Source organism: Uranotaenia lowii, chromosome 1, assembly GCF_029784155.1.
Source record: "Uranotaenia lowii strain MFRU-FL chromosome 1, ASM2978415v1, whole genome shotgun sequence".
Classification (NCBI taxonomy): Eukaryota; Metazoa; Arthropoda; class Insecta; order Diptera; family Culicidae; genus Uranotaenia; species Uranotaenia lowii.
The window spans coordinates 86041084-86185262 of record NC_073691.1 but is presented as its reverse complement, the minus strand read 5'-3'; the positions used below and the strand labels follow the sequence as shown (position 1 = coordinate 86185262).

Sequence of the window (144179 nt, the reverse complement as noted above, 5' to 3'; positions counted from 1 at the left end):
ATGTATCAATCGTTCGAGCGTAAAATGAACTTCATAATGCCATATTTTCAAACCAATGGAAAACTCTTAACTTTTTTCAGAAAAAGTTTTCTAAAATGTTGATTATGGGTACAATTGATCCCCTAGAGTTGGGTACAATTGATCCCCCTTCCAAACGGCATATTCTTCTTCTAAATCGATCGTTATGATTGCTGATTACGAAATCACTAATATTCATCCAAAAACTAATAATTATCAAACAATTGTCTGTAGAAAAGAGCAAAAATAATTAATTTTCTCTTAATTATGAAAAATAGCGCCTTTAAGTATGCAATGTTATTAGCGTTGAGACAAAGTTATGGAATTTTCTTCTTATGTCTGCTATAAATTGTGAAATGAGACCAAACATGACCAAAATAGTCAATTAACATTCTATCTTGGGGTTTTATTAGATTTTTATACAAGGATTAGGGCTTCCTGAATAAGAGATCAAGTCTCCTTCAATAGGGGATCAAGTCTCCCCTTACTTCAGAAAAATCGCAATTTTTTTACTCCCACGAAAATGCTTCTAGTTCATCAACGGGTTCAAGTATCGTTCTAATTTTTGGAGCATAGAAACTTGAAGTTACAAGCTGTCAGAAAATGTCTAAGACGGCGAGTTGCTAAATTTTTCCAAAAAGATATGGTGAAAATAAGAAAAGGGGATCAAGTATCCCCACTCTCCCCTAATAAACGACGACGATGCCATGCTGTGCTACTTCGAGGAGGGACGGATGGAAACTCTCATAACAAGTGTTGGTTATTCATATTGTGGTTTCCATTGATTTTTTTTCCCTGCACTTGTTTACAACCACTGCGTTTAAGAGCTCATTGTTGTGCTTTATGAGCATCGCACCGATAAATTTCAATAACGAGAACATCATGTGGTGAAAAATATTGCATGTTGTAAAACATACCAACTAGCGTCTTTTCAATAACTAAACAATTTTGCAGATGCCATGAAGGTTAGAACTGATTCTTTTTTATGTTTATGAAAAAACGGGATTGATTTAAGTCTCTGACTATTCAGAACTGTGAATTTCATGTTAAACTCATCGTTGTCTAAATTGACTTTCAATTCTACTAAACTTCTTCAATAGTTTGTTCAGTCATTTGCGCAAATGTGAAATTAAAGTTTGTTGTTGATAACTTCAGCTTTGATATGTTCCCCTATTAAATGAATGCCATAGGAATGTCGAAACGATTGTGAAACAAATAAAAGAACCTTTGAGATCAAAATTTATTTTTGAAGATTTGCATTCATATTTGTATTTTATTTTTCTTCATTTAAATTTACAGTCATCTGAAGGGAAAGAATTCACTCGAGGAATAAGAGTCGAAATAATACAAACAGTGTTAGGCATGTGCATTCTAGTTAAATAGGTATCGCTCGAGCAGATCTAACTGTTTCAAGTGATTTTAAATGTTTGCTAAACGTTTTTCAAGCCATTCAGGATGGAATTGAAAGGGACAAATTAAGGCCTTTAAATGGGAAAAAGATTGATTTTCGAACATTCCGTAGTACATTTCGATAAAGATTTCAAAACTGTTGGGGCAGACCATGTCGGGTTATAAGTAAAACACAACTTGTTTTAAGCACGGTCAACCGAAAAGAGACATTTTTTTTATTCCGATTTAAAATTACAACTTTTCCCGCTAAATCATTTATGAAATAACAATACAATAAATAACTACCGTAAAACGGGGCATCATGCAAAAGCAGGGTTAGATGCAATATTTGTATACCACAACACTGATTCAACTTTTATTTCAATATAATGTAATAAAGTTATCAAGAAATGATAACAAATTGATGATGACATAGTTTTTAACATCGTGAAAGAGTTTTTTAAAGTTTTTGATTCTCATAAAAAAAGTTAAAAAATCGAGCAATAGTTGTTCAAATTTTTACATTTTTCGATGCCGTAAAAAACTTTACCTCGTATGACGGACTTTATATTGCTTTCATCATCCAATACCAACACTGCTGGTGGGTGTATAAATATTTTTCGGACAATCACCAAATATTTTTAAATACATACTTTTATTTCTCAGTTAGCTGACTGGGGCAAAATGCAACAAAATGCAAATCAGAACTAAATCTCATAAATCATGTTTCCATGTGCTGGGATATGATTGTTTTGCATTGTGCGTTTGTTAACATTAAAATTTCATCCATCCTAAGATTTATTTACATGGTTTTAGATTATAGAATATTTTGTTGTATTTTTTACCCCTAAATGTATTCAGCAGATTAACACTTTTTCTTAAAAATATTTTTGGTAGAAAAAATGTAGAATTTAATTCGAACAAAACCAAAAATTACTGCAATTGGTGCTTTATGCGTTATGGCATCACAAATGTATCAAAAACTTTAAATTTTCAAACGTTTTCATTTGATTTTTCATTAATTACAGAGTTTGTTGCAACTTACCCCTTTTTCTTAGTAGGGTGAAAATCGCATGTTTTTGTAAATTTGAAAATAACTGGTAAAACCAATATTGTTTTTGACTACGTCAGTTTGGTGTCCCATCACATCAACCTTTAAACTTTTGATGTACAAGAGGTATGATTATCTGTAAGCATTAAGATTTTAGAAGCCATTGAAGATGAACAATGTTGCATGTTGCCCCAGTTGACGGTAGCACCATTATAGCGGTGCTCAGATGGACACTATACTTTTAGGCGTTTTTCATTCTAGCCAGGGTGACCAATATCATCGAGATTGAACAAAACAGTTCTGAACAGTGATATTTTTCGACACTATTTCGACTTGGAAGGAAGGTCTTCAGGTTGAAAAACTTGATTCTGAAAGGTGGTTCGCTGTGTTGCAAATAAATGGGTTTGCAGCTCATTCCAAAACACGATTTTTTCAGCACTCGACGTTATTAAAGCATGGATCATCCAAAATCTGAACGCACTGTTTATTATACCATAGCGCTCCTAGTTGTTGGATGTGGAATGTTTTGACAGCACTTTGTTCGGAAATGTTTTCTCTATCAGTGCTGAAAAATTCATAACGATTAGTTTTGTTCCAATAAAGATACACGTAATGGAAGCCGCGAGACGAAAATGAATTTATGACACCCACGTCAAAAACCCGACGAGGTCTAGTTCAAAAATCGTGAAATCTGATTTTGGGCGGCTTCCTGGCCAAAAATTTTACAAAACCACTGGTCTGGGTAATGTCCCCGCCAAGTTCAAATTCGTTTTTGCCGATAAGTTGGCAAGAAAATGTTTGATCTGGCAAGGGATTTGCAGCTGCGGACGAAAAACGCCGGTTTTTGTGAAAAACAAGACCATGGACTCAGAAATGTACAAGGAGGAGTGCCTTAAAAAACTTTTTTTTTCGTATATTAGATCTCACAAAGGACCATTAAAGTTTTAAAGAAGAAGAAGAAGAAGAAGAAGAAGAAGAAGAATGGTAGGACGACTCGGGATGCAACAGAGATGAAGAGATTGTGGAACAAATGGCCGCTGAGGGCAGTGAATGGCCGCTGAAGTCAGTGAATAGGGTGTCCAAACTATGATGAGTGGTTCTAAACGAGAAGATCTAAATTTCATCAAAAAAACATCGAAATATTTTTTTTTATTATTGTTCCTTTGAAGTGCAATACAAACCCTACATTTTGATTACTAAACATTTTTATTTCATTTACACAGCTTCGAGATAGACCCTTTTTAATGCCTCCAGATTTTGCGTGATCCATGCTTTATCTAACTCGATAAATTTGTCACTTCAACTTTGAACTTCCATAACTTTTTACTTCGATGATATTGTTTGATCAAATTTTCTGCGTATAACATACCAACTATCACACTGTAACGTATATCACAAAATTTAAGCTTTCTTAAGTTTTGTGGCCTGAACTACGCTACACTTTTTATTGATATTTTATACAGAGTGATTGTTGAAATATAAAGTTAGCTTGTCTGAAGTTTTTGAAAAGTTCTATCGATGTAATCAAAAGTTACGCGAGGTACAATATTTCAGGTGAAGAGCGATTTTGAACGATTCATGAGAACAACATTTTTTCCATCCACAAATCAGTCAAACAATGTCTGACAAAGTTTTTGATTGAAATAGATTTACTTGTTGATTATAAAATATGATTTTCCTATGGAAACATTCATCCATTAAATATGTAACGCAAAAAATGGACTTTTTTTACCCCCTTTCCTCGAATGTCACAAATAGTAACGTTGCGACGTACCCCCTATTAAATTACATAACGCTGATTAATACCCCCCCCCCCCCCTTCTTCTCGCATTTTAGAATTTTGATTTTTGAAGGTTCAAAAACGAGTTTTGACATAATAGTATTTTTCATCATTCTTTAGATTACATACATCAAAATAAACTGAGTCAATATCTGTTCAGATCGCTTCTTAGAACTCAATAATGATAACTCTCTGTTAACACTTATTGATTGTCTTATTCCGTCTATATCTGTGCTTGTAAGCTGGTGGTCTTCGTTTATTTTTTTGACGTAGAATTACGTCTTACGGCAACACTATAGGGGGGCAAGTTGAAATTCGCGAACGGATCTCGCGTCACGAAAAACGCCTCTTTCACGGACATCTTTTCCGAACAACATTTTGGGTCGGCTATGTGTTGGTACACCAATACTAATAACGCGGTAGTACATATTAGTGCGCAAAACACCCGAGCGAAAAAAACCCCGATCGTCGACCCAAACTGCACTAGATGCGAAGTTATAAAAGAGCAAGGATTGCCCCGACCCGGTTTCATTTGGTTTTTGGTTCTCTCCCGGTCGGTCGGTTGTTGCGACAAAAAAATGTGTGCAATGCTGTTGAGAGAAGACCGCTTGCCGCTTGCTAGGATTGTGCTGTTTGAAGTTCTTCATCAGGACGACGAGGACAACTATGCTCGGCTGAGTAAACCATTTTCACTGAAATCCGGAGCATTCATTATGCTTCACCACCATCATGTTGAACTGGTGCAGCAGTGGCCTGGCATAGGGTTGCCAGAACTTAAACATAACCTTGAAACATTCGGTTCCTTTGAGAAAATCAAACTCAAAGGAACCGAAAAGGCCAAAAGCCCTTCAAACTGCATCAGCAGCATCGTCCAAATTCAGCAATTTTCCACATCTGTGGGGTCAGCCAACTAAATGCTTCAGGCTACTTTACAAAGGCATGAGTCACTTTTAAAAAAAAAAAAAAATCATTTTAATTTTTTTTTGCACGGCCGGCTGTAATTTTTGAATATTTTAAAATTTTTATAACATTTGATTAAAATTATAAACCTTTCGTTACTTTTCAATAACGTTCTTCTATAGAGATGAAATTTGAAAAAAAAAAATTATTGTGCATGGCGAAGATAATTCCACGGTTCAAATCTTAAATCAGAACTTTGATAAAAGATTGAAAAGTAATCCGCAGTCCCGATTTCTGAACAGAAAAATTTCAAGAAATTAAAATGAGTAGAAGTTTGAGTATGACACCATTCATTGACATATAATATTTATTGAAGCAAAAAATTCCATTGGAAAAACCTGAAAAAAATATCACTCTCTAAATAATTTTGTATTAAGTGCGCTTTTCATTGAAGTTGAATTTGTTGTTGATTTTTCATCTCCATCCAATGTACAATGACGACCCCTTTTGTATACCACTTAGTGCGCATTTCTCCTACTGATTCGAATTAAACGCATAATAATGAATCTTTAAAGCTTTTCTCCGAAGCGTTTGATAAAACGCTTGAGGTTTGAAGTTGCATAGTTGCAGGCACATTGGCTCAGTTGCATTGGATTTTGAAGCAGCTACAAATATTCTCCCGCCTTTTGCTATGCAATTGTCTAGAGCTACTATCTGTCTCAATTGGCCGTGATAGTTGATGAATGAATACAAAATTCATGTCAAAACGATAAACATTTTCCGAGTATGAAAATTTATTATGAAACAAATCCGATTGACACAGGACCGGCTGTCGTAATTCTACGTTAACCTTGCGGTCGTGGCTTATGTACAACCTCTTTAATTTTTTTTTACTCAAGGAGCATAACTTGTAATGTAAAATATACTCCACTAAGTAATATTCGTCGGAACTATTAATCTTTGCAAGCTAAAATCTTGGGGGTCTAATATACGGTTTTTCAACGGTTATTTCATGGATATTCAACACAGATCTTAAAAAGTCTCTCTAAGAATCTTATGAAGGAAAGATACAAATCAGAGGGATCTAAGTAAACATCGATCGTTCGAAGGTGTATTTAACAGTCGTTCCCGAAAATGTTCCACAATATCATGAAGATAAAGAAAAAAAATCTAAAAAAAAAATCAATGAGCATACCTCCACCCTCCCCTATATCACAATTCGTAACGCTCGAGCTTACTGTAGACTATATGTAGATCATATGTATACTTATATGTAGATCAGGCAGAATAAACATTTAAGTAAAATCCTAATGCCTAAAGAAGCAAATGTAATCATAAAACTAAACTTATGTGAATTTTAACCCTTAAATGCATGACTTTTTTAAATGAGAATTGCAGTTATTGATTCAGTGAAATAATAATATTTTAACTCGAATATCAAAACTCAACAGGTTTGAAGTTGTTATTTTGAGTATTATAAAAGTTGGCCCATCAAAGATGAAAAATAATTATTGAAATTCTTAGTTCATATCAATACGATTTTGCTAATTTCTTCAGAAAAGCAAGTGATGTGTTCTACTCTAAACTCAAAATTTTAAATACTTAATAAAATTTTGATCTTTGAGTAAGGTTATTCAAGAGTTAAATTTTTAATAACGAACACATAAACTTACAAGATCTCAATGAAACTCGATGTTTCCTCGAAGAGATTCCTTTTATTTCTTAACTATAAACACTGACCACACTGACATGACACTTAGAACAAAAATTCAACTATTTTCTGTCTAATTTTTTGTTGTCAGATTTTGTGGCGAACCTGAAAAAATTGACAAAAAATGCCCTGTAGGAAAAATGGTCCTGTTTAGCCCAATTTTATCGTAGAAATTGCGTGTTTTATTTTGAAAGTTGGGTGGCATTTCCTAGCTGGGATAGCATTTCTTCAAATCGATCGATGCGCACTCTGGAATCAACATTGCGTATTGTTGGAAAAATTATCCAGAAAACGAAATCGAGTGTCCAGTCAGTATGATCAGTGCTATAAACGTCAAAAATCTTTCGAGGATATGATGGCTAGCATCTCACGATGATTTTTCTTATAGGATTTGTTCGGTTGCTGTATTTGCGTTTGTCTAAAATTACACTATTATTTAGCAGCTTTCAAAAGAAATCGAAAATATATCAGTTAACAAGGGTAAGAACCAATAGCAGAACACTTCATAGCAATTATTTCTAGGAGATGTTCTTCAAGCCATTCAGGTACCAACCCATTCTAATTCGACTCACGTGCCACAAACAAATGAACCCACTCTAGCAGTGGCCGATTAAAGTATTACAGTTGATTGTTATCTTTCGGGTTGTTTTTTTTTCGTGTTTTCCTTTCACGTGTTTCCCCATTCAGCACACACTCGTTAAATCCTTTTGCATACTTTTCCACCTTAAATTCATTATATTGATCATGGAAAATTTAAACAACCATATCGAGATTCGGGGCGCCTGGCCTGGCCATGTGTTGGCCGTTGTTGTTAGGCTGGTACTTACCTTGCCTGCTGCATGTTTAGACTGACTGAATGGAATGGAGAAAGAATTGATTCCAGTAAGTGGGTGGAACGGAGCGCTATCTATCAATCTCTCAATCCATCCACTCGTGTGCCAGGCCAAGTCAGGCTTGGGTAGATTTTGCGACCGGGAATATCAAAGAGCAATCATCCATCAAAGAAGGGAGCCACAACGCTTTCGTTTTAATGAGAGGAGTTTTATATTTGATCAAAGCTAATTAGGGAGAACGATCGTTTGCTTATTTTCCTTCACGGCTGAAGCAAGGAACCGTTTGCCGCGTAGCGATAGGTAGCTCGTGACATTTAACATAAACCTACCAGCCAGCAATTTACTCCTAATGCGAACTTTGAATTACCTAAACATTGTTTTCATAGATAGAAATATGTATTGTGTAAAACCATTAAAAAAAATTGAATGTTGAATTACTGTTGGTCAAGAAATAGCGTATACATGTTTGATATGAAAAAAGCTGAATTAAACATTCAACATTGAAAAAAAAAATATTGGTTTTTCCTCTCATAAAGCTTAGTTCTTTTAGAAATGGGACAGTTACGAATGCCTGTATCTAAAAAACCATTCGTTTAAACGAAATACTTTCTTTGAAGAAAAATAAGGTAATGTTATGATCTTTTATGGAAAAATTTGAAAAAAAATATTTACCGTTTTTGGTTAAAGAAATTTCTACTTTATTCTTGGTATCTCCCATTGGCCGGCGCACACTTTTTTCAGTCATGGTATTGATCAGTTTCTCCAACTTATACTTCGTAAAATCTATATTTCAGGTGGCTTCACCCTCCTTCTTCAATTTTTGATACTTTTTGGTCCAATACTTCTCTGGAAACTGGAAACTGGAAGCATTTTAGTGGATACAGTTGTTCCGAAATGAACAAATTTGATTATTTTTGACCACATTTTTGTACGTTTTTTTCCGGTACCGGTTTTACAGCTTAAGCGCTTTGGAACTATCAAAAAATATATGTTTGAGGTTGGATTTCAATGAGTCATCACTAGGCAACACTATCAGCTTATCGGAGAAAATTGTTTTGGACATTTCAGCGATCTACCCTTAGTTTTTCGTTTATTAAAAATTAAAAATGCTGGTATGAGACTTGACTTCCTTGATGACCCTTAACCGTTGTTGCCGATCATGTGCTTCACTCCAATGCTTGATTTGAACTTTGTGGACATTATTTACAGTGTTTGCATACTTATCCACCACAAAAACTCAGTAATTCTTTGAATAATCAACGGTTTTTTCAGCTATCAATTTGATAATGACGTATTTTAAAGGAAACTGTGCAAAATAATTTTTTTCTTTTTCTCTTGCATCGTACATATCTCAAAAACGCGTAAAGTTTAAATTTTGAAAAAAATAGGTCGAATAGTATTTTTTACAGGCAACAAAATGCTGTCAAAGTTTTTAATATCCAATAACTAGTTAACGAGCTATTAGCAAATGAAAATGTCCCATTTCTAAAAGAACTAAGCTTTAAAGTCTGTTTCACATAGAATCTGGTCGCATCTTTTCATTTACTGCAGCGCCCCTAGTTGTCACATCGCGAATCTATTGATAGAGTTTTATTTAATCCGGATGGTTTGTTTACTTAGTGGTGGAAATTTCATCAAGATTGAAGCAGTCAGTCAAAAGTTATCGACGATGGAACGCGAAAGGCGAGAGAAAATTCTGCACACTCACATAGAGAAACCGACGTGGTCAGGGGCAGGGGTAAAGATCGCGAAATACCTGAAATATCCAAAATCGACTGTAAATTCGATGCTGCAGCGTGACCGGGAGACCCTTACGGTGGATCGAGTAAAACAAACCAGGCGTAAAAGTGGAACATATGACAGGAAGCTGCGAGCTAAGGTAATTAGATCAGTTCACAATAATCCTGGAATCTCCCAAGGAATATTGAAAGAAGGTAGTGCCGAGAGCCATATTGGATTTTTTTCGTGACGTCACTGTTGCCATAGCTGTCGAGGTTTATACTGGTAGAACTCAAATTTAAAAGTTAAATACATTAAAGAACTAAATTAAAATCCAATTTGATTCGGATTATGTTGTAAGGCCACTAGTTGATTGTGCTATGAGGTTTCTTTGTGTTTAATAGACTGCAGTGTGTATTATTCTTGAATTTGTTATTGAATGCACAATCATGCTCTATGTGAAACGAGCAAAAATAATAATTTTCCCCTTTCAAAAGGTCTGATTGGTAGTTTATGGCAGTGCACCTCATCGTCATGATATGAATCTAATATGGTGTACTATATGAATTTCTAATTTAGATCAATTAACTCCAATAAAACCATTGCAACTTTGGTTTACTAACTTCCAATAAAAGATTGTGGTGGGATTCGAAAAATACCATTTTTGGTTATTTAATTTTATCAACGATTCAAACCTAACTGATTTCAACATTTATAAGCAAAATTTTGAACTTATTATCAAGTTTTGTCAATTTGAGTTAGGATACCTCAGCAACTTCAATCGTCTGAATTAAAGCAAAACAACTACTACATTCAACTTTTTTAGTATCAGTCTTGAAGAACAATAACATTACTAGAATTGTGTGCCTTCAAAGTTGAAAAAATCTTCATTTTTTTTAATTGCTAACAAAAAAGGAAAAATTTCCATATAAATTTACAGATTATTGGCAACAGTGACGTCACAGGCGGTACTAATACTAAAGCAAGGCTGCCTCGGCACTACCTCCTTTAAATATTCCTTGGGAATCTCCTTGCCTGATTTGGTGAAAAAGTTCAAGACTAACCACAGTACAGCTCGACGAATTTGTTTGCGAGAAGGCTTGCGGTCGTATCATGCAAGCAAACACCCCATCAGGGCGCTGAAACAAAACCTTGTTGCCAAAACAAGAGCTAGGAAGTTGTACGAGAAAGTGTTGACCAAGTACAACGGATGCATTTTGATGGACGACGAAACTTACGTCAAAATGGATTTTGGACAAATACCCGGTAACAAATTTTACTTTGCGGGAATGTTGCGGGTAGATTGAAGTTTGTTTTCGCAGATAAATTTGCTCTTAAGTTGATAATTTTTTTTTTTTTTTTTTTTTTTTTTTTTTTTTTTTTTTTTTTTTTTTTTTTTTTTTTTTTTTTTTTTGTAGCGGCCCACCACACTCCCCCACACCAAAAAGCTCATTAGAGCCCCCTGGTAATGGACGCTACTGTTCTCAGCATGTCTGGCAGCAACAAAAATTAATAAAAAACGCGGGCAAAATTTTACTCATGCTGAGAACTGAAATGTTTAAATTTAGTGCGAGGAAATGTAATGATAATACTAAATTAAATACTACATGGATCTCAATGGAAAACAGATTTCCTTTAAAGAGATCCACTATTTGATATTAATACTACTAAGCAAACATTTAATCAAATAAGACATTATAATTTAAATAATTAATAAAAAAAAAAAAGAACACACAAAGAAACTAAATTGCTACAAAAATTAATTACAAAAGAAGAAAACTGGTCACTGATCGATCGGTTTTTAACGACTCAATTTTTCTTTTAATAGCTGTATTACTTTGATTTTGAACGTGGAACGGTTGTTGATGGTTTTTATTTCATTAGGCAAGGCATTGTACTTAGTTGGACCAATAAATGATATTCTTTTTTGACCTAAGGATGTCACGGATCGGCTTCGTTGTAAAAAATCTGACTGGCGAGTGTTATGAGTACGCAATCCCGTTGTAAAATGGATGTTTTGATTACTGAAACTTGTGTGTAAATTGTCGTAGACATATATTACAGTTTGTAAATCGCAAAGATCTTTTAATGGAAGAATGTTATGGGCTCTTAAGGTGTAGAGCTGTTGGGTAGGAAAGAGCAACGGTAGTCTATAAATATTTTTTAAGCATCTATTCTGGAGAGTTTGAAGTTTTTGTAAATTTGACAAGGAAGCTCTTCCCCATATCATAATAAGATAGTTAATATGAGAGTGAATAAACGCAAAGTAAAATTTCAATAAAACATGTTGAGGCACAAAATTTCTCAATTTCCATAGGATACCACAAAGAGGAGAAACTTTTTTCTCTAGATATTCTGTGTGACGACTCCAACAAAGAGTTTCATCTAGGTAGATTCCTAAATATTTAAAGCATTTTACCCTCTCAATAACATTTCCATTTATCGTTGGGTCAATATTCGGAGGTAATCTTTTATGTGAAGAATGAAATAACATGTATTTGGTTTTCGTATAGTTGAGTGAGAGCAAGTTGGTATTAAAATATTTAGATAACAATTTCAAGTCATTTTCAATTTGTTGAATGATAATATCAGTAGATGCTGCTGAGTAGAAAATTGCTGTATCATCAGCGAATAGGCGTGCTGTGCCTTTTAATGGTAAGTTACAGAGATCATTAACATACAACAAAAAAAGTAACGGACCTATATTGCTACCTTGTGGTACACCTATATCAATATTTCTTACCACGCTTTTGGTATTTTCAATCACTACAAATTGCTTCCGCCCCTCTAAGTAACTGCGAAGGATATTATTAGCTGTTCCTCTTATTCCATATTTGTCTAGTTTGGATAGTAATATTTCGTGATTCAATGTATCGAAAGCTTTTTTAAGGTCCAAAAACAATGCTCCCACAATATTTTTGGAATCAATTTTAGAAATAATGGAGTCGACTAGTTCTGAGATGGCAATTAGTGTGCTCGAGCCGGATCTGAAATCATATTGCAGCTTATAAAGTATGTCATGCTGGTTCAGGAAATTTACAATTCTGGTCACAAGAAGTTTTTCAAACACTTTACTAAAAACACTTAAGGTAGATATTGGACGGTAGTTGTTTATATCATGGGAATCGCCAGCCTTAAAAACAGGAATAACTTTTGCGATTTTGAGGCATTCAGGATAAATTCCAGTCTCTAAAATGTAATTAAAATATTCCTTAAGTATGATAGAGAATTTGTCATGGTAATTTTTTAAGACACTTACTGGGAAATTATCAGGTCCACAGCCCTTCTTATTTTTAAGGGATAGAATGACTACCCTTACCTCATTCACAGTAGCTGGATGTAGAAATATTGTATTTTGTACATGTTCAATACGGGATAAATGGTCAGAGCCAGGGTCAATTGGAATTTCCTCAGCTAACCTTTTGCCAATTGTGGAAAAGTGCCTGTTTAATTTTTCACAAACTTCTAAATTGTTGGTAGTGCTGCCTTCTTCATCAGACAGGTTGATTGATGTGGTTGGTTTGTTTTTACCCATGAGGGTGTTTATATTTCTCCAAAGCTTCGAATGTGGTGTGTTGTTCAGTAAACGTTCATAATATAACTTTTTGCATTCCTGTTTTTTTAAATACAATTTTTTATTTATATGACTCAACATTTGTTTTAGTTGGACATCATCGGGGTGCCTTTTAGAACGTTTTAAATAGTTGTTTTTAATTTTTATGAGTGTCCAAAGATCTAGTGACATCCATGGACAGTAGTTGCCTTTCAATTTTACATTTTTTTTATTGTCCTAGTAGACATTGATCGAAAATGGCTGTAAGATGTTGTGATATCTTGCAAACCAACATTCACGTTATCTGGTAGTTGAACATTATTCAAATAATTCAAAAATGAATTGTTCAGTTTACAATGATCAGTAATTTCTTTCGTTAAAGTTGCCATTTGTTTATTACTTGATAATTTAAAGGATGTAATAACCTGTAAATGGTCGCTCACATCAGTAAAAATAGTGTCATTTTTCAGTCGGCCTAGATCAATCTGCTTAGAAATGACGTGGTCTAAAATATTATTAGTTTTTGGTCTAGTGGGGAAGGAGTTTGTGCAAACATAACCAAAGGATTCCAAAATCGACTTATATTTCGTAACTGTATTTAAATTGGTTAAATTTATGGGGACATTAAAATCACCTACAATAAGACAAGAATGGTTATCGGCAACAGACGCTAACAAGGATTCAATTTGATCGCAAAATGAGTTAAATGGAAATGCGGGTGGTCTATAGATGCCATGAACACTAAAAACTTGACCACTCAAAGATATTTGAATGCTTATCCTATGGAAACCTTCAATGACCTTATTTTCAGTAATTTTGAACTTTAAATTTGTTTTAATATACATAGCTAGACCTCCATAGGACTGGTCACGGCAAGAAAAGATCGAGGTGTATCCTGGAATGTTATAAATATTACAATTATGCTTCGCAACCCAAGTTTCACAAATAACAATTACATCAATACAGACATTTAAATGTTCAATAGTCTGCAACACACAGTCAAACTTATTTAAACTATTCATACTACATATATTCCATTGCAAAACTCTTAAATTTCCTAAATTGTTATCACAAGTTCTTAAATTAAAATCATCGACATTGTCATGGTATACATTAATTAGATTATCCATTAAATTATTTATATAAAAGGTAATCACAAGACCTTTTACAAATAAAATTTATTTTAATTCTGAATCATTATTCCTTTTGCGTTTAGGAGATGGGGTTTCCTTGGGAATTGATGAAACGCTTTTTCCTTGAGTGATGTGCTTGCTCATAAAATGGTTCATTTCAAGTTTTGTTTTAATAACATCTGGTTTAGAAGTATCTGTTTGTTTTACAAGGATAGCACCGCCTCTACCAGGCCAGACGTATTTTACTCCTAGTAAGTCCTGATATTCACGTAACTCGTTCAGAATTTCCATTGATAAAGGTGTAAGCTCGTCCCTAATTGTGATATTGAATGGTTTTCCGTTTAACACAAATGTCGGGTCAACTAAAGAGGAAGCGAGTTTCCCAAAGCTTCGTTTTTTATTGAATATCTCTTCTTTAACAAAAGTGTCTTTAAGAAATACTTTAATTGGTGGTAACTTTTCGTTGGGTTTATTCGAAGAAAGTAGTCTTACTGCATTTTCTATGTATTCAAGTTTTAAATCGTAACTAAAAGTCCCACATATTTTACGAACAAGTTCTAGAGTATTCTCGCCACTTTGAAACGGTACTCCAAAAATCATTAAATTTTTAGAAATAGCCTCTCTATTGAATCTATCAAGGTTCGTTTCTAGCTTTTGTACTTGATTTGAAAGTTTGGAATGTTTGGATTTGAGACCAGATACTTCTTCTTCAAGAGCATCATTCCGGGATTTTAAATCTTTGAAATCCGTCTGAATTTCTTCAAATTTCGAAGATAAAAATTCCTGTGACGCCTCTATCGCAGAAGTAACTGATCTCATATCCGTTTTTACCGAAGTCAACTCTTTAGAAACAACGTTATAAACTGTTTCCTCAATTTTCATGTTGATATTTTCTATAATTGTCTCATGATCTTTACGTAGAGTTATAATTTTAGAATAAATAGATGCACAATTTGGGTCACAAAAATATTGCTGTGCTTTCATTTTGCGTGCAGCACTGCCAATTAGATTTTTACAACGTAGATGGACACTTTTAAAACAATACGCATAAGTAATAACTTTCTCAAGGTTGTTTTCCACGTTTTTACATTCAGTACACATTACTTCATTATCACATTCCATGTTCAGATCAAAATAAGATACAACTAAAAAGATTAAAAAAGAATCAAACTTGTTAAAAATACTCACAATAAAAATTAAACAAAAGGGGACTAAATGAGATATGAGGTATATGTAAATTATGATGAGTACGGAGATGAAACTATGAGCTAAGACTGTGATGATATTAATAAGCAGCGTAATAATAATAATAATGAAAAAAGAAAAATGTTCAAGTCTACAATAAGCAAGGACAACACGTTAAAACTTATGTTCAAAAAGAAAAAAAAATTGATTAATATTTTAAAGTTAACTAATAATATCAAGGTAACAAAGTAGTAAATTAAAAACTAACTAAATATTACTTATAATTACAAACTAATAAAGCAATTGCCAAGAATATTGCAAAAATTTAACTATGGAAATGAGAAAAAAAAAATCTGTTGAGAATGATCGCTTTTCAGAACAAACAACTTTCAACTTTATGTTGCACTGTGTACGGCTTCCAAAAAAATACTTATACTAGTGACAAGTCACCAGCGAATCAGCACGAGCTAGTTATAACGATGTGTGCTACTGACGGAAGCAACAATACTTTCGTTCTACTCATGTGTGCTGGCTGCCTTCGCTTAATCTTCACCGCTAGCAACCGAGATTCACTAACAAGCTAGCAAGTGTAAGAAACACAACCCTTTGAAGTGCGCTAACAACAGAGACACACACTTTCGCACTACACGCAAGTGCTCCGAGGTTCGCCAAATACTACACCGCTCAGCGACGAGATTGACTAACAGCTGAGCAAGTGATAGAACCACAATCGTTTGCCCACGGGGCCGTTTTTTTTTCTTTCTTTGGTTGACCGACAGGCGATGATCGTAGTAGATGCGGTCGGAGTATCAACTTCGTCAACGACTTGTTTCAGTTGCAAATTAATATCGAAAGAGTTAGTTGTGAAGAGAAATGGAGAAATCTCACTTACTCACCAACCGAAGGAAGTGACACTCGATCAACAGCTCACCTTACAATGAATGATGGGTTGTTTTTTGGCACAAAAGAAAACTCTATTCAAACACATAAATACGGTCAAAAACACATAAATTTAGTACGGCCGAGCAAATTGAACACTTAGTAACGCCACTTTGGTTGATCACAGAATTTAGAGTAAATATTTCCGAAACAAAATCAAACTTAATTGCGAGCTACACCACAAGACGATCGATCAAGAAACCAGCGCTGCCAGAAGGATTTGGCAAGGGATCTGTAGTTGTGGGAAGAAGACTAAGATATTCATCACTGGGGACACAATGAATGGAAATGTTTACAAAGAAGAATGTCTGCAGAAGAGGGGTTTTGCCATTCATTCGCTTCCACAAAGGTCCGGTGAAGTTCTGGCCGGACCTGGCAAGCTGCCACTACAGCCGGGATGTCGTTAAGTGGTATAAGGAAAACAAGATCGATTTTGTTGAAAAAAGTATCAATCCACCAAACTGTCCGGATTCTCGCAATAGTTAAGGGCAAACTGAAGAAATGTGGCAGAACCACGAAAAAATGGAAAAATGGTGAAACAAGATGGCGAATGAGGTTACCAGCAGTACTGTGCACAAAATGATGGGTTGTATCACAAAAAAAGTTCGAAAATTCATCCGAAAAGCTGACGAATGATTTTTATGTATTTTTTTCCTTAAAGTGTGAAGCTGTTCACAAAACAAAAGCCCTGCTCACATTTTCACCAACTATTCAATTTCTTCTACCCAAAGCGCACTAGCTTCGATCTATAATACTTTCATATTCTTTCTAAATATTCGACCTTGAATTTTCACAACTCGCCGAAATGCCAAAAATTAAATAAGAATCAGTTTGATTATAAAAAAAATTATAATTTCTTGAATTTAGCAGAATTTTTTTAAGAAACTAATTCATCAATAACTTTTTGACCTTTAGAATAAACAACATGTTTCCTTCGGCAAGTTTTAGTACGTAGAAATCCGCATCTTTTAGAGGTCATGGTTTTCAAAAAACAACGCAAAGTACACTTTCTGGACGATTTAATAAAAAATCGATCGATAAAATAAAAGAAAAAGTTTAGAAAAACCATGCTAAAAAAACTTGTGATACAAAATATGGAATTTTCATATCTTTTATGTTAAGTTTGTAATCTAAACAAAATTTTAAAAACTATAAAACTCATATGTTTTATGTAATTTCTATGAATCACAATTTTCTTAGTACGTTTTTTTGTAAAAAGGTCATTTTTCAAAAATCGACCCAGTTCGACCTCTAAACATCATTTTTCTGAGTCGCCGCGATTTAAAATTTTGTTTCTTACACTCTCAGCTACCATTTGGAGGTTGAGCCCCCAGAATTCCAGACATGAGGCAATTTTGGCCTGCACGTTGTTGGCGGCCTTTTTACCGTAATGGCAAGATGCCAAATCCAGCCAAAACAGTAGGTACGGAACAACCGTGTTTCTTCAGGAAAGGCAGCAGACGTTTATTCAAACACTCTTTCACGTGAATTTCTTGGTTGACAGTCCCGGAAGCTATGAAAATGCTGCTTTTCAAGCCACAGGTACAGATGGCTTGCCAAACCAGATATTTCTTCGCGAACTTTGACAGTTTCATGTGCTTGAAAATATCTGCTACCTTTCCCCTTCCTTTTGCCATATAAAACTCCTGTCCCGGAAGCTGCTTGTTGTCGGCTTTGACGTAGGTTTCGTCGTCCATTACCACGCAGTCAAACTTCGTCAGCAGCGTCGTGTACAGCCTCCGGGATCGCGCTTTGGTCGTCGTATTTTATTTATCATCGCGATTTGGAGTCACTACTGTGTTGCCGATGATTGCGAGCACGACACTCTCTCGGCCGATAGGCCTTCCCCTCATCGTCCTTACTACATGCACACACGACGGCTAAGCTGCCGTGTCGTGATCGTGAGCGGTCGTCAGTCAACGAACGATCTTCAGTAAGGCAGGATGTGTGTCTCCCGTTCAGCCGTTGAGTGCCAAACGAGAGCTGCACAATGGCGAAACCTGCCAGGATTATTTTACGGCGGTTGAACGGGGGACATTTTTTTCTTCTTTTGTGTGCTAAGTAAAAAAGTTGAGTGAAAGTTTTGACCGAACTGGTGGAAAGTGCCAAAGTGTGTTAAGGGACCCTCTGTGTTGTAGATTGGGACTTGAAAAATGTAAAGTGTGGACAGAACAACGATTTTCATTTTAATCGGAGAATCATACCTGATTGGTGAATCCAGGATTTCAATCGTTCGCGTTAGGAAGTGTGGTTTTTTTATTTTCAAAATAACAGAAGAACGAAGTGAAAAGAAAAAATGTTTGAGCGAATCGAGTGGTGAGTCAACACACACTTATATACCAGTACCTCAATATTGAATGTAGTGTTGGTGGTGGTTGATGGATGTAAATAGGTAATTACTTGTGCATGTGTGAGTGCCGGCTGGAGAGCTGGGCCTTTGTTCCGCTGACGATTCAGATACCACAGGTATGTATGTCACTTTTATGATTATGATCAAAGTTGATAGAACGGAATTGTACAATTCCGAGGGATGGGGGGTTTCATTTGTGCAGTTTGATTATTTGAATATCACAGATAATATTGATGTCCCGGCAACGCAGTAGAAATGCGCTTTTTATAAGGATTTTATGTGTACTGTCGCGAAAGGAATGGTCGAACTATATGTTAAGCGGGCCACAGACTACACAACATTTGTACAAATGCGATGAAATTCGATGAAATTTTGTCGCTGTAAACACGATTTGCATAGTGTATGGACCTGCTTGAATGAGCGCCCAAACGGTTGGAGTAAAATCGGTCGGGATCGAAATATTTTGTTCAAAACATCCTCCCAGCCGGGGTTGAGATGGTGTTTTTGTTGCTGTTGCTTTTTTCGCCAGCAATCGTTTGTGTTCGCGTGAAAAATGTTAGTATAGTGTGTGGGCGAGCATAGATCAAACAATCGTCGTGGAATCATCGAATTTGTACAGGCCATTTGTGTAGTCTATGGCCCGCTTTAGATTTGCTGAGTAATGACCGTCGCGACGGTGGAATTCTAACATAATTTGAAAATACAGTTTAGTCTGGTAAGAGCAAACGCAGTAAGCACAAGCAAAGTCAAATAGCACACTCGCCACCATACTCTTATATCGAATTGGGCGTTAGTTTGCGGGTAGAAAAAAAGTGCCGTTGACATCGGAACCGACAGAAACATCAAATTTGCTCGCCCGAAGGGGCGCAAGTTTGATTGCACTGAGCAAAACTTAAAGGTTTTAATCAAATGTTTATGGAAAAATATTAAAGTTTAAAATCGATCAAGATGAATTAACTATTTGTAATCAATCCATATTGAAAGGCAATGACAATTCAAAAACTTTTGACAGAGTTTTTGAGATTCAGTGCCTAGTGCATATAATTATATCATTTTATTCTAATTAATGAAAAAATCAATAGTGTTTTTGTAAAGGATTGCCTTGAAGACAAAGTTAAAAAAAATTAAAAAAAAAAGAAGATAATAACCTTACAAAAACTAAAATTAATATGGTGTTGATTTTACTCATGAAAATTCTCAAAGAAATTGTTTTGGAACTATCCTATAGAACTTAAGGCCCAAACCCTTGTTTTGTAAGATAAAGAAAAAAACATTACGTCTCTGTAGAGAATATTTGGGGTGTATAAATAAGTAAATCGATTTAATGTGTATTGATTAGAAAAAGTATGAGATTATACAATTCATAAATATATCACAAGAAACATGATGACACACCTTGTATCTTTGCCGAGAGTGCAAGATATTACGAAAAATTTTTGAGAGTTAAAAGAGAGAGAGGGTTTGAAGCTTATTGAGTAAGTGAGAGTGCTTCGGTAAGTCTAAAGAGAGTAATCGAGCTTCGGCAGAAAAGAGCTGGTGAAAGAAGTTCAGTTAACGAAGAGAGCTGAAGAAAGACGGTAAACAAAATTAGAAAGGTTTTAAAAAGAAAACCATGAAAAGAAAGGTTACGTTAAAAGTTCCGGTAAAAGGTACACAGCCAGATGTTCTAGACACGACAGTCTCAAGAAATGCGATTGTAAGAAGCAAGAATTTAGAAGGAATTATAAATTCGTACGGTTGAATCGAAGTGTAAGAATGCGTTGGTAGACAACTACTTATAAGTCAAAGTCAAAGAACGATTTGTCTACTGTTATACAATCAAACGAAATTTATTATTTTCCAGTTGAGTAAAAATGTTTAAAAATACACGGTGAACAATATAAACATCCTATCAACGGAGCATATTAGCAAAAGTCAATCTGACATGGTTCACTTTATGAATTTTCGTTGGATCGGGAGGACCAACATGAAGAGTGTTCTGAAGGTTCACTTTATTAATTAACGTTGGATCGGGAGGACCAACATGAGGAGTGTTCTGAAGGTTCACTTTATGAACTAACGTTGGATCGGGAGGACCAACATGAAGAGTGTTCTGAAGGTTCACTTTATGAATTAACGTTGCATCGGGAGGACCAACATGAAAGGTGTTCTGAAGGTTCACTTTATGAATTAACGTTGGATCGAGAGGACCAACATGAAGAGTGTTCTGAAGGTTCATTTTATGAATTAACGTTGGATCGGGAGGACCAACATGAAAGGTGTTCTGAAGGTTCACTTTATGAATTAACGTTGGATCGGGAGGACCAACATGAAGAGTGTTCTGAAGGTTCACTTTATGAATTAACGTTGGATCGGGAGGACCAACATGAAGAGTGTTCTGAAGGTTCACTTTATGAATTAACGTTGGATCGGGAGGACCAACATGAAAGGTGTTCTGAAGGTTCACTTTATGAATTAACGTTGGATCGGGAGGACCAACATGAAGAGTGTTCTGAAGGTTCACTTTATGAATTAACGTTGGATCGAGAGAATTAAAATGAAAAATGTTCTGGAGGTTCACACGCTTTGTGGTGAATATATAACGGTATAAAGGTTAACTTTTTGAAGGTAACCTTCATTCCGTGTTTTGGCAATCAGTCGAATTTGTCAGCAGCAAGCTGACTTTTAAAAAAAATCACTCACTGAAATTTAAGAATAAGATTCGGAATCACCAGTTTGAACTGTCCCGTACAAAAAAGCAGATTTGACAAATTTAGCGAATTGGATCGGGATTAAATTGAAGTTTGTCTGGAGCAGGTTGTCTAGTATATCAAGTTGGAAACTTGTTGTTCAGTTAGGAAATGTTGGAGTAACAAATCGAGACAGTTGATGTCGCCCAGAACAAGTGTCTTCTTTCAAAGTTCCACAATGAATGAGAAAGCCTATCTCGTTCCTAAATTCAATAAATTGAAGGAAAGATGTTTTTCGTCAGTTTTAATTTTTATTCATGAAAATCTATAATACTTTGTTAGTAGTCGTAGTGGCCACTACCGGTAGTGAAGATGAAGAGACAATGAAATTCTTTGCTTAGTCATTTAATGATAAAAAAGGGGCATCCCGGCGTGTTCACGCATTAAGGAGGTCTGATACTCATAGCGATTTGGTTTGAATAAAACACCTGAGGAAAAAGGTTCTAGGAATATATCTGGATCAAGAATTGAAGAAAGTTCACGATTGGGCAAAGAAATAATAGTACCACGATACTTGAGTGTCACGAGCTATTTTACTTCTAAGTATATTACAAACGTTACATAAAACTGTGGGGAAAATGAACTGATTCAGAGTGAGAATTGAGCCAAAGATTTAAATATTGACATGAATAAGCACAAAAAGAGGTGTTAACTGCGCTTGAGATCGAGGAAGTGATATCAAATACTAGGCGTTTGTACAATTCCAGTTTGAAATGTTGCAAAAAAAAAATTTCCGTTTCAACTTTTAATCTTTGTGTAGGGGGGAGATGTGTAACCGATGATTGCGAGCACGACACTCTCTCGGCCGATAGGCCTTCCCCTCATCGTCCTTACTACATGCACACACGACGGCTAAGCTGCCGTGTCGTGATCGTGAGCGGTCGTCAGTCAACGAACGATCTTCAGTAAGGCAGGATGTGTGTCTCCCGTTCAGCCGTTGAGTGCCAAACGAGAGCTGCACAACTATCTTCTTGTAAGTCGATAGTCTGGCTCGTTTTTGGTTCGATGCACGGTTTTAGGCGATACACCCAGCTTATTTGCGGCATCTCGGAGAGAGAGGTTAGGGTTTCGCTTGAAACTACCGGCAACTCTCTTTGTCGTCTCAGCGGCTTCCGGTTTTCGATTTCCCCCCGATCCAGACTTCCTGGCTGTCGACAAACGGTCCCCAAATACTTTAATAACATTTGTAACAGTTGATTTGGCAACTTTTTTGCGATTTTGCCAGCTTTGCGTTTGAGTAGCTCGGATTTTCGCGATGCGCGAGCAAAATTTTGATACGCTGCTCTTCTTCCTTGGACGGCATTTTGACAACTGAAAATTGAATTCCAAAATCAAAATAGGAGCAACATTCTTCACACACACACCTTCAAAATGAGGGGTGTTCAGGTTTTTTAAATGCAAAATTGAAAGAAATACGTCAAGTTGATATTGACCAAATTTTGACCGTATCACCCTTTATTTGTCTTTAATCAAATTTTTCTCCCAATCAACAAAAGGCTGTTTTCTTCAGTCGAAAAACCAAGCCCAAATTTGAACCCCTTTTCTAGCTACGGGGATTGTGGTTTCAAGAGTCCGAAATTCTTGATAAAAATATGAACAGAGGTAGAAAATGCTTCAACAGTGGCACCAAGATTTTTAATTCATTTTTATACTGTTTTTTTTTGTTTTAATTGGTTAGTGTTTTAGTAGTGTTCAATATCTAGTACCTGTTCAATATCTAGTGCTTCTATCCTACTCGTTTCGTAAAGAAATGCATGTACCCAAAATTCAGCCTCTGTGCCAATGGCGTGTAGTCAATTAAGGTGCATTTACAGTTCTTTCGAACGTGAAAATGAAAAAACTTATATTCTTCAAAAACTCGACTATGCTGCATTTCATGGCTGCGAAACTAGGTGGAATAGATGCGGAATGGTTGAAAGATTATTTTTGAACTGATTTCCTTGTTCAAAGACCTTTAATCTTAATTTTATTTCAATTCCCCCGATTTTCACTGCGGAATATTTTTTCCGCGTTCACTGACATTCCGCTCGAAGTGTAAACGCACTGAGCGAACGTGAAAACGGAAAACGAACAAGAGTGGTGAATATAAATTCCGCGTTCATTTTCACGTCCGAATGGCAATGTGCATTCTGAAAAAAATTTTACCGATGACGGAAAAATTTTTGCTTCATAAAAAATTAGTTTTTTTTTTAATTTGTAAGCACATTTGAAGGCAATTAAAGGCTTAAAATACTACGAGTTTGAAATGAAACGCATACAATATTTTTTTTTAACTTTAAAACCCGCTTGGGCATCATTTAATTGCACCTGTTGGAAGAGTTTCTCGACGAATAAATGTACCTGTTGGAAGAGCTTCTCAACGAATAAATGTAAATGAAGATCATCGAATGGCCAGATTCCATTGAAATAAAAAAAATAGATTCCGCTTTGTTCAAATGTGTGTTTCAGAAAAGGTATGGAAATAATTATGAAAATTTATAAAATCATTCAAAAATAATGTGTTTTAAGGAGAACTGAAAAGAAGAAAAATTAACAAACAAAAGAGTACTGATGCATTTTAATTAAATAAAAACCTTTTCAATTGTTTCACTAATTAAAAGTAATTTTGAAATTTTTGTTTGTCAATTTTTAATCAAGAACAAAAAATGGCTATCTTGTAGAAGTTATATTCATAACGTCCTTTCAATAAGTTTTTCAAAAGAAACGAATCGCTAAAGCTCGTTACTCCTTGATCGATAAATACTTTTTAGGAGTACTTTAAATTCATAAAATTTAATTTAAATTCATTGTATTCAAAGATAAGAACTTTGGGATTATTTGATTAAATCAATCGTTTTCAAAGCTGATTATGTTTTGAAGAAGAACAATATGTTTTTTAGAGAAATTTGAATTTAAATTTGAGCATTGGTTCGACAAGTATCGATCAAAACATTGGTTGAATGATCTGTCATTTTCCGATCGAAACCAATTTCTACCCGCAGTTGAACAAACCTCTTACTAATTTTGAAGATTTGATCGATTTGACATTTCACTGCGGAATATTTTTTCACTGTGGTGAGTTCACGTTCACGTTCGAGTTCGAGTTCACAAGAACTGTAAACCGGGCTTTACATAGCATCATTGGTACAAGAAGATAACGCGACCGGTGCTGATTCGATTCGCTCCCACTGGCATTAATCTCCCAAGTTAACCGAATTGCGTATGTCTGAAAGAAACAAAATAAAAACGTTCTCACCTCCCTCCCTATCGCATCACAAGACGAAGAAGGATGGAAATAAATACCGGCCAACACCAGGCAGCCAGCGAACCGAGCACTGTGCGTGTGAATGTAGCAAAAGCAACAACAAAAATATCCTTCTAATTCAATTCACCGGCACCGGCAAACCACGGCCGAGCTGTGCGTGTGTATGCACTAAAAGCAACAAAAAAAACATTGCTTCAATTCAATCCACTGGTAAACAACCACGGCTAAGCTGTGCGTGTGTATGTAGCAAAAGCAACAACAAAAACATTCCTTCAATTCACCGGCAAACAACCATCGGCCAAGCTGCCCGGCTTTAGCAGCTGTGTATATGTAGCGTGTGTATGTAATAGCAGGCAGTAAGCAAAGCACAGTTCTCATTCAATGGGTTTCCCGTTTCCTTCACACCCGTTCCCTTTCCCGTTTCCATCGAAAGGCAAAGGAATACCTTGAAAGGAGGCCAAACGCCGAGAAGCCTCTGTCGTACGTTTTTTTGTGATTGATTGGTGGCAGAAAGCCTACACTCAGAAAAATACTATTATGTATGCCATAAGATTCTCTTATGAAGTGGCGCCATAAGAAAAATTAATGAAATTCACAAGATTGTCTTATGACGCGAATGAATTCTGAAAATGAACGCCTACTTCAATGAGAGGTTGTTGCTTTTCATAAGAGATTCTTATGGAAACAGTAAATCACTTTCTAATAAGAAAAATTATCGATATTTCATTCTGAAAACATTCACTTTATTGTTTGCCAAATTCGTTTAAAATCAAATCCTTCTTTGTCACCATCAGCAGCGCATCAACAGACGGCTCTATCAAAGTTTTTTTTTTGCCGCATCTTAATCCTCGACCTTTCGTTTTTTGCCGTTCAGCTTACTGAAAAGTAAACAAATAATGTATTTTAGTTTATTAATATATTCAACGTTCACACCAAAAACATCAAATCGAACTTACCATTCCGGAGATAACAATAACATTTAACATTGAAGGAAAACTATAACAACTATGAACTGGCGATTGCTTCGTACTGTTAGATGATGAAAACAAAAACTGATGCTATGAATGAATGTGTTCATCATTTTTTCACAATGCCGTTTCTTCTATTTTTCATAAGATCATCGTATGAAAATTGAAAGAATTTCATAAGACTCTTATGAAAAATTAGTTTGGACGCAAAAAAGTGGTTCATAAGATGAATCTTATGAAATTTATAATAAGATATACTCTGAGTGTATGGGTGTACCAGTAATAGAAAAATATCGGTTGGTGTTTGGAAATATAAATAATCCGTTTCTCGGTTGCTACTCAACCAAAATCGCCCCTGCAAAGCATAATATCAAGCAAAATACCCCTAAATATATGATTTTCAATGTTTACGTGTTAAATAATTAGAACATTGCCTGTTCAATATTAGAATCATTGTTTTCAATAATTGGGACCAAAGCTATTTTGAATTAAATGACTTAAATGATGATTTGAAAGCATATTTCCGCGAAAAAAATATCGATTCGAAGCTGAAAAACAAGCTTAAGCTACTCTTTAAAAATTTTATCCGAAAAATCTTTCGTTATTCTTTATTGGCTCAAATATGTTGAATCTCAAAAATGGTGTTCAATATAAAGTGTTTTTTCCCCTACATATATTCTAACGGTTTAGTCTTATCTTTCATTAGATACATACATATTAGGTGGTATGAAAAAAATCTAGCAGTTGCTTTCGTAGTTATTGCTTCGGTTGTTATGAATAAAGATGTTTTTGACCCTTTTGACAGCTGTTTTCTTAGTCAGGAGCTTTTACTTCTAGAAGATGCTAGCTTGGTGTGAATAAAGCCCAAATCTGAAGCAATTGTTCGACAAATCTTCTAACAATTGCTTTGTTTTCACAGCATGCTCGGTACCTAGTAGGTGTTTCGAATAGTTTTTTTTTGCATAACTTCATAATTTTATCAAATTAGCAATACTCCACTTCAATACAATTCAAATAGTCATTTTCAACATGGCTAAACGAAAATCAGAGCGAAATCTCATCTTTTTCATATGCCTGTCGTTATATAAAATGATTCGGTTACATGAAATTGAACTAATCAAATAGTATATATTTACTCCATTGCAGATTACGCGGGTTTCCGGGAATAATGGAAGAAATCCCAATCGGCCAAAATTAAAAAAAAAGTGAAGGGGAGTGTGGGGAACCGTGGGCCAATTTGAATATTTCAGATGTGTGTTGAGATTAAAGTCTTAATCCAACTGTCATCGTCGTCGCTTTGTGTAAGTATATTTTTTCTATTATGTTGTTCACTTATGAACGCATCATATGCTCCTCTTATTTATCAAGCTTAAAATAATTTACTTACATAATTAAACAAGCACCCGCAAATTGCATCGATGGGGAACTTGCCAAAAATATGCCAAGCTCATGCCAAAAATATGCTCATACGCTTATGATTTTAGTTTTTTCATGTTCTTTCAAGTGGAAAAAAAATTACTGATGAAACATCAATGAGTCACACACACGCAACCAATTTGCAAATCATAAATAGCATGTGGGGAATGGTGGGTCACATTTTGTGGGGTATCTAGGACCGCCTGTATTTTGATGTTTTCATACACATTCAGAACATAAATACGTTTTTCCTATCTGTAGATAAAGTTTTCTTATGCCAAATGATGAATTATGAATTATTTTTCCTATGCGATAGAGACGAACATAAATCCTTTATAAGGAATTTTGCCGAAACGTTCGCAAGCCAGGTTTTAAGAACCATTCGATCATACACAACTTTCTTTTTAATTGCCTTATCTGAAATTGCTTTAAAATAACTAAATGGATTATGAAATTTCAATTTTGGGTCAATTTTGCACGTTATCTAGTCAATTTGGGTCTAGTGGCCAACGATCCCTCACCATTTATCAAAATCCAAAATAAATTCCTTTTTTTTAAGAGTCAGAACTCGAAGAAATAAGCTAATTTTTTTTAAAAAAAAGCATAATGATACCTTAAAAATATAGAAAAACCATTCCATTAATGTTTTTTTTTTATATCTTTTATAATAAAGTCGCGAATGCCATGTAGATGGAAAAACCACTATAACCGAAACAAAAACATCTTTTATACTAAAGAATTTATCAAGCAAAAAAAAAGTGGCCCACGATACTCCACTCTGTCCCCATTAAACGCCCACCACCCGCTTCACAGACATCTTAGATATTTTAGTCGTAGTTTTCAACTTTCTGAACGTCTTCTTTTAATTTTCTTAAGAAAACTACAGATTCTGATAATTGGATAGCTCTACTTTTCAAAGCAAAAGTTATGTTCTAAAGTTTTAGTACACATTCGCTAAGCAAATATTCATTCACACCAAACTATGCAAATGCTTTTTGCTTTTGCTTTGCTTGAATTCGAGCTAAGTTTAAGCTACCGAAGCTATGGCTAAGCCTTATTCTTACCTTTTATACTACACTCAGGCAAATTCTTATTATAATTTTCATAAGAAACGTCTTATGAGCCCCTTTTTTGCGTCCAAACTAATTTTTCATAAGAGTCTTTTGAAATTCTTTCAATTTTCATACGAAGTTCTTATGAAAAATAGAAGAAACGGTATTGAGGAAAAATAATGAACACATCGATTCCATCAGTCATTTTTCAATCGTCAAACGCATTTGTGGAATGATTAATTTAATTGTTCTAAATGGTAAGTTTGAAATGAAGTTAATTTTTAGTGATCGTTAAGCATATTTGAAAACTTTAATTTGTTTTTTGTTCACTTTTCAGCACGTTGAACGGGAAAAAACCCAAGGTCAAAGGACCGTATGCGACCGAACAAACCGGAACCGGTGGAACCGTGTATTGATGTGCTGCTGGTGGTGACCATAATGTATGTACCAAACAAATTAGCCGAACAATAAAATAAATTTTTAACATCAATTGTTTTGAATTTTTCGCATCAATGTGACATATCCCTGTTTTAATAAGAACTTCTTATGAAAAGCAACAACCTCTCATTGAAGTAGGTGTTCATCTGCAGAATTCATTCGCGTCATAAGATAATCTTATGAATTTCATTGATTTTTCTTATGGCGCCACTTCATAAGAGAATCTTATGGCATGTATAATAGTATTTTTCTGAGTGTAGTTAAAATATTCCTGTCAAAATATCGCCGCTGGATGTGCATAGAAAAATTGCACAGTCAACTGTCCCTCATTAATCACTATTTTGGAACCACTATACAGATGTACACTCAGAGGAAATCTTATTATAAATTTCATAAGATACATCTTATGAACCACTTTTTTGCGTCCAAACTAATTTTTCATAAGAGTCTTATGAAATTCTCAATTTCATACGATGTTCTTATGAAAAATAGAAGAAACGGCATTGTGAAAAAATGATGAACACATTCATTCATAGCATCAGTTTTTTTTTTCATCATCTAACAGTACGAAGCAATTGCCAGTTCATAGTTATTATAGTTTTCCTTCAATGTTAAATGTTATTGTTATCTCCGGAATGGTAAGTTCGATTTGATGTTTTTGGTGTGAACGTTGAATATATAAGTAAACCAAAATATATTATTTGTTTACTTTTCAGCAAGCTAATCGGCAAAAAACGAAAGGTCGAAGATTAAGATGTGGCAAAAAAAACTTTGATGGAGCCGTCTGTTGATGCGCTGCTGATGGTGACCATGAAGGATTTAATTTTAAATAAATTTGGCAAACAATAAAGTGAATGTTTTCAGCATGAAATATCGAGAATTTTTCTTATTAGAAAGTGATTTACTGTTTCCAAAAGAATCTCTTAAGAAAAGCAACAACCTCTCATTGAAGTAGGCGTTCATTTTCAGAGTTCATTCGCGTCATAAGACAATCTTATGAATTTCATTAATTTTTCTTATGGCGCCACTTCATAAGAGAATGTTATGGCATACATAATAGTATTTTTCTGAGTGTACTAGAAGTATATAGTTAGAAAAATAACTAATGAAAGCGTTTTCTAACATCATTACCTTCTTAAAAATATGTACACCTGGCACCGCTGTATACCAGTCACCACACTTAAGGTTTGTGTCAAGGATCAAACTAATAAAATTTTAACGACAGGTGGCACTAGCTATCGCATCGCTGCTTCCCATGCTCCGCTACAGATGTCGCTAAACATTTTGTCGGATAAAAGCTTCCGGTATAGGATAATGTGACGTTCAGATAAAATGCGGATAGAAGCTCGAAGAGTAAGATAAAAGCTTTATCAACGACAAGAAAGTACCAACATGAAAGCTACACCAACCAAGGGTGATTTTCGACATTTCTTCGATAGGTTATTAAATTTAATGGCTTTTGTTGAACAATTAATAAAGGAAAATCTTTCAACTCACTGAGCACAAAAACTTTATTTACACAAGTAAATGACCCATTCCAGCGTGACGTCACAACGTTTGCAAAACAATTTTTTAGTATATTGTATGTAAGTTTTACAGGTCATATCGCACATTGTTAAAAATTGTACATCATAGGGTCAAAATTTAATTTTCTACAATTTGAAACCAAAAGTATTTGTATAGAGTAAATAGTTAACAAAATATAACCAAAAGGAATCGTGACGTCACAACGCGCCTCTTTTCCCACTTTTCAATTTTTTTTACAACGTCGCAATTTTCTGCTCTTCTATTTGATCAAATTTTATGAAAATTTCAGGAAAGTATCGATTCATTACAACCAACAAATCACTGTTTTTGATTTTTTAAAATTTTGATGTCAATTTATTTTAGAGCGATTCAGTTTCGTGACGTCACAACGCACCATTTTTTTAAAGCAGGGTTTTGCAAAGCGTTGTGACGTCACGAAATTTGATGGTTAGCTACATGAAATAAATCAAAGTATAATCTTAAAATGAATACTTGATTTACTTAAAATGCTTAAAAACTTAATAAATAATGTGATTTGGTGATGAAATCGATCCATTTATTCCCAAAAATTAAATGGAATTTAATCTCAAAGGCCCATATAAGCAGATAAGGTTTGCAACACTGCTCACATCAATTTTATTCGAAGTTTTTTTATGCGATCATGTGAATATTATTTAGGAAAAAACTAAAACTAGAAAATATTTATTCGTAAAAGCGTTGAAATGTGTTTCTGATTCTTTTTAATCTTTAATTGCAAAGGAAAGGAAAAATAAATGATAATTTCAAAGCCTTCGATCTTGCTAAAGATAGTTAATCGACACTAGAGTGCCTAAATCAGCCATCTAATGAAAATCTTATAAGTTGCAAGCTTTCATTATTACAAATAGTTTATCTCAAGATCCCATTTCGACAATGGTTTAGTTAAAAAGGTTTTTGAGTTTCAAATACAAAAAATACATGAATTATCGTAAATCGACGCTAATTTTGAACGTTCTAGCTGTTTTATGATAACTCTAATCGAAACTAATCGAAACGCGTTCCTCAGATAAAATATTGTCATAATCAAAGCTTTAAGATACTCAAATTAAAAGAAAAATTGGTTGATAAAGACCTAAATTATTGACGAAAAACGGTTTTTTTATCATGCCGAACCAAATCTACACAATTCCATACAAACTTTAGGTGTGTTGCGCAACCTCTTTCCTTAGAATAATCTGACCCAAATTTTGCATGAGACCTTGTGCTAGTACATATTTGAATTTATTTAATTTTGTAATTCAGTTCAAAGTCTCTTTTGTGAGATTTTATGCGAACACGGGGTTCGATTTGGATTTTCTAGTGACATTCTTTGAGGTGGAAATTTCAATAAAAGCAGTTTTCTATTAAAATAGTTGAATTAATTTTAATAATTTATTTTCTATGAAAATCTTATGATTTTTTTTAATAAAAAAGTTAATCCATTAAGTTTACCAGTTTACCAGATTTTTTGAATCTCATTACATTTATTTCATGGAACTTATTTTGTTTGAACATAATGCCAGAAAGAAAAAGAAGCTTGCAGCGGTGTTTTTCATTCTAACATAGATATATGAAGTACTAGATCTTTAACACGATTTTTATTCAAATCACAGATAACTATCTGCTTTATGATTCACAAATATTCTTTTACAAAATCAATGATTTCATTTGTTTGATAGTTTGTTTATTCTTGAATCAAGCGTTTTTAAGTGCTGTTTTATATGTTTTATTAGAAATGTTTAAAAACAACTAAGTTAATGCAAAAAAAATTAGTTTCTTTGAAAACTTGATAATAGAATTCGTTTATTGAAGCACAATGTTGTGTTGAACTTGTATTGAAGAAATACTGTCATAGTGTTAAGGTAAAAAGTCTTGAACGTTTTCGAAAAATAAATAAATAAATTTTCGTGACGTCACAACGCATTCTTTACCCGGGTGCAACTCACAACCTGCTAAACCGATTTTCAATCTAAAAATTGCATTAAATTCCACTCAAAAAGTTTGAAGAGACCTCCAATTTTCGACAATATATGAAATTTCAGTAAATCATAAATTTAAAAACAGTAGAATTTTCGTGACGTCACAACGCTTAAAAATAGACACCTTTATCAACGACTCTAGAGCGTAAACTTGCAGTAACTGTTATATATCTTATATCATGCTTAAAAGATGGTTCTTCTACCATCATTTTGCAGTAATTTGTTTTGACAGAGCTAGATTTTTGACAAAGTTATGTTATGAATGAAGAATATTTGCAAAAATCAATTTAATTTCATACTAAAATTTTTAAATTTCAATGTTAACATACTCAATTCTAAAAAAAGGAAGCTGAATATCTTTTTATGGAAAATGACTCTTAAGAAATAACCTTTCTAACGCTAAGTAATTTATATTTGGATAATGAAATATAAAAATCGGTTCTCCAGTTGAGGGGTGCTTGGAATGGGTCAAATATACGTGGTAATGGACCTTGGACCTTTAAAAAGAAAAAAAATCGACATCTCTGAAAATTTGCCGCATTATAGAGGAGATACTCCCTTATTCAAGCACTATTCAGGAACTTTCGGAAAAAATTGATCGGGAGGTCTAGAACAACTTTTTTTTTGAAGATATTCGAACAAAATACACAAGCAAATTTTTTAAGTTTTCGCTCAACATTTTTCCTAAGAACTTCAAATTTTATATTTTTGAGCAATGATGTGTTAAGATTCCTGTTTCTTTCTTCAAAATTTTGATAAAAAAGCTTTTTAATTTAAAATTTCGGTAAAAAATTGATTTTCTAAGCACAATTAAAAATTAAAAATAAAAATTTATCTAGAGCACGATTATAAAAATGTATTCTCTATGATCATTTCTATCTAAGACAGAATGTAGTTTTGAGCTGAGTGAAGAAAGTTACTAAGGTTGTTGATGTAATCCAAAAATGTTTCTCGTAAGCCTTCCACATCTGATCGAACTTCTGAACAAGATTTGAATTTAATGAATCCTCTAGCACGAAGAGTTTCCAATCGCTTATAAATGGTGATCATGATGATAGAGTTTTCTTTCCTTTCGTTCCCGTGATTAAAAAGCTCGGAATTTTTACCCATTTGTTACAGTGAAAGAAAGGATTTTTTGGTATCCGTGAAACTCCAGGAGCAAAAGGCATTTTGTTTGTTTGGCCAAATTAACACCAAAAAGCTGATACGAGAGCACTCATAAAATTCTCCATGTTTTCTTTATTAAATCTTTCAAACTCAGAATTTTTTAGCTTAAGATAACGATCAATTCATTTGTGAAACTCATCTCTATCGTCTTAATCTTCCTTTCTTTTGGGGTGAAATAGAAGTAGCAGCTTTTACCATCATTTTTTTTAGACACATTTGAAGCTTGTTTTGGAGGGTCGTTAGTTGCTGTCAAGCAGAATAGCATTTTGGTTAAAGTTCCAAAGAATTGCTATCGATGAATATTTTACTCACATTTTCAAGACCGATTTTCTTCATCACTCGCGCAATGATAGAATAAAAATCTAAACTTACCGGCACCGTAAGAATCGTCTGTGCTATCTGCACAGAAAATAAAAAAAGGTAAAATTTACCTTTTTGCGAGGTGATTTTTTCCACCCCTCTTACGAGGTAAATTTTACCTTTTTTTCATTCACCTAGCAAAACGGTATGTCAATTCACCTAGCAAAATAGTAAATAATACCATTCTCCCATTCACTGATTTAAAAGGTTTGGTTGGTTTCTTCAATAAAAATAAAAACAAAATTCATTCAAAAATTTATATTTATTTGAAACTAGCTGATTTTACCCGGCTTTGCTCGGGTGCACATCTAATATATAAAGATGAGTTGGACTATATATGTTTGTTTGTATGCACCTTATACAAATCCACACCGCTGAACCGATCAGCCTGAAATTTGGTACAGTGATGTAAACGGACATGAGAAAGGTCGAGGTAATAGTTTTGAGTCCCTCCCACCTAAGAAAAGGGACCCTCCCATACAACTTACGTTTTTATTCCCACGAACCGAAAGTCATGGCACACATTTGTCAACCGATTTTCGTTTCCTTTGGCGGGATTGTTTTCACCATCACCATGGGCCAGGCATTAGAAACGACCATCCAAAGTTTACGTGTACTGGAAAGCAAATCAAAGCTTGCTGAGCATAAAAAATTTTAAAGAAGAAATTTTGGCGGGTGTTTTTTCCTTCTACTGTTCAAAGCACGTGGAACCGGTGCGTGGCATTTGATTGCAATAATGAGCCTTTTCATATTTTCGGAACTCCTCATAGGGAAACAACTAATAAAACTGAGGGTAGTAAGTTCAAGGCTGCGATCTCAACACTTTGATTGCCGTGTAGGAATTTAATATACAATAGGAATTAGACAATTAAACGTTCATTTTATCCAAAAAATTGAAAAAAAATCAACGCACGAGACTTTATGTAAATGAATCTAAAATTTTTAGTTTTGTACAATTCAATTTCATTTGTAAATTTTTAAATTTTAAGTTATAATTGATCATCGATGTGTTCAATTCTACCATCCAATTATAAGAGAACTCAAAAGGCACATTGAAAACATGCTGAGGAAGTCTTTTATAAGGTTTCAGAGGAAATCTATTTAGAAATTTCTAAGTACAAAATAAAACTTAAATGGGAATTCCATTCTACGGGGAGATCTTGAAAAGAGGTCGTTAAAATTTGTTTACAAGCTTATTACATGGGATTTTCACTAGATAACCCATGGAAAAGATTAAAAAAAAATCATTTGATAAAAAAAATGGTAATTCAATTCAAGCTTCCAGAAAAATGGTGGGTGTAAAATAAAGTTGCCAGAATTGCCGTATCAGGACCGGACAAATCCAGCCAATTTTATCGAAAAACCTGTCCAAATCCAGCATTTGATTTCAAAATGTTCAAACCGATATCCTGGCAATATCCGAGCAAACTTGGTCAAAACCGCGGAATTATTCAGTAAAAATAACGAAAAATATACTTGCAATATTTATTGTAAACAAACCACATCAGCAGATTTTAAATTGTATATCAAGCTTCCAAACACGAGTCATGATTATTTCTAAAACTTGCCATTTATAACTTCTTTTTGAACGTGAAAATGAGACATCATAATAAATCAATCTCAGTTTACGGTACGTTTTAAAAATGATGTGATTAAACCCGGAAAAATCCGAACTTTTGGCAACAAAATCCGGGAAACCGGGCCGGACCAGACTTACCTCAAATTTTGAGTCAAATGTTCTAGCAAATCCGGATGAATCCGGGCAACCTGGCAATCTTACATTGAAATGTTTTTCGTGATACAATGGATAAGCATTCAAGGGAAATTAGTTCAAATTTCTATTAGCAAACCTAAAAACTATTAGTTATTCAATAATATGAAAACGATAAACTTTGCTTAGATTCCCAATTAAAACTTTAAGAAGACTAACAAAACTTACAAAGCTCACATGGCCAAACATGGTCCAATTTGTTATGATGATGAACAAAAAGCTTTCAAAATTTCAGAAAGTCAAACGACTCATTTCGATTTATATTTTATGTGCACCCGAGCAAAGCTGTCAGTTACTCGGGAGCTAGGAAACAACTACGAGAAAAAGAGGAATTTCCGGCATCCCTAATTTGTAAAAGGCCGATCAGCTATCATGTGTTTCTCTTTTTGCTCTGACACGAGAACCGTCAAAGTCGAGCCAGCGAACGCACACTCGGACTTCTGTTTTGAAAAGTGAAAGTTGTTGATACAAAAATTTGTAGGAGTTAAGTTTAGATTTTGTAAGCTGTAAAATAAAGTTAAAGTTAAGTCAATAAAAGTGTAGTTAATGTGAACAAAATTAAGACGTGTACTTACCTGCAACCCGAAGAAACCAGAAAACTTACCTGCAACCGAAGAAACTAGAAGAAAGGCAACCTGAAAAGAAAATTAATTATCATCAAGGAAAGATACTTACCCGCCAGCTGCAAATCCATCCTGCCGATCCGATAAGGTACTTCCATATGGTCCTTCGAACCGGATGATCGTCGAACTCCGGGCATCCGGAACCCCTATACGTTTCAAGGAAGACATCATCTACACCATCACGTTTCCGGAGTTGGATTAGTTCCTGTTGATATAAATTTACAAGGCAATCTAATTGCCTCTAAAAGGTAATTAGAATTCCATTAACTTTAAACGAGTGTCGTTTGTGCTCCGCTGGTTTTTCGATTTCCAGACAATCCGGCGTTGGAAATGGCTTCAGAGCGACGAATCAAGTCTCTGAAATTGAGAATCCGCAGTTTAGAGACGTCCTTCAACCTCATCAAGGTCTTCGTCGACAACTACGACGAAGAAACACAATCAATTGAGGTACCCGTTCGCCTGGAGAATCTGGGTGTTCTCTGGACGGACTACTCCAAGACCCAGGCCGAGCTCGAAGCTTCCGATGTCGACGACATGGACACTCTCGAGCAGCAGTTTAAGCAGCGGTCGCATTTTGAAACAGAATACTACCGAGTAAAAGGGTTCTTACTGGCCGTTAATAAAAATGCTTCGACTTCGTATCCGCTTCCTGTTCAGTCAAATGCGCATTTCCCTGCTTCTTCTCAGATCCGGCTGCCCGATGTGAAGCTTCCGGTGTTCAATGGGTCGTTTGAGCAATGGCTGAACTTTCACGATCTGTTCGTTTCTCTGGTACACTCTTCTAGTGACTTATCAAACATCCAGAAATTCTATTATTTGAGATCGTCGTTGAGCGGAGATGCCCTAAAGCTTATTCAAACCATTGCGATAAGTGCTAATAACTATCCCGTTGCTTGGAACCTTCTTGTGGAGCATTTCCAAAACCCTGTTCGTTTGAAACAAACCTATGTTGATTCGTTGTTTGAATTTTCACAACTCAAGCGAGAATCTGCGGCTGATCTTCATTCGTTGGTTGAACGGTTTGAAGCGAATGTTCGAATACTTAAACAGCTTGGGGAAAGAACAGAATATTGGGATGTTTTACTAATACGAATGCTGAGTATCCGCCTTGATCCAACAACTCGAAGAGATTGGGAGGAGTTTTCATCTTCGAAAGAGGCATCAACGTTCCAAGATTTGGTAGGCTTCCTTCAACGACGAGTCACAGTTCTACAGTGTGTGAGCAACGGTCAGCCAGAGTGTTCAGCAACAGCTTCAGCAAAAAAATCGACTTCTCGTCCTCCACTTGTTAGCCATTCAACCCAGTTCAACTATCGGCAGTGTGTCGCTTGCTCCGACCATCATCCATTGTACCAGTGTTCCGTTTTTTCTAAAATGACTTCTGAAGACAAAGAGAAACTTGTGCGCCGCCAACTTTGCCGAAATTGTCTACGGAAGGGTCATGCGAGTCGGAACTGTTCGTCGAAAAATACCTGTCGGAAGTGCCGAGGCCGACACCATAGCCAGCTCTGCAGTGAAGACCATTCTCATCAGGAGCGGATCAAGCAACGAGTCGAATCAACTTCAACAACGGATACCGGTGCTGCTAGCGAAGCAGCATCAACATCACTTTCAGCAGCGATTCATAACCCAGGGGCTGGTCGCCATTCCAATAAGGTGATTCTCGCAACAGCTGTGATCACTTTAGTCGACGATCACGGCAATTCACACACAGCAAGGGCACTTCTGGATTCAGGAAGCGAGTGCAGCTTCATTACCGAGTCGTTTTCTCAACGGTTTCAAAGTCGTCGTGAAAAGGTCCACCTATCGATCTCCGGAATTGGTCAATCGTCTACACATGCCCGCTTGAAGCTCCGCACCACAGTACGCTCTCGCATCACTCGGTTTTCCACCATCGTCGAATTGCTTGTACTTCCGAAACTCACTCTAAATCTACCGTCGACAACCATGGACATTTCGAGCTGGAGCTTTCCAGAGGGAATTCAGCTAGCAGATCCAGCGTTCTACCAGGCAAATCCCATCGACGTAGTTCTGGGCGCTGAAATATTCTTCGACGTCTTCAAACCATCAGGCAGAATATCACTTGGAGATGGCCTTCCGATGCTGGTGAATTCCGCCTTTGGATGGGTGGTCTCTGGAAAATTCATGCAGTCGAATCAGCTCAACACTATTTCCTGCAACGTTGCTACTGTGGCGGACATCCATCGATTCATGCAACGGTTTTGGGCAATTGAGGAGGAGAGCGCCGTTCCTAGTCTCTCGGTAGAAGAAGCGGCTTGTGAGGAGCATTTTTGTCGCACAGTACAACGAGCGCCAGATGGCCGGTATATTGTGCGATTGCCTTTGAAGGAAGCTGCAGATACCATAGGCGACAACTGTAACACTGCGCGACGTCGTTTTCATATGATAGAATCTCGCCTTCAACGCAACAAGGAGCTACAGATTCAATATCGGGACTTCATGACAGAATACGAAACTCTCGGCCACATGCAGCGAGTGACGGGCACAGTTGAATCCGATTCTTCCCGGTATTATCTACCTCATCATCCTGTGATTCGAGAAACAAGCTCTACTACCAAGGTGCGAGTTGTTTTTGACGCCTCGTGCAAATCCGCTTCCGGAAAATCGCTAAATGATGTGCTTATGGTAGGCGCAGTCATCCAGGACGATCTGAGAGCCATCATTCTGAGGTCCAGGCTTCATCAGATCATGCTCATCGCTGATATCAAGCAGATGTATCGTCAGATACTTGTTGACGACAGAGACATCCCACTCCAGCGGATTTTTTGGCGGAATTCCCCGGACCAACCTCTAGAAACATTCGAATTGAAAACGGTCACCTATGGTACGACCAGTGCACCGTTTCTCGCTACCAGGGTCCTCCAGCAATTAGCCGATGACGAAGAAACGAACTTTCCAGAAGCAGCCAAAGTCCTCAAGAGAGATGTTTACGTTGACGACCTCTTCACCGGCGGAAGTTCTCCAACGACGGTAGCTGAACTACGGACTCAGCTTGACCAGTTATGCCGGAGAGGCGGATTTGAATTCCGAAAGTTTGCCTCTAATTGCGAATCGGTTCTCGACGGCATTTCTTCTGACAGACGTGCCATTCAATCCTCGGTCGAACTGGCGGCAGACCAGTGCATCAAAACTCTGGGCCTACACTGGGAACCTACGGGTGACAACTTGCGGTTCCACATACAACTACCGAAGCAGCCTCCAGACACCCTTATGACGAAACGAATTGCTCTGTCACAAATCGCTCAACTTTTCGATCCTCTGGGCCTGGTTGGGCCAGTCATCGTAACCGCCAAAATTTTTATGCAGACGCTGTGGAGCCTTACATCGGACGACGACAAACCGTGGGGTTGGGACCAACCACTGCCAGATTCGCTCTCCACCTATTGGATTAATTACTATTCTCAGTTGCCTCTGCTCGAGCAGCTAAGAATACCTCGTTGTGTCGTATTGCCCAACCCAAGTAACATCCAGCTTCACCTATTTTCGGACGCATCGGAACAAGCCTATGGCGCCTGTGCGTATCTTCGATCGACCGATTCGTCTGGGAATATTTTGGTTTCATTACTAACGGCAAAATCGAAAGTTTCCCCCTAAAAAGGCGTAGCATGCCTCGTTTGGAACTTTGTGGGGCCCTAGAAGCAGCGCAACTCTATCAGAAGGTCTGTTCCGCTCTTGGGTCGACGTTCACAACCTTCTTCTGGGTCGATTCCACAACAGTGTTGGCCTGGCTTAAGGCTACCCCGTCGGTATGGACTACGTTTGTGGCAAATAGAGTATCCAAAATCCAGCTTGCAACGGTGGACACCTCCTGGAACCATGTTGCAGGGCAACAGAACCCTGCAGACCACATCTCTAGAGGCATCGAGGCAGGAACGATTCTCTCGTGCGACCTTTGGTGGAAAGGTCCGCAATGGCTACAATCCGAACCAGCGTTCTGGCCTGTTAACCAGCTTGACCAATCGTTTGAGACGCAACTTGAATCTCGACAGTCCCCGATAAAACTTCTGGCATCAACAGCAGACCCTTTTTTCATTGATCTTTTCGTCGAAAGATTCTCATCCTTCCAACACATGCTTCGCGTAGCAGCATTCTGTTTACGGATTTCTTCGAACCGCAAACAATCGAAGCTCACCACCATTCTTTCTACGACCGAAATCCAGAATGCTGAATTCGCCCTCATTCGATTAGTCCAGCACCAAGAATTCGCCAGTGAAATCAACGCGCTACGTGACTCAAAATCAATCCCAATCAAATCACGGCTCCGATGGTTTACTCCATTCTTGGATCCCAATGGAGTTATGCGAGTGGGTGGCCGGCTTGATAGAGCATCAATGACCTACGACAGCAAGCACCAGATCTTGCTCCCATATCACCATCGTTTTTCAACCCTACTCGTCCAATGCTACCATGAACGAAACTTGCATGCGTCACCACAACTACTCGTCGGACTTCTTCGCCTACGATATTGGATCATAGGGGCCAGGAATCTGGCCAAAGTCACCGTACATCGCTGCACCATTTGCTTCCGAGCTCGCCCTAAATTGGTGGAACAATTTATGGCTGAGCTACCCAAGGAACGGATCACAGCCACTCGTCCATTCAAGGTAACGGGGGTTGATTATTGGGGCCCAATCCTGCTGAAGCATCCGCATCGTCGAGCCTCACCTTATAAGGCATTTGTTGCAGTCTTCGTATGCTTTTGTACAAAAGCTGTACACATCGAGCTGGTGCTCGATTTGACGACAGCTAAATTTATTCAAGCTTTGCGCCGATTCGTATCTCGCCGGGGTCCACCTTCTGACATCTACTCGGACAACGGTCGTAACTTTCTCGGAGCCAAGAATGAGCTTAAGAGACTTATTCGTTTGTCAGAATACTCACAAAATGTTGAACAAGAGTGCTCAGAGTGCAAGATAAGATGGCACTTCAATCCACCAAGGGCTTCCCATTTTGGAGGATTATGGGAATCGGCCATTAATTCTGCCCAGAAGCACTTCATTCGCATCGTTAGAGATCGACCTCTGTTTTTCGACGACATGCAGACTCTTCTGTGCCAAATTGAGTGTTGTCTTAACTCCAGACCGCTTGTCCCTTTGAGCGATGACCCAACAGATTACGAGCCGCTAACACCAGGACACTTTCTTGTTGGCACTTCAATAAAAGCTGTCCCCGACGAAGAACTCATCGAAACACCGTTCCATCATTTAAAAAGGTGGCATCAAACCCAAAAATTGCTCCAGGACCTGTGGCGACGATGGCACCTAGAATATTTAAACATTTTACAACCTCGAAGCAAATGGGTGCACTCACCTGTAACAATCAAGGAGAACCAGCTCGTTGTTTTGAAGGAAGAGAACATCGCACCTATGAGCTGGCCGACCGCTAGAATCATCGAGACCCATCCAGGAAGCGACGGAATAGTCAGAGTGGTCACTCTGAAAACAGCTAAGGGTTCCTTCACACGACCGGTGTCTAAGATCTGCCTGCTGCCAATTACACCATCGCCGGAAACTTCAATCAAAACATCCGGCGCTGGGCAATCAACACCAGACGAGAATCTTTCTTGAAGCGAGCTGCAACTTTCGGATCCAGTAAAGAATTTCAATCCAAGGCACATTTGTGACTTGGAACAGGTGAGTTCCTGTCCAAGAGCATAATATCATCCCAACTTTGCTACTGGGTCTAATGTTTTGCAGCACCATCAACATCGCACTTGCACTACTCGAGCACAACACCAACCGCACCATCAACACATCGCACTTGCACAACACCAACCGCAAAGACCGTTCATTCTGGATCCCGAGCAATAACACTTTCAAGGCACAATTCACTTTTGGATCAGGTGAGCCCCTGTCCAATTTAATTACTCTTTTTAGAAAACGCTACCGGGTCTTAAAATTTTGCAGAACAAAAGCACTTCAAAACACGACCGAGACGAGACGAAACAGATGTAAACAATCATCATCATCGAAGTTCTCACGCTAAACGAAGTTCACTCACTCCATGCACACCTTTACCTCACCAGTCATCGTCAGAAACGCTGTTTCTGAAGGGGCCAGGATGTTCGCGCATACACGAAATTGGGAAAAAGGGAATACCCCCCGGATTGAAATCATCGAGAAGCGGAGTTTTAGCAGTGGGTCGCACTCGGGATGCTGTCAGTTACTCGGGAGTTAGGAAACAACTCCGAGAAAAAGAGGAATTTCCGGCATCCCTAATTTATAAAAGGCCGATCAACTATCATGTGTTTCTCTTTTTGCTCTGACACGAGAACCGTCAAAGTCGAGCCAGCGAACGCACACTCGGACTGCTATTTGAAAAGTGAAAGTTGTTTTGATTCAAAATTTTGTATAAAGAAGTTAAGTTTAGATTTTGTTAGCTGTAAATAAAGTTAAATTAAGTGAAAGTTAATAAAAGTATCGTTAATGTGACCAAATTCAAACCGTGTACTTACCTGCAAAACGAAGAACCGGAAAACTTACCTGCAAACCGAAGAAACCAGAAAGAAAGTGCAATCTGAAAAGAAAATTAACTACCATCAAAGGAAGATACTTACCCGCAACGTTAGAAGAATCCTACTTACCCGAGCACAACAGAGCAACACCTCCCTGTGTAACTGGTCTGCTCGGAACCTTGAGCGGCACTGATTGCTTCTTCATCTGACCGTAAGTTGCGGCAAACCCGAAGCAATCGACCATGTGCTCGCTCGGCTAAAATCCCGAGTCGATGGGTGGGGTTAGAGAAACAAGAGAGATCAATAGAGGGAAAGATCACATGCGGGATATACATGGTGTTTCGATAGAAGGTCCAGCAGTTGATCGGCAGAGCTCGATTGCTCGTGTTCGCCGGTTCCATCACGTTCACCGTGGTGGAATTGGCTAACGCGCCGTTGTACCGAAGCGGAGATTGCAGGTTCAAGTCCTGTCGGTGAGCCGTTGTATCTTTTTCGAAATTTTCATGATATTTACGGCTTATGTTCTTTCGTTCTTTGATAGTTCATGTTTCTCTAATTTCTTTCATCACATATGAAAATGTGATCATTTTCAGGTACAAAGATGTACCAAGCGATTTCATAACATCAGTATTGATTTCAACAGAGCAACACCTCCCTGTGTAACTGGTCTGCTCGGAACCTTGAGCGGCACTGATTGCTTCTTCATCTGACCGTAAGTTGCGGCAAACCCGAAGCAATCGACCATGTGCTCGCTCGGCTAAAATCCCGAGTCGATGGGTGGGGTTAGAGAAACAAGAGAGATCAATAGAGGGAAAGATCACATGCGGGATATACATGGTGTTTCGATAGAAGGTCCAGCAGTTGATCGGCAGAGCTCGATTGCTCGTGTTCGTCGGTTTCATCACGTTCACCGTGGTGGAATTGGCTAACGCGCCGTTGTACCGAAGCGGAGATTGCAGGTTCAAGTCCTGTCGGTGAGCCGTTGTATCTTTTTCGAAATTTTCATGATATTTACGGCTTATGTTCTTTCGTTCTTAGATAGTTCATGTTTCTCTAATTTCTTTCATCACATATGAAAATTAGATTTGAAAAATTGAGCAATAAATGTACAAATTTTAACTATTTTCGAGGCCGAAAAAAACTTTACTCACTTTGACGGATTGGCTTGATAATATTACCTACAAACTTTTCAATGGTTTCCTCATGCCCAAGGTGTGTATATATTCAGGAGGTGTTACCGAATATCGAATTCCCGATTCAGCCATTTTGGCTATGTAGGCTATGCAACTATACGGAACTCATGAAGTTTGTTTACCAACAAACCACCGAAAAGCTGAGCAAAAAATAAACAAACTCATTGGGGGCTCACTCCTCGCCTACTTACTGTGAAAGTCGTAGAACCTAGTGTATCAAAAGACCTTGCTCATGCCATACCAACACTATTGGTGTAAAACTATTTTTCGAAAAATAACCCAATTTTTTTAAATAAATATTTTTATAATTCAGTTAGGTGTCTGGGGTAGAATGCAACAAAATGCAAATCAAAGAAACACCTTGTATATCTCGTTTCCATGTGCTGGAGTATGAATGTTTTGCATCACGCGTTTGCAAACATTGAAATTTCCTCCATCCAAACATTTATTTTTATGATTTCAACTTGTATCAAGCATCGTTATTTTAAGAAAAAAATTAAAAATTCGTTTTTACAGAAATTACTGCAACTGGTGTTTTCATGTGAAATGGTCTTTTAAGCATCGCAAATGTATTAAAAAATATAAAGTTTCATACGTGTTCATAAGATTTTTCATTAAAATAAAGTTTGTTGCAAGTTACCTCATTTTCTAAGGAAGGTGAAATCGCATGTTTTTAGAAAATTAAAAATAACTAAAGAAACCAATAATTTTTCTAACTACGCCAATTTGATGTCCCATCATCCTTAAAACTTTTGATGCATAAGGGATAGGATTAACTGTGAACATAAGTTTTTTAGAAGTCATTGAAGTTGAAAATTGTTGCATGTTGCCCCAGTTGACGATAAGTCCTTTTTTCGCCAGACTCGTGGCAATTCAGCTTCGCGTTCTTCTGCGCCATAATGGCTGAATCCTCTTGCACTGCGTCAACCCTTCATGCCCTTCTCCATTCGACATATCCGGCCAGGTCCGGCTTTTACGGAATGATATCTGGAGGATGACGTCGAATACACCTCGAAGCTGGGCCGATCTGAAACAAAAGCAAAGTATTATGACGAGAACCAGCACAACTAAATGATAAGAAAACATTTACCATTCTGTTCCGATTGTCTCATATTGGGCACGAACCAAAGCTTCCCTTCTGAACGACAAGACAGCTTAACCTCATTAAACGGATTCGGCAAATAATTACTTTTTTTTCGTGATGAATTCTACCGTTTTGTTTAGCTCAATCTAGGTCAACTTCATCTTGCTACGAGGAAAGTTTTACCTTATTTGGATTTACTTTTTTTTCTAGGTGCATTATACTTTTATTCAGCCCAATTCAGGTGAACTTCACCTCGCTATGAGGTAAGTTTTACATTTTTTGGTTTCACATTTTTTCTCGGTGAATTGTATCTTTTCGAACCTCGATTCAGGTAAATTACACCTCGCTATGAGATGATTTTCACTTGGAAGAGGTAAAAGTTACCTTATTGGTTTTCACGAGCATTTACCATGCTATCTCGGTAAATTTAACCTTTTTATTAGGTACTTTCCGTATGCTTTATCTCTTTTTTCCCGCAAACTGCAATTGGTACTTACTCCACGGTGAGACAAACACACAGGGATATTAAATAACTTTGTTATGGAAGCACCTTGCCGAAAAAAACAAATAGAAAAACCCTCTATTATCGCTACGGAAAATATAATTCCATTTTATAGAGTTTTACCTGGTTCAACGCTCAATATTTCGTCACTTCCGTCAAGGATGTGAAGATTTCTTTTTAGATCGGTCGAAGGGGAACTGCTCGTACAATAGCGGAATCTTTTGATGATTTTCAAAAAGTTTTAAATTATTTGAATATCACAAAGTACCAATTTTTTACTAACGGCACTGAAAGTGATCGTTTCTTTAAAGTTGTGTTTCGTGGTCTCATGGGCGATCAGACACCTGATGAGATCACAACCGAATTAAATTCTTTGTTGGGTTTTTCTCCGATTCAAGTAATTCAAATGTGGAAAAGAACCAACACGAATAATACCAGTAGAGTATGTTTTGCTCCCGAGCTTTATTTGATCCATTTTTAAAACCATCAGGTTAATAATTTGCAAATTCTTGAGAAGGCTCGTCTCATGTCTCATTGCCGAGTCAAATTTGAACCTTTTCGAAAATCTTCGATAAATTTTCTTTAAAATATAACTCATTGTCGTCGTTGTCTAGCTTTTTTTACAGCACTAAAAATTGTAGCAGGAATGCCAGATGCAAGCTTCTTGGCTCATTCGATCATGAAAAATTTAAATGCCTTTTTGGTGGTGATAATCCACAAACAGAATTTTTCAAGTGTGTGAATTGCGCAGGTAATCATTCCTCCAATTCCATAGACTGTCCCGCTAGGGCAAAAATTATTGCCTCTAGGAAAACTCCCAAAGTTGTCAGAAAAGTATCTTCTCCTCCTTCCTCTTTTTCGTCTTTTCTTCTCCTTCATTTTCTGATCCTAACTATTTTGATGATTTGGGTGAGATTACTGAGGAAAAAATAAAATTTTTGCAACAAAATTTAATGGAAATAATGCACCTTATGTTGCAAGCTAATACAATGTTCGAAGCTTTCCAAACTTCTTTAAATTATGCTAACAAAATTATTATGACTTTAAGATTCCCTCATGGATCCAAATAGATGTTTAAATATTATGAATTGGAACGCTAGATCTTTGCTGGCTAACCAAGATGAAACAAAACATACACATTGCTGCCATCACTGAAACTTTTTTTAAACCGGACAATAACTTGAAAAGCAATGCTTTCTTTAAAATTTTACGAAATGATCGACTTGATCGACAAGGTGTAACACGTGCGATTTTGCGCGTGTGGATTCAGCCTCTCCCATACAACTTCCGCTTTCATCAAACGAGTGATTTATGCGCCACCTCATATGAGGACCACTCGTCGAGGTTGATTGCCCGGCTAGACTCCCGACCTCTGGGCGGGTTGTCCAAATGGATCCGAAAAAGGACACGGAATAATTAGGGGAATGGGGATGCCAGGAAAATAGACCAGCAGTTGCACCGTCGTGCCAAAAGGATAGCTGGGACGCAAACCGTTGTTCTATCCGCTCGAAAAGCACTCGCTTGCGCATCTCGTCATGGGTGGAACTCACTTTCCTACCTCTTTCCTTTCCATAATAGAGACGTAAGCGAGGGAACTATTTTCCCGAGCAGTTCAACCCGGAGTAAAATAAATAGATTCAACAAAAAAGAAAACTCTAGAAACTAAGCGGACAAAACACGTGAAATACCTTTCAAATCAGACGCAACTGTTCAGGGGAAAGCTGATTCAATTTACAACAACATAATATCGGATTCCGGGACAGAATAATTTAATACATTTATTTTAACGAAGAACTATTTACATGGTGCAATCTTTTATTAATAGACTACATTTGATGTTTCTGTTTTTATAAATGTATTTTTAGATTTGGTTGTCGATTTCTATTTTTAGATTTACATGTTTGTTTCTATTTGTTCCTTTCTATTTGCTTTCCCTATCTGTTGTGCGGTTTGGTTTGAGAATGGGCTTTTAGTGGTTGAGCTTCGCAAATTGGGAAACTGTGGATTGGCTAAGTTTCCAAAAACTGTGTGTGTATTATTAATCGTTTCAAGCGGCCAGAATATTTATATGCGCATATATGTTTCGGATTTCATACTCACGAATTCGTATGGCTCAATGCCGTTAAAGCAGAACGATCTGGCTCTTTGTCCGGTAAAAACTTACTGCTGCTGCTGTTGTTATTGCTGGTGGAGTAAGCTGTGGGACCTGACATGGTGATGATGACCAGGAGCTGATTCAGTGAATCAGGTGGCGAATATCAATTAGCCGGATGTTTGGCGTACCGGCAGACGAAAACCGTGTGGTGACGGACGGTTCCGCTTCCGACGTGGCCTCGTCGGGAAAACCTTGAAGCCTCCCGTGGCTGGTGTAGCGAAGTTCCGGTGGAGTTGCTTAGCAATCGCTAGAGCTGTTGTGGTGATGGCTCCCTTTAAATGAAATGTGGAATAGATTTCGACATAAATTAACATCACACAGTTCACACACAGAATTCTTAAGAATTTTTACCTTTTTGATGAAGGTTTACGCACAACTCTTTTTCCTATAGCTTTTCAATCTAGCCTAAAAGGAACGGAACAAGAACAATTAACGACAAATCCTCAAGACACTTCACGTGTATTCATACTTTCTAAGCTAATTTGCGAGACAAAAACAAAATGGAAATAATCCTCGCTACTGCCTAAACCACGGTCTGGATCAAAGGGATCGAGTTTCGTTCCGTTGATCCTCAGTTAGGTCGCAAGTAGGAAAATCCTTTGACCTTTGGAGGGGAAATCCGATGACCTACGAATCCGGTCAACGAACTTTCGAACCTGAGTTCGGGTACACCAGCTATGCTCTCGGCATGACCTTGGGAATCTCCTTGTGTCTTCCACAACAAGCCATCTCCCCCTTTCATTACCGAACCTATTCGGATCTCTGAGAAGAATCTCGAGAGGTGACACTCGATCACTTGAGTCATGAAAGCGGATGTTGTATGCGAAAGCAGAATAAAAGCTTGCATGAAATCTTGTACAACAGATGGTATGGCATTAGCAAAATGACGGAAAGCATGTCGACTAATCGTTTCATTAGAACGGCACAATATTGATAAACAATAACAATAAATAATTAACGTGAACTTATCTAATAATATGTACAGAAATGTCTTATTTTCGATTTTAATAGTTATTTATAAATACAGAAATGTAACCACGTTACAAAGGTAGGGGTGTATCTGTTGTCATCGATAGTCGTCTCAAATCGAGACTTCTCCATTCTTTCAATACAAAGGTCTTAGAAACAATTGGAATTGAATAAGAAACTTCTATGGGGAAAATTATAATTGTTGCAGCATACTTGCCTTCTGAATGTAGCGGTGAACAGAATAATTTTTTGAAGGGAGTTTTACTAAAACTCACCAAAAATAAATCTAATTTTTTTTTTATTATTGGTGACTTCAATGCAAAACACTGATCTTCGAATAATATTTCATCAAATTCTGGTTGGAAGATTTTAATCAATGACTGAGCTGCAGGTTATTATACTGTTGAATATCCTAAGGGGCATAATTGTTTCTCTTCTATTACAAATCTCTCCACAATTGATTTGGTTCTAACGGATTTAGGCGAACATTGTAGTCAATGTAACTATGCGGACCTCGATTGAGACCACCTTCCAGTAACTTTTTCTTTATCCCAAAGTCCCATTGAAAACCCTTTAAAATCAACATTTAACTTTCAAAAAGCTGACTGGGAGCGATATAGGAATTTTGTTGAACGTAATTTAGATGTAAACGTTCCACTGAATTCAATAGAAGATATTGATTTGGCTGTAGAAAATTTGACAACTTCAATAGTCAATGCTAAAGCCGCTTCAATACCCAAAGTTAAACATAAATTTAATCAACCTTTAATTGATGTTGATCATCAGTTTTTGATACGACTGAAAAACATTCGTCGACGCCAATATCAACGTACTACGGATCCTTATTTGAAATTTATTTATTGCGACCTTCAAAAAGAGATCAATCTTCGTTTAAATTTCATTCGTAATGAAGATTTTGCCAAAGCAGTAGAGGACATAAAACCCTACTCAAAGCCATTTTGGAAATTAACTAAAATTCTGAAAAAGCCCCAGAAGCCACTTTGAAAGATGGGGATAAACTTCTTTTAACTAATGCAGAAAAAGCTCAAAAATTAGCTTAACAATTTGAGTCTGCTCATGATTTTAATTTAAACGTTGTAAGTCCAATTGATGCTAAAATTTCCCTCGAATTTGGTGATGTTCTTTCTAAGCAAATTGTGTTTGAAAGTTCTTGTGAGACAAATATTGATGAACTTAAATTGATTTTCAAAAAATGATAAAATATGAATGTTGCATTTTCGTGGGTAGTGGAAAGAATAAGAGAAACATAAGGTATCAAAGAATGAAAGAACATTAGCAGTAAATATCATGAATTTTTCGAAAAGGATAGACCGGCTTACCGGCAGGACTTAAACCTGCAATCTCCGCTTCAGCACAACAACGACGCGTTAGGCAAATTCACCACGGTGAACGTGATGAAATCGACGAAAGTTGCCTGAAAGCACTTTAGGGGAGAGTGGGGATACTTGATCTCCTTTTCTAATTTTTCCCATATTTTTTTGGAAAAATATAGCAGCTCGCCGCCGCCGTAGCTGTTTCTGACAGCTTGTAACTTCAAGTTTCTACGCTCCAAAAATAAGAATGATACTTGAACCCGTAGATCAGGCATGTCAAACTCGTTTAGGTGTGCGGCCGCATTAAAAAAATTTTATGACGTAGAGGGCCGCAGCCAAAATCAGTTAAATCGGTACATTCAGCCTTAGTTTTTTTTGCAGAATTATTTATTTTATTTACATAGTATTCCGTCTTACGACATAACTTGACGAACATAATTCCTAAAATTCACTCGGTCCATGGCAACCGTTCTCCAATTTCTCGGGCACCCCACGTTCGCCAGATCACGCTCCACTTGGTCTAACCACCTCGCTCGTTGCGCCCCCGCTCGTCTTGTTCCTACCGGATTCGTAGCGAACACCTGTTTTGCAGGACAGTCGTCCGGCATTCTCGCAACATGTCCTGCCCAGCGTATCCGGCCAGCCTTAACCACCTTCTGGATACTGGGTTCGCCGTAGAGTCGCGCGAGCTCGTGGTTCATCCTTCGCCTCCACACTCCGTTCTCCTGCACGCCGCCAAAGATGGTTCTTTTGCAGTAATATTTTACATAAAAATCAGTGGTGTTTTTTTGTGACAATTTAAGCCGGCGCTACGCGGGCCGCATTGAACTAGGCCGCGGGCCGCATGCAGCCCGCGAACCACCAGTTTGACATGCCTGCCGTAGATGAACTAGAAGCATTTTCGTGGGAGTAAAAAAAAGCGATATTTTTTAATGAGAATTTTTATGTTGTTTATTTTTAGTAAAAGCCGAGCAGTCTTTATTATCCGAACATAGAAATTTATTATTTGTCCAACGTTTCGGTGCTTGTTGGCACCATCTTCAGGGAAACTGAGATAGTTTAATATAAATGTAAGATTTGAGTTAAAATAAAGGTGTTATAAATGTTCTAAGTGTTGTTTGGTCCTACTTACAATAACGTATCTGTCCTTTGTTAATTTACTTAAGATAAGTCTATTGTCACATTGCTGGTCGATCGGTAGTTGGCACATGCTGTAACGTCGAGTTATATGGAAATACATTATGAAAGTTTGAATTTGAAAAAACATAGATTGGTGTCTTACGGAACGAGATTTTGGTCGTTTGTCTATGGTGGTCACAAGCTACTGTGATATGTTTGAGCTTTGATCGATGGAAGTTTGTTCATTTTGTTCTATGTGTTCATTCTGTAAGCTTTTAGATTGATGTTCGAAGTGTTTGTACAATTTGTCGAATATTGCAGCGTATGCAGTGTTGAGATTGTCAACATCTGTACGTTTGTTTACAGAATTTTTGGTCATGTAGATGTGGCACATTTCCAAAAATTCTAGATTTCTATGGCGTAGTGTGCTCTCAATTATTTTGGTGTTTGAGAGTTCGAATCTATGTTTACTTTTTAAACAGTGTTCTATAAGAGCGGATTTTTTTATTAGTTTGTCTAACATGGAGGCTGTGTTGGAGTATGTGTTAACTATCTTGTCTATCTGGTTCATTAGTGATCTGTGTCCTGATATTCTGTCGCTTAATCTCTGTCGGGTGAGGCCGTATTGGTGGTCGCAATCTTTGCACGGGATGGAGTAGATGAGCTTAGAGCGATCATCGTTTGGTACTGGATCTTTCATGTTTGTGTATATGTTGCCTATAGAATTCGTTTGTTTGCTGGCGATTTTGATGGACGGATAGGGGAACATGCCCTATTATGCGCCACCTAAGCGAATCGCTGATTTTCTATGTATTCCACGTACAAATTGTGTTAAAAATGGGTGCAATCGTTGAAGAAAATTATTTTCTACAAATGCCTATGATTTTATTACTTAAATTGCTATAGTTGCTTCAAAAACTTGATTTTTAAAAACCTTATTCAAAGCCACAGAACAAAACTGTGTTGCAAAAACGCGCCGCTGTGTATTCAATACGCGCCTAGTAGCCGTACACACCCGAAAGCAGCCGAAGACCAAAAACACACCAATACTGACACTTTGACTGAAAAGAAAATCTAAATGGACTAATCAAAATTTAAAAAAAAATTAAAAGTAGATTTTTTGGGCTGAATTACCGCTCAAAATATGGTTTTAAACTTTTTGTTCATTTTCAATGAAAATTAACCTTTTTGAAAAATATATGCTATTTTCAGCCTACTACGATTGGCGCGTTATAACGAGCGCATGGGCCGTGATAGAACATACCCATAAAAAGCATACCTTAGTGAGTTCAGTATGATGTTTTAGCATTAAATCATAGTTTAGATTCTCCTCTATCGATGTGTCAGAAAATATTGTCTTATTCGTTTTTCTCTGCTTGGTGACACCTTATTGAAAGTGTTTTAAAATTTAGATTGAAATGAAGAAAAACCTAAATTGTGAAATTATCACGACACAAGGGCATTTTAAAGAAAAATTCATACTTGCCATGACCAATCACAGCATTTAAAACAAATTGGTAATATTTTGCAGGCTTAAAATGTTTTAGATTCTTCAAAACAAGGGTGGCGCGTATTAGCCACATGGGGCGCTATATGAACTTTTCCCCTAGTCGGCTTGCAGCATTTTTCCTAATTTTTCCGTTAAATTAGGTGCAAATGCCATGGAAAAATAACTGAGTTGGCTGTTTTCTGTTGGTTTATCGTGGGACGGACAGGATGGCGATGGATTTGTTGGTGGTGCTGTGAGGATAACATGAGATTCGTGCTGGATTGGTGATGTGTTGTTGGATTGGCATGACGGAGTTTGTTCGAACGATCGGGTGACGGCGACGGCTGATTGATGGAATGTTGGAATTTGGTTGATGTTATGCTGGTTCAGATGGGTGGTGCAGTGATGTTTTCCGGATGATGTGGGTGTATTAAACTCGATATGGCTATTCTGATGGCTTTTGGGAGTGGCGGATTCCAGTACCAAACGATGATCGCTCTAAGCTTATCTACTCCATCCCGTGCAAAGATTGCGACCACCAATACATTGGCCTCACCCGACAGAGATTAAGCGACAGAATATCAGGACACAGAACCAGTTAGACAAGATAGTTAACACATACTCCAACACAGCCCCATGTTAGACAAACTCATTAAAAATCCGCTCTTATAGAACACTGTATAAAAAGTAAACATAGATTCGAACTCTCGAACACCAAAATAATTGAGAGCACACTACGCCATAGAAATCTAGAACTTTTGGAAATGTGCCACATCTACATGACCAAAAATTCTGTAAACAAACGTACAGATGTTGACAATCTCAACACTGCATACGCTGCAATATTCGACAAATTGTACAAACACTTCGAACATCAATCTAAAAGCTTACAGAATGAACACATAGAACAAAATGAACAAACTTCCATCGATCAAAGCTCAAACATATCACAGTAGCTTGTGACCACCATAGACAAACGACCAAAATCTCGTTCCGTAAGACACCAATCTATGTTTTTTCAAATTCAAACTTTCATAATGTATTTCCATATAACTCGACGTTACAGCATGTGCCAACTACCGATCGACAACAATGTGACAATAGACTTATCTTAAGTAAATTAACAAAGGACAGATACGTTATTGTAAGTAGGACCAAACAACACTTAGAACATTTATAACACCTTTATTTTAACTCAAATCTTACATTTATATTAAACTATCTCAGTTTCCCTGAAGATGGTGCCAACAAGCACCGAAACGTTGGACAAATAATAAATTTCTATGTTCGGATAATAAAGACTGCTTGGCTATTACTAAAAAAAAAAAGATATTTTTTAAGTTAGGGGAGACTTGATCCCCTATTGAAGGAGACTTGATTTTTTGTTCAGGAAGCCCTAATCCTTGTAAAAAAATTAAACACACCCCAAGATAGAACAAACATTCTCATTTCACAATTTATAGCTGACAGAAGAATAAAATTCTATAATTTTGTCTCAACGCTAAAGACATTGCATACTTGAAGGCGCTATTTTTTATAATTAAGAGAAAATTAATTATTTAAGCACTTTTCTCCAGACAATTGTTGGATAAACATTAGCTTTTGATAAATATTAGTAATCTGGTAATCAGCAACGATAACGATCAATTTAGAAGAAGAATATGCCGATTTTAACTCTGGGGATCAATTGTACTCATAATCAACATTTTAGGAAACATTTTCTGAAAACAGTTGAGAGTTTTCCATTGCTTTGAAAATACAGTATAATGAAGTTCATATTACGTTCGAACGATTGATATATTTCTAGCGATTTTTTTAAATAATTTTCCATGTAAGGAACATTTTAAACTGATGAAAAAAGATCTTAAGTTACATTTTGTGAAATTTTTCAAACAAAGTTTTATTACTCAAACAATTATTTTGTTGAAATTTTTTGCCTTGTTGTTTTGATCTTTCTGGCACATTTTTCTAGTACATTTGATCTTTGTAAGACATTCCAGCTTCGAGATATAGCTAAAGAATCAAGTATCCGCAGGGATCAAGTATCCTCACTCTCCCCTAAAGTTTCTAATCTTCAATAAATGTTTTCACTTGGCTTATTTTCCCAATAAATGGAAAAATGTCAAAGTAACTCCTATTTGAAACCTGGAAAAAGTGCTTCAGAGCTTTCAAGTTATCGACCAATTACTTTGCTTCCTTCTTTAAGTAAACTATTTGAGAGAGTAATAGAATGATGATTCACATTAATCAGAATTCTATTTTCCCTGATGAACAATTTGGTTTTCGTCATGGACATTCTACTTCACATCAACTTTAGAGTGTAACTAATATGATTAACGCTAGCAAATCTGAAGGTTATTCAACTGGTGTTGCTCTTCTAGATATTGAAAAAGCTTTTGACAGTGTTTGGCCAAAGGTTTAGTAGCTAAATTAGCTCGATTTGGTTTTCCTGTATATCTCACTAAAATTATTCAAAACTACTTGACTTGCCGAACTTTGCAAGTAAGCTATCAAAATTCATGCTCTAAAAGGACACTCATTAGAAATGGTGTCCTTCATGGCAGTATACTTGGGTTAATTTTATACAATGTTTTTACTTCTGACCTTCCTGATGTACCAGAAGGAAACGGTAGAAGATTATTTGCTGATGATACTTTGCTTTCAGCCAAAGGTCGGAATTTACGGGTGGTACGCAGTAGATTGCAACAAAATTTAAATTCCCTTTTGAAATACTTGAAAATGTTGAAAATTTCTCCTAACGCTTCCAAAACTCAACTTATTTTATTTCCCCATAAGCCAAGAGCTCAATTTTTAAAACCTAATGAAAATCATTCCATACCTTTTAATGGGGTTTCATTAGAATGGTCTGATCACGTGAAGGACTTGGTACTCACACTTGATCGGAATCTTACTTTTAAAAATCACATTGAAGATATTCAATCTAAATGTAATAAATACACTAAATCTCTTTATTCTCTCATTAACAGGAAATCCAGACTCTGCGTGAGGAATAAGCTGTTCATCTTCAAACAGGTGTTCCGACCAGCGATAATGTATGCAGTTCCGATTTGCCGTTCCGAAAAGCCATCCAGAGGATTCAGAACAAGGTTCTGAAAATGATTTTGCGGCTTCCACCTTGGCACAGCACCGAAGATATTCATCGGATTGCGGGCATTGAATCGATCGAAGAGATAGCCAACAAAATCATCTTTAACCAGAGGCAAATCGATGCAGTTATGGAATTCGCTAAGCATGAAATGTTACGATGATTGCTTGAGAGGGCAAGATAATGCTGTTGTTTTAGAAGCTTCCCTGCTTTTTGGATCGGTTTCTCTCTGTCTGGCAATTTGAATTCCGGCACATGCGCCTTCAAATTTCCCCTTTCGGAGCCATAATGACAGCATCCACCGGATGATGCCGTGCTAAAAGTTTAGTATCATTTCCCTCCTTTCAGTGGAAGGAATCTTGAAAAAAAAATCCAGTTCGATTTTTTTTGACAATTGCTGCAACGAATCTTTCTCAACTGTAAATGAAAATAAGGATTCGTTTGGAAGAAGAGGATAACAGTTGGAAGGTTAGGAATGTTGCACCGATCTAGGATTAAAAATGCCAATCAATGTGTAGTGTTGTGCAGCTGAATTGATGTCGAGCAATGCCATTCGGTATTGTATTGATTGCGTTCAAAACAGACTCAGCACATTGATAAGAGAGCAGTTTGTCCGGTTCAACTTGCAGTTAGGTAGAATGTTGATGGAATGTGATGCGGTTTTTGTTTGTAAACATTCACTGAAGAAATCAACGACAAATCCAGCGCTCTCCATTTAGAGCTACCCAAGCAACCAAAAGTCCCTCAAAACTCAAAACATGTTTAAGAAAGCCTAACCAGTTCACTAAATGTCCTGATACATGTTCTCTTCCACTTAATGTAAAGATACCCTAATACAGTAGGGCCCTGCTTATAAAAAGGTAGTCGGGAAGGACCACCGATTCGACGCGATGATAAAACACAACTTTACATGGATTACAACTAATCTAACAATCCATACTAATGAAAACTGTTTATAGAGTAGTTTTCAGAAAGCTACAGCTAAGAGAAGCTAAGCTAAGAGAAATATGAAAATAATAAAGAATTATAGACGAAGATCGATAGATTTCAGAAACATAACTTGTGGGTTCTCAAGAAGATGTTATCCCTTTTGAACATTCCACATAAAGTTGCAACGACGGCATCTTCATTTTTCCACCAAACCAGATTTATGAATAATTATTATTAATTGTTCTGAAGTAGGTTCGGAAATTGTCTAAAATATTAAACAAGTTAAAGATTTTATAGAAAAAAACTTCACGTAACATTTATTCCTTACTTTATTTTGAAAAAAAAACTTAAGCTTAACACATTATGGCCTATCGGTTTAGGTTTAGGTGTAGTGTGCAAAATAGAAAGGTAAATTTCTGACAACGAAATTTGTACATCATATTGGTCCAATGTATGATCCTGAGCAGACTAGTTCCATTCGTTTCACTTCGCGTTGTTGTTTGATTGATTAATTGAGCAATCAGCATTAATCAAGGCTTAAGATGTTTCTCCAGGTGCTGAGATTTTATGACACACTTGCAGCATGATGGCATTTTGAAGGCTTCTTTGTACAGCTGCTTCGTTTTCGGATGCACCGCCAGCAGGGTCCGGAAATGGTAAAATTGCTTACACTCGGTGGTGCCTATCACGTGTGCTGAACAAGGTTGACTGGAGGTTCTGAAAATAAAAAGGTTAAAACATGAGATTAACTATTAGTTAAATTGTACTCTACATTTGGATCTGAATTTGATTTTCTTATAGACATATCAATACATCTTTTAAACGGAAGTACAAAAGACGCAAACAATGTGTAGCTTGTTTTCATTAAGGATGTCAGAAGCTTTCAGACTTTACTGTCGTCGTCAACTCGTTACAAGCTTCTCAGGTTCTAATGATTGAACGACCTTGAGGAACATTATCGTAAAACAGCATTCTTCACGCCACAAGACGACGGCGACGACGACGTTTATAACGGGTCATTACAATTCTCCACCGCCAATTGGATTATCCCGTTCCAGCTGGAAGATGCCGTAGTTTGAGACGTTTTATGATCCAAGTTTTAACTTTTACAGCGCCATTCATTAATCTTGGCTACAGGTTGCACTCGGCTGTATTCCTAGAGTGTGCGGCATCAGGCAGCGGGTGTCCCGCAGTATGAAACTTGCAAGCCAAGTTCAGGATGAGTTTTTTTTTACCAAGGTGTGATCTAGTGAACACAAACTTAAATATAACTCTAGATCAGATAGTATACTTCCTCCTGGTTTCGTTTTCAAACTAACTATCGTGAAACCATTTGTGTTATGATTGTGATATATCAATTCATCCAGAAAATTCAGATGAGCTTGGAATAAAATATCTTTTTAGTTACTGTCAAACGGAGCATCATACAACAGCAGGGTTATATGCATCATTTGTAAACCACAACACTTATTCAAAATATTTTTCGGACAATTACCAAATTTTTTAAAACTAATATTTCTATTGTTCAGTTTCCAGTCTGGGCTAAAATGCTCCAATATGCAAATCAAAGATTCGCCTTTCAAATCTCGTTTTCTAATTCAAACATTAATTTTTATGATATAAAGGGTGATACGGTCAAAATTTGGTCAATATCACCTTGACGTATTTCTTTCAATTTTGCATTTAAAAAACCTTAACACCCATCATTTTGAAGGTGTGTGTGTGTGTAGAATGTTGCTCCTATTTTGATTTCGGAATTCAATTTTCAGTTGTCAAAACGCCGTCCAAGGAAGAAGAGCAGCGTATCAAAATTTTGCACGCGCATCGCGAAAATCCGAGCTATTTACTCGCACGCAAAGCTGGCAAAATCGCTAAAAGTATCCAAATCAACCGTTACAAATATAATTAAAGTGTTTGGGGAACGTTTGTCGACAGCCAGGGAGTCTGTATCGGGCGGAAATCGAAACCGGAAGCCGCTGAGACGACAAAGAGAGTTGCCGGTAGTTTCAAGCGAAACCCTAACCTCTCTCTCCGAGATGCCGCAAATAAGCTGGGTGTATCGTCTACAACCGTGCATCGAGCCAAAAAACCAGCCGGACTATCGACTTACAAAAAGGTAGTGACTCCAAATCGCGATGATAAACAAAATACGACGGCCAAAGCGCGATCCCGGAGGCTGTACACGACTATGCTGACGAAGTTTGACTGCGTGGTAATGGACGATGAAACCTACGTCAAAGCCGACTCAAGCAGCTTCCGGGACAGGAGTTTTATACGGCAAACGGAAGGAGAAAGGTAGCAGGCATTTTCAAGCACATGAAACTGTCAAAGTTCGCGAAGAAATATCTGGTTTGGCAAGCCATCTGTACCTGTGGCTTGAAAAGCAGCATTTTAATAGCTTCCGGGACTGTCAACCAAGAAATTTACGTGAAAGAGTGTTTGAATAAACGTCTGCTGCCTTTCCTGATGAAACACGGTTGTTCCGTACTGTTTTGGCCGGATTTGGCATCTTGCCATAACGGTTAAAAGGCCATGGAGTGGTACGCCGCCAACAACGTGCAGGTGGTTCCCAAGGACAGGAACCCTCCCAACACGCCAGAGCTCCGTCCAATTGAGAAATACTGGGCTATTGTCAAGCGGAACCTAAAGAAGACCAAAAAAACTGCTAAGGACGAGCAGCAGTTCAGGGCAAACTGACTTTCTGCGGCGAAGAAGGTGGACAAGGTGGCTGTACAAAATCTGATAGCAGGGGTTAAGCGTAAGGCCCGGCAATTCGGATTTGGAAAAGCGGAAGCCTAACTGAATATTTTTCCTGAATTCTATACTAATTAAACTTGAAAAAGAAATTTAATTTGATTTTTTAAATAAACGATTTCACCGATTTACACACGTTTTCCCTTGACCAAATTTTGACCGTATCACCCTTTGGGCTAGTAAAATTTTCTGAAGTATTTTTGCCCCTAAATGTATGCAGCACTAGATCATGCAGCTTTACCGAGGTCTTTTGGGTCACCAAGCAATAGTGTAAAATTTTAGATGATTTGGTTGATTTTTGATTTATATGGAAAGCACCTGTTAAAGAGCTAATAACTCTTTTGTGTAAAATGATACGAAGTTATGATATTCCACAAAGTTGTTCCGCGAAAAATTTCCTGTAAGGAATTTATAAATTGGCACAAAAACCATTAGCAGGCTCGGTTCCACAGAAGGGACAAAAATGATGTTGATGTTTCAGTACAAAATATTCAATTTTCCCATACAAGCCTAAAAGTTCAAATTTACTCATGTAACGTTACTGAAAAATTCTGCAAAAAATCATGGATGAGTTTTTTTCCAAATAGAAGCTTTTAAGACCCCAGGGTTTGAGAAATTCAAAAATGACCCCAAATGGACTCCGTCTAATGTACCAGGTCAGCCAAATCAGCCGCCCGCTTACGATATGCGGAGCTGGAAAAGGCAGTTAAACGAGCTTGTATACGAGACAAGAGAGCCTGGACAAACTCCCTAGCCGAAGAGGGAGAAAGAGCCGCCGCCATTGGAGATATCCGATTACTTTATGACATTTCTCGCCGCCTCAGTGGTGCAAGGAATAATGCAAGAATGCCGCTGAAAGACCGAGCAGGTCAGCTGCTGACAGATCGAACAGATCAGCCCAAGCGTTGGACTGAGCATTTTGAACAATTCTTCCGAGTCACAAATAGCGATGGCCAAATGAACCCGTAGCTCGAAGCGTCAAAGACATGATATCCAACAAAGTATCTGGAATCCATTGCATTCCTGGTGAGATGCTGAAAGCCGACTCTGCCTAGTCAGCACACCCTAGATAACCAGAAATCGTAAAGCAGTGTTCATTGTAGATTGTATAAGCATCCAGTTTAAATTGGAATTGTATAAACATCTTGTTGTAGCTAAACCAAGTTATATTTTATCGTTTATGGTTTGTATAGTTCATTATATACGATAATATTTTATTAATCGCATAGAAAGATCAATAAAGTTGTTTTGAATCGCAGTAGAATTGTGTAAAGCTCAATATTTAATCCCACTGTACAATTAAGCAATCTTTCATGCTTGCGATCTATGATGACATATTATTTCCATGAAAGGTCGTACAGTAATTGTGAGAAAATCGCATAATGGAATTCAGGCACTCTATTCATACATGTCATTCAAAGTTGTTTATGAGATAAACTTAATCGTTAAATAATTGTTATAATGCTGAACGCGCACTTCTAATTTGTACGCGCATGCGCGCTTCTAATTTGTAGCGAAATGCGCAATAACGTTCATAAGGAACAGTTGAAATGGAACAGTGCGAATGTCATCTAATTATGGTTTGTTTACGTTTTGCATATGTTTTTTGCACAGTATAGGACAGCAGGGAGAATAAAAAGTACCGCCGCGAAATACAGTTCGTTTTTTGCTACCGAAATAAAATTGTGTTTAGTTCCGTAGTGAAGTTTTTTACTAATCCGCGAGTTTTTATTCGGGTCCGAAAAGTTCTTCCGGGAGTGCATAAACATTTTGGTCCTTCGAACCGGATACCACATCCCGTTTTCCCGGAGAATTTCGGTGGAGTAGTTTCGCGGTGGTTTTCAAATTGTGCTGCTGATTGGTGACGCGAAAATCGCCATCGCTAAAAAACTTTTCGCGGACAATAAAAAGTGGTCCCCTTTGTGCTGCTGGCTTGGGACGCGAAAAAATCGCCATCGCAAATTGATTGCCCAGCTCATCGAACAATTCGGCGAGTGTGATAAGTGCCTGAAAGTGTGAAAAAAGTGCATCGAGCCAGCTGGGAGTGAACCACGGCACCTAGGAAGGACATCACGAAGCTTGAAGGCAACCTCCAGGACATCGGACATCGTAGTTCATCACATAATTTGGGAAGTACTTGTGTTGTTGAGAAATAAAGATTGAGATTGCATGTGAGGTGTTTTTTCTTGGTTGCATGAGGTGTGCCCTTTTTAAATATAAGTTGGTCTTGGTTTGCGCTGGTTTTTTCTCCGTTGTTGTTCCGCTGGTTGTGCCCCCCTGCTGCAGTCAACAAGTTCGACGGTTTCGTCAATCGGGTTTCGCGGTTGTGTGGAACGTCGAGTAGATCGGGTACAGCTGTTAGTACTACAGTGCAGTTTAGTGATAGTGTTTTAATTTTGCATTGGACGAATTGGGCCGAACGGACTTCAGTTTTTTTACAAATTAAAACTTAGTGAAAATAAAAACCGTGAAAGTGAAAAAGTGCAACATGGCTAGAAACTTACAATCGCAGCTTAAAACTCTGCAAAAACGTGAACGACAAATAGTGCTTATGCTGGACAGTGTCGATCGGTTTTTGCAACACTATAATTCTGAACATGATGAGTGTCAATTAACTTCAAGGATTCAAGCTTTGGATCCAGTGTACAGTGAGTTTTACGAAGTGCGTGGAAAAATAGAGATTGCTTTGGAAGAGGCCGATGAAAAGCTGGACAAGGATTTGGAAGAGGACACTAAAAAGGAAGCAGAAAAGCAACGACAGGATGAGAACGAAAGGATTTTGCTGGAGTTTGAGGATCGATTTTTCGAGTTGAAGGGAATGCTCATGAAACTTCAATCGTCGAAAGCATCTCAGCCAAACGACGAGTCGAGATTCAGCCAAGATCGGTCCGCCCCATTTTCGCGTGTCAAGCTTCCAGAGATTCGACTTCCAACCTTCAACGGAAAGATCAAGGAATGGGTGACGTTCAGAGATAGCTTTCGGAGTCTCATTCATTGCAATCCTCAGCTAGGATCTACGGAGAAGTTCACGTATCTCAGGTCTGCCGTCACAGGTGATGCGTTGAAGGATATCGCATCCATTGAACTCACCGATGCCAACTATGATGTCGCTTGGGATATTTTGGAGGAGCGTTACGAGAATCGTAAGCTCATTGTGAAGGCTTACCTGGACGCTTTATTCGCTTTAGAACCACTGAAGAAAGAAGGCTACGACGGGCTGAATAATCTGATCACCGAGTTCGAGAAGAATCTTCAGATGCTGCAGAAGGTCGATGAAGAAACCGAAGGCTGGAGTACAATCCTGGGTTACATGCTGAGCTCCCGTCTTGATCCTGTTACTCTTCGAAATTGGGAAACACACCATAACAGCAAGGAAGTTCCCAGGTACGAAGACCTGAAGAAGTTTTTACGCAACTATTGCAGTGTTCTCCAATCTGTAGCGCCATCGAAAGGGTCGAGTTCAACAGACAACAAGCAATCCAGGAGTTCAGTATGTAATACCGCATACAAGTCGTCGAATCGGTGTCCGTTCTGCAACGAGCCGTGGCATTCACCCTTCCACTGCCAGAAGTTCATGCGTCTAAAATTGTCTGAGCGTTTGGACGCGGTAAATCGAGCCAGAGTCTGCCGTAACTGTTTCCAGAGTGGTCATTTCGCAGCGAATTGCAGCCGAAGTACCTGTCGTCATTGTCATCAGAAGCATCATTCGTTAATCCACGCGTCGCGATCCTCCGTTCCACACCCGTTGAATCCAAAGCCGTATCAACAGTCAACGTCACAACCCATCGTTCAACAAGCATCGTTCCAACAGCCAAATCCACAACTCCAACCAACAAACACCGAGAACTTGCACACCTCAACACAAAATGCACCAACCACCTCACAACACACAAACACACAACAAACCTCAACACATAGTAACACCAGTCAAAATTATGTCGCACTTCCTGCTTCTCCTTCGAATAACATTATTCTGTCAACGGCTCTAATAAGAGTGAAAGATCGTCATGGCAACACGCTGATTGCTCGAGCTCTTCTTGATTCTTGTTCGCAACATTGCCTCATGACACGTGACTTCTCTCGCAAGCTGCGCTTCGTTGAATCGCCCACGTTCCTGTCGGTCCAAGGTATTGGATCATCGCAAAGTGTTTCAACAAAGGCTGTAAGCGCTGAAATAACTCCCCGTTCGCCGAAGATGTCCCGCTTCCAGGAAACTGTGCAATTTTTCGTTCTACCAAAGCTCACTCTTCATTTGCCAACAACTTCGTTTGATCCATCCACTTTGTCGCTTCCTGATGCATCGCTCCTGGCAGATCCGTATTTCCATGAGTCGAGGCGCATAGACGTAATAATTGGCGCTGAATATTACATGGACTTGCTCACAAACGACAGACGGAAGATAACTGCAAACGGACCAACTCTACAAAAGACCGTATTCGGATGGATTGTCTCGGGTCGAGTATCAAGCGCAACACCATCCATTTCTCAGACTTATGTTTGCTCAACTGTAGATCTTCAAGATCAATTGATGAAGTTTTGGGAACTGGAAACCTGCCGCGTTAAAAGCGTCCTGTCGATAGAAGAATCGTTGTGTGAAAAGATCTTTCGAGAAACTACGATACGTGACACTGAAGGCCGATTCGTCGTTACACTTCCCAAGAAAGAGTCTGTGATTGATCAAATCGGCAACTCACTCACGAGAGCTGCTAGTCGTTTTACGGCACTGGAAAGGCGATTCGAAACCGATGCGGATTTGAAGAAGTTGTATGCTGCCTTCGTCCACGAATACCTTGCACTAGGGCACATGCAAGAAGTGTCAGACAAGTCGGATCTAGAAAAAGGCTACTACATACCGCATCTCCCTGTGTTTAAACCTGACAGTACGACGACAAAATTGCGGGTGGTGTTCGATGCATCATGCAAGTCATCCTCTGGTGTTTCGTTGAATGATGCTCTCATGGTGGGACCCGTCGTCCAGGATGAGCTGCTGGATATCACGCTACGCTTCAGGCTTCATCAGTACGCGATTGTAGCTGACATAGCCAAGATGTATCGAATGATCAAGGTGCAACGTGGGGATCATCGGTGGCAGAGGATTTTGTGGCGAGATTCAAGAGATGAGTCTATTCGAACCTTCGAACTTAACACCGTTACTTACGGTACTTCCTCCGCCCCTTATCTTGCTACAAGGTGTTTGCAACAATTGTCCCAGGATGGAGCTGAGGAATATCCGATCGCAGCTGAGGTGCTCGCTTCTGCGTTCTACGTCGACGACATGCTGATCAGTGTCAAATCCATTGAGGAAGGAAAGCAACTTGTGCAGCAAATGATGAGCCTCATGGATTCTGCTGGAATGTCTCTCAGAAAGTACGTTTCTAACTGCTCGGAGATTCTACAAAATGTACCCTCCCATCTCTGTGATGAACGATTGGTTTGTGAGTTAGACTCAACCAGATCTACTGTGAAAACCCTTGGATTGCAGTGGCAGCCTAGCTCCGACGACTTCCGCTTCAGTACGATTTCTTGGGATGATAAAGCACCGATTACCAAGCGAAAAGTATTGTCAGACGTAGCACGGCTTTTCGATCCCTTAGGACTAGTTGGCCCCGTCGTAATCCAAGCTAAAATCTTTGTACAAGATCTGTGGAAACTCCAATGTGATTGGGATGAGGAACTGAGCGTTGAGCTTCAAGAGCAGTGGAGGGAGTATCGTCGAAATTTCGCCAGCTTAGATAGTTTGTCAGTGCCCCGTTGGGTCGGTTTAAGTCAGGAGACAAGAGTCGTAGAAATTCACGGATTTTGTGATGCTTCAGACAAAGCGTACGGAGCATGTTTATATGTCAGAACCGTTGATGCAAATGAGGAGATTCTAGTTCGACTGTTGACGGCGAAGTCGAGAGTAGCTCCTCTCGAAAACCTGAAGAAGAAAAAGAAGAGGCAATCTACGCCACGATTAGAATTGTCATCAGCTTTACTTCTCGCGCACCTGTATGAGAGAGTCTCCAGAAGCATCAAGTTGCAGTCAGCAAAATCCCACTTTTGGACTGATTCCATGATAGTTAAGTGTTGGCTATCATCCCCACCTTCGCGTTGGAAAGAGTTTGTAGCAAACCGAGTCTCCGAGATCCAACACATCACGGTCGCTGGAACATGGAATCACGTAGCAGGAGTTGAAAACCCGGCAGATATAATTTCCCGAGGCATGATTCCAGCACAGTTGCAGTATCAATCGCTGTGGTTTCAAGGCCCATCTTGGTTGAGGCTTGAAGAGAAACACTGGCCCCAGAATGTGAACGTCGTTGAGGAGTCGTTAGAGAAGTCATCGTTGGAAGAAAAGGCGAGTACCACGGCTGTAGCACAGGTTGTAGAACCAAGCGAAGTATTTGGATGGAGATCCTCTTACATAGAGCTAATGCGCCTTGTGGCATGGATGCGACGATTTCGATTCAACTCTCAGATTGCGCATAGAGATATTAAAAGAAGTGGTGCCCTGACTCTCACAGAACTCGATGAATCGCTGAAGACGCTTGTACGAATCGCTCAGAAAGAGAGCTTTCCGAAAGAGTACTGTGAATTGAAGAACAATCGTCAGATTTCACCGTCATCAAAACTGATGACATTGACACCGGAGATGGTAGATGGGTTAATCCGGATTGGCGGCCGGCTCCGACATGCATCGATTTCCGATAACCGAAAGCACCCGTACATCTTGGATCATCGACACCCGTTTACCGAAACAGTGATGACATACTATCACCGAAAGTTGTTCCACGCAGGTCAACAGCTTCTCATTGCTGCAGTTAGAGATCAATTCTGGCCAACGCACATCGGAACTCTTGCTCGCTCTGTGATCTTCAAATGTGTCCCTTGCTTCCGCGTGAAACCCAAAATCCAGGAACAAATCATGGCAGATCTACCAGTTGAACGAGTAACTCAGTGCCCAGTTTTTGAGAGAGTTGGTGTGGATTACTGTGGGCCATTTTTTGTAACGTACCCTCAGCGAAAATGTCGGCCTGTCAAGGTTTTCATCGCTATCTACGTTTGCCTTGTGACAAAGGCTGTGCACATGGAAGTGGCTTCAGATTTGTCTACGCAAGGTTTCCTTGCCACTTTTCAACGGTTTTGTAGTCGTCGAAGTGCTCCTCGATTGGTGATGTGCGACAATGCGAAGAATTTTGTTGGAGCAAAACGTGTTCTGGACGAAGTTCACGGGTTGTTCATCAGCAAGCAGTTCCAAAACACTGTGGTTGACTACGCAGCAAACCAAGGCATCGAGTTTCATTTCATCCCTGCACGCTCGCCAAATTTTGGAGGACTTTGGGAATCTGCAGTGAAATCGTTTAAAACTTTGCTCAAACGGACAGTTGGACAGCGCTCGCTTGGACACGAGGAGTTCCAGACAATCGTGGTGAAGATTGAGGCAGCATTGAACTCCAGACCTATCACCGAACTCAGCAATGATCCTGATGACTTCGAACCGCTCACACCAGGACATTTCCTGGTGCAAAAGAAAATGACTGCTCTCCCTGAACGCGATTTGAAGGACGTACCGGAGTCGAGACTGAAGGTCTGGCAGAGAATGGAACAGATTTCCCAGAATCTGTGGGCGAAGTGGTCGACTCAGTACCTGTCTAACCTCAACAACCGAACGAAGTGGACTAAGAAGAAGGACAACATCAAAATCGGCTCCTTGGTCATACTGAAGGAGGAAAATTTCCCGCCTCTGCAGTGGCCCATGGCACGAGTAGTAGACCTCCACCCTGGTTCAGATGGAAACATACGCGTTGTCACTGTTCGCACACAGAATGGCACATACAAGAGAGGCATTTCGAAAATCTGCGTGTTACCTATCCGTGACAACCTACCATCGTCAGAAGAGGAGAACCTGGACTCCTCCACCGGCGGAGATCAATAGATCTCCGCCTTCCCAGTTAAGTTATGTGTTTGTTTGAATTTCAAAAAGCTCACCGAATTTCTTTTCCATAGAGTTACGATGCCTCCTAAACTCAGACAACTCTGAGACATCCCATGTGGATAGCACTTTCACCTGAATTGAGGTAATCTGTTTTGTTTCGGTGGTGGTCAGTCGTATGTTTGCATGCATGAGTAAAGCCTGAATACTCGTCGCCTGTCGGCCTGTTTTTAAACAGTCCCACGTCGTAACAGTCTGTTGCGAAGTGTATCGCAGTGTCAATCTGCGGAAGTCCCGTTCATCTCTAATTGAGATCCCCGTTTTGATATTTTGAGGAAAAGTGGTGCCAATGAAGAGGGAGAAGACTAGTATTCGCCCCTGAACGCCTGCGCAGTGGTCATGGACAGGTTTGGCCAACCCCGACGTGCTCACCCAGCGTAGAAGTTCGCCAGCAGCATCACCAACCAAGAGATCATCAACTCGATGTCCAGCGCGTAACAGATGGAGGTCATCACACGCCATAGGGCGTCCGCGGAGGCCCGAAGGCCTCCGCTCCAGGGAAGTCGTTTTGTGAAACATAAATTCAATTTAATTAGCACCCTCTCATCTGATTACATAGATTTGTCGTCGCCCACCGAAGCCAATCGTCCGTTTCAACGTCATCGTATGAGTACGGTGACCCCAAAGTTCAGCAAGATTCGTCCGCAGTCGTAACCACGTTGTAGTCCAGGAAGCAAGAGTTCGAGCAGAAATTCCACCAACACATTCGTCATCACTATCAGTCCATCATCCATAGATCACCGAAGAGGTTGCGCAGCATCATTTTTTCAAAGGTGATCAGCAGCAGCAGTCATCGATCATCTGGCTTGGTTCGATCCATCGTACAGTCCGACCTACCCGATAACCCCGAAGTACACCGCAGTGAAGGTTAACAGTTCCGTCTGATTTTGGTTCAGACCCACTCCAATTCGAGTTGCTAACTCGTCACCAGTTCTAGTACACACCATTTTATATTTTAAGCTAAGATTGTAAATAGTTGAACATTAGGAAACGAAGTAATTTTAGTTATAATTGAAATGATATTTCAAGGCGGCCGGCATGAACGCGCACTTCTAATTTGTACGCGCATGCGCGCTTCTAATTTGTAGCGAAATGCGCAATAACGTTCATAAGGAACAGTTGAAATGGAACAGTGCGAATGTCATCTAATTATGGTTTGTTTACGTTTTGCATATGTTTTTTGCACAGTATAGGACAGCAGGGAGAATAAAAAGTACCGCCGCGAAATACAGTTCGTTTTTTGCTACCGAAATAAAATTGTGTTTAGTTCCGTAGTGAAGTTTTTTACTAATCCGCGAGTTTTTATTCGGGTCCGAAAAGTTCTTCCGGGAGTGCATAAACAAATGCAATTCCTATGCTTAGTAATATCGTAATCATCTTATGTCAAGAATTGCAAAATTTGGAAATCCTTGACGAATTTAGTTGCAAAAATGAAGGCAGTTTTAATTAAGAAAAAAATATAAAAATGAAAAAAAGTGGCACATACAGTCGGCGTTTGCAAAAAACACAGGCAACGCTTTAAAAAATCCGTAGATTCATTGTAGATTGTATAAGCATCCAGTTTAAATTGGAATTGTATAAAAATCTTGTTGTAGCTAAACCAAGTTATACTTTATCGTTTATGGTTTGTATAGTTCATTATATACGATAATATTTTGTTAATCCTATAGAAAGATCACTAAAGTTGTTTTGAATTACAGTAGAATTGTGTAGAGCTCAATATTATATCCCTCTGTACAATTAAGCAATCTTTCATGCTCGCGATCTATGATGACATATTATTTCCATGAAAGGTCGTACAGTAATTGTAAGAACATCGTATAATGGTATTTAAACAATCTGCGGATTGTCGAATTGTTTAACAGTGCAGTAAATAGCTAGCTAAGATCGCACAGCGCAGAATACAATTATTGATTGTTATAGAATCGTCTATGAGATAGGTTAAAGTTGTATATCAAAAAACGGCATCTTTAAATAGATTTGGAGTCCGAAATTATGCAGTCAGTGGTATTTTATACGATACAAATTTGCTTGTTTGTATCAACATGAAATGGCGCAGAGGAAGTATCGAAGGACAGGGATCGGAACGTTGTGAGTTCGAGACTGAGGGAAAAGAGATACATAAAGTTGTATATGGTTCAATTTTTTTCGCAGTAAGCATTAAATTCTATTATATTAATGTTCATGGCGATTCATAGTAAAATCGTTATAAGGGAAAATATAATTGCTTTGGGATACAGTAACAATAAATTGTATTAAATGGCGAAGAAAGTTGTACAAACCTCAGGCTACCTGCAAAAGGAAATTGTAATCAAGTTGTAGGGCAGGCAATAGAAAGTTGTAAGTTGTACAATCCTAAGATTCTATGCAAAGCAAAGTTGCTATCAAGTTGTTGTAAACGCAATACAAAATTTTATATTTTCAAGGTAAGCAAAATTTGGTCCGTATATTGCCTCCACTTTGGTACGTACAGGCTCATATAGAATATTCTGTACAACTTTTTCAGATTGTACAAAAGTGTGTATATCTCAGAAACAACTGAAATATACAGACCAAAATGTTCACTGGGACAGGTTGCACCGTCTTTTCGGTGACATCTGGGATATTGCAACATTCCCGGCCAACTGGATGCAGGGTATCCTCGTAAAGGTCCCGAAGAAAGGAGACCTGACCGAGTACGGTAACTGGCGAGGCATAACTTTGATCTATACAACTCTCAAAGTACTCCGCAAAGTGATCCTGAACAGGATTCAGGAGAAAATCGACGCTACACTCCGACGGCAACAAGCTGGATTCCGATCCGGACGATCATGTGTGGACCACATCACAACGCTACGAATAATACTGGAGCAAATCAACGAATTCCAGGACTCTCTTCTGATGGTGTTTGTTGATTTCAAAAAAGCATTCGACCGTCTTAACTATGAAAACATCTGGGCGGCTCATAGGCGACGAGGAGTCCCAGAGAAACTAGTCCATGTCATCGAAGCACAGTACGAGGCAATTTCGTGCAAAGTCTTGCACGACAGTGTCTTGTCCGAACCTATCCTGGTAACTGCTGGAGTGAGACAGGATATGTCTTGTCACCTCTATACTTTTTCTAATCGTAATGGACGAAATTCTGACTGGATCGATCTACTGTGCACCGAACCGAGGATTCCCGTGGAATCCTTCAACATTGGAGCAACTGAACGACCTTGACCTGGCTGCGAATATTGTTTTGCTCGCCCAAACACAATCGGATATGCAAAGCAAACTCGACGACCTCACCGAAAGCTCTAAGGAAGCAGGTCGCAAAGTCAATGTCGGAAAGACCAAGTCGATGGAGATCAACACAAGAAATTCCTCCAGTTTCATGGTAGCTGGGCAACAGGTTGAGAAAGTGGAGTGCTTCCAGTATTTTGGTAACGTCTGATGGAGGTACCTAGAAAGACATCGAAACTCGGATCAGAAAAATCCGATTTGCATTTGTGAGTCTCCGTAACATCTGGCGCTCACGTCAGATATTTCTACGAACGGAAATCCGAATCTTCAACTCAAACGTCAAACGCTCAAACGCTGTACGGGTGCGAAACTTGGAGCACATATGCGGTTAAAGTCTGTTTCACATAGAATCTGGTCGGAGAAAATAGATCATTTCTCCGCAAAGAAATAACGTACAACAAAAGTAAAAATGTCAAGCTTTCCGGATGAATTTTCGAACTTTTTTTTGTGATACCACCCATCATTTTCTCATTCGCCGTCTTGTTCCATCACTTTTCCATTTGAGCGGGTTTTATCCAGGCGGCGCACACAGGGGTAAATGCACCTAATAAGCGATCAAAATTATTTGCGGACAAACGGTAAACGATAGACATTTGATTGCTTCGCAACATTTTTATATTTTTTGATGATCTATCAAATTCTTGAAATAAAAAAGTGATTTTTCCACCTGGAAGGGAGATAAAAAAAATTATTTCTTGAAATAATTAGTTTAGAGACTTGATGTCTTCACAAAAGTTGTAGATCTTGTTATTTCAAGCAACTTTGTTGAAGACATTATAAAGATCGCATGAAAATCATAAAAGTTACGAGCATTTTAAAAATAACGAGAATTTTAACAAGTAATTTTGAGTTTTTATTTAATATCTTTTTTAGTATACGATTTACAAACTTGGTATATTCGAGAAAGTTGTTCAAATTGTTAAAACACACAATTTTGTAGAACATTTCAAATACATATTTCAACTAAGAAAGGGGATATACTACAAAATATCCAAAATAATTCCATTTTTCAGTAAGTTATAACCTTAAGAGTTCGGACGAGTTCGTATAATTTTTTGAGTGGATTTTGTTGGTCAAGTTATTGGCTTTCCATTGATATATAAATTAAACATTAGTTTTGAATAGATTTTTCACAAACAAGCAATCAAAAATGTGCTTTTTCCTCTAAAAACAGGAAAAATTTAGGGTTTTTTTTCTTCGAATTTTAAGTGTTTCTAATGAAAAAAGCTCAATTTTGATCGCTTGTTTGAAAAAAATCTATTCAAAACTAATGTTTAATTTATATATCAATGGAAAGTCAATAACTTGACCAACAAAATCCACTCAAAAAATTATACGAACTCGTCCGAACTCTTAAGGTTCTAACTTACTGAAAAATGGCATTATTTTGGATATTTTGTGGTATATCTCCTTTCTTAGTTGAAATATGTATTTGAAATGTTCCACACAATTGTGTGTTTTAACAATTTAAACAACTTTCTCGAATATACCAAGTTTGTAAATCGTATACTAAAAAAGATATTAAATAAAAACTCAAAATTACTTGTTAAAATTCTCGTTATTTTTAAAATGCTCGTAACTTTTATGATTTTCATGCGATCTTTATGATGTTTTCAACAAAGTTGCTTAAAATAATAAGATCTACAACTTTTGTCAAGATATCAAGTCTCTAAACTAATTATTTCAAGAAATAATTTTTTTATCTCCCTTCCAGGTGGAAAAATCACTTTTTTATTTCAAGAATTTGATAGATCATCAAAAAATATAAAAATGTTACGAAGACATCAAATGTCTATCGTTTACCGTTTGTCCGCAAATAATTTTGATCGCTTATTAGGTGCATTTACCCCTGTGTGCGGCGGCAAGGCTATTCAAACCGTATGGAGCACATCTCTCAGATTTTCCCTGTTTTTCCCCTCGTTTTGACAGATTTAAGCTTTTTTCCTCAGATTTAAGCTTTCGTCTCCAATGCTCTCAAGGCAAAAAAAGCTTAAATCTGATTAAAAAAAAGCTTAAAAACGAGATTCACGACCACTTATTTAAAAGATGTTGGTCACACGATACATAGACAAATCGTGTAACGTTGCCGCCATCTGGTTTTATCATGGTTCTGCCACATTTCTTCAGTGTGTCCTTAACTATTGCCCAATATTCCTCGATGGGACGAAAATCCGGACAGTTTGGTGGATTGATACTTTTTTCAACAAAATCGATCTTGTTCTTCTTATACCACTTAACGACATCCCGGCTGTAGTGGCAGCTTGCCAGGTCCAGCCAGAGCTTCACCGAACCTTTGTGGGAACGAATGAATGGCAAAACCAAGGTTGCCGAAAAAATTCTGTGTTTTTGACAAAAAAAATTCTCGAATTCTGTGATTTGAACCTAAAATTCTATGACGGTTTTCTGTGACGCTATTACTATGAAGTTCATCGAGAAATCATGTGAAACATCAACATATTGGAAACTACTTACTTTTTTAATAGGAATAAATCATTTAGAGTTAACTTGTTTTCAAATTTTCATGAATAAGAGTCAAAAATAAAAAGTCGAAAGTACCATAAAAATTCATAATTTTGAAAATCTGAACAAACTTTAGAAATTCTGTGAAAAATTCAGAAATTCTGAAGATTCTGTGACGAAATTTTACTCAAAATTCTGTGATAATACAGATTTTTCTGTGATTTCGGCAACCTTGGGCAAAACCCTCTTCTGGAGACATTCTTCTTTGTAAACATTTCTATTCATTGTGTCCCCAATGATGAAAAGCTTAGTATTCTTCCCACAACTACAGATCCCTTGCCAAATCATCAACTTACGAGCAAATTTATCTGCGAAAACAAACTTGAATCTACCCGCAACATTCCCTTTACGCTTCGCAAGGTAAAATTTGTTACAGTCAAACGGGGCAACATGCAAAAGCAGGGTTAGATGCAACATTTGTATACCACAACACTTATTCAATTTTTATTTCAATATACTGTAATAAAGTAATCATTTTTAATGATAACAAATTGATGATTACATAGTTTTTAACACCGTGAAGGAGTATTTTAAAGTTTTTGATTTTCATAAAAAAAATTTAAAAAAACGAGCAATAGGGTAACGGACTTATTTTGGACCGGGTACATATTTTGGATCATCTTGCAGCTTTATTCCAATATTTCTCTCATAAATCTTGTTGATCATAAAAATTTTAAACAAATATAGTTAAAGCTTCTTCTTATGATTCTTATTATATCTTACATTTCATTGGAATAAGCTGATTAGGGAGAGAAAATTGAAAATAAAGTTTTGATTTTTCACAGTTGGGCCGAATCAAGGCCATTTCAGTAGGACGTACCATTATTGGAGTCAACTTTCAAGAGGTTTTCTGCATAGCTGTGATGAATTTAACAACTACAAACATGTTCACAGCTACGATAAAACACTTAAAAACTAGTTTGCAAGCTCGAAGAACCAAAAAAACTTGTTTTAATAACTATTGGTCCCATGTCGAAAATAGGTCCTACTTAATTTCTGAGGGACTTAATTTGGACCACTCAACATAACCTGGGTATTAAACTTTCTGTTAAATGTTCATGAACGTAATAACACGCAAATGAAAAGAATTATGCACACTATTTCAATCGCTTATTAAAAATAAAATATAGGATTATGGCATTATTTTATTTAATCAACTCGGTAAAGCCCAAACTCGCCTTAAGACGGGGTTAAAATCGACATAAAACCAAGCCATCATTGTTTTATGCACTATTCTTTAAACCAGGTTATTCTTATAATCCAAATTAATGGCAACTGTTTGATAAGCAGTTGTCAAAAGCTACAGCTTAAAGAAGCTTAAATACATGATAAAACTGGGCATGCACCAATTTTTTATAAAATCATTCTTTTTGATGCTTCATGAAATTTTTTTGACAGTTTGATCTAAAAATTATAACCAATCAGGATTGATTTTCGGGAAAAAACTTGGTTGGGTAGACGAGACGAAATATAAACCCCGTCTAAAGAAGGGGTTTGGAAAAAATCAACAACAAATCGGCAAATATGCAACGAGTTTAATTTTTGTAACAGTTGAAATATCTCAGTTAATATAAGAACAATTTTAACACAAAATTAGCTATACATGTTTCAAAACTTGGAAAAAAATTTGCTCGAATGTGTAAGAATTACATGCGAAAAAGTACTTACTTGAAAAATTTACTCCAACGATAGCTGTTTTCCTAGAACAAAAGTTTTTTTACAGATAAAACTGATTTTTTGGGAATTTTACAGCAAACAAAATTTGGCTTTCAGATGGTTAAAAAAATAGCATAAATCTCGCACAATTTTTACTTTTTAATCTCTGATTTCTACAGAACTGAAGCCAAACCAAATCCACTAAGGTTTTGGAAGTCAAAATGCATCAATTGATGTCGCGGAGTTGATGATGTCAGACTTTCTTAACTTATCATTGGGTCACCTGAAGGAGATTTGCGTTCTGAAATTTTATCCTAAAGATAAGCCAACTGACCAGTATTTAACACTGCAGAAAAATTTCATCGAGATTGCAGTGTGCTGTTAGAATTTCCAAAAAATTTGAAACACACTAGGTATATAACGGAGGAGTTTTTTTTTTGCTTTTGACTCTATACTTATCGAACAAACGAAACTTTACTAATGAAATAAAAAAAGACAAAATTAACTGAATTATTCGCGTAATTGCGCATCAATCGCTGTCGTAAGTAAAGTAAAATTCAGAAAAAAAAACTTTTAAGTTTAAGGGTGGTCCAAAATAGAAACCTGGTGGTCCAAAATACCGTCCAAAATACCGAAAAAACGCGGATTTAGGCTTAAATCTTGTTACATGGCGATAAACGACGATAAGTTTCGATAGAAAAAGCCTTGATCTTCGTAATGGACGGATGAAGCAGTCAAAATTTGTAACATGTACTTTTTTATTTCAAAAAATAGCATAGCCACTTCCCAAAGCGGTCCAAAATAGGTCCGTTACCCTAGATGTACAAATTTTTACATTTTTCGATGCTGTAAAAAACTTTACCTAGTATGACGGGTTTGCTTAATAATATCTCCTTCAAACTTTATATTGCTTTCATTATCCTATAACAACATTGTTGGTGTATAAATATTTTTCGGGCGATCTCCAAATTTTTTTAAATAATTTTTCTGATAATTTAGTTAGCTGTCTGGGGCAAAATGCAACAAAATACACATCGAAACTTAATCTAAAAAATCGCTTCTCCATATGCCGGGATATGACTGTTTTGCATTATGCGTTTGTTTACATTAAAATTTCATCCATCCTAAGATTTATTTACATGAATATTTTGTAGAACTTTTTACCTCTAGATGTATGCAGCAGGTTAACACTTCTTTCTTAAAATCATTTTTGACAGAAAAAATGTAAAATCTAATTCGAACAAAACAAAAAATTACTGCAATTGGTGCTCTATGTGTTATGACATCACAAATATCAAAAACTATAAATTTTCAAACGTTTTCATTTGATTTTACATTATTTACAGAGTTTGTTGCAACTTACCCCTTTTTCTTAGTAGGGTGAAAATCGCATGTTTTTGTAAATTTAAAAATAACTGGTTAAACCAAAAAAATTTCTGACTACGTCAATTTGGTGTCCCATCCACCTTCAATCTTTTGATGTACCAGAGGTATGATCATCTGTAAGCAGTAAGATTTTAGAAGCCATTGAAGTTGTAAAGTGTTGCATGTAGCCCCAGTTGACAGTACCAATGCATACAAGGGAGATTTTTAGTATAATTTTTTGACATTTACGGATCATATCCGATACATGGATATTGATTTCATCACTCAATTTCGAAAGTCTGTAAAATCTGGGCACTCTGAGCAAAAATCTGGGCAAAATCTGTGTCTGACCAATATCTGGACAAAGGGTCCAAAGTCTGTGTTTTACAAACAAATCTAGGCACGTCCAAGTCGTTTTTTTAAATAATTCGTTTATTTAACACGGCTCAAACCATTCAGTATTACTCTCGTTAAAGTCGTATTTGATTTTTATTTTGATAAAATTGTCTCAAAAAACTTCGCAAAAATGATGAACTGTGAAATCTTTTTAAAAAATTTCGAGGAATGTGAATCAATCGGGGCCAGATACGGATATTTTACCTCAATATTCTGGCAGCAGGACCACACCAACTTTTTTTTTTAAACTCTACGTTGAAAACCTGGGCTAGTCTAGATAAGCCCATGCCATCTGAAATACTTTTCCTAGATTGATTGGCTTTATTCAGATTTTATCAGTCCTTCGTAAGTAACTAACTGTATACATATTGGAGAAATATTTTGAAGTGATCAGTTTAAAAAGTTTGCTTACAAAATATGTCAGTTTAGATTTCATCAAAGGGATTTAATGTTCATAAAAAAGAGAAAGTTCAAACCACTCGCGGACATAATTCGTTTACGAATTGGTCCCCCTGATGAAGGTTTGGTTGTCATTCATAAACCAATGATTCTTGTTCATACACAAATATTTTGAAACAACCTGAGGAGTTTATAATCATCACTTTGTTTAAATGAGTAAAAAGTTTAAAGTTTACAAAAAAAAAAAAAAAAAATTTGCGGAAATTCTGGACTTCCAACTTTTTGAAATGAAAGCTTATTTTGTGCTTTCCGAAGAGTAGGCCTTGGCTTGATCGCAATACACGCGTTTTTTATCTCGTCCGTCGAATTTTTATGAAAATATAGTGTTTTTTAGTGAAATTGTGTTGAGAAATCACAATATAAAGCTTTGGGAGTGCTAATAGAAGATGCCTTTAAGTGAACAAATCGAATTTTGAGCGGATACGCTGGATGAAAATGGAAAAACCAACGGTGATCGAAAAATGAAGGGTTATTTTTTGTGTCGTCGTCTTTGCCCTTCGATTTGGTTTTCCGCGTGGTTTGATAATGGGTGTCGCTGGAGAAAATGCCGAAGAAAATTTTCCAGTGTTGAATGTGTGAATCATTGCAATATTGTGAATATTATTTGTAAATATTCTCAACGGTAACAAATGAGAATTGAAAATTAATGATAACGGTGACTAAATCAGTGCCTTGGCCACGATGCACTTGTTCAGCTTGCTGGGACCAATTATTTTTTTTTTTGGCCGTTCATTCTTGTGTGTGCAGTTTTTGTAGAAGGTCAGCGGGCGCGTTTTTTTCTCTCCTTCGATAAATGCACTTTAATCAATCATTTAATATCCAAGTGCTGAAAATGGTATAAAACTGTAACATGTTTTGAATTTTAAGGATGAATCATCAATAGTTGAGTGTGATTGTCAAGGGTGGTCAAAGGTGGAAACTGGACTAGAAATCATGGAGAGCAGACTGGAAGAAAAATTCACCAATCAACCCAGGCCAGATGTTTTACTTTTATTTGGTGAGTTCGTTCCATGATGATTATTTTACTTACATGAATTTAGAATAAGGGTTAAATAGATTCTGGGTGTTTCCATCCTTTATTCTTCGGATTGAGGCTTAATTTAAGGGTAATCAACTGCAGGTAATTGATTCCTGAAATTTCTGGATTAGCAATTTCAAGAATTTTGTTCATTCATGGTTGAAGTTGAGAGTGTTATATTATTACGTTTCATTTTTACCGATTCTTTTAAGAAGTTCAACTTTTAGTTTTGGTGACCAGGACAAAACTGAACCATTTGAAAGTTTTGAATTTGGAGATTATTATTATTTATTTAATTCTATTATAAGGGTTCATTTCAAAAACCTTTCGAGTTATTAACAGACCTCGAAGGGTTTTATGTTTTACTAATATTTTCTTATTCTCTTTTTTATTTTCAAGAGCGAGTAAAGGCGCTTTATCCTTGGTCGATGACCAGAAATGATTGTACATCGAAATCCAAAACAATTGAATAAAAAGAGGTCTTAGAATTTTAAAATCATTATGTTTACTACATACCATTCTGCAAAATGCATTTATTCTTAGGTTTTGTGAATTCTGTGTACAAAATAAATCATTTCCAACCACTGAAGAATAATGCTAGTGAATTGTGGAGTTACTTCAAATAACGCATGGTTTTCCATCAAGGAGCATTTTTCTTAGCATGCTTCCAACGATACTGCCCCTTTGAAACGTATGGTACTGGTGGTCCACGTTTCTTCTGTTCCAGTGTTCCAGATGTCTCTGCGTTCTCTGCTCCATGGTAGGCCCAACCATTTTATGTTTTATATCATTTTAATGTTTTTATGTTAAAATGATAAAAAGCATGAACAAAGACAAGAAGAATAATAATTCACTTTTATTGTTCTTTGGGACTCAGACATAAGTTCTGGCTGTGGAAGTACGATTAGTGATTAGTGATTAGTGAAAGCTTATTTTGTGCTTTCCTTCCAACCAAATTTCATCAATGTTTTCGAAAGCCTTTTTGTTGTATGGGTGAAGCCCGGTGTTCCATCGTCGCATAGAACTTTACGCTGAGCTGACGTCATCCTGTCAGTGGCCTTATATTCAGAATAGCCAACGATTCTGTTAACTTTCAATTGAGCATTGTTGGTAAAGATCTATTGAACATTGCTGGTGGCCAAGAATCGGATCATCGAAACGGCAAACAATTGGTACGGCGGCCAAGTAATTGGAACACCGCAGTGAGTACTTTGCATGCATTTTGCTCACATTAATGAAAGTTGCATAGACAAAACATATTTTTGTTGAACTGTAAGCAAGTTAGCAAGTAAATTCTTCAAAGGATGTTCTATGATGCACTCAACAGGAAGGTTGGAATGTTGAAAAAAAGGGTAAATCATGTCTTAGGTGCCAAGGTCGGGTACATTTACCCTATCTAAAATTATTCTTTGAATTTCATTGAAACATGACTTCTAGTCAGTGTGCTTTTATCCATTGATTCGGAATACTTACTCGCACATCTCTATCCGTACGCCCTGCTTGTAGTCTTCGGTATTGACAATCATGATCTTCTCGTTGTCCTTGTTGAATCCATGCGGCGGATGATAAACCTGTTCCCTCACTTGGCACAGGAACTCATCGTCATTGTCGAACCGGGTTGTCACGGAATCGTTGATCACCAAATCATTGCCGAAAAAAGATTCGTACCGGAGGGGATTTTTCCCGATGATGGCGTTGATGTGGTCCTCCGGATAGTTTGATTTATCGGTACAAATAGGATTGTCCGGGGTGCAGCTCTCGCTCGGGAAAACTATACCGGCCGATGCTGAAATGAAGATTATTTTAGTTTAAAGGTAACATGCAAGCTGTGTTAGTTAAATGAAATAGTGAGAATAATTTGAACCCGAATCCACCGGACAGAAGAAATATAGCCAATCTTTGAAGCTTTATATCTAAAATACCACTAAGCCAAACTATTTTTCTAACTAAAGTTAAAACTAGCTCATACTTCGGTACTCGACGCTTTCCCTTAGTTTCTCGGAACTATCCTGCTTAACTTTGTTTGGTTTAGTTGGTGGTGCTGTAACGAATTCGGTGGACGTGGTAGTTTTGGCGAAAACGTAAGTCATCGATCCGTTCGGATGCTTGATCACGTACGATTGATTGGGATCAAAATCTTTGCCAATCTTCTGCAGGGGGCGCCTTGTTCGTCTACCCTGGAGGAAGGAAGGAAAAACGTTATCCTACTGCTTTGGTCCTTTGGCGAACACACTGAAAACGAAAGCTCATTCGAACCGTGGACTATAACCTACTGTACGTTCCGATAGCTGGGTGGCCGCCACCTGATCGGGAACATCTTCCGGTTCCGGATTCGGGTTCGAGTATCCCTTGCGGCTATAAATTTCCATTATCCGCCTTTGAACTTCCTCATCGTCTGAGGTTTCTTCCGACTCACCAGTGGCTGCCGGAATAGTGGTCCTCGCTCGAACTAGGGGCTGATACAGTCCGTTGGCAGAATCCGTGGGCTGTGGAAGAATGGAGAGGATTTTCAAATTGTTGAATCAATGTGGGAACTTTCACAACTTTAAACAATTTTAATTGATTTGTAGATAAGTTTGTTGTTTTTGGATTAAATTGTACATTTGAGTTGTACGATTTGTTTCATCGATAAAACCATCATTTAACCAATTGCTTTTAAATGTTTTAACGTACAAGGTTAAATTTAGTGTTTGATCGCGGGGTAAGTTTACTTCATAACAAAAAAAAAACTAACATTCAGCGGGATGCTCAAGGCAGACAAAACTAGCACGGAATTATTTCATACGTGTAGGTAATAACTAAGAAAACTTTTCTCGTTTCCTCAAAATCTAGCAAACAGCAGAAAAAAACCCACATATGTATACCCAACAGCAGAGTGGTGGATGTAAAATTTAAAAGCATCTTTTCATCTGCAGAAAAGCTTAGTTCCGAGCAGATGCAAAATGGGTGCGATAAATTAATTCATGATATTGCATCGAACTTCTCGGTTGCTGCAGGTTGTTGATGTGAAAGATTTTCTTCTCTTTCCGAAATGAAGACTTTTCTTTTATGGTAGGGTAGGAAAAGAAAACGTTTAAGTTTAAGTGTTCTGGCTTTGTGCTTTAAATACGAAAGCTTGTTCAACCGAGTTTAACCTTGAGGTCCTTTGAGAAGAACCTGTGCTCTGAACCCCAAATACATGTAGATATATACATTACATATAACATAACCCATAAACAAAACCATTCATGATCTTTTCAATTGAAATGTAGATTAGATACACAAAAATCAAACAATATACTGTTTTTGTTCAGGAGTCAGAATCAATTTAACTGGACTGGTTGGTAAGTCCTCGAATTTCAATCATTTTCAAACATTCTGATTATTTTTGGCCCGATAGATTTGAAACGGTGGGAAGGAGTTAACTTCAGTAAAAGTTGGTTGGTTGAGAAATTTGCAATATTCTCCGAATTTCTATGATATCAACTCATCTTAAAAGCAGAATTTACAGCTGATTTATCAAAAAAAAAAAAACACAGTTGGGCGCTGTTGACAATGACGTTTAATTTATCCTGTATAATTTGCCCGTCTCATTTTCATATGATTTGTGCTTACGTAAGAACTTTAACTATACACATAACACACGACGTATTACAGGACACGACACATAACGTTCTTACTTAACGGAAAAAGGATATAAAGTTACCTTTTTGTCGACCGGTTTCGGACTCGATGTTGCCCATCTACAGGACGATGTCCGGGATGTCCAGGTCGGACATCGTCCTGTAGATGGGCAACATCGAGTCCGAAACCGGTCGACAAAAAGGTAACTTTATATCCTTTTTCCGTTAAGTAAGAACGTTATGTGTCGTGTCCTGTAATACGTCGTGTGTTATGTGTATAATTTGCCCGTGCTGAACAAAAATTTGGTATGTGATGATAGTGCTTCTAAATGAGTTTTACCCGCTCATTTTCACCACCTTTCATTTTATCTAACTTTCTATCTGTCTTAAAAACTTCTTACTTCTTTAGATTTCTTACTAAAAAGGACATAACTTTTCACCGATCAGACCGATAAATTAAGAAAAATCCTGATAAACTTTTATGGATAACGACTAGGTAAATTAATAGCAGTTCATTAGTAGCTTGTACTAGCGAATTCGCGACACTAGTTTTCGTCATCTACAAGTCAAACCCTTTCATTTGACCGATCGCAAGATGAAATCGGAGCTAAACTAACTTTTACCGGTACTAACACTAGTAGCTTGTACTTCCGAACTCGCGACACTATTTTTCATCACCTACAAGTCAAACTCTTTCACTTGACTGGTTGCAAGTTGAAATCGAAGCCAAACTAATTTCTAAAGGTACTAACCTACTAAAGGTAACACCAGTAACACCAGTAACTTGTAGGTACTAGCAAACTCGCGACACTAATTTTCGTCACATACAAGTCAAACCGTTTCACTAGAGGCGTCGCAAGTTGAAATCGGAGCTTTAATTTTAATCTCACGTTCTATCTGCCTAAAGAGAAGCCAACCGATTAATATTCGAATCAACGACTTGTCTAATCGATCTTAATTCACTTTGCGTTTTTAGCGGTCGCAACAGTCAAATTCATATCATTTCAATGAATGTTGCAATTGAGATTGACATTAAAGTATTTAAAGCAAAGAAGACGACGACTCATCATAGCAGTCTGTAAGAAGCTTTAAAAAAAATTGTTACTTTCCATTCTTATTGTCTACAAGTCAGACGTATTTTATTTTAAATCCGGTCTACGACATACCTCACAATAGGTTGTGGGCCCAGACTAAAGTGGAAAAGAATGGTGGTGGAAACATGAAGTTGAGTTCCTGCTTATTCGAAAGTTACTGAGGAAGTTCATTTGTCTCGGAACCAGGCCGGAATAGGCTGCGGTGGCTGCCTTGGACGATGCTGATCAGCGAGCACAAGCCATGGTTGGTTTGTTGCTGAGTCGGAGTCAGCATTCGTACATGCGGAACACGAGAACGGCGAAGGAAGTTTGGTTCAACTTAGCGAAACAGCACGAGAAGAAGTCGCTATCCTCATAAGTACAGTTTTCGAAGCGGATCTGTGACCTGAGGTACCATGACGGGGACGATATAAAGACCCATTTGGTGGAGTTCTAGAATCTGTTAGAGAAACTGTCCAACGCAGGAACGAAGCTGGACGATGACTTGCAAGTGGTACTGGTTTTTCGAGGTTTACCAAGCACATTTGATGCTCTCACTACGAACCTTGAAAACCGGACGGATGACGAATTACTTTGGCACTCGTGAAGGATAAAATTGTCAATGAAGCTCAGAAGCAGAAGGCTACAGTTCCGGCGGACATGGCGGTGTCGAAAATGGACGGGAAGCAGAAACAAGTCATCTTTGAGGTAATGCTGGCCACAAAAAGCGTTATTGTGAAAAATGGCGAAAGGTCAAGGAAGAAAATTCTCCAAGGCAACCAAACACAAGCTCGAGATCGGTTGCTAGGCATCAAGCGAAGGTTTTTCACAAGCTAATCCAGATAGATAATGAGAACTCGAAGGGCAGAGGCAGTTATGATGAGGGTCTGTTTTTCTTACCAACGGCTGTTGAACAGACTCAGGCTCCCATGCTGGTACAGGAAGAGCAGTGACAGTAAACATCGATAGTTTTCTACTGGACATCTATTCAGATTCTCCAGTGGTATGATTGCATGGTGTTCGAGAAAACAAGATTGCGTTACTCTTAGAAGTTCAGAAGCAAATTACGTTGCCATTTCGGATGCTTGCAAGCAGCTGAACTGGATTTTGCGGCCTATAGAAAATTTCCGAGTACCCATCAAGCTACCGGTGATCGTGAACGAGGATACAAGAGTGCCATCAAGCAACTTGAATCTGGTGCCAGTATATCACTAGGCTCGTCAACTCAAAGAAGAAGGAGTCATTAGTCCAAGTTATCTATCAACGGAGTCGATGGTTGCTGACATGATGACCAAGCCGCTATTTACAACGGGTGAAATTGCAAGGTTCCATGAAGCTGCCAAGATTTATCCGTCCAGGAGGAGTATTGGAAGCAAAGAAGACGACGACTTATCATAAAGGACGAGCACGAAATTATTGCGACACCGAAAATGTCATGCCCATTTTCTTATAATGTTTAGAATCAAACTAAAATGTTAGGGTTGTGTTATGCAAATATTCACTTCAAAAATAAAAAAAAAATCAATCGAACTTTGAGTGTAAAATTGAACGCATTTCGACTGATGCCCTACATCAAAATCTTTACAGTGTCATCCGGTACTAGCTTCTCAATTTATTTTCCATTTTCTTAACATATTCCTCTCATCTTTGATTGTCTTCTTGCTCTTCCGAAGTTACCGCTTCATTATTGCCCAGTACTGCTCCACCGGGCGCAGTTCCGGACAGTTTAGCGGGTTCATGTCCTTCGGAACAAAATGGACAGAATTGGCCTCATACCACTTCAGGACACTTTCAAAATAGTGGCATGATGCCAAATCTGGCAAAAAAAATAGCGGAGCTTCGTCGTGCTTCTGCAAGAACGGTAAAAGGCGTTTCTCGAGGCACTCAGATTTGTAGATCTCGCCAACTGTGCCTTTTGTCACGAAAGGCTCTCTGCTCAATCCTCAAGAGCAGATGGCCTGCCAAACGAGATATTTGGAGGCGAATTTCGACATGTTTTCCTTCTTAAATTTATCATCCACATCGAACTTGCTCTTGTCGGTGAGAAACTCCAACCCCGGAATCAGCTAAAAATCGGCTATTATACATGTTTCGTCGTCCATCACACAGCAGCCACATTTTGTCAGCATCTTCTCGTAGACCTTCCGTGCCCGAGTTTTAGCTGTCGATTGTTGCCGCCCATCACGGCTTGAGACGTTGGAGTTTGCTTTAACCATCCGCATCACCTTTCCCTCCGTCTTTTTATTCTCCGGTCCCGGGTTTCTTCCAGGCCCTTTGCCGTGGTCCAACGTCAACCACTCCTGAAACCGCTTAAACATGAATGGTGAATATTCAACATTTCTCCGACTGCCGGTGTGACAGGTCAGGGCCCTTATTCTGCGCCGCGCGTGACGTGATGATAGTCGAGTCACCCAAGTCACTCTATTCCAGTAGTCGGTTTAGGTGACGAACGTCACTTCGGATGAATTTTGTGAGTTCTTACCCTATTCTCATAGTCACCGTGGGTGAGAATCGTCGCATTTAGGTGACGATTTTAGGTGACAATTGTCGGTACCTTTTCAGGTGGTGACGAGAGAGAAATTGAATGGAAAATTGATACAAAATGGAATATTTTGGTTCTAATTATTTACTTAGAATGAAGTTTGATAATTTAGAACACAATCAGATTAATTTACTTAAATTAAAAAAAAAAACTATCTTCTCTCAGTGAAAAAAAAAAATTATCAGACAACTGGTGTAATATCAAAAAAAAATTTCAATAAATTTTGGGTAATTCATTTTTCGCTTTTAAAAAGTACATTTTTATTGATTCAACGAAAAGTTGTTCTATGATTCAAAGAAGTTCAGTGAATGTTTAACTCTTTCCATCAAGCTAACGTGGTCGAAACTTTTAAATAAATTTCTAAAAGAAATCGTTTAATTTCTTCATTATTCAACTTCCATTCAAAGCGGGTTTTTTACAATAACAGAATTTTATAGTAACATGGTACAAGTGATAGTTTTCTTTCTAATTTCATTTCATAGCTAATAAATAGAAATGCATTAAAGGCTTCTTTTCGCTTCTCAACTCCACTAAAATTTTGCGGATCTATAGGAGTAACCAATTCGAATCTGTTTATGTTATTAGAAATCTATTCCATTGAGATTCGTCGCTTTTCCAGTTGGTGGATACATGTGTGATTTGATTAGTTGAATAACTAAAATTTAAAACAAAATCGAATTAATATCAATTCGCATTTTGTGAGCATATTAAGGTACTTACCTATAGCTGTTCTAGGGAACCTGTCGTCGGAATGAGGGCATCATTCTTTACGAATATATTAAAACGTCGACGACCAGTCTCCAAAGTTTCTTGCAAAGCAGCAGGTCTTTTTTTTGTCTATAGTTGCCCATGGTTTTCAATCTGGCCAATATCTTCACTTCAGCCCTATAATTGGTACAATACATATGATTGAATAGTCGATTTACTTATTTATTACTCATGCAGTTTTTCTGGGATAACAAAACTTTAATTTGGAAAAAATAAGGCGATCCTTCGATTTTTGAGCAAACAGAATTCAACAGCAAACAGAAAACAACTTTACTTACTTGACTTTCACATTCGATGCAACTCGAAGCAGTTTCCAGACTCCACCTTGGATAATGAAATATCCATTTGGACCACACAATTTGGCGGTTTTTGTTTCGAACAGCTTGCTGTTTCCATACAATCCGATTGCGGCCTTTTCAAACCCGCATTTTTTTCTTGTTTTCTTGAAATTTGATTCGGAAAATCCGAAATGCGACCAAAATCAAAACAAAGCAGAACAAATTCGACCATTTTGACAGATGTGTTCATTCAGTCACTCACCTAGGAATGAGTTCCTGTCACTTTACCCACATCGACTACGGGAATAAGGTGACAAAAGTCACGGTGACTCCGAGGTGAGGTGACAATCATCACGTCACGCGCGGCGCAGAATAAGGGCCCAGGAAATTCCAGGTGTTTGGAAAGAATTTGTTCTCTCGGCTCGCGTTGGTTAACTTTCATTTTCGTTGAATCGAAAATCACGACTTCGAGTTTGACAGCATATAAACAATACACATCAAAGAGAAAGTGTGTAAAATTTGGTGTGACTTGTGACATTCTTTCCGAATGTCATTCGATTTTTTTTCGAGTAAACATTCTTTTGAACTGATATTCGCAAAAATAAACATAGACATTACAGTTACATGACCGTCCGTTCCGATAATTGCGACTTTCGTTCTGTCTGACGGTCAAACGACATTTGTAACATGTATCATCCCTGGTCTTGAGTGTGAGCTCTACACGGAAAATAATAAAAAGGTAAAATTTACCGAGTTAGCAAAGGTGAACGCTCGTGAAAGCCAAAAAGGTAACTTCTACCTCTTCGAGATGAAACTCACCTCACAGCGAGGTGAAATTTACCTGAATCGAGGTTGGAAAAAAGGTACAATTCACCGAGAAAAAAGGTGAATCCTAAAAAGGTAAAACTTACCTCGTAGCGAGGTGAAGTTCACCTGAATTGAGCTCAATAAAAAAAGTATAATTCACCTAGAAAAAAAGGTAATTCCAAATAAGATAAAACTTACCTCGTAGCGAGGTGGAATTGACCTGGATTGAGCTAAACAAAACGGTACAATCATTTCGAACAAAAGAACTATTTGCCGAATCCGTTTATTGAGGTTAAGCTGTTTTGTCGTTCAGAAGGGAAGTTTTGTTTCGTGTCAATATCCATGGAAAAACAGAATGAACAGAATGGTAAGTGTTTTCTTAGCTATTATTTAGTTGTGCTGGTTCTCATCATAATAATTTGCTTTTGTTTCAGATCGGCCCAGCTTCGAGGTGTATTCCACGTCATCCTCCAGATATCATTCCGGAAAAGCCGGACCTGACTGGATAAGTCGCCATTATGGCGCGGAAGAACGAGAAGTCGAATTGCCACGAGCCTGGCGAAAAAAGGACTTACCTCAATAATTTTTCTAAACAAGGTGATATATTTAAAAAATAATATAAAGAATTGTCCCTATTTATTTATAAAATAAGTATAAATTTTTCAATGAATTTTGTTTTCATTTTTATTGAAGAAACCAACCAAACCAACAAGCATTTACCTTTCAAATCAGTGAATGGGAAAACGATATTATTTACTATTTTGCTAGGTGAACGGAAAAAAGGTAAAATTTACCATTTTGCTAGGTGAATTGAAAAAAGGTCAAATTTACCTTTTTGCTAAGTGAATGAAAAAAAGGTAAAATTCACCTCGAAATGGTAAAATTTGGTTTAAATTTCAGTTCGATATTCCGAAAGAAGGGTTGCATTTTTTGGAGCCAATTTTCTGCAATTTGATTGCATGAATTCAACCTTCGATGAATATACATCCGAGTGCATTATATTCATAACAAGAAAAGTAAGACGAAGCTTATTGTTAACAAAAAATATTATTAAACGTCAAAAATCAGATTATTTTTCACCACTTTGTACTTTTTTAAAACATTAAATAAAAAATTATTTTTTTAAACATTGACAAAGCACAATATATTGTGATTTCCATGCGCAGACACCATCTCATGCAATATGCCTACTAAAGGATTTTATCAGGTTGGCTTTAGTTTATAACGGTTATTCATAAATATTTGCAATAACGTTGCTAGTGTTTAAAAGAGGTTTCAAGGGAAGATTATCGCACAATTTAATCAATTTCGAGATTTTCAATCAAAATAAATAATAGGAAAACATTTTTACCGCATGTAAACGGGCCGGGTAGATCCGGGCTATTTTTTTAAAACTTGGCAAAATTTTGGCAGTTGATTCTATAGTTTGAAACCCAAAATACGGTCAATAACCGGGCAAATTTCTTTATGACTCAGCGTTCATTCAACAAAAATCAAGAAGATAAAACTTTGAGAATTATTTTTTCTCTGGAAACACAGCAGCTGGTTTGAAATGTGTTTTAGGTTTTCAAAAACCATTCATAACTATTTTGATAAAACTTACTCAAAAGATTTCAAATTTGGACCCAAAAATATAAATTATAATACCTACATACTTGTGAGGATGAGATGAAGGATATGCAGAAAATAAAACAAATATAATTAAAAATAAAATAAAATAAAATAATAGTTGTATTCAGCAACACTGAAGATAAATAAAATAAATTTCTATGGCAAAGTTAGCTAATTTGGCAACACTAGGCAAACACAAAACAAAGTCAGTCATTGATCTATTCTTGTGAGCGACAGACGCGTTTCAGTGAATCTCTGAATTGAGATTCGTAAAATCACGACAATGGTGTGGTTGGTAGAATAATCACAAATTGCGCAGATATTTAAGGATGCTGCTGCTGATTGTTTTGATTTGGCCTTCCGGTGGAATAAGACGGGACTGGCGTTAGAAGTGCAGATATTTAAGGCTACTGCTGCTGAATGTTTTGATTTGGCCACCTTGTGTAAAAAGACGGAATGGATTTTGAAGCCCACATTTTCAGGCAGCTTTTGCTGATTGTTTACTTTGATTTGGCTGTTCGGTGGAAAAAGATGGAATTGGCTTTGGAAGCACAGATTGTTAAGGTTGCTGTTGTAGATTGTCTGCTTTAATTGGCCTACCAGTGAAAAAAACGTAGATGGGTAAGGAAGTACAGATTTCTAAGGCTGCTGTTGCTGATTGTTTGTTTCGATTTGGCCTTCTGGCGGAAAAAGACGGAATTGGCTTAAGAAGCACAGATTTTTAAGGATGCTGCTTTTGATTTTTTATTTTGATTTGGATTTCTAAGGCTACTGCTGCTGATTGTTTGTTTTGAATAAGCCCTCTGGTTGGGTAGACTGTTTCTAGGAATACTAGCGAATTATTCCGGCTCTGATAAACAGAGACAGAGAGTGACAAAAAAAATCACGGTTTGAGAAAGCTGTTGCTAAGAATTTTTTTTTTGCGGATTGTTCCGTATCTGGTAAACAAAAGCCGAGCAACAGGAAAAGCTTTAGCAGAGAATGCAGTGTAAATAAAATTTTGTTCTAGAGGGGAAAAAACAAAAGTCGAAGCATAAAAAGTTTTAATTGAGAATTGATGCTTTGGGGTTACATTGATCAGTCTCTATCTTGACGGTTTTAACGAGTTTTCTCGATCATAAAGGACACAAAGCACCTTCATAATATTTACAAACGCTAGTTTATCTAGCTTTTTAACGTTATCTTTTAAAAACATTTATAATTGAAAAAAGTACTATTTTGTTGCATACATTAAGGGGCAAAAACTAAAACAATTGCTAAATAGTTTGAGCTGCAAAATACAAATGAAATTTCACCTTAACACATTTCTCTAGGCCCACCCACTATTAATTTTCATTTTTTCTTCAAAGTTATCCATTTGATAGGGATTCTATCTATTTGTCTAATACGGGCTTACTCTTGGAAAATGTCCTTATTTTTAAAATATCAAAAATGTATCTGTAAAAGACTATAAAAATAACAATAAAACTACACATATAAAAAGAAAAAAAGTAGTTCTTCAACCCGTTTGCTTCTAAATGCTTTCTGGTTTCATCAGGAGAGCTGTTTGTTTGCAAACCTTGGAAAAAGTAGACAATTTAAGATTTTGAAATTACATTTTTACTAACAGAAAAAAATTTCAAATACAAACCCAATTTTGTCAATTTGCGACTCAATTTATAGGCTTTCAAACGTAGAAAACAGTTTTCAAAAACTCAAACTAAAGACTCAATTATTGATGATATTGTGCAAAAATTTATTGTTGGTCATGATGATGAAAGTTACCCCGCTTTACGGTACTTAAAATTTAGTTTTTGTTTGATTTTGAAAATAAAGTGAACAAATCTGGGCATTTCGTATCGAATCCCGGCAACCGAACCGGGCCGGACTTTTAACAAATTTTATATCAAGTGTCTTGGCAAGTCCGGGTAAAACCGGGCAATCTGGCAAGCTTATTTTGCTTAAAAGATTTTATCAGGCCGGCTTTAGTTATAACGGGTTCTCATAAATAATTGCAATTACGTTGCTTATACTTTAAAAAGGTTTCAAAACTTCATTTCACAATTTCATCAATTTAGAGATTTTCAATCTAAATAAGTGAAAAGAAATGTTCATAGTGTTGTAGCATTTATATGAAATTTATGATAAATTACTTGAATTTTTTATTAGAATTTAAAAAAAAACACACAGATTAACTGTTCTTGTGAGCGGTTTCTAAGGAGCTGACTTAAAACATTCCTATGTTCAAACGTTTGCCAGACATTTGCACACATGGGACCGAGAAATTTATTGACAACATCTAGTCGGTACCAGCAACGCTTTGCTCTGGCTTCGACCGATATCGGCTAGTAAAGTGGCACTGCAGTTACCTAAACTTATTTCGCCTGCACGTATGCAACGTATTAAATTTGCAGCTTAGCGACATAAATCTCCTCCCGCTCGGTTAGAGGTAGTCTTGATTTCAAGAAGCTGCAGTTTCAATATACATTTTTTTTTTCTCTAGACTAGCCGGGTGGTAAACTAAAAACACAAATGCTCTCTTTAATGAGAATGTTTTCGGAAAATACTCTAGCTTTTGAAATAATTTATTTTAGGACATTGATAACGGCTAACTCTGGAAGTCACAAAAAAAAACAAATGAGATGACAAATGTTTCCTCCCTATAGTCTCAAAAGAGAAAAACGTTCGACGGAACGATGGTTTATCAACAATGTAGAATGTACGAAAGGTTTGGAATTGTTTGAATTAATCTTTAAATTCCCAGAAAAAAAAATATCTTCAGACTTCGGTCCCCGGCATCAATTTTAAATCTGGTCTATTTTGGTGACAAGTTACGGCCAATCCTTAACCGAACGTATCTTGAAACAAGAAGCTGTGCGCAATTGATAAGAGCAACAACACTCAACAATACAAAAGCAAATAATTGAGCGGTAAAATAGCCATTCGGAAAGTGATGTCAGCATGAAGCCAGTGGGAATTTCCAACTGTTTCCAGACGCCAATGTTGCGGCGTGTTTGTCGACAGGTTAAGGTTCTATCTTTCGGATGTGTATATAGAGCACACGCTCGAAAGCCGGAAATAAAGGCATCCCACAAAGCTGAACTAGAACAATCGGGTCATTATCATCATGTCGAAAACTTACGCGGTCTCCCGCTTGTTGTTATTTAAGCAGCAGCAGCCAAAGCTTAGTACCACCTATGTACTAAATACTACATACAAGATACGGCTAGCTTAAAACGTTTAGATCGTTTGTTGCTAGCGATAAACAACTTATTAACGTTTGTGAATGTGAGTTGGTAGAGGATTCCCCGTTTTTGTAGCTGTGAAATTATTCAAATCGCCCACGCTCGCGCAGCAGTACTCGAGCAACCTGTAGCCAGTTATGGCAGTTTGGTATTTTAATATCCTTTGTCTTAACCCGTACTATGAAGGTACTAAGATTCTCGGCATCCTGATCAAGATTATGAGATGAGGAGCATGGTTCGTTGTTTCAAGCTGTGGAAGCAAGTCTCGGTTTTTTTTCAATCATCTCTTGCGGGAGCTTTCATTACGTCGTAGAAAACAAAATGTAAACAAAGAGTTTTATTACGAAAAAAAAAATAATACAAAAACTGACATAAACTAGTCGCACAACTCGATTTAGAATATTTGTAGGCTGGACAACATAATCTTTATATGATATATAAATCTTATATTTAATTTTTAATTTTTTTTAAGCATAGGTAGTGTGTAGAGCAGGGGTGAGCAACCTTTTGAAGTAACGGGCCAATTTGAATTTGAAATCTTTTCAGCGGGCCGCAATAAAAGTAAAATTTGTTTATAATAAGCAAAGTTTTACATAACATTTTACAACGACAAATGGGACAAAGAGAAAATGAATCAAATTAATGTGTTTCAAGAAAACACCTTGCATGTTGAGCAAAAATTGTCCTGATTTTTAAAAATTGTTTTTTAAATGTCCTGATTTGTCCTGATTTTCAAAGAAATATCTTAACTGTAAATGAGTTTTCAGTTAATTTATCAGGATAGCTGTAATAAAATCGATAAACTGACACTAATGTTCGGTTCAGATTAAATCGAACTGGTGTCTTTCCTTAAAAATCTCAACAAGCCAGTCAAGATTCTGCATAGATTCAGGCATCGATGGTAACTATATTTCTATGGTACCTACCTTTGTTTATCCAATTGAAGCAGAATTTGTGGTGTCCTGAAAAATCCTGTTTTTTCTGCATGTTGTTCTGTTTTTTTTTTAATCCACCTGGCATCTCTGGCTACGCATAGAAGCCTAACTCAAATGTTATGAATTTTATAATGAAACTTTTTTCACGAATATTAAACACAACACTTTTAATAATTGAAAAAAAAATTGTGGAATTTTGACCAATGATTTCTGATGCCGTAAAACGGGGTAACTTTGATCACCGGGGTAATTTTAACCAATTATAAATTTTTGCACATTATCATCAATAACTCAGTCTAAAGTTTGAATTTTTGAAAACTGTTTTCTACATTTGAAAGCCTGTTCAATGAGTATCAAATAGGCCAAATTTGGTTTGTATTTAATTTTTTTCTGTTAGTAAAATTCAATTTCAAAATTCTAAAATATCTATGTTTTCTAAGGCTCGAAAACAAACAGCTCTCCTGGTGATACCTAAAAGCATTTAGATGCAAACGAGTTGTTGGAAGTGAAAGAACAAGTTTTTTTCTTTGTATTTGTTTTTTATATGAAAAAATAAGGGCATTTTCCAAGAGTAAGTCCGTATTGGAAAAATGGGTAGGAACCCTATCAAATGGTGAACTTTCAAGAAAAAATGAAAACGGAAATAGTGGGAGGATCTAGAGGAATGTGTGAAGGTAAAGTTTCATTTGAATTTTGTAGCTCAAACTATTTAGCAATAACTTAATTTCTGCCTCTAAATGTATGCATCATAATAGTTCTTTTTTCGATTATAGGGGAGATGAGGGCATAACGAGCACCCGAGGCATAATGAGAACTACGCTTTTCTACGAAAGTGCGTATTTTCTTAAATAAATTTTCATGAGGATTTGTTTCGTACTTCCTATAGTATTAATTTTTCACAAAAAACGGAATCTCCTTATCATCTTTACAGAGATTATTAAAAAAAAACTAGCTTGGTTTCAAAGTTACGAAAATATTATAATTTTTGAGCACCACGAAATAAGCTCTTATGATCTTAAAATAACCTTGATCTGTAATGTACGCACTGCAACATGATGTACACATTGTTTCTCAATATTTAGCATCATAAAATTTTTGATTTTTCACTTTTATCAATTTTAAAACACGTTTTTACTTAAATTTGTTGACTAGGGGCATATAGAGCACCATATTATCGAGGCATAATGAGCATTTTCTGCCGTAGAATCTAGCAGCGAATTAAAATTGATTTATAGCGCCACACCTTGACTAGTTTTCATCCGACAATTTAGCCTATTGGTAAGGTGTCGGAGAGGTAATCAAAAGACTAGAGTTAGATTTCTGTTCGAGGTGATTTTTTTCCATTCACAATTCATGATCGATTTTTTTATTGTTACATTATACGGCTAGTAGCATCATCCTCCGAACAAAGCACTTAATGTATGAGCGTGCGTGAATTGTTTGTATTCTACAAACAGACCTAGATTATTTTGTTATTGCTTTGTTTGATGAATCTACGACTCACCTGACTTCATCGAATTGAATTCGCTGCTAGATTCCCCGGCAAAAACGCACATCTTGCTCTGATTAATGGTGCTCATACTGCCTCAGGGGGGGTTCTCATTATGCCTCCACAGTGGTTGGTTTTCAGCTTTTGGCAATTTTTTTTCAAATGCATTTTTTAACGTTTTCATCTAGTTTTTCAAGTTTCAGCCCGTTAGGCAATAGGCTTTTCAAGTGTCTGAACATGAAACAATAATGTAACCTCCATATTATAGCTATTTTCTATGGTTAAATAACCGTTTTCCTTAAGGTGGCCATTATGCCCCCATCTCCCCCCATATGTATTTAAAAGAAAACGTTGAAGAACAAGGTAACATTTATAAACAAGCATTTGTAAATATTATTAAGGTGTATTGTATCCCTTATGATCAAGAAAACTCGTAAAAACCGTGAAAATTAGAGACTGACCAATGTTACCCCAAAGCATCAGATTCAAAATCGAGTAGAAATCGATTTTTAAATAAAATTTAAAGTAATCTAATAAGTTTCTGCAACCATGTTTTGCTTTCATAGGAGTCCAGTACTGGTTTTTAAAATATGAAACATGCCACATTCTCCTTAACAGAAAAAATAATCGAAAAATATTTAAAAAAGTTATCAATATTACCCCGGATTACGGTACATACAACTATGAATGTCGGTGTTTTGCGGCCCTTATTGTGTTGATTTTATTTAGATACTACTGGGATAGGCTTACTAAAGATGATTCATGAAAATTTTTAAACTTAAGTAATGTGGATTAATCATTTTCAAAAGTAAAATAACTCAATTTTTCGATGTTTGGGATGATTTTTCAATGTAATAGTGTAGGAATCTTGTGAGCATGTTAGAGATTAAAGAACAAATAAGAAGGCTAAGGTTTAACACCATTCATTATAGATCAGAACTTTATAAGACGTCAAATATATCGGTTGCAACTGGAACATTGTCTTTCAATCTGGCCGAGCTGTAGGGTTTAGGATCAATCACGTTAGCTTAGTTTTAGCTAGATCAGGAGGCTGCGGATTCTATCATTGTAATCGCGTCAGAATAACTCGAGACGTACAACAATAAAGACGTAAAACTTATTTCAAGTCTTTGATTTACCTCGGTAATCCTGCAATAGCCCAACAGTTAATCATCACATACTTTTTGGATCGAATCACAAAATTACAGATATTGATTTTGTCGTGAATTTACATTTTTGCCAAAAACTTTGATGCTTTGTCATGTCGATAGAAAATCTAAAATCTTTCACCCAGTTTTTATTCACTTCCCTTACGGAAGAACCTTTCGAATCAGCGGAATGTGTCAGCAGAAAGGATCTCCAGGCAGCTATCAGGTAAGCATCAATTCCTTTGGACAGGTAAGTATGGTTCTTGGTTCTTCTTTCTCAGGTTTAGTTCAGGTTGGGCGATTTCTTCCTTTCAGGTAAGTACACTTTTATTGGTTGGTAATACACTTAATAAACGGCAGTTTATTTAAATTAACTTAATTTTATTAACACTAACTACTATAATTAATAAATTGATTTCACAGGAACAAAATTGGTTTCATCTACAATTTCACTTTGTAAATAAACAGTCTCGCCGGTTCGATGTTGACGTCTCCAGTGTGAAGCCAAAAGAGAAACACCGTTCGGAACTTTTATAAGTTAAGCCTAGTCCACACTAGGCAACATGAACTGCGATTTTTGTTATGAGACGAACTTTGTTGTCTGTTGTTGTTGTTGGAATCCTGAGACGGTCTCAGTGTCTCCCGAAGAAAATGGGAGACGCTGAGACCGTCTCGAGACGAACCGTCTCCTAGTGTGGACTAGGCTTAAGAATACATGTACCGTAAACTGGGGGAACTTTGATCACTTTTTTCATTTATTTTTGAATATTTTGGAAAGGGTTATTTTTTCGTTATACCCAAAAGCTGTAAAACACTTACTGAGGTGAGGAGTATCAAACATGATCATTGATTGCAGTAAATCCAAACGACATTGGTGGTTATAACACTGGGTGAGAGCGCCTACCAGGCTTACTTTACAGTCAAGCTGGGTGACCAAGATAAGTCCTGGGCACCGCACAAGGTGTGCAAGACGTGCGTGGAATACCTCCGGCGGTGGACGAAGGGTACGAAAACTTCACTGAAGTTCAGGATACCGATGGTTTGGAGGGAGCCGTCTGACCATGCATCGGATTGTTACTTCTGCGCAATCAATACTACTGGTATCAACCGGAAGAATCGGCACAGCCTCCAGTACCCCGACCTTCCATCTGCCCGCCGTCCAGTTGCTCACTGCGAAGAAATTCCTGTACCATCGTTCACAGAGCTTCCTCACAGCGACGACGAGGCCACCACTACCAGTACAGACGAGGGAGGATATGCAGAAGAGTATGAAGCACGAGATGGTCCGCAGCCCTTTTCACAATGTGAGCTTAATGATCTTGTTCGGGATCTCAGCTTGTCAAAGACTTCCTCCGAGCTGTTGGCCTCCAAACTCAAAGAGAAAAATCTACTTGGCGAGGACGCGCGTATCACTTACTTTCGTAGAAGGCATGAGGACTACATGGGCTACTTCTGCAAGGAGGAAGACCTAGTGTACTTCCGAGATGTCGCCGGTCTTCTTGTTAAACTCGGGGCTCCTCACTACGATCCGAAATGGCGACTGTTTATTGACAGCTGTAAGCGCTCTTTGAAGTGTGTGCTCCTCCACAACGGGAACCAGTTCGCCTCAATCCCTCTTGCGCACTCCACAACTCTTGTAGAGAAATATGAAGCAGTGAAGTACGTGCTCGACAAAATCCAATATGAGCAGCACCAATGACACATTCCACGCGCTTGTACCGCTCAAAAGTGATTTTTATCCGTTCGCGTATCAAAAAATCTCAAAATTGTCTATAATTTTGATAATTCAAATCACACGAAACCAACGAAATAAGAGAAAAAAGTTTTTTTTCACATGTGTTAGATGATTTTGAAAATCAGTTTTTTTGTTGAAAAAAGTGGTGTTTTTGACAACTTTTACAAAATCGTTAATTTTAATATATGGATGATTTTTTTTCGGAAATATTTTTAGTATGTTCAGAAGCCAAAAAACACGACTTCATTTTGTAGAAAAAAGAATTTGTTTATATCCAATATAGTTGGTTTGAAAAGCGAACAAAAACAGTCGCAAATGAGTGAATTCACGTCACAAAAAAAGGGAAATTTTTAGTTTTACGAGAAAACTCTGACTTTTTTTAAATAAAAAAAAAGGGATTTTCTTCAAAAATGATAAGACGATTCTGAAACACTCAAATTTATAGAAATCGGTTGAAATCTAGCTGAGTTACAACAGCGCGAATGAGTGAATTCACGTCACAAAATTTGATTTTTAGTTAAATTTTATATGAAAATGTGCTCTGAAAGCTGTTTTGACCCTCCAGATGGTCGGATTTTGACAAATCGAGCATAATTTAGTTGATTTTTTAATAAGTTTATTATTTTCAAATAAAAATGCAAAAAGATTGAAAAAAAAAAATAAAAAAATTTTTTTTTGGTGAATCTTTAAATAAAGACAGTAGTTATTTTAACATATGATCCCTCAATATGTTGCTATTCAAGTGCAAATCAAAATAAGGAAAAAGTTAGGTGCAGATTCTAAAAATTTATGATTGTAAAAGTCGGAACAACAAAATATCGTTTTTGAAAGTCTACATAAAATTTGAAGACTCCAAAGAATGGTTCAGTATAGCCACAGTATAACTTTATATTTCGTGACGTAAATTCAGTCAACTACCCTGTTCTGTTTGAACTGAGTGAATTCACGTCACATCTTCAAATCAGCATAACTTCGTTCGTTGTTGTTCAATCGAGAAGTTCTGTACATCAAATTGTGGATAATTATTTTCTTTACAACTCATTCGAAGACACCGATATTCTATTTCCACAGAGAGAACAGGAATTCAAGGATGTATGTTCTAAAGTCCGAAATGGTTAATTCTAGCGTGAATTCACGTCACAAAAGTAATTAGTCACAACAGAAACAACTTAAATTTTAAAATGACCAAATTGTATTCATTTTGAAGGAAATTCAATTTGCGACCGTTTGCTACAATTTTTTTCATTTTCAAGTAAATTGGTTGACTTCTAGAACGATAACAGTGCAGAAAAGTCCGGAAAAGCGATTTCACGTCACGGTGGAATGTGTCCAATGGATTATCTGTGTCGACTTCAAGATGGTGAACTTTCTACTTGGTCAACAGTCCGGGTTCACGAAGTACCCATGCTTTATATGTATGTGGGACAGTCGAGACAGAGCCCACCACTATGTTAAGAAAGAGTGGTCGGCACGAGAGCAGTACCTGGGGCGAGAAACATCATAAACGAACCTCTTGTTGACCGGGAGAAGATATTGATCCCACCACTACACATGAAGCTAGGGTTAATGAAACAGTTCACGCGCGCCCTGGACAAGGATGGGAAATGCTTCAACTACCTGTGCAAAGCCTTTCCTCGACTGATCATTGAGAAGCTGAAGGCAGGCATTTTCGATGGCCCACAGAAACTGCAGCTGGTGAAGGACGCAGAGTTTGAAAACTCCATGAACACACTAGAGCCCGCTGCGTGGAAATCGTTTGTGCAGGTGGTGATCAACTTCCTGGGGAACACGAAGGCAGCAAACCACGCCACACTCGTCAGCAGCATGATAGAGGCCTTCCAAAAACTGGGGTGTTTGATGAGTATAAAGATGCACTTTTTGTTCTCACATATGGAGAAGTTTCCTGAAAACCTAGGGGCGATGAGCGACGAGCAGGTAGAAAGGTTCCATCAAGACATGCGCCAAATGGTGGAGAGGTACCAGGGGAGGTGGGACGCAGTCATGATGGCGGACTTCTGCTGGTCGCTGAAGAGAGACAATCCAGCAGCTGCTCACAAACGGGAATCGAAGAAACGGCGATTTATGCCGTAAACTCTAAACTTTTGTGTCTCGTTACGCTCATTCTTGTACTAATATTATGCTAATATGCTTATCAAAATCTTAGATTAAATAAAAACTGATAGAATTTGCATATGTTGACTTTTATTTCTTAAGAAAAACCGAGAAAATCGTCAGGGGTTTCTCAGCTGAGGAATCACAGAAATTTGTTTTTTGGCGAAAAATCGACTTTTAAAAATTTATGTATTCTAATATCCTGACCTGATTGAACAAAACCATGGTCATTTTCGGACTCAGGGCGTCAATATTAGTCTAATTTAGTTGGAAAACCCTGGACTATTTTCAAAAAATTTTTTTTTGTTACTCAGTGTAATTGGTAGTTTTTACGTATCTCAACATCTTCAAATTTATTGTTTTAATGTCATTTAGCACAGAAGGCTCAAAACATCGATAACAGTAATTTTTTGTTTGAACTCAATTGAATGTTTTAACGTTTTCTTTCAAAAACAAATATGCTCAAAAGATGGACAATTTTACTGCATACATTTAGGGTCAAAAATGATAAACATTTTTCAATATTTTTTGACCTCAAAAACAAATGAAATTTTACCTTCATGCAATTCCCTAAGTTCTCGCACTTAATCAGAAAAACCAACGTATTTCTTCCGTTTTATGAAGTTGTTTCACATCTTATGCAAAAACTACGAAAGGAATTAGGCTTACAACAAATTACATCAACATCTTGTTTTAATATATAAACATGCATTTTTAGTCGTTATACACAGTGAGTGCGATAAGTGCCTTTGTGGAAGCAAACTGTAATCAATGTGCAAAAACATAGGTATAGTGCAAGAATATTTCAAAAGAAGATTAATTTATAAGCCACATAACCTCCAAGACATTGCACAATGAGAAAAAAGTGTATCAACAGCAAAGTAATTTAATATCTTCCCTCCTTCACGAAACAAGTCTATGAAAAATTACTATCGTTTAGCGAAAATGTCAAAAGAATCGATTGGACGTAGTTTGAAACGCCGCACGAGCTTACGAACGGAGTTATAATGCTTTTTAACCCCTAATTCCCCTATATTTTGTAAACAATTCCGAAGAAAACTTATTTAAACTAAAAAAATTTGAACCAACATAGACCTGTCTTATGCAACTTTTTTTCTGAAAAACCCTACGGAGGCTGTTTGAGCCACCGCACGCTTCGGCTTTTTTTACCCTCAATTCCCCTCATATTTTTAAGATTACTGTTTTTACCCTCATTTCCCCTACATTTTTAATTATTTAAGGAAAAAGTATTTTCGGACTTGATATTTTTAAACCAAATGAATCGTTTCTTATGAGCAGGGTTCAACAACACGCACTCTTTTAGCCACGCGCAACACACGCAAACCATTCTCTCGTGCAAAACACTTCATCGTTTGCGTTCTGGCCGTTGAGGCACTCTCGCTCTAAACAAAAACACGCTCGCTCTATCTTTTCCACTCGTTCTCGTCGACGAGATGCGCTATCCGAAATCTGCGCGAGCGGCCGAGTCAGACAGGCACGGCTAGCTCACTGCGCGTCCTAACCGAGCGGCGTGCGAGGTCTCTTTTTTGGTTAACAGAACAGCACGCAGCGGCTCTCAATGCAGCTCGCGGCGGCCCTCCAAACGGTCTGAGGCGGCTCTCTTTTTGTCACCGGGCGGCGCGCACGGGCTCTAGTGTGGGGCTTGTGTTTTGTATTTGCCGTGGCCCGATTGATAAATCTGTGTGTTTAATTTCATCAGCAAAATAGTTAGAACAAATGGTAGCGGGCAATGGACTTGGCGGGAGGATTAAAAGAATCAATGTAGGAGGTTTACGTTACATATTATTAATAGCTCCAAGCACTAGTATTTATGAAAATTTTACCATTAACTAGTAAAATTTGGATACCAAGAATGACATCCTTTTTTTGGAAATGCTACGGCGACATCGATATTTATAATGTCACGAAATATCAATCGTAACATTGAAATGTTATGAATTTGACTGTCGCGACCACTTTTAATGCAAAGTAAATTTAGACAATGGGATTCAGATCGATTAAATAAGAATATGATTCGAATTTAATTTGTTGGCTTTTCTATAGGAAGATAGTACATACGCGAGATTAAAACAAACTAATGATGATTAACGGAACGAATACCAGTAGAAATTAGTTTAGCTTCGATTTTAACTTGCGACCCCTTTAGTGAAAGGGTTTGACTTGTAGGTGACGAAAAATAGTGCCGCTAGCTCGCTAGTATAAGCTTCTAATGTTAGTACCGCGAGAAATGTGTTTAGCTCCGATTTCAACATGCGACCCCTCTAGTGGAAGGGTTTGACTTGTAGGTGACGAAAACTAGTGTCGCGAGTTTGCTAGTACAAGCTACTAGTGTTAGTACAGCTAGAAATTAGTTTAGCTCCGATTTCAACTTGCGACCCCTCTAGTGAAAGGGTTTGACTTGTAGGTGACGAAAACTAGTATCGCGAGCTCGCTAGTACAAGCTACTAGTGTTAGTACAGCTAGAAATTAGTTAAGCTCCGATTTCAACTTTCGACCGGTCAAGTGAAAGGGTTTGACTTGTGGATGACAAGAAGTAATAAAGCTACTAGTATTAGTAAGGTAGAAATTAGTTTAGCTCCGATTCAAACTTTCGACCGGTCAAATGAATGGGTTTGACTTGCAGGTGACCAAAACTAGTGTCGCGAGTTCGCTAGTACAAGCTACTAGCATTAGTACAGGTAGAAATGAGTTTAGCTTCTATTTCAATTTTCGACCGGTCAAGTGAAAGTGTTTGACTTGTAGGTGACGAAAAATAAAGTCGCGAGTTCTCTAGTACGAGCTATTAATATTAGTACCGATAGAAATTAGTTTAGCTCCGAATTCAACTTTCGACCGGTTAAGTGAAAGAGTTTGACTTGACGAATTTACTTGCCCAAGCTATAAGTGTTAGTACCGGTAGAAATTAGTTTAGGTCAAACCCTTTTCACTTGACCAGTCGAAAGTTGGAATCGGAGTAAAACTAGTTTCTACCTGTACTAACATTATTAGCTTGTACTAGCGAGCTCGTGACACTATTTTTCGTCACCTGCAAGTCAACCCTTTCACCTGACCAGTCAAAAGTTGAAAGCAGAGCTGAACTTATTTCTACCTGTACTAATACTAGTAGCTTGTACTAGCAAACTCGCGACACTATTTTCGTCATCTACAAGTCAAACCCTTTCACTAGAGGTGTCGCATGTTGAAATCGGAGCTAAACTAATTTCTCGCGGTACTAGCACTAGTAGCTTGTACTAGCGAACTCGCGACACTATTTTTCGTCATCCACAAGTCAAACCCTTTCACTTGACCGGTTGAAAGTTGAAATCGGAGCTAAACTAATTTCTAGCTGTACTAATACTAGTAGCTTGTACTAGCGAACTCACGACACTATTTTTCGTCACCTATGAGTCAATCCCTTTCATTCGACCGGTCGAAAGTTGAAATCGGAGCTTAACTAATTTCTCGCGATACTAACACTAGTAGCTTGTACTAGCGAACTCGCGACACTATTTTTTGTCACCTACAAGTCCATCCTTTCATTTGACTGGTCGAAAGTTGAATTCGGAGCTAAACTAATTTCTCGCGGTACTAACACTAGTAGCTTGTACTAGCGAACTCGCGACACTATTTTTCGTCACCTGCAAGTCAACCTCTTTCACTTGATCGGTCGAAAGTTGAAATCGGAGCTAAACTAATTTCTCGCGGTACTAACACTAGTAGCTTGTACTAGCGAACTCGCGACACTATTTTTTGTCACCTACAAGTCCATCCCTTTCATTTGACCGGTCGAAAGTTGAAATCGGAGCTAAACTAATTTCTACTTGTACTAACACTAGTAGCTTGTACTAGCGAGCTCGCGATACTAGTTTTCGTCACCTACAAGTCAAACCCTTTCACTAGAGGGGTCGCAAGTTGAAATCGGAGCTAAACTAATTTCTACTTGTACTAACACTAGTAGCTTGTACTAGCGAGCTCGCGACACTAGTTTTCGTCACCTACAAGTCAAACCCTTCCACTAGAGGCGTCGCATGTTGAAATCGGAGCTAAACACATTTCTCGCGGTACTAACATTAGTAGCTTGTACTAGCGAATTCGCGACACTATTTTTCGTCACCTACAAGTCAAACCCTTTCACTAGAGGGTTTGCATGTTGAAATCGAAGCTAAACTAATTTCTCGCGGTACTTGTGCCGTTAATCATCATTAATTTGTTTTAATTTCGCGTTTAATCTCCCCAAAGACACAACAACTAATTAATATTCCAACCATCGATCAATATGATCGATCTAAACGGTTTCATTTTAACAACCCTTGCGTAAAGCTCTTTAATTTGGCCTTTTTCGCGAAATTTTTCTAGTTCATGGTAAAAATTTCATAGTTACTAGTGTTGGTAACTATAACTTTTAAATATTTTAAAACTTCTAACATTCATTGTAATAACCCTGTCACCAATCCCGTTGCGCGCTACAAACTGTTTAACCAATTCTATTAATTAAATTATTCATACAGATTTCTTAATCGCCCCCCAAACACGAAACACACGGCCCACACACCGTGTGCTAAAGAGAGCCGCGCGCGCTGATCGGTGAGCCGCCGTGTCCTCACGGTAGATGCTCGGTGTTCCTAAACGCACGCGGCTAGATAAACGCAAACGCAGTTTTCGAACCGCTCGAGCTCTCGAATAGGCGCGCGCAAATTCGCTCAGCTCAAAAAATTTCAATCTGCGTTTTGGTCGCAAATTTCTCGAGAGAATTTCGAGCAATCAAATGTGCCCGTGAACCGAGAACGAAAGAGCTGCGTTTTATTTGCTCTTTCTCATTCGACGCACTCCTGCGTGTTGAACCCTGCTTATGAGATTCAAGGAATCTAATGAAAGCAGTTTGAGCCACCACACGGATTGTTAAATGGAGTTATGGCTGTTTTACCCTCAATTTTCCAACATTTTTCAAATAGTTTTTCAAATTTTTATCCGTGCGGTGGCTTAAACCGCTTTCATTGGATTCCTTGAATCTCATAAGATACGTTTCATTTGGTTCAAAATTTTCATGTCCGAACATACTTTTTTCTTAAATAATTGAATAATATAGGTGAATTGAGGGTAAAAATAGCCATAACTCCATTTTCCGAAGCGTGGGTGGCTCAAACAGCCTTCATTGGGTTCCTTGAAAATTTTCCCACAAGATACATTTCTAGATCATTTACCTTACCCGTTAAAAAAAAAAGAGATGAGACAAAGCATTTGTTTGTGATTTTGAAACCACATGGCTACAATGCCATACGATGTTAAGGTCCGCAGGTGATCGTTGAAGACCTCCAACTGATCTCAACAGCAAAAGGCGGAAATCATAATGATATTAAAGTAGGGAGAAATAGGGCTTAATTTTAAATAAATTCTGAAATATTTTTGGAAATTCCTACATAAATCTAACTGAAGTCGCTTGCCGGCGTCGAAGTTGTGCTACCAACATGGGAATTCCGCTCCGGAGAGCTCATTAATCAGTTTAATCGGGATGATACCGCACAAGCGTTTTATAAAGGCGCCTAGGACACGTGATGATCGTTGCCTAGGTGGTCAATGCGAAAAAAAAAAGGTTTGAACTCTGACAGACATTTAATCGTCCGCTTGCCCTTATCAGTAAGGAGACCGCCTTTCAGTCGTTACTTTCTGCAACATTGTCGAAGAACAACTGAAATTAGGAAAATATGCGCGAAACTGATGCCATAAGTTAGTGTGTTGCGTTGCGATTGTTGTGCGGCAGCTGTTCACAAGATTCAGATGGTTTCAAGATAAATAAAACGATGGCATATTCATTCATTCCTCTTTCATTATTAATTTTTTTGAGATTCCAATGTTTAATTTCATCACTGGAGGATTCCCCATCTGAGATTTCACTTTCTACGTTTCTGTATATTTCTTCTGCTTTCTTTTTCACCTTGTCCCTGTCACTAACCATATTGTTCCACACCTGCTCTGTCTCAAATTCCAGCCTATGGAAGTTCTTTTTCCAAGTCAGACTTGGCCTACCTTCCTTATTTTTGTTAGCTTCCATATTGAACGCCAATTGTAGTGGGTGACCTGGCTCTCTTCTTTTGATGTGTCCATAATAGCCTTCCTAACCTAACTATTCTATTTATTGTTTTTCCATCTAACAATTTCCTGGCGTTGAATTTTAGATCTTTAGGCTTTGTACAATTCATGAAAATTTGTCGAAGGATAAACTTTTCATAATTGGCCATTGAAATCCTACTTTTCTTGACCAGATCGGACACTTTACACACTACCAAAAAAATCTGGAAAATTACATCACATATGATGTAAATAAAAAGAAGCATCATATATGACGGAACTTTCAGTGCCAGTTATATATTACACGCCTGTAATATTATGCAGCGTGTAATATGAAAGTGATGTAAATTTTAAAGCTACTGAATTCAGGAAAAATCCTATTGGAATTCGTTTTGTTTACTTTTTTATTGACCAGATTCAATGGAGTTTTTTCATCTTTTTATAAGAAACAATCTTTTAATAATAAATTTCATTTACTTTATTAATCTACAAACAAATTTTAATGATTCATTAATTTTAAAAGGCACTTTCACCACCTTTCAATTTCTTTCGAAGTACCGGATCTAAGCATGCAGAGTAGTGTTGGGCCGCTTCCAGAACCACTTCCGCTGCCGCTTCTTTTCGGAGATATCCGGAACCAACGATATCGATGGACTGAGAAGCTAACTGCTTTAACAAAATACTTAGGATCAAGACTTGACTAAACACTCTGTTTACATTTGTGTTCCTGTTTTTGACAGTTTTTATTTTTACATGACATTATCGCGTTCAGTGTAATGTAATATTAAATAAACTCCATGGCTCCATTTGTAAAATTACAGCATATATGATGTAACGAAAAAAAAGCATCACATATGAAGAAATTTTCAGAGCGAGTTGAATATTACACGTCTATGAATTTCAACAGACGTGTAAAATTTGAAAGACATGTAAATATTTAAGACGTGTAATTTTTAATTCGCACTGAAAATTCCATCATATGTGATGCTTCTTTTTATTTACATCATATGTGATGGAAATTTACATAAAATAATCGCGTTCCGTGTCAGGTAATATTCATGTCATTAGAATTCAGTGCTATTATGGATTCAACTTTTTTCAATCCATATATTTACATCAATAAATCGCGTTCGATGTCATGTAATATTAAAGGCTTTTCAATTTCAGTGTTGTTAAGGATTCAGATTTTTGTTCTGTGTAGTTCCATATAGAAGTGATGGGGCGATCACAGTTTTATATATAAGCTTTCCCAGTTCCCAACTGGGTTTGAATTTTTTACAGAATTCTATAACTAACTTAGATACCCTCAGCGCATTTTTACATCTATCTCTGTTGGACATTTTCCTATTCAATGTGGCAGTTATGCAAACTTCTAAATATATTATTTTTGAACATACTTTGAACTTTTTCCCATTTATTATTAACTCTTCTGGTTGTTTGGAATTATCTGGGTACCTCACCAATACTTGACTCTTATGACAATTGATGTTGAGTCCTACTTTTCCTAGTTCTAGTTCTATAGCATCAGTTAATTTATCTAAATCAGCTTTGTTTAAGGTTATCAGCAGCAAATCATCAGCAAAAGCTAAGAGAAGTGGTAATTGTAAAATGTCTAATCCCATTAGTTTTAATTCAGGTACTTTTTCTTGTACTTTTAGCAGAACTTCTTGTATTGTTGAGTTGAACAACAGTGGAGATAGAGGGCAGCCCTGTTTTATACCAATTCCTCTTTTAACTTCCTCCGAAAGCTGATTCTCCCATCTAATTCTCGTCATTTCGTTTCTGATGGCAGCTAGAACTCTGTCAGTCAGACGAGATGGTACATTCAAACTGATTAAAACATTTCCTAGGCATTTTAAATAAACATTATCGAAAGCTTTTCTAATATCTAGTACCAAAACATAAAGATCCTGTCCTGCATTCCAATATTCCTCCATCACTTGTCTAGCTACAAAGATATGGTCTTCTGTAGATCGGTTATTTGTAAAAGCTGCCTGAAGTAATCCTACTTCCTCTATAAAAGACCTTACCTTCCTATCTAACCATCTTGCATAGACTTTATATACCACATTACATAATGATATCCTCCTGAAATCATCTGGTTCTTTAGCTCCAGTTTTTTTTGGAATTGATGCTTGGACTGTTTTGCTCCACTCTATGGGAATTTCATTTAAAATGTAGGCATCCTTAATCAGTTCTGCTAACAGTTTTATAGTTTCCTCGTTCGCGTATTTTAAAAATTCTGTATGAACTTTATCTGAGCCAGCCGATTTGCCATTACATAAGTTTCTTATTATATTGCTGATTTCTTCAAAAGTAGGTGGATTTGGAAGAGGAGTATAGTCATGTTCATGGCATAATTCAACACCTGCCCCTTTACATAGAGCTAAAATATTCTCCCAAGTTTTAGAGCTTATATTTGCAATTTTTCTTTTCTTCTTTGCCACAAATTCTTAAAGGTAATTCTACGTTCTTTTCGTACGAACACCTGCATCAAAATCGTTCAAATTCTTGAAAAATATCATAGCCTCTTTTTCTTTGTGTTTTTTAACCGCTTCATAGAATTCCATTTTTTTATTAGATAAATTATGCTTGAGATTTTGCATGTCTGGGTGCTTTTTAGTCAATTCCAAAGCTTTTTGAGACTTGTTAACGCCCTTTTTCTATTAGGCGTGCTTGGACTTCTTGAAACTGAAATTGTTTCCTTTGCTGCCATTTTGATGTTTTTTGCGAATGAGTTGTATCTGTCATTTATACTATCCTCCATAGAAACTGAAACAAAGGCCTTTTCTAAATTTTTATGATATTTTTCCCTTATTTTCGGTATTTTAAGTAATTCAAAATTCAATTTTGTATGCTGTTTTTGAAGATGAATTTTTTCCATTCCTGCTCTTAAAACTAATCCAACTGTTATTATTTTATGGTCTGTTTTTGTCGCAGTCCAAAAACCCTTTATGTATCTTAGGTTTCAAGTTCATCTCATTGAGCCTTAATTTGGCTTTACGTGAATCCTAAATTGAAGCAAATAAAGTTGGAGGAAAGTAAATGTAACTTTCAATTAATTGGTATGGTAATGACTATAGCAACTTTTAATCACTGCAGTTATGCACCATATTTTAGGTGTGAGCATAGGTGACAGATATTTATGGTGTGAAATTTGGATTGAACAAAACTTAAGAGATTTTTTGAAATTAAATCATACGTGAAAGGGGTCTTATTTGCTTGCGTATACAATATCGAGAAGCTTGTCATGACAGCTTTAAACGATATCTTTGTAGGCACTTTGATCAGGGCACTGTGGGGTTACTTCTATGAAGTGGCAATCGATTATTTTTTCCTATTTTTTGACACCTTTCGTTGTATAATACCAAGTTAATGATGAAATAACTCATATACTACATGATTTTTGTAGCATTCTATATAAGAGCTTGCTTGCGTAGTCAGAAACATTATTGGTTTTGCCAGTTATTTTTAAATTTACAAAAACATGCGATTTTCACTCCTCTAAGAAAAAGGGGTGAGTTGCAACAAACTTTGTATTTAATGAAAAATTTAATAAAAAATTTATAGTTTTGGATATATTTGTGATGTCATAACGCATAATGCACCAATTGAATCATTGTTTCCGTTCGAATTAAACTCCACTTTTATTTCGGTAAAAAATGTGTTTGAATTAAAGGCATTACGGTGCTGCATACATTTAGGGGTAAAAATACTACCAAAAATTCTACTAGCTGATAGAATGAAAAACAATGTTCGGATGTGTGGAATTTTGAAACAAACAAACGCGTGATGCAAAACAATCATATTCCAGCATATAGAAATGAGATTTAAAAGGTGAATCTTTGATTTGCATTTTAATGCATTTTAGCCCAGACTGCTAACTGAACAACAAAAATATTTATTTAAAAAAAAATTGGTGATTGTCCGAAAAATATTTTGACATCAACATTGTTGGTACAGGAGGTAGTATGCTTAACATCTCGTGTTTTTAATTAGAGAGATATTTTTTCGAATATAGTTCGCAGTTTCTGAATTTCCACCCATCGTGATAATTCCCCACCTGTATGATCGACGCAATCCAATGAATGACCAGCAACAAAGCGCAAAAAAAAAGATAAACATCATCATCGTCATCGTCATAGGTTAGCTCACTTAGCTACAGATACCTGTGTTCAGGTGCCCAAGTAAATGGGAAAGTGCTGAATTCCAGCTCTGATTTGACGACCTGCTTTGAACTCACAGGAGGAATAACAGAGCCACTATCTGCCTATTTAATGACTGCGTTATTTTTAGTTAGCGTGATGCATGCTGATCATGAGGATGACTTTCGGCGTGATGAGCTGAATTATTCATATAGGGATCATCATTTGTGTGCACATTTGAAACGGATTGAGGAACACACTTGTTTTTCAGTATCGTAGTTCAGCTGAGTATCTGCCAAAATTTGATTTTATCTTAATCACCGAGTGGTTTTGTAAATGACGACAAATCAAGCAAAGCTGTTTTAAAGTTATTCTAAACATAGGAGAGATGCATTCCATGAATTTTACGTTAAATAAATTATTAGAACGAATAGTTGAGTAGATCATATTGTTAAAATTCATCGTCGAAGATTCGAATGAATTTAGTAGAATGAATTTACAGCTCATTTTATCCATGAATGTACGTTTTATACTGAAATAAAGAGGGATATTTCATTCATCCACAACATGATTGTACAGATTAGTTGAAATATAATTTAAAGAGTTAACAGATTATTTGAACAGCGTCATGATGATAGTAAAAAAAAAGATTTCATCATCATTTTCGCTTGTTCAAAGTTTCGCTCTAAGAAATGATAGTGTTTAGACATTTTTTTTTATTTCAAATGATAAAAAGGTAAGTAGTGAATCGGGAAAGTTTTATGATAGTTTTTGTTATATCAGCACCACAGCTTTGACAGCTCACGATAAAGTTTGAATGGTGTTATTCAGTGGATCTTAACATCACTGAAAGAAATAAATGTTCTAAGAAATGTCAAGAGTGTTGCATATATGCAGCAGTAAACACAATAAGGAAAAACGGCAATAACTTAGGATTTCGGGGAAAATGTGATATTATGACTTTCTAGAATAAATTAAAAAAATAAGGCTTCGTTAGTGGAAAGTGGGGATACTTTATCCGTGGCGAGAATTGATTCCTCTGCCGTTTCTCAAAACTCGCATGAGTTTCCCATACAAAATGAGGCAAAACAACTATGCTTAGTTTAAAAAATTCAAAGATTTGTTTTTGGGATATTTAACTTTGTAGAGGCAAGATGAAAACAACAAAATTTGATCAGGTCACCCCTAACGTTCTTCAATAGTTCGAACTTTTTATACCAGAGATATCAGGTGGTTTCAGCCAGTGCTCGAAACAGTCACCTTCATTGACAGAAAACGGGTTGAGTGTGAGAGAAAAAGCTTTCCCTTTCATCTTCTTCGGCAGTCGATGAAATAGTCTCCGTTTGGAGAGAGTGAGCTTCTTGTTGACTGTGAATGTCTTCTCTTTTGTTTCACCATTCGTTTCACACTCATTCGTTCCACAAAGTCGTCAAGATCAAACGTTCAAAAATCATTCAATTGGATCCTCTTTGAATGTGTGAGCCAATCATATTCGCCTGTGCTACTTTGCATGTACCGAAAAAAGTGATCAAAATTAATAGCGGCTAAACGGAAAACGATAAACACTTGATGTCTTCGAGACAATTTATCTACGCAACAAAAACTTTCGTATTCTATTGAAAAACATCTTAAAAATTCATCTAGAAGGGAAAAATGCCTATTTTCAATCAACTCATAGAGTTCGGCTGAGTTCGTACATTTTTAAAAATGGATTGATTTTTCAAAGTTATTAGCTTTCAGACGATGTAGGCGCACGAAACATTAATTTTCATTAATTTTTTAATTCATTAATTTTCATTAACAACAGATATAACTCAATAGTGATTATATGTACATATATAAATAAACTTATTCAATCTAATGTTTCGTTTTTACATCATTGAAAAGCTAATAACTTGAATAATTGAATCAAGTAATAAAAAAATTCTCGTGAAGTCATAATTCTGGCATTGAAATGGTATAAATTCTTCTTGTCATGTTCAACAAAGTTGGGTGTTTTAGCAATTTGAACATTTTTTATCAATACACTGATTTTCTGAAAGTTATTCTAACTTTATAAAAAAAATTTAACCCTCTAGTGCCAAACCCGCCTTAAAACGGGGTCTACTAAAATCGCCATACAGAGATGAACCAGCCTGTGGCTGAAAACCTCTTAAATAAATACAAAAAAAATCGCCATAAAACTATTTTTTTTTACTACAATAATTTTTATTTACTTTTTTCGCAGAATGTTTCTAAATATGGAAAGCTAACAAACCATACTAATGCAAATGGTTTAACAAGCAGTTGTCAAAAGCAACAGCTAAGAAAAGGTTAAAAAATATGAGAAAACTAAAAATTGACATATTTTTCGAAAAATTATGAATTTGGTACACTCAGAAATCCTTGGTCAATGAGTTTTACGATCTAAAAAAATATTGGCAGTAAGGTTAAAAAGTTACCGCCATTCTGGATTGATTTTTTAGAAGACAAATTCCCAAGTTAGGTAGGAGAGATGGACCCCGCTTAAAGGAGGGGTTGGAAAAGTATGACAACAATTCGAAAAATATGTACAATATTTACTTTTATTGGAATTTCGTTTATCGCCGCGCTTTAATGTGATTTGAATCATCGACGTTTTTCGGCGGATTTTAGAATCAAAAACGTTATTACCAGTTGTGCAGACGTTTCGAGCTACTATGGCTTTCGCTCCTCTTCAGTGGACACTTAAATTATATTTTAAACAATGAATTTTTATTTAAATTAAGATTTTAAATATTGTAAATTTAGATTCACTGTTTAAAATATAATTTTAGTGTCCACTGAAGAGAAGCGAAAGCCATAGTAGCTCGAAACGTCTGGACAACTGGTAATAACGTTTTTGATTCTAAAATCCGCCGAAAAACGTCGATGATTCAAATCACAATATTTACTTTTAGTATAAGTTGAAATATCTCAGTTATTTGTGGAAAAATTTCAACAAAAACTACTTAAAAATATAACTTTTGGTCAGGGTTTATAAACTTCAAAATTTAGAAGAAATTGGTTGAAGTTAACAGAAACTACAATCGAATAAGTACTGAAAGTGAATTTCTTTAGCTCCTATGCAATTGTCAAAATTTCTGTCTCATCTTAAAAGTTCTTCGTAGAATAAACCTTGTTTGTAATCATAAAACTAGGCTTTTGTGAATTTTTCAGCGAAAAAAAAATTGGGTTCTAGAGGATGAACAAAAACTGAAAAATTCTCATTTTATTTTTTAAATCGCTTACAACTTTTTCTGTTTTTTCATTCGATTCCTGTGATGTCCTCGTCTTTTTTTTAATTGCACGATCTACAGATCTATTAAATGAATCAGGTGTTTATCACGAAGTATTTTTAAAAATATTTTTTATCTCCCTTCTATGTGAATCAATCATTTATTTTTAAATAGAATATGAAAGATCTTGTTGCGTAAATAAATTCTCTCAAAGACATCAAGTTTCTATCGCTTACCGTTTAGCCGCTATTAATTTGATAGCTTTGCGCCGGGAACAACGCGTACGTTCAACTTTTCTCAAACGGATTCCATTCATTCAAAATCGAAATGACTGAATTTGCATCGAAGCTCACAGTCATGTCCTCGAAGTGACTGTGACCTTAGGCCAAAACGAATGGGAAGATGAGCGAAAGTAAATTGTAAACGCTGTCAGTCAGAGCGAGCTTTTTGAGTGAGAGAAGGCAATGAAGGAAACGAAAACGGAAGACTCTGAATGGAGAGAAATTTCACAATCACGCAAGGCTGTCGATAGTTTTAAGCTCTGGTTCAGCAAAAAAGCAGCACAAAGGATCAGTGTTTTTCAGTACACCACCGTGGTTTGAAAAAAAAGTAATCAATTCTAAAATACTTGCATAAATACAGGCCTTTTTTTGAAATACTGTGACTGATGATGGGGCACAGAGGTGCTAGGTGTCCTGATAAATCCTGATTTGTCCTGATTTTGGCGAAACCATCTTGATTTATCAAATTGACCTGAATTATCCTGATTTTTTGAAAATGCTCTTTAAAATGTACCGACAACTGGGGCAACATGCAACACTTTTCAACATCAATAGCTTCTAGAAAAAACTCATGTCCACAGAATTATACCCCTGATGCATCTAAATTTTTGAGGTTAGCAGAACATCAAACTGACGTAGAAAGAAAAATTCTCGGTTTCTTCAGTTATTTTAATTTTTTTTTTAAACATAAGATTCACGCTATATTTAGAGAAAGGGGTAACTTGCAATTGTAGAATCCAAGGGTACGGGATTAATCTGCCTTGATGACACCATGTTGGCTGGTTGGCTGTTATGTTGCTAAACGGTATAAATGTTCGACATCAACTGGCTTCGTAAGATCGAGTCGTCAACGAAGCTGCTTGAGATATGACCTCTCTCTATGGTTCTTTCTGGGAATGACATAGCAAGGAAGTGATGCCAGTGGCAAATCTAAATCCATATGCAACGTTACTCTACAGCAATAAACTTTGATTTTAACGAAAAATGTTATGAAAACGTATTTAAATGTATAGTTTTGTTATTTTTTTGATGCCATTACGCATAAAAAAATACCAATTGCAGTAATTTCTGCTCCTGTTGAAACTAATTTTTACACTTTTCTGAACATACAGATATTGCATACATTTAGGAGTAAAAAAGTATTATTATCTACTAGCTGAGATCATATAAATAAATGTTTGGATTATTGGAATTTCAATGTTGACGAACGCAATCATATTCGAACATATGGAATCGAGATTTATAAGGTGTTTCTTTGATTTGCATTCTGTTGCATCTTACCCCAAGCTGGTAACTTTATTATAAAAATATTTATTAAAAAAAAATTGGTGATTGTTCGAAAAATATGTGTACATGAACAGTGTTGGAATAGGATCATTAAACCAGTAAAAAGTTTGTGAGTGATATCATTAAGCCAATCCGTCAGAATGATTAAAGTTTTTTACTGCACCGAAGAATGTTAAAATTTATACATTTATTGATTCATTTTTTTAATTGAATTAACCACGTAGCTTCGGATTCATTTTCGTCCGTTTGTCTGGCCGTGATAGCCGTCATCTGGGTAACGAGTGCATCAGGCGAACGTATTTCGGCACGAGCTCTTCTTGATTCGGGATCTCAGGCATCCTTTGTCACCACCAAGCTTGTTGAGCAACTACAGTCCGAAACACACCGTATCGACATACCATTGAAGGGAATATCGGGAATGTCAACCAACCCTCGTGCCGTAGCGCCACCTATCAGTGGAAGAGCGGTTGTGAAACTCCCGTCCAAGCGAGATCCAGTCAAGATTGCGGAGACCGGGTACCAGGCATTAAAGCAGTTTGATCTTCTTAAAAAACGGCTGAACAAAGATCCAGAACGTCGGAGGATGTACGAAGAATACATCAGCAATTTCATCATAGCGGGTCACATAAGCAGAGCAGAGCCGTCTACAATACAGCAACGCACGATATTCCTGCCTCACCATTGCGTGCTGAAGGAGGACAGCACTACAACAAAACTTCGAGTGGTATTCAACGGGTCGATGAAATCCAGCAACGGAGTGACGCTCAACGACTTGCTGATGACAGGGCCGGTCGTGCAGAAGTCTCTTTACTGCAATCTTCTCAATTTCCGAACCCATCGAGTTGCATTAACCGGAGATATCGAGAAAATGTATCTGCAGGTTAGAGTGTCACCAGAGGATATCGATCGGATTCGTATGATCTGGCAAGAGCCGGGTCGGAAGGTGGCTGAGTACCGGATGAACACAGTCACGTTTGGTTTAGCATGCGCACCTTTCTTGGCAACACGCACCCTTAAACAACTTTTCATCGATGAGGGCAACGAGTTTCCGATAGCGAAGGAATAGGAAAGTGACATCTACGTTGACGATTGCTTGACCGGTGCTGACACCTTCGAGGAAGCCATCGAGAAACAGATGCAACTGACTAGACTTCTACAGAATGGCGGATTTCCCATTCGCCCAACGACCGAGCAAGTGAGTTGGCCTTAGACCTCGAACCCGACCCAACAATCAAGACGCTTGGGCTAAAATGGCAGTGTCGCAGTAATTTGTTCGAGTTTGTGGCGAATTGAGATCCCTTCCAAGCCGTGTTCACCGAATGACAAGTGCTCTCAACGATAGCGAAGATATTTGATCCTCTAGGATTGATCGGACCCGTCGTGACTATCGCAAAGGTCTTCATGCAGGAGATATGGAAGATTGCCAGTGACTGGTCAGACCCGCTGCCGGCCTCTTTCAACCAACGATGGAGGATGTACCTGACCCATCTACGAGAAGTCTGGAGAATTAAGGTGCCTAGGAGAATCATCTCGATCGACAAACCCACCCGTATCTATCTACACGGTTTTTGTGACGTGTCGGAGCTCGCATATGGGCAGTAATCTACTTACGCGCCATTGATAAGTATGGTAACACCAGTTCGCGCCTTCTGTGCTCGAAGTCAAAGGTTTGTCCGATCAATCTCCCAACGATTCCTCGCAGCGAATTGTGCGCTGCCACACTATTAGCAGAGTTGATAAAGACGGTCAAATAGAATCTTCGCCTTGAGATCAATCAAACCTTAGCCTTCAGTGATTCCATGACGACTTTAGCGTGGATAGCGGGTGACCCATCAAGGTGGCAAAAGGTTCGTAGCAAATCGCGTGGTGCAGATCAACGAGATTCTTCCTGCAATTAACTGGAGGCACGTACGCACCCATCAGAATCCAGCCGATCTCTTAAGTCGAGGTGCAGCTCCCGTGAAAATCATCTGTGGTGGTCGGGTCCAGGCTGGGAACCTGAAAGTTGCGCCGATGGAGAAGGAAGCGATGGACAACGAGAAGCGCTGGTCAGCAGAGGTGGCATCTTATTACATGGTAGCTAGCGATCATCTAGATGATATCATCGCGAGGTATTCATCTTATCGGATCATGGTTAAAGTCACATCCTGGATGATCCGTTTCGTCACCAACATTCAACTCCCCCGAGAACACCGGTACACAGGTCCTTTGTCAGTGGGTGACTATGAGGCAGGGGAAAGAATGCTCGTCCGATATTCACAACATCAGGCGTTCGACGCTGAAATCACGGTACTTCAACAAGGCGAACCCTTGCCGCATAAGAGTAAACTGTGGCCATTAACACCATTTCTGGATGGCGGACTCCTCAGGGTGGGCGGCAGGTTGGCGAGGGCAGATCTGATCTACGAGGCGCAACATCCTTGGATTCTACCCGCAGGTTGTCGTTTAGCGAAGGTTTTGTTTCAAAAAGAACACGTGAAGAATCATCACTTCGGAGCACAAGCACTACTGGCGTTTACTCTGTGACGATTTTGGGTTCCAAACGGAAGGAATTTGGCACGCAATACTGTTTGTAGCTGCGTTCCGTGCTATCGAAAGAGCCCAGAGCGTGGTTTGGCTCAGCCAATCATGGGACAGCTTCCACCAGAACGAGTGAGTCAGGCTCCCCCATTTTTCATCAGCGCAGTCGATTACGGTGGCCCCATCACATTGGTCGATCGTAGCGGCACAGGCGCAACATCAACGAAAGGGTACATCGCTATATTTGTATGCTACGCAACAAGAGCTGTCCACATCGAAGCGGTTACGAAACTTACAACTACCGCGTGCCTCGCAGCGTTGAGGCGTTTCATCGGGCGTAGAGGAGCAGTATATAGCGACAACGGTACAAATTTCCAAGGAGCATCGCGATAAATGCGGGCATGGTACAAAAAAATCCAATCGGATGATCACAATCAGCGAGTCGCTAATTTCCTGTCGGCTGGAGGCACACAGTGACATTTCAACGTTCCCGGAGTCCCTCACCTAGGCGGCCTGTGGGAAGCGGCGATAAAAACCGCAAAACACCATCTCAACATCGTGACCGGAAACGCGCGCTTAACCTTCGAGGAATTTACCACCTTATTGATCGAAATTGAGGCAATCATGAACTCATCATCAAATCATGAACAAGGCCAATTTCCCCATGCTCAAATGATCCAAATGATCTTCAAGCCTTGACACCGGGTCATTTGCTGATTAGACGACCCATCAAGGAGCAGAACGAGAACGGAAATTATCTTCCCAATCCCGATGTCCCCTACGACTTCAGATTCCGGCACATAATGGAGCTGAAGAACCATTTCTGGGAACGTTGGCACAGGGAATGTATTCCCGAACTCCTTCGAACCTTCGAACGAGATTATTCCCGGGGATCTAGTTCTCATCAGATCCAGAAAATTTGCTTTCAACCCAGTGGAGATTAGGTCGGGTACTGAAGTTGCACAATAGTCCGGATGGTCATCCCAGGTTAGCAACTGTGAGGGTCCAGTCCGGAGAAATAACTCAGACCATACACAACATAAGTAAGCTTCCAACAACAGAACGGGAAAATTCATGAAGAATTTTGATGGGCGGAATGTTGCGGCCTCAACCCATTGCCTGGGCACCATATCGTGCCGCACCAGCCTCTGAAAAACACACTTTGGGGAGACTCCAACTGTGATACAACCACACTAAATTTATCACCAAAACCTACCTTTCATTGCACTTTTAGCCTGTTCCTTCTAGGTAGGCCCACCCTAGCATTAAGCATAACTATGTTATCTAGAATAAACAGAGAATAACATGTTTAAACACAAAAATTCAGGGAAGACAAATTTGTAAAACTTACCGGTGATTCCAAAACATTATGCGATTTGTTGACATGTTGGGGCACGTTCATATACATTTCAGTCTGACAGCACAAGTGCGAACGTACTCACAGTAGTGAAATCTGGGCTGCCAATAAAACTGGAAAGTGGGATCTCAGCTCCACTCATTTTTCACGCGGTAAAGTAAGCGTCGCGAAGCTTCGAGATTTGAATAGGGAGATAGGTAGAAAAGGGATCTCATCAGACCCTAAGGTCTACAAAGGAAAGGAGACTCAGTACCTCTAGATTGGACGACCGTCTGGACGACCGAATAAATGAAAACTGAGACCTAGAACATTTATGCAAGTTGAATCTGGACGAATATGAATATATCAGATCAGTTCAAAATAAATTAAGTTCCAGTTAAGTACCAGCTTATCTCGAAAATTACTTCTGAAACCTCAGAAGACCTAAAAGATATCTTCTCTTCAACCCCTGCGGTAACAGAAATTACATACAAATTTAATATTACTTTCATTATCCTTTATTAACACTAGCCATTGGAGTTGAAAAACGTTGCATGTTGCCCCAGTTGAAGGTTCAATTCATGTGAACAAAGCACAAACCAAACTTGTAGTCCAGAAAAGATATTCGACGTTATTTAATTTTTTTTCAAATTTTTTTTTTTAATTGTATTGTTGTGGCTGCTTATTTAAAAGCTTTTTTCCAAATCCAATGATGTTGGATGCATTTAGGAACAAAAATTATAAACATTCCTAAATAGTAAATATCTTGAAGCAAAAAAGAGGTGAAAACCTAGATATTTTGAAATAGCATTTTGAATTACAGCAAAATTTTCCGAAAACAAACCAAATTTTGCCAATTTGAAACTCAATTACGTTGGCACAAAAACTATGTGCCACAGAAGAAACAAAAATTATGTTGATTTTTCAGTACAAAATATTCAATTTTCCCATACATACCTAAAAGTTCAAATTTACTCTTGTAAACGTTACTTAAAAATTCTGCAAAAAATCATGGATAAGTTTTGAACCAAAACAAAGCTTATTAGACACCAGGGTTTGAGAAATTCAAAAATGACCCCAAATCGACTCAGTCAATCTCAAAGCAAAGCTAATTGCTTTATTTTATTTTGAATATTTTTTACTTGTAAACTTATTGTAAACTTGATCCCTGTGATGACTTGATTCCTTAGCTATATCTCGAAGCCGGAACGTATTACGAAGATCTAATATTCAAGAAAAATGTGACAACCATGCTGTTAGCTCACAAAATTTGAACAACAGTAGGGGAGAGTGGGGATACTTGATTCCCTTTTCTTATTTTCACCATATCTTTTTGGAAAAATTTAGCAACTCGCTGTCTTGGACATTTTCTGATAGCTTGTAACTTCAAGTTTCTATGCTCCAAAAATTAGAACGATACTTGAACTTCCATTGCTTTGAAAATATGGCATTATGAAGTTCATTTTACGCTCGAACGATTGATACATTGGAACCAATATTTTTTTCATAATTTTCCCATGTAAGGAACATTTTAAAGTGATGAAAAAAGATCTTCAAGTTACATTTTGTGAAATTTTTCAAACAAAGTTCAATTACTCAAACAACTATTTTTTTTAAAAATTTTGAAACTACAAGCATTGTTATTTTGCACATTTTGGCACATTTTTCTAGAACATTTGATCTTTGTAAGACATTCTAGTTTCGAGATATAGCTAAGGAATCAAGTATCCCCAGGGATCAAGTATCCTCATTCTCCCCTATATTTTGAATTGTTGTTGAATTTAATCGACGTTTTTCGGCGAGTTTTACAAATTAAAAACTGTTTTTTACCAGTTGTCCAGACGTTTCGAGCTACTTTGGCGTTCGCTCCTCTTCAGTGGACACTAAAATATATTTTAAATTACAATTACTACAATTACAAATTTATTTAAAATATATTTTAGTGTCCACTGAAGAGGAGCGAACGCCAAAGTAGCTCGAAACGTCTGGACAACTGGTAAAAAACAGTTTTTAATTTGTAAAACTCGCCGAAAAACGTCGATTAAATTCAACAACAATATATCGCGGCGATTAACCAACATTCATATATTTTGAATTGCCGTCAAAAGGGGGCCTCACCTACAAACTTTATATTGCTTTCATACCGACACTGTTGGTGTAAAAATATTTTTCAAACAATCACCTTTTTTTACATTAGGTAATATTTTTTTTATAATTTAATTACCAGTCTGGGCTAAAATGCATCAAAATGCAAATCAAAGATTCACCTTTTAAATCCCGTTTCCATAGGTCGAAATATGATTGTTTTGCATCCCGCGTTTGTTAATTTCAAAATTTTATCCGTCCAAACTTGAAATTTTATGATTTCATCTTGAAGAATTTTTTGTAGCATTTTCACCCCTAAATGTATGCAGCACCCTTATGCCTTTTCTTTAAAATAATTTTTGACAGAAAAAAATGATTTATTGATGAGTTTTGTGCAATGATATAGCTTTCATGCAATTTATTTTAATTTATTAGTTTTTTATTCTTCTTGCGATGATCCAACTCCGAGGGACAAAAGAAGAATTTGAAGTTTGTTCCGGCCTGATGCCTAATAAAAACGTTTCATAAGATTTTTTTCCTGTTGGGGAGAGAGTCCACTGCGACCATTAAGTTGATCTATTGTGGTATTACCCCGCGTTATTATTTTTACTTTGCTATGCTACTTGACACCCCTGCACTATTGGTTGAAGTTGCAGTTGTTTACCGGTAGCACTACGAGCACACACATAACTAGGTAGGATCTCCAAGTGCAATCTAAGTTCCCTTGAAAAGATCCATCCACATGCATGTGCTGCATTTATTAGGGCGTACAATTCCAAGGTATACACGGCTAGCATTTCACTAATGCTAAAACCGCCAACCTTCATCATACTATGTGTGCCAGGTTATGTCACGACCGGGATTCGATCTCATGAACGTTGGCTTAGAAGACAAGTATGCTATCCTCTAGGCCACGATCTGCTGGCTTTCATAAGATAGACATTTTTAAAAATTAAACATATTCGCTTAAAAGTATGCTATGCCTATATAGGGTTCAGTCCCTCATTAATTTCTACATGTCTTTGTATGCTTTCGACTTTGTGTGTCACAAAACAAAAATACCTTTTTTTCACAACACAAAATTTGTTAACGGTAAAGTTGAACAAAAGGATTAATTTATAGTGTGATACTTCAACAGAGCTGGAATGTACATATTCATCGTTTATCATAATTTGTCAATTCGTTCAAGTTGTTGAAAGTGACCATTTGTCAAACATAGCTGAGTTTTTAAATAAAGAAGGTCGAGACCTCAAATAAACCTATTTTAACGTTCGATGTTTAATATTTACGGTTGATGAGCTCTTGTAGAGCTAACATGTTATTCAATAACGCCATCTTTTGAGGACTAATCGTTTGTGCTAAAAATGATAATGCCGTGATATTCATACAAATATTCCAATCGGTCAAATGATAAATTCATTCAATCGAGTCTTCTAATCCAAAATAATTCACCCCAGAGAGAAAGAGAAACAAACTCAACGGCCGGTGAATCCCCCTCATATGTCATTCGGTTGCCATTCATGTGGCTAAATTAATAAATAAAACTGGACCGGCAAACGCCACAGTAGGTGCAGGTATGAAGCAAGATCGGTAAGTACGAGAAAATCAATCAGAAGACTGGCAGCCGCAGCAGCACCAGTAACAGGTTTGGTCAGGACAGGTTGCAAACGAAGCCAATGAATGAGGTTTGCAGCACGCTAGTTGAAGATAAATTAGCAGATTATTTTCATAAGTGAGAAGCTGGTATGAACAATCGTCGAGTGTCATGGTAAGCGAAATCAGTTTTGGTCAATTGATATTTTAAACGGGATTGATTCTAATTGAAATTGAATATTTTATTAATTAATTCTTCAATAACATTCGTCGTTAAAAAAATGATTTTTTTAAATTTAGTCAAATTTGGTGAACTGTAACAGTTTTTGAATTATTTTCGAAAAATTTATGTCAAATTCAGCTATTTCAGGTCAAGATTAACTTTAGATGATGTATTTTGTGGACTTGAAAAATACTGAATCTTATCTGATAAGTATAAGGCTAATCATTAGAGGAACTCGTTGAATTTAAGGGGGGCCGGACATTCGGCCGAAGGCTGATAGGCCGAAAGATGTTAGGCCGAAGGTCGCTAGGCCGATTGGGTTGAAAGGCCGACGGATGTTTGGCCGAATAGGCCGAATGCGACATTAGGCCAAAGGTTATTTGGCCGAATATTATTTAGCCGAATGGATGTTAGGCCGAATGGTCATCAGGCCGAATGGACGATAGGCCGAATGGTCACTAGGCCGAATGGTCGTTAGGCCGAATGGTCACTAGGCCGAATGGTCGTTAGGCCGAAAGGTCACTAAGCCGAATGGTCATTTGGCCGAATGGTCATTGGGCCGAATGGTCATTTGGCCGAATGGCCATTTGGCCGAATGGTCATTAGGCCGAATGTTCGTAAGGCCGAATGTTTGTAAGGCCGAATGGTAATGTAAAAAATGTAATGCTAGGCCGAAAGATCGTTAGGCCGAATGGTCATTAGGCCGAATGGTCGTCGGGCCAAACGGTTGTAATGGCGAATGGATGCTAGGCCGAATGGATGCTATAAGGTCGTTAGGCCGAATAGCAACTAGGCGGTTGGTTGTTAGGCTGAATGGTCGTTGGGCCGAATTTATGCTAGGCCTATAAGACATATTATCTCTTTCTTGCATGTTAGGCCGATCAGTAGTTAGGCCGAATGGCTGTTAGTCGTCATCGTCATGAAGCCGAATGGTCATCAGGCCTAATGGATGCAATGCCGGATTTGTCCATTCGGCTTTGCGACCATTCGGCCTGTCGTTCATTCGGCTTTACGACCATTCTGTCTAATAACCATTCGGCCTTGTAACCATTCGACCTAATGAACATTCGGCCTCATGAACATTCGGCCTAACAGCCATTCGGCCAAACGACCATTCGGCCTAACAGCCATTCGGCCAAACGACCTTTTGGCCTAGCATGCAGACAAGTGTAAAAGATTTCTTATTGACCTAGCAACCATTCATGACGATCATTCAGCCTTATGACCATTCGGCCCAATGACCATTCGGCCTTACGACCTTTCGGCCTAGCATCCATTTGCCCTTACGACCATTCGGCCTTACGAACTTTCGGCCTTATGTCCTTTCGGCTTGGCATCCATTCGGCCTTACGACCTATCGGCCTTGCGACCATTCGGCCTTACGACGATTCGGCCTTACGATCATTCGGCCTAATGACCATTCGGCCAAATGACCATTCGGCCTTGTGATCATTCGGGCGAACATCCTTTCTGCCTTGCGTGCTTTCGGCCTAAAGGGTGATACGGTCAAAATTTGGTCAATATCAACTTGACGTATTTCTTTCAATTTTGCATTTAAAATACCTGAACACCCCTCATTTTGAAGGTTTGTATGTGTGTGTAGAATGTTGCTCCTATTTTGATTTTGGAATTCACTCTTCAGTTGTCAAAATGCCGTCCAAGTAAGAAGAGCAGCGTATCAAAACTTTGCTCGCGCATCGCAAAAATCCAAGCTACTCGCACGCAAAGCTGGCAAAATCGCTAAAAGTCGCCAAATCAACCGTTACAAATGTAATTAAAGTGTTTGGGGAACGTTTGTCGACAGCCAGGAAGTCTGGATAGGGGGGAAATCGAAAACCGGAAGCCGCTGAGACGACAAAGAGTGTTGCCGGTAGTTTCAAGCGAAACCCTAACCTCTCTCTCCGAGATGCCGCAAATAAGCTGGGTGTATCGTCTACAACCGTGCATAGAGCCAAAAAACGAGTTGGACTATCGACTTACAAGAAGGTTGTGACTCCAAATCGCGAAGATAAACAAAATACGACGGCCAAAGCGCGATCCCGGAGGTTGTACACGACTATGCTGACGAAGTTTGACTGCGTGGTAATGGACGACGAAACCTACGTCAAAGCCGACTACAAGCAGCTTCCGGGACAGGAGTTTTATACGGCAAAAGGAAGGGGAAAGGTAGCAGATATTTTCAAGCACATGAAACTGTCAAAGTTCGCGAAGAAAAATCTGGTTTGGCAAGCCATCTGTACCTGTGGCTTGAAAAGCAGTATTTTCATAGCTTCCGGGATTGTCAACCAAAAAATTTACGTGAAAGAGTGTTTGAATAAACGTCTGCTGCCTTTCATGAAGAAACACGGTTGTTCCGTACTGTTTTGGCCGGATTTGGCATCTTGCCATTACGGTAAAAAGACCATAGAGTGGTACGCCGCCAACAACGTGCAGGTGGTTCCCAAGGATAAACTCAACAGGAACCCTCCCAACACGCCAGAGCTGCACCCAATTGAGAAATTCTGGGCTATTGTCAAGCGGAACCTAAAGAAGACCAAAAAAACTGCTAAGGACGAGCAGCAGTTCAAGGCAAACTGACTTTCTGCGGCGAAGAAGGTGGACAAGGCGGGTGTACAAAATCTGATGGCAGGGGTTGAGCGTAAGGCCCGGCAATTCGGATTTGGAAAAGCGGAAGCCTAACTGAATATTTTTCCTGAATTTCATACTAATTAAACTTGAAAAAGAAATTGAATTTGATATTTTAAATAAACGATTTCACTGATTTACACGCGTTTTCCCTTGACCAAATCTTGACCGTATCACCCTTTATAGGCAGAGAGAACTATGGTTAACACGAGTTACAAGTCTTGCGTTGGTTATCGTTTGGAAACTTTTTCTATTTCTTTCACCGCGAATAAATAAAGTGAATTAACGTCATAAAAGTGTAATTATCACAGTGCGCAAGAGGGTACCACAAATTGGCCACGAGTGCTGGGATAATCCAGGCAAAATGCGGAATGCATTTCTGTATGCCGCGAAAAAAATTAGGTTAGGATGAAGGAAAAAACACTAGCAAACCTGGAATAAGTTTGCACGTTACCGGAGATAACGTGTAGGGTGAAATATATTCTGCGTGACCTGTAGAATTGACCTGGTATGATAAAAATGTAAAAGTGGCCGGCATTATGAGTGCTGCGCAGGGCACCAGGTCAAAGGAGATGTCTTGGATGTGTGTTTTTTTTCACAGAAATGGCTGGTATGTTCCGGCTACCATGCAGGGCGACAAGAGAATTTCATGTGTGAGATCTAGGACAAAACGGTGTCCGGTAGATCACTTGGTCGGTATTCTTTTACCGTGCAGGGCGCGATTGTTCGCGAAAACACTTGGCCGACACTGATGGGTGTCGTGCAGGGATCAGGTACCCAGAATATAGAGAATGTGTTATACACCAAGAAAAAAAAACCGTTTTTTGCTAGTGCTAGTGCTTTGAAGATGTTATCAAGGTAATTACAAACAGTCGATATTTTTAATAAAGTTTGTTACATTTCAGTGAACGAAGTTATCCAATTTGATACTTGAAGACTTCCTAAGGAAGCAAATTATTTCGACATGGAGAGATGGGATCGTCCTCCATTTACAATCAAGGGACTTCCGCAGAATGAAGTTCGCGAACGATGGATATGATACAAGCGCCAATTTGATTACATGGCTCTTGCAAATGGAACAAGGAGGTTTTCACCAGTATTCCTGGGGCCGTATGGAAGAAAGGATGGGAGTTGACCCGTTCCAGGTCTTGATCGGAAAGTTGGATCTGTATTTCGCCCCCAAGGAGCACGAGGCTTATCGAAGGCTTGGATGCTGAAGCCAAAGGACAAAGATTAAACATTCGACAAGTTCTTGCTCAGAACTGTCGAGATGGCGAGTACATGCAACTTCGGGAACAGCTTGCAAGAAGGCAGAGAGATTAGCGTGATCGACAAGCTGATTCAAACTGCTGCTCCAGAACTACGGGAGAAGATTCTTCAACAAGACCCTGATATGCGGGGCAACCAAGTGTTCGAACGGGTGTTGGTCGAATACGCGCGATATGATCGAATCACGACGGGCAGAGGGCCTTGTGTCGTTAACATGTGGCGCCCAGTGGATGGGCCTCAGGCTAAGTCTCGAAGAGTCGAGACGGAGAACAAATAAGGTGTGTGGATATCTCCAGACTCGAGAAGAGGCGTGCTGTCCCCGTCTCGAATTGAGTCAAGAGAAGGATCGATAGAGGGCCCTCGAGACACGAGGAGAGGCGAGTTGTTCTCGTCTCGAATTGTGTCTAGGGGGATGAGCGTAAGAGAGTCACGAGGAGAGGTGTAGTTCCTTGCGCCGCAAATTGTGACAAGAGGCCGAATGTGGGCCTTGAGCAGGCGCGGATCTAGAGATTGCTCCTAGGGGGGGTGATTTAGTAAATTTTCAAAAAATATGGCCAAAGTTTTTTGAGTTATTGGGACAAATAAAAACTGTGACACGAAAAATGTCGATGATAAAGATGAAAAGAATTCAGCAGAATTCAGATTAGAAATCCATAAGCAATTGATATATTAATTAGTTTTTTTAGTATAATTTACCAACACAAATATTTTTAGTAAAAAATAAATCTTTTGGTATGATTTCAAATTACTCAAATGAGCATCTTTCACGGTTAAAACTACGTTTTATTAATTTTGAAACTATTACAATATTCGGGTAAAAAGCCATCTACACAAGTCTCAATTTTATTTAATCGAAATATTTTCTCTTTTGAGTTCCAATTCTAAACCGTATGCCGCTTCATTACTTATCGAAAACCGTCAATGTATTGATTCGATAGTTTTACATATGTTTCACTTGAAGTTCTATTAAAATATCAATTTAAAGACCTGAATCAAAAAACAATCTAAAACAAATAAACATTTAAAACACAAATAAGTACGTATCTAGATAAATAAAATATAGATTGCTGATCATTATATTTAACTAGCTGACCCGGTAAACTTCGTTTTACCTTTAAATAAATAAATCATAATAAATGTTTTATTTCATCTACACGTCCTTAATTGCATCGAGCTCGCGAAACGATTTTTATGAAAATCGGTACCAAAGTGAACGGCTTGTGATCCATTTAATGTCTATTATGTCCCCTTCCATAAAAAGTGAGATTCTTGAAACTATTATACAAACCATCTCCGACCCGAAAAACCCTCGGATACCAAATTTCACTTAATTCCGATCGACCATTCATACGTGATGGTGTTACAAAGAAAACGCTTCCATTTTTATATATAAGACTAGCTGACCCGGTGTGCTTTGCTCCACCTTCCAAATTTTAATTAAATTTATTAAAACAATTGAAATTCAGTTTTATTGCATAGACAGCGTTTCAAACCAAATTTCAACATAATTTAAATAGAAGCGAATACTTAAAAAAAGAGCAGCACCTGAAGTTTCTGACTTTTGTTCAAAGATGTTTTAAAAATATTTTCTTGAGATTGATCGCTAGATTTGTTTTTCAAGATCTAAAAATTTTAACTCTGTTTTTATAATCTTCAAAGAATTCATAATGATGTCTAAATGTATGTTTTAATGATATGGACTTCCAGTCTTTTCCCTCTTGCAATGTAAGAAGTGATCACGAACTACTATTGAATCATTTTTTGTATCTAAATGACGCAACATTTCGCTTTATTTGTCTGATAAGATGAAAAATTATGCCAAATATGATATGAATAAAGATCTTCTTTCCAACTCCACCCAGAAATACGGAAGGGTCTCAAGTGTTTCGTATGCAAACAACAACTCTTTCTTTTGCTCGATAAATTCTCGATTCATGCCAACATACTTGTATGGAAGCCCTGATTGGTTTGATAAGATTTCAAGCTATTCAACGCAATTCATATGGAACTCCCTTTGTTCATCTCATCTTAATAGGGCTTGTGATATAGCTCAGTTGGCAAGTCTGTTGTCTCCTGAGCCGATGTCCGCGAGTTCGAGCCCAAGAGTAAACATCGAACGCAGTTGTACCGGATAAGTTTTTCAATAACGATCCGCCAACTGCAACGTTGATACAGTCGCGAATGCCATAAAGATGGTAAAACGACTATAATCGAAACAAAAAAAAAATTCTCATCTTAACACTGTAATGCAGACAGGTTTGTTACACTCATGGAAACATATCTCGTTCCCAAATACTTTCCCATGTTTAAACCCTGTTAATAATTTTTTCGCCATATACTAAACTTGTAAACAGCATCTGGCGACTTTTTATACTGCAATTACTATATTTTTATTTGTTTAAGCAAAAAGTGCAAATAAAATTCATATGGATAAGCTGTAACGTATAGAATGATTTTTAAAAGTGTTAAAAATATGTTTAAATATTGTCATTCAACTAAATAAAAGCAATTTTCTCTCTATTGTGATGAGGGTCCTTTTTAATATTTCAACTAACTGACCTTAGCTTTTAATTAAGAATCAATTGCATGTAGTTTTCAAAACAATGAATGGATTGAGAAAAAAATCTGTTTATGCCTCGATGTTGGTATGAATATTTTCTAGAAATTTTCATGCAAAGATCTCAAAAAAACCTTAAAATGTAGATTTTTGCGACAAGAGGACTAACAGCTATCAAAGTTTCTTCTTTGTTAATTTCAATCTTCAATTCATTTCAATTCATTTATTTCAATTCATCCAGATAAAAATCCTTAAAACAAATCAATTTTCGTTTGTTGCATAACTAAATCATTTCCCAACAAATTCTTGTTGAACTTAAAATATGCAAACATGTTGACAAAAAGATATTTCTAAGTTAACATTTGTCCCAACTCCAAGTCCCCCCCAAGTGAAAACACAATGCTTTTTCTGGACTTATTCATAGATGCAAAATATAGTGTAAAGGCTTTCAAATGAATTTAATACGTGTTCCTGTTTGTTTTATCAAATTTTATTGATATATCTGCAGTTTTTTTGCAGTTAAAGTAAACGTTTTAAACTCCAGTTTTACTGAATGCTGTTTTAAGCAAAAGACCTTCATTTACAAAGACTCTTTTTATTTGAATATCCACTCCAGATTCAACACGCGGGATACGCCTTCCAGACCTTTCTCATATAATGCTGAATCATTTTGGAGAGGAAGTTCCTAAAAGGTAGATATTTCATGGCTAAAAGGCGCGTTTGAACTTGTTTCACAAATTGAAATGACAGGAGTTAATAGTAGTTTCACTTTCCGGTCATAATCAATTATATACAAAAAAGAACTGTTCCTACTGGCACATCAATCTAAAAAAAAAAGTCTCTTCTATGTAGCCAAAATACGTAAAACAACAAAACACTTTTCATGTTAAGTACGTACTTGAATTGTTTGTGAAAAAACAGAACAGTGTTTTTCGGTTAATGTTTTTAAAAAAAGTTGGGCTCATTTTGTCAAGTTTTTGGTATGGACCCAACAATTATAAAAGATGAAGAAATGTTGAACGTTTGAACTTGCTCTAGTGTACCTTCTCAACTCAAAATTCTTCCGGAAAATGCAAATCCTCACTTTTAACATATAATCTATTTTAAAGGACAGGCTCTTGTTCAGTTCATGTGTTTGTTCATTTTCATCGAATTTTGTTGTGGTTCTGAAAAATTAATACATATTATTATTTTGTCTGCTATCGATAGGAATCCAGGCGTATTGGATTAAACAATTGTTTGTTAATCTTCTCACATTCTTTTTTTCAAACGTCCGTAAAGATACCTTTATTAGTATTATATTGATATTTTTTATGCAAAAAATGCTAACACGGAATCAAAATAGTTTTATTTTTTAAATCGTTCAAATGGTTTAGATTTGTTCGGTAAAATATCAATATGGGTCACATCAAGGCGTCATTAATTACCATGTGCTGGGATTCATAACGAAAAATATCACATCTAGGCTTCATAGCCCCAGCACGTGCATTGACAGTATGCCTGGTTGAAAAAAAACGCGCCCTAATGTTCCCACTAACCAGTATGCTATGCCATGGTTACTATTCTCTCACGACGTTAGCTCGCGACGCCTCGACCATGGAGACGAAAAACAAACCGCCTGGCGTCCAAAGTAATGAAAATCTCGAAAAATGGATGCCATGACCAGGGTGTAGAAAACTGACCATCACTTATCAGGAAACCATGACTATGACGAAGTTAAAGCAGTCGTACTCAAACGAGGTTCCTTCAGATGAGTTACCAAGTAACATTCTAGCAATCTACCTTCCGTCGAATGAGGCGTCAATATAATCATAGTCACCTTTAGTACATCGTCGTCATTGTGACAGTGAGTGAAAATTTGTATTATTAAGCAGATTGAATAATAACGCCGTGCGGCCCCCCTAGGATTAATCCGACCACCTCAAAAATTGAAACATTCGATTTGACGCCAAAAAGTTCAACTCGATTATTAGCCGTGATGGAACCCAAATTTGGAAAAATTTAAACTTCAAACCGCAGAAACAGAACGGACTGGAAACAACGGAATGAAAATGGTCTGATTAACGTCTCCGTTTCTAAAATCAGTTCAGCATATACCTGACTCAGGGCATAATCGAACGAAACATCAACGATAATCGCAATCAAGAACAACACCGATAGAAGTACAATGTCCGACTTTGCGGTACTAGGAATCTTCTTTCACTTGTGCGAAGAATTTTCTTTCGAAACTTGATAGCCGCAAGCAACAAGAATCTATTTTTTTAGTCGATCGGTTGAAAATAAAAAAAAGGGATTCAGGAAGAGTGGAGTTTCTTTCTTTATTCTAAATGGAAGATTTTATTAATTTCAAAAGTAGGATGTTGAATTTTAGATTTCACTGTCGCAAGCATTAAGTTTTAGTTGGGTTCAACTTCTAAGACTTCATTTTTTTCCTCCGTACTGTATTTATGAAATATTAATCCATAAATAATGTTAATTTAATCGTCGCTGGAACATGATTATGATTTGGAAGTGAAATTTCGGGAAATGCTAAATAAGGATTTACTAAACAACTAAGAAAAAACATCATTATAAAACCAATTTTTATTAAGGAACTATACAAAAAAAGTCGTGAAGTTAATTAAATATATTGATCAAATGAAAAATAGTAGTAAGTGAGATATGGCTATGAAACAATATTGGTAAATTCTCTCGTATTACGTATGATCATCTCGAAAATGTCCTTATTCAATTTCAACAAAAGAATGTTGTCGAGAGATTCTGCCGTGAGGCCTGTTCTATGGTCCGAAAAAATAAGACTAAGAGCACTGAAAGCACGTTCCACGGCCACTTGATTGGATGGGGCGGACAGAACAATCGATGCCACCGAAAACAGATCTGGCAGCGTGTGTTTCTTGCCTGCCCGAAAAGCCATCACATCCGTATCGCTAGGTAGGCGACTCTCACACTCAAAACTATATAATTGAGCATCAAAAGAATTGAATAGTCTACCAGCAACAAATGACGGACCTCCTAGTTTTTGCGTAATGTAACTATCTATATTGGACTCCAGCCTAGGTTCAGTGGTGGAACCAACATTCAGAATGGAGCTAGAGTGCCCAGGAACATTTCGAAGAAGCTCCAACCGATTCCAAGTTTCCTTGATGAAAGTCTAAAAAATTATTCAAATGATTATAAAGTTTTTGAATTTTCAACGATACATTACTTTGATGGCTTCTTTTTCTGCAACCGTTTCAAAAAGATTTGATCCAGGATAGTTTAATCTTGGATCCAAAAATAAAGCTGCTTTCATTGCATTATTTTTTTATTTTTATGAAAGTTTAATGGCATTGCGGTGAACTTGATACTACGAAAATTCTTGATAGAAGAATTAAAGATTGAAATTAAATGACGGATAGACAAAGCAGATGCTTAATAGAAGAAAATTGAAAGATGTTGAAAATGAGCCAAGAGCATATTTTATGGAAAGCTTCAAAGGTGCGTTCTAGACCCTTTGTCCCACATCAATTGAATGGCTGAGAGAAGTAATAGCGAGAGGCGCAATTACGTTCACCCATACATCCAACCCGATGGATTGGTAAAGCACGTGCTTCCCAATCGGACAAAAAGTCTAGACCGCATGGCTCTGGTGAAGCTTCCCTTTTGCTGAACCAGTTCAAGCGATGTGTTATTGGTTGTTTCGGATTCCGTTTTTATCGGCAGCGCTACTTATTGTTTTCACGCAAGTACCGTAAACGTCCCTACTTTTGCCAACTATTTAATTTTTTTTGAACTGTATTTCGAAATATTTACCCCTTATTTAAATGCCAAAGCCAAATGATTTTATTCTTTTTAACGAATAGTCACCGTTGATTATTATTTTTATGAAAGTTTAATGGCATTGCGGTGAACTTGATACTACGAAAATTCTTGATAGAAGAATTAAAGATTGAAATTAAATGACGGATAGACAAAGCAGATGCTTAATAGAAGAAAATTGAAAGATGTTGAATGCCATTAAACTTTCATAAAAATAATAATCAACGGTGACTATTCGTTAAAAAGAATAAAATCATTTGGCTTTGGGGGGTTTAAATAAGGGGTAAATATTTCGAAATACAGTTCAAAAAAAATTAAATAGTTGGCAAAAGTAGGGACGTTTACGGTACTTGCGTGAAAACAATAAGTAGCGCTGCCGATAAAAACGGAATCCGAAACAACCAATAACACATCACTTGAACTGGTTCAGCAAAAGGGAAGCTTCACCAGAGCCATGCGGTCTAGACTTTTTGTCCGATTGGGAAGCACGTGCTTTACCAATCCATCGGGTTGGATGTATGGGTGAACGTAATTGCGCCTCTCGCTATTACTTCTCTCAGCCATTCAATTGATGTGGGACAAAGGGTCTAGAACGCACCTTTGAAGCTTTCCATAAAATATGCTCTTGGCTCATTTTCAACATCTTTCAATTTTCTTCTATTAAGGGGGGGGTAGGGTCTAACGGGTATAAAAAAACACCATTTTCACGATTTTTTTCTAGAGCTATCGTTCAAACAAATGTATTCAAATTTTTTGCATTATACAAAGCATTGTTGAAAGAACATTTAGTAATTTTTTCGTAGAAAAATATTGAAAAATGAGCCGGTGACGGAGCATTTTCGAGGATGCCTTTTAGAAAACAGGATTTGCGGTGGACACTGTATCTCAGCACAGAATCATCTGAAGTCAAAAAATCAGAGCAAAATATTTTTAATAGATGTTTTTCTGGACCCCAACGTTTTTATTTAACTTAAAAATATTTTTATGAAATTTTTGTGGCTGTTTGAAGTAAAAACTACGATTTTTCACTTAAAAATCAGCCATTTTTCACCTCTAAAATCTCCCCAAAATAAAAAAAATCAAAAAAGAAAAACGTTGGGGTCTGGTATTTTATGTGTAGAAAATATGTTCCAAATTTGAAAAGAATCGGATAAGTAGTTTTCAAATGACGATGTCCACGGACTTTAAAAATGTGCTTTCGAGAAAAACGCGTTTGAAATTTCTGCTCTTGCTTTCTTGCAGTATTAGATAGGAGGAGATAAAGGCCTATAACTTCTACAGTTTTGCTTCAATTGACTTGAAAATTTGACACAACATTCTTGAAATGTTTTACAATAAGAAAATAAAAAAATAAAAAAATCGGTTTTTTGAAAGTGTTAGACCCTACCCCCCCCTTAAGCATCTGCTTTGTCTATCCGTCATTTAATTTCAATCTTTAATTCTTCTATCAAGAATTTTCGTAGTATCAAGTTCACCGCAATGCCATTAAACTTTCATAAAAATAATAATCAACGGTGACTATTCGTTAAAAAGAATTGCATTATTTTGCATTAGCATTTTCAATCGTATTTCCATCGCAACGCTGAGCTGAACGCAGTATGGATTGTGTTTATGGCTCTCAACTTCCATCGAAGCCATTAACCATTTCAGGTAGAAATCGTTAAGCGAAACATCTTTTTTTTTTAAGGCATAATGTAAGCTCATACACTGGCTTGAAAGCTTCTAAAAACTTGTCAATAAAGCTCCAGTCCTCGGCAGGAAGTTCTGAAAAGTATCGAAAATTTTATATCTGAATTTTAAATGATCTAACATCAATTTACCTAGCTCGGGGTAGGTTTTGCCAAGGTCTTCATAAAAAGATTTCCGTTTTGAAATTGCATCCAACATCAGATATTTTCCACCCCATCTGGTTGGACACCATAGCGGGGCGCGAGTTGCATTTTTGATGTCAAAGAAAAAGGTGTATTTTGTCCTGAAGGTTATCTTAACCATTTCAGTAATTTTCTTCAGATGTTCGCTACTTTGTTTGATGACATCGTTTATGGCTAGTTGTAGGGTATGGACAGCACATCTGATTAAGGAAATTTCTGTTTGAAATTCCATAGATAACGATTCAATAATGGAATCAGCCGATTCCGATAAACCAGGGTCCTCTTCGTGGAAGTTTTGATTTCCGTTGTTCAGATCATGTTGCAGATTATTTATTGTAGCGATCATATTTGCACCGTTATCCACGGTCGCTGAATATACTTGATGTAGCTTGATGTCAAATATACCCAATATTTGAAGAATTTTTTCTTTAAGGCATCTCGCAGTTAAACTTTCTCGGACCTCAATCATGCCTACAAAAATGAATGATTTTGAAATCAGCCAAACATAAGGGACACGAGCCTCCCCCTTACCTCCTCCTTTATAAAACTTTGCACTTGCTCAGCAACGTTCTTCATATGAACTTTGATATTGCTTTTATTGATGGTCACTGACAAGGCATCTCCAATTGGGTCTAAAATCATCTTTAGCCCATCCCACTCAAAACACGCAAATGGTAGATTATGGGTAGTGATCATTTTTAAGCAACCTTCAATGTATTGTTGCTTATTGATGGCCACTGCAACTTTTGTGGGGGTTCTTGCACATTTGGAAACTTTTTCTGAATTTTTTAACCCAGCTGTTAGGGCTGCTTCCGGGTGCATGGTCTCCATGTGTCTTTTCATGTTCCAGGCATCCAACTTGTCCTCCGGCTGCGAATAGCAGCACAACCCGGTCGGCAGCAAGCGACACCAGAACCGCCCATTCTCCAAGCTGAGGAATGGTTCAATTTGAGCAGCAACAGTTTGTTTCTCCGATCTTCTTTTATTTGTTCTGATCAAACCGTTCATCTTCACAACCAGTAATTCAAAACTCGCAAACTTTTAGATTCGACGGTTTTTGACTAGATCAAACTTGCTTTGACGACCGCGGTTTGAAAAACAACGTTACTCACGCGAGGAGAAAACCATGACGACAGTCTAGGTTTTCCAGTCTTTTGAAGCTTGACTAGTAGCCAAATGAGACCTGAAACGTGATGGTGAAGGAAAATCAGCAATCATGTCAACTGTGATGCTTGAAAAATTTATGCTCTGGCCATGACTTTAATTTCATTCAAATAACTACACATTTAATTATTATGGACAATTGCTGAGACTTTCTGTTATTTTTATTCGATATAAACCGATTCGCATGGCTACAGAATATTCTAAAAATAATTTCATTCGAATCGTTTGGGTCATTTCGGAGGAGTAGTACTACAAACACCGTTACAAGAGAATTTTATATAATAGATGGTGTTGCAAAGAAAATGCTTCCATTTTTATATTTAACACGTTCGTCGCCACGTCACCCATATTCGGCAGACGGGTGTATTTCCTGGGGGGCCCCGTCACATCAAAAAGCATGTGACGCTCTCTTACTAGAGTTCACCGCTCAGCTTCGCCACACGTTTCAAATATGGGAGTTCTCCCTCTTTGCTTTCTCTCTCTGAAAATTTCTTTGGGCCCGTCTAGCAAAACTACCAAAATGAGCGTGGCGACGAACGTGTTAAGATGTGAAGAGGAAATTTTGTATGGGGACCCCCCTTCCATAAAACTAAGATTCTTGAAACTATTATACAAACCGACCCGAAACACCCTCGGATACCAAATTTCACTTCATTCCGACCGACCGATTATACGTGATGGTGTTACAAAGAAAACGCTTCCATGTTTATATATAAGATGTGGAAAAGAGATAATTTTGTATGGGGACCCCCCTTCCATAAAAAGTTAGACTCTTGAAACTATTATACAAACCATCTCTGACCCAAAAAACCCTCGAATACCAAATTTCACCTAATTCCGATCGACCGTTTATACGTGATGGTGTTACAAAGAAAACGCTCCCATTTTTATATATAAGATTTTTTGAATAGGTTTGCTGAATAGATTCATTTTTTTGTATATTATCGAATACTTACAGCGTTTTTTTTGCTGTCAGTTTTGAAAAACAAGTATGTGGCTTAGTAACAAAATTTAACAATTGAACAGTTTTATTAACTCCACCCGTGAGGTTGACTACAAAAAGACGGACAGACTTTACAAAAACAACCATGCTCAGTTTTGGAAAAAACTAGCCAACTTTTGAATGTTTGCAAATGCTTTGCACTTGTTGTGGTTAGATATTTCTAGCCATACATAGAACAATTATTGAAACATATAACAGATAAAAACATTTTTTTAGAAAACCATCAAGTTTGGTAAACATGCATAAATAAGAAATCACTTTATGATCAGCTTGAAAAAAAATGTTGGATTTTTTTAGGCCTTTTAAAGAAATCATTCAGAATTAATCACTATCAACCGACGTTTCTGGTACTGGCGCTTACAACAACTCTGGATATCGGTTAATAAAGAAAACCAATCTGCTGTCATGCTTAAGGAAATTCCTTAAAGAATGAGGTGCAAAATTTATCTTAATGCATGCCCGAAGCCAGCACGAAGTTATACGCGCGCATACTGTTTATGCTCAATTCAAGAATATTTTTAAGCAGCTGTAGAATTCTTATGCACGCGTAAAAATGGTAAATGCCAATGTTAAAATATTTTGACACATAAAAAAGATATATTTCATTTAATTGAGTTTAAAAAATTAGAGATCATTTTACTGATGATTTATTTTTTCCGCTTGGGGGGGGGGTGATCACCCCCCCCCCCCCCCCCCCCGTAGATCCGCGCATGGCCTCGAGTCACGAGTAGCGACGAACGGACGGCTAACCCGTGTGTCGTGACAGTAGAGGGAATGATGATTGCTGGTGTAGATCGTATAAACGAGTATAGCCGTGGAGCGCTTTGCGTAAGTATGGTCTCTCATCACGGGTATAGCTTTCGTTGCAGATCTGGATGGGAATTATGGCCAGAGGCCCTAGGTGGACTTTATGGTGCAGGGGTTCATAGTGTCATGAGTCACCAATTGTACCCATAGACCCAGAGTTTGCTGGGGGGACGTGGTGGCTCGTTGTGCCTTGAAATGCAATCCGTAAAAATGATTTACAACCTGGGTGATAGACTAATTAAAAAAGGCGGTGCCATGGAAGGTCGTCGGACCGAAAAGCCAAGTGGAGGTCGTCGGGCTGAAACCACTGGGAGGCGCAGGCCTCAGGAAAGGATTCGAGGCGAAGGAGAAAGTTGGAGCCTCAGCAAGGGAGGCGAGACCAGAAGTCAGATGGAAGGTCGTCGGATCGGGGATCATGAAAGGTCGTCGGACCAGGAGCCAGTTGGAGGTCGTCGGACCTGGAAGCCAGTTGGAGGTCGTCGACCCAGGAGTCATGGAAGATCAACGGGCTGGAGCCACAGGTAGATCGTCGAGCCGAAGCCAGAAGTAAGCTCGTCGAGCTGCAACAGGGGCGAGAGCATCGTGCAATAAAGGCGACGAATGAGGTCCGGTGCGTGCGTAAAAGTAGAACAGTCCCATCTTCAAGAGCGGCCGCCGGAGCCAGTAAATAGACTGCAGTGTGTATGATGAGGAGGAGTGTTGAGATTTGTCTCAACGTAGTAGTCGATTTGACGAATAACAACAAACACATTATTAACAAACCCCCTGGGACCAGGGGAGGGGGGGGGGGGGGCTAGTATAAATAGAACGAAAAGTTAGAAATAAAAGTATTACAAGTAGTACAGAATCCGTAAAAAGGATTTCCCACCTGGGTGATGAACTAATAAAAAAAAAAGATCAATGTGTACCACTTTACAAACGTCGTACATAATTATTCAATGAATTTTTTTTGCTTTATAAGTTTGCTCCTCTGTATAACTGCGCTCTATGGACCTCGTATATTATTTATTTTTTTGCCCCAACAGAGTTTTTAGAACCAGTTTCTCATTCCATGCGCTCTGTACAATGACTTTAGAACAAAAATAAATGTAAATTAATTGTTAGAAATATGAAAAAAATATCTGTTTCACCCTAACCCAGGCTGGCATTTAACAAGCCACATGTGATCGAATGATTGCCGGATTTATCCTGGTTTTTGAGTTGCAACTTTGGAAATTGCCTTGTTTTTTGGTAAAAATGTTCAGATTTGTCCGGCCGGGATACGTTAAGAATAAAATCTGGAAAACTTACTCTAACCAAGCTGTTATCTGTGGGAATTCGAGTTGTGCATTTTTGCATTGCCCACGATTTTCAACTGTGAATGCTCTTTCATTATAGTGGTCCGTCAACATTCATCTAAAATGCAGCGCGTGTACAATATTCATAAACGTATCTCTAGTACTGTTAAATATTTCAGCATGCACAACGATAAAGTCTACTTTTTTCTATGAACTGTAATGATGTTAATTATAAGAGATTTTATAAAGCTGAAAGTTTCCCATTGTCATTTCTCTGCCTATGAATGTTGTTTTTGTCGTATTAATTTTCCATATCAAGTTTTCAAAGCGTGTGACTTCCAACTCTGATTTGAATATGCAGCACTTTGACAGAGAACGATTTATTGTTTTGTTGATAAAGCATTAAATTTACATTGCAATATCATTTCCAGAAAACAATCAGTGTAGAGTAACACAACTTATTAAAACGGGGGAAGAGTTTGAGTTCGAGATTGAAAACCGTTTGCTCAACAACGGCGTGTCCAACTTTGGTCCAGCTAATTACTATCTTCGGTTTCCTATTTGTGGAGAATGTCAAACACAAAAGAGAACTGAATTATTTAATTTGCTTTCAAAACGATTGTTATCCACGGGCAGTTGTCCGGTCAGAACCTGTTTCAGTCGGTTTGGACACGTTATGAATCATCAAAGCCCAAATATAGATTCAAGCGTTTGTTTCCTGGAAATCCCATACCCCATCGACCTAGTGGCGTGCATCGTCAAATCGAATGTATAAAAAGATGAGTCCGATGAGAAGATCAAACAAATAACTATAAAAGTATACAATATAGATTTGACCTTCGCCCTCGCTACAGTCGTATTTATGCTGATAATAATAACGAAAGTGAGATGTCTTTTGTAAGTGATCGTATAATGGATGATCCTGTTTGGGAAATTTTAATAAGATGGGTTTAACCTTTTCATTGAGTTTACTTGAAAACGCTTCTCTTATATGACGATCAAGTCTTACCGTTACCATTAGCATTATTGAGCCGATGAGGATTACTGATATGACTAGTCCGGATGAGAGCCAAAGAGTCCATGGAATTCCTGGTCTCCTGGCCTCCAGGGCGGCCTTCTCAGGGTAGTTCTGCATTTGTTTGATCAATTCTGACGCCAGATGATAAGTTTAATAATTATGCCTTCTTTCAGCACTCCCACAAAAGCTTGGAATGATTGCGTTATTGGATTTTTATCATCCAATCGATGATATCACTTCACATCCCGAAAGAAATATACTCGTCAGTCGACGATTCACTTCTAATTATTGCTACTGTGCACTCAATTTTGACAGCATAAAAACTGCGCACTACAATACAGCAATCACACACACCATCACTCGATCTCCACCTGAGCCCACTTAGTGGACAATGCACAATAACAGCAGCAAGGTGCGATTTACACCAGCCGAGCCAGGCACGTACGCAGATAAACCCTCACGGATACTAATTTGCCGGTGTATTTATTCAACGCTCGCCGCAAACCGCATTAAAAAGCTTAGCCGTTGGTTGAATTTTACAGTCAGGGGGTAAAAGTGTTAACCATCTACCAAACCAAAACAACCAACCCCCTCGCAAGCCCTCCTTGTAAGCTCTCTAGATATTGTGGAAGCACACTTTCAATTCGATTTCACGCGACGAACTCGCCGGACACATCCGATCGAGTAGAACTAGTTGGACGGACTGAATCGACGGCGCTGCTAAATGCCGACTTGATAAAGTCAAGTCGATCAACGATCGTCTCAGTGAGAGTGTAAACAGTTCGATCGATCAAGCTTCGCTCTTTCTCCAGGATGCAGGGTTTTCGTCTGGAGAACCAGCTTCAAGCATCGCTTGCTCAACTTCCAAGTGATCCGTGAAGTTTGCAACTGATAACGGATACGTCTAATGATTAGATGTAAATTGAAAGCAAGACTCACTAAGTTTTTCAGTTAAAATGTTGTAACCACCAAGGAATCGAATTGATTAAAGAATTATGATTGATGCTATGATGGATTAACGTGATCGATTTTGAAATTTATTTAATTTGATATGATGGTTTCGGTAAATGTGGATTCGAAACTATTTTATTTCTCATAAGGCCACAAATCTTAATTTAATTTACATTGTACTTTCGGAATCAAAATGGCATTAAATTTAGTTTCAAGTTAAATGACGTTTTCCTTGCCATCAAAATGACAACGAGCTTGTTTTGGGTAGTATTCTATCCCTGGATTTCATACTTCCGATTTTGTCAAGCCTCTGGGACATTCGGTTATGGAACACAGCAAAATAAAACTGTAACCCAGGCCGATGTAATTTCAGTTGATGTAAGCAAACCAACGTATTATTTATGTTTTTCGATTAAGTAATACACATCTTTCGGCTTCGATGCATTTACATAAAAAAAAACAAAAAAGTATTAGGGGAAAGTTGGGTAAGACGGACACTGCGGGTAAAACGCCATGAGCTTTACATAAGGTGTGGATGAACTCGGTTTGCCGTGGTATAGGTGATCGAAAAAACGTAAACATTGTGTGTATTACAGTGTTGACGTCATAACATCATCGGGGCTGCAGTGCGTAATATAGTTTACTAGAAAAGTTGTCAAATTAACATGATTAAAGTACTATAATACTGAAAATAGTGAACGCTCGTATAAAAGGTGAAACATATATCCTTGTTGAGTGAATTTCCCATCTCAAAATGAGTATTGAATGGCTGTTTTCAGCGTGATTCGGTTGTTACAGAACGCGTTTTTTTTACCGTGGATTGTTCCCTCGTCGTGGAATAACCATCTTAGAAGATATTGTTATCGAGGGCGATGACTTCAACTGATCCCAAGTTTGCATTTCTCTGTAGAAATTCTTCGACTACTTGCTTCCGGTTCCTCACTTTAGCTCTGATGGATCGAGCAGACTCAGTTGGAGGGCAACGAACGGATGGCAAAGCTGAGAGAAAAAACGAAACATAAAGAATATTGCGATAATGGCCTAAGTTAGAAATACTTACCAGATTTTATAAGAACCCTCCTTGCGTTTTCCATATAAACATTGACCAACTCCGTCAATTCGAAATGCTGGGAGCACACGTATATGCCGGATCCATCCTTACGGCCACAGAACGCGAGCCATTTTTTGCGTACCGCGGGTTCCTTCGGTAGCTGATGAAAACTCACCCCGCATAATCAATTACAATATATAGAGAATATTCTATATTGTCTCTAAACGTTATCGTTTATTGTAAAGTGAACAGTATATGTACAATAACACAGACCATATTAACAATCTGTATTATGATTATCTGTTAAAGTACCATATGGGGAAAGGGCTGTTAAGCATGTTTACCATTCAAAAAGAGCGATTTTTTCGAACAAATATTTCATGCTACATTATTGGATACGGTTAAAATATCATCCACTTTTGGCGAGCAAAACAATCTACCTGAATGTTCTAGCTACGTTGGAATACAAAATCATAGATTTCATCAACTTCAATGGATATAGTTTGCTTATAGTAGTTTGTAGTAAAAATAACGCTCAATCATACGTTCCGCATATTGTAAAATATTTTTAAAAAGAGCTTCCCTGTACCATAACCAATATAGTTCCAATTCTTTCCCACAAAAAATAAAATAAAATTAAAAAATTTAAATGTTGAGATTTTTATTTTTTATTTCTGATATTATACATGGATTATACAATCTTACCTATTTGTGCAGATCTGCATTGTTCAGCCTTTCAGTAGATTTTTTTTCCGCTCTCCGCTCAGCAGAGATCTTTGTTTCTGTAATTTCATTAGTTTTATTTAATCTCACTAGTTTTTATCGATAATATAATATAGTTTTACTTACTTTTCGCGTTCTGTGTGTTTTTCTCAGCGTGATTCTTTTTTTTCGGAGCCATTTTGAACACAGTTTTCAGTTCCGAACCTGGCGTGGGGTTGCCGACACAAATTTTAACGAAGTGAAGTGAAAATTAGCAGATGCTGAACCCAAGAGCGAAAAAATGCATAAGCTCACAACTACATCTTAAAATAACAATATTAGTTATTATCCGCAAGAGGTGAAATGATAACGACTTGTCTAACTCATACAATGTTGTCAATGTTGTTTTTTTTTTAATTTAATGTCTAATGCTAAGAAAATATAAGGAAACTTTGTCGTACACTGTTAGAGTCCTGGATAAGGTCCAGAGACAATATTCAAAGGTTGCAAATTTTTATTCTCTTATTATACTATACTTACTAAATCATATATCATATTGTCACTGTCACTGATACGATCCTGTCATAATTTATTGAGGTAATAAAATTTTGAACATGTATAATGAAATGATACTTGGAAGATATTTCATACTGGTACTGCTACCAATATATTAAGTTAATAGTTAGTACTATATCCCCAACTGTTTTTAATTATGCGGGACTGCTCTATTTTGCTTCTTAGCATCGACCTGCGAAATTTTGCAGGATTTTATTCAGCACTTGGTCATTTTTTCATTTGAAAAAAATTATCTAAATCAAAAACTCTTCCGTAATTGCAACCCAAACAACTGTTATGACGTCATTGATGCGAATCAGACCGCATTGCATGCACACCAGTCTGAAGATACTGATGTATTTGTGACAGCATCAAAATATCTCCGCACCTTATGTAAAGCTCATGGGGTAAAACGGACACTTTCAAAATCTCACAAACCAAAATGATTTTGACAAATGGGGATTTTTTTTTATTATCTGACGGGTTTGCGCCGGGGGTCTTCAGATTTTTCCCAAAATTGAAAATTTGGTTCATTTTTGCGACTTAAAAACACATGTATTTTTTCAGATTTCAAACATTTTTATTTTTTGAGTTAGCTTCGGTTAATTTTTTTTGAAAATAAAAAATTACCATTTTTCAAAGCTACATAACTCTGTTATTTTTCAACGGAAATTATAAAATAGCACATCAAAATGCATTGAAATTTTATCAGCTTTCCAAATAAAATATTTGAAACAAATTAAATAATTACCTTCAACATGAAAAGTTGTGAATAAACTTTAAATGGCGTCTAAAAGTACCGTCTGCACCACCGAATATTTTGCAAAAAATACCATTGTATAGCTCGATTTATGATGCAACTTTCATCTGAAGACACCAAAGTGGGCCATTAACACCTTGAAGAGTTATGAAAGAAATAATGACAATAAATCTCTTTTTTTGCATCGAAAACAAACAACGGTCGAACAACTGCACTCACATATGGAGATAGCAAGCACTTCTAACAACATGGAAACAAAAGAACTTATCAAAGCAGGTAAAAAACACTATTTTTTCATCCTTTTCAGACTGCCTCTACTCGCATAACAGTCCCATATGAATTTTCGTCATTTTAGGTCAACATAAGGCTTCAAAATATAACACTAAAAAAAGAGGTTTTGTTCTAGAAATTTCGAAAAAAAATCAATTCGTGGCTGTCCTATATGAAATATACCTGAATAACAGTCCCATATGTGAAATACCACGGATTTTGTTACTTTTCAATGTTTCTTTCGGCGAAATAGTCTTTGGTTTATTGCTTTGAATCGTTTAACCATTTTTTTAACTCACTTGATGTCGATTTTCGAAGGCAGGTCTGACTTTCTTAGGAATGACTTCCTGAGCGAAAAACTATCGGATGCAATCAAAAATCGTAAAAAGATTCAACTAACAATGTAGAATTCACGATATTTTTTTCCAAAAGTATGTTTTTTTGTCTGGCAATTGCATTTAGAAGTTCAAAAATAATCAAATTTAAGTCCTAGAAAGTAGCTTGCCCGCATAATTAAAAACAGTTGGGGATATAGTACTAACTATTAACTTAATATATTGGTAGCAGTACCAGTATGAAATATCTTCCAAGTATCATTTCATTATACATGTTCAAAATTTTATTACCTCAATAAATTATGACAGGATCGTATCAGTGACAGTGACAATATGATATATGATTTAGTAAGTATAGTATAATAAGAGAATAAAAATTTGCAACCTTTGAATATTGTCTCTGGACCTTATCCAGGACTCTAACAGTGTACGACAAAGTTTCCTTATATTTTCTTAG

The 144179-nt window shown here is 37.5% G+C and overlaps 3 protein-coding genes across 3 annotated transcripts; 2 read left to right on the top strand and 1 right to left on the bottom strand.

Annotated features, from left to right (window-relative positions):
- The first annotated feature begins 36183 nt into the window (after positions 1-36183).
- LOC129737588 (uncharacterized) lies at positions 36184-39468 on the top strand. The gene has a single exon (XM_055728749.1). The coding sequence runs from the start codon at positions 36184-36186 to the stop codon at positions 39466-39468; it is 3285 nt and encodes a 1094-aa protein (XP_055584724.1).
- Positions 39469-39479: 11 nt separating this feature from the next.
- On the top strand, positions 39480-41441 carry LOC129737587 (uncharacterized). Its single transcript, XM_055728748.1, has one exon. The coding sequence runs from the start codon at positions 39480-39482 to the stop codon at positions 41439-41441; it is 1962 nt and encodes a 653-aa protein (XP_055584723.1).
- Positions 41442-56512: 15071 nt separating this feature from the next.
- On the bottom strand, positions 56513-139791 carry LOC129757390 (protein spaetzle). Its single transcript, XM_055754607.1, has 5 exons — positions 139090-139791; positions 79887-80099; positions 79583-79790; positions 79087-79399; positions 56513-56926 (listed from the first exon to the last, which is right to left on the bottom strand). Exons 1-5 carry the CDS (start codon positions 139213-139215, stop codon positions 56740-56742), a joined length of 1047 nt encoding a protein of 348 aa, XP_055610582.1. The 5' UTR covers positions 139216-139791; the 3' UTR covers positions 56513-56739.
- Between the last annotated feature and the right edge of the window lie 4388 nt (positions 139792-144179).

Coding starts and splice junctions, on each gene's coding strand:
- LOC129737587 (XM_055728748.1), top strand. CDS start 39,480: ATGCCTCGTTTGGAACTTTGTGGGGCCCTAGAAGCAGCGCAACTCTAT.
- LOC129737588 (XM_055728749.1), top strand. CDS start 36,184: ATGGCTTCAGAGCGACGAATCAAGTCTCTGAAATTGAGAATCCGCAGT.
- LOC129757390 (XM_055754607.1), bottom strand. CDS start 139,215: ATGCAGAACTACCCTGAGAAGGCCGCCCTGGAGGCCAGGAGACCAGGA. Junction 79,791..79,886: donor CCCAGCTATCGGAACGTACA/GTAGGTTATAGT, acceptor TCCTTCCTCCAG/GGTAGACGAACAAGGCGCCC. Junction 79,400..79,582: donor GGAAAGCGTCGAGTACCGAA/GTATGAGCTAGT, acceptor TCTTCATTTCAG/CATCGGCCGGTATAGTTTTC.